The following is a 144179-nucleotide window of genomic DNA, read 5'->3' on the forward strand; positions in this document are numbered from 1 at the left end:
CAGAAAGGGGCCTATATTGGAGACCAAAAGTCGTCTGGCACAGTGCTTAGAGTTTCAAAAACATGAATAACTTAATTTCTAGCCTACAATCATCGATGTTACTACTAATGTGAAAACAAGACTAAATATGACTATTCTTGCTCATTTTAAGGTAAATGTCAAATCTTAACATTCATTACAGACGTCAATTGTTGTACAACATCATGGCTACGCTGTTGGCATCATCCTTTTATAGGGGTTTACTGCTGTTGTGGGCCTTTAACCATCTGTCTGACTTTGTTGTTCACACAGGAGAGAGACGTGACTATCGTGGATCCTCTGGGGAGCCTCAACAACCTCATGATGCTGACGAGGCAGAGAAGAGTCTCTCCAGATCAGAACACCTCAAGAAACACCTGCAGAGATCCACAGGGAAGAGAACTCACTGCTGCTCTGACTGTGGGAAGAGATTCACCTCATCAGGCATTAAAATTCATCAGAGAACACACACAGGAGAGAAATCTTATAGCTGTGGTCAATGTGGGAAGAGTTTTGGTCAATATTGCCATCTGACTCAACACAAGAGAACACACACAGGAGAGAAATCTTATAGCTGTGGTCAATGTGGGAAGACTTTTGGTCAATCTGGAGAGCTGACAGTGCACCAGAGAACACACACAGGAAATAAACCTTATAGCTGTGGTCAATGTGGGATGAGTTTTGGCCAATCTTGCCAGCTGACATTACACCAGAGAACACACACAGGAGAGAAATCTTACAGCTGTGATCAATGTGGGAAGAGTTTTGGTCGATCTGGCCATCTAACTCAACACCACAGAACACACACAGGAGAGAAACCTTATAGCTGTGGTCAATGTGGGAAGAGTTTTGGTCAATCTGGCCAGCTGACTATACACCAGAGAATACACACAGGAGAGAAACCTTATAGCTGTGGTCAATGTGGGAAGAGTTTTGTGGCATCTAGAAGTTTGACTCTACACCAGAGAACACACACAGGAGAGAAACCTTATAGCTGTGGTCAATGTGGGAAGAGTTTTGGTAGATCTTGCCATCTGACTCAACACAAGAGAACACATACAGGAGAGAAATCTTATAGCTGTGGTCAATGTGGGAAGAGTTTTGGTCAATCTGGAGAGCTGACAGTGCACCAGAGAACACACACAGGAGAGAAACCTTATAGCTGTGGTCAATGTGGGAAGAGTTTTGGTCAATCTGGCCAGCTGACTATACACCAGAGAATACATTCAGGAGAGAAATCTTATAGCTGTGACCAATGTGGGAAGAGTTTTGGTGGATCTGGACAGCTGACAGTGCACCAGAGAACACACACAGGAGAGAAACCTTATAGCTGTGGTCAATGTGGGAAGAGTTTTGGTCAATCTGGATCTCTGACTCTACACCATAGAATACACACAGGAGAGAAACCTTATAGCTGTGATCAATGTGGGAAGAGATGTACTACATCTGGCCAGCTGACTCTACACCAGAGAACACACACAGGAGAGAAAACTTATAGCTGTGACCAATGTGGGAAGAGATACTCTAGTAAAATATCTCTGATCAAACATCAGAAAATACATACATTAAGGAATTGTTTCATGATATCAATGAATTAATGTCACAATGTAGAAAGTTTTAACATTGTAGTAGGAGTATTTTAATGATGTCACAATGTAGAACCCTAAACGTTTGTCCCCTGTTCTATTGATTTCAACATGATATGGATATTAGCCCCAGGAGGAAAATCCAGGCTCTGAAATGGAAGAGTTACTATTTATGAGATTTAACAAAAAGTGACTAACACAAAAATAGTTGTGTTACACTTACCACGTTGGTGACCCACTTGAATCAAAATGTAGCTAGCTGTTTTCTATAAATTGTCCTCTAACCAGTGATGTACACATTACTCCCAGATTCCGTGTGGTTTTGGAGCTGTTCGTTTTAACAGGATGTGTAATCTCATCTTCCTCCTTTCGCACAATTGTTGCCAGCAGCATACCACCCTGCATCCCACTGCTGGCTTGCTTCTGAAGCTAAGCAGGGTTGGTCCTGGTCAGTCCCTGGATGGGAGACCAGATGCTGCTGGAAGTGGTGTTGGAGGGCCAGTAGGAGGCACCCTTTCCTCTGGTCTAAACAATATCCAAATTCCCCAGGGCAGTGATTGGGGACAGGGCCCTGTGTAGGGTGCCGTCTTTCGGATGGGACGTTAACACCCCTACTCACACTTATCGTAAGAGTAGGGGTGTTAACCCCAGTGTCCTGGCTAAATTCCCAATCTGTCCCTCATACCATCATGGATATCTCATCATCCCCAGCTTACAATTGGCTCATTCATCCCCCCTCCTCTCCCCTGTAACTATTCCCCAGGTTGTTGCTGTAAATGAGAATGTGTTCTCAGTCAATTTACCTGGTAAAATAAAAAAAATTAATAAAAAAATCCACATGATATCGATGAGTGATGACAAATAAGTGTTGTGTTCCTTTGTTTAGTGACCCCTAAATTTAAATGCATCACTCCAAAATGTAGCTGACTGTCTTCTGCAGGTTGTCCTCTAATCAGTGAGGTAACAGATATCTCCCATTTCCATGTGTTGTGTTTATTGTGGCAGATGTTTATGTATATAGCACATGTTATGTTTAGGTTTTCAATAAATCACAAACTGTTTCTGCATATTGGTTATTGATTTGGACACGTTAAAACTGTGTTTTGACATTGGGGATATCCCCTCTAGCAACATGTCATTGAAAAGCTGTTGAAAATATGACTATGCAACCAAATATTTCATATTTACATTTCATGTAACATTTAGTCATGATTATTATTAATGCAACCAACTGACCATTTTTGGGGTACAATTATATTAACATTGTTGCCCTGCTTTTAGAATATCTGGGTTCATTCTCAGATGTGCCAAACCAAATGTACTAGAGCATGACATTTTGGACTGGGCCTGATCCAACAACATGCCTATCTAGTGAACCCTGAAAAGAGAGAGAAGCTCTGCAGTGAGGTGGAAAGTTACTACGGATATTGCAGGAGTTTCCTCTTGAAATTAGACATGTCCGTGGTAAGGTTGCTGATTGTCTCAAGGGTGGGCAGTCAAAAACATTTGTGTTTCGCGTTTAGCCAGTGAGTTGCCATGGATCACAATTTATTTTGACTGCACGTTTTTCCATATTGGAGATTAATTTTGTTTGGGCTCGTTCCAAGGGGACGAGAGTTCTAGAAGCTAGTGGGGAGGAAAATATTGTTTTTTTGTTTTTAATTGTTGACAGCCAGTAGACACCATGTTAATATTGGTGAAGGTGAAGCATTGCAGATGATTATTTTTTCAAAATTAGTTTTGGAAAGAAAAAGCAGAAAACGAATAAAATTGTATTATTTAGAAATGTGTTTTTTTATTGTTATTAATTGTTGACAGGAGGTGAAGCATTTTAGTTGATTTTAATATGAAATTGACGTTGTTTTCTGTTGTTGGTGAGAACTTGTCCAACAAAAATGTAGGATATATTTGTTGTGTTAAGGGAGAAGGTGTTACAGGCTTTGGGTTTTCCATTTATGTTTTGAGGTTGGACTTTAGCACGTCTAGCACGTTAGCACGTCTAGCTCGTTAGCACGTCTAGCTCGTTAGCACGTCTAGCTCGTTAGCACGTCTAGCTCGTTAGCATGTCTAGCCCGTTAGCACGTCTAGCTCGTTAGCACGTCTAGCTCGTTAGCACTGTGAGGGAATTTTCTGTTAAACCTTACTAATGCATGTGCAGTAAAATATAATTGTTTAAGCCGAGGCATTGGGCTTGAGATTGGTAAAGAACCTAACTCCTATAACATAGAAAAGTGTGTTGATAGAGGCCTGTTCTAACTGTTCTGGGTGTGTAGAATGAACCCATGATGTTCTAACTGTTCTGGGTGTGTAGAATGAACCCATGATGTTCTAACTGTTCTGGGTGTGTAGAATGAACCCATGACGTTCTAACTGTTCTGGGTGTGTAGAATGAACCCATGATGTTCAGACACTCAGCCAAGAATACGAGTAAAACATGACATGTTATTTCCTAACCATTCACAATGCTGGCTGAGGTACGAGTAAAACATGACATATTATTTCCTAACCATTCACAATGCTGGCTGAGGTACAAGTAAAACATGACATGTTATTTCCTAACCATTCACAATGCTGGCTGAGGTACGAGTAAAACATGACATGTTATTTCCTAACCATTCACAATGCTGGCTGAGGTACAAGTAAAACATGACATGTTATTTCCTAACCATTCACAATGCTGGCTGAGGTACGAGTAAAACATGACATATTATTTCCTAACCATTCACAATGCTGGCTGAGGTACGAGTAAAACATGACATATTATTTCCTAACCATTCACAATGCTGGCTGAGGTACGAGTAAAACATGACATATTATTTCCTAACCATTCACAATGCTGGCTGAGGTACGAGTAAAACATGACATATTATTCCCTAACCATTCACAATGCTGGCTGGGGTACGAGTAAAACATGACATATTATTTCCTAACCATTCACAATGCTGGCTGAGGTACGAGTAAAACATGACATATTATTTCCTAACCATTCACAATGCTGGCTGAGGTACAAGTAAAACATGACATGTTATTTCCTAACCATTCACAATGCTGGCTGAGGTACGAGTAAAACATGACATGTTATTTCCTAACCATTCACAATGCTGGCTGAGGTACAAGTAAAACATGACATGTTATTTCCTAACCATTCACAATGCTGGCTGAGGTACAAGTAAAACATGACATGTTATTTCCTAACCATTCACAATGCTGGCTGAGGTACGAGTAAAACATGACATATTATTTCCTAACCATTCACAATGCTGGCTGAGGTACGAGTAAAACATGACATATTATTTCCTAACCATTCACAATGCTGGCTGAGGTACGAGTAAAACATGACATATTATTTCCTAACCATTCACAATGCTGGCTGAGGTACGAGTAAAACATGACATATTATTCCCTAACCATTCACAATGCTGGCTGAGGTACGAGTAAAACATGACATATTATTTCCTAACCATTCACAATGCTGGCTGAGGTACTAGTAAAACATGACATGTTATTTCCTAACCATTCACAATGCTGGCTGAGGTACAAGTAAAACATGACATGTTATTTCCTAACCATTCACAATGCTGGCTGAGGTACGAGTAAAACATGACATGTTATTTCCTAACCATTCACAATGCTGGCTGAGGTACGAGTAAAACATGACATGTTATTTCCTAACCATTCACAATGCTGGCTGGGGTACGAGTAAAACCTCATTGTGTTACTTTTTATTATTACTTTTTATTTTAGTCTACTTGGTAAATATTTTCTTCTTCTTGAACTGCACTGTTGGTTAAGGGCTTGTAAGTAAAGCATTTCATGGTAAAGTCTAATTTGGTGTCTTGACGGATTTGTAAAAAACGGTTTATCATAACGCTATATATTTTTTGTTAAATGTTGCTGACACCCCTCCCCAGAGGTGTCTCATTATTGGGATTCATTGCTGATTCCTACCTGTAGCTCACTATGAGGTGTCTAGTGATACAGGTTAAGGGTCCTGTTGGAGATTGGTGGTTGGTAGCGGAGTCGAGGGAACAAGCAGGGTTGGACACGGCCATGTTATTATCCCACACACAGTCTCTGTGGTTCATATGAACCCCATTCCTGGGAATTAGATTTGATTACAAATCTCCCCTGTCTGTTACCACAGAAGGGTTCCGTCTGTCCCATTCCCAGCTAGGTTACGAGGTGCTTTGTCACCAGTACCTATGACTGATTGATAGGGGAGTGGTTTCAGTCTGTCCCATTCCCAGCTAGGTTACGAGGTGCTTTGTCACCAGTACCTATGACTGGTTGATAGCGGAGTGGTTTCAGTCTGTCCATTCCCAGCTAGGTTACGAGGTGCTTTGTCACCAGTACCTATGACTGGTTGATAGGGGAGTGGTTTCAGTCTGTCCATTCCCAGCTAGGTTACGAGGCGCTTTGTCACCCGTACCTATGACTGGTTGATAGGGGAGTGGTTTCAGTCTGTCCATTCCCAGCTAGGTTACGAGGTGCTTTGTCACCAGTACCTATGACTGGTTGATAGGGGAGTGGTTTCAGTCTGTCCATTCCCAGCTAGGTTACGAGGTGCTTTGTCACCAGTACCTATGACTGGTTGATAGGGGAGTGGTTTCAGTCTGTCCATTCCCAGCTAGGTTACGAGGTGCTTTGTCACCAGTACCTATGACTGGTTGATAGGGGAGTGGTTTCAGTCTGTCCCATTCCCAGCTAGGTTACGAGGTGCTTTGTCACCAGTACCTATGACTGGTTGATAGGGGAGTGGTTTCAGTCTGTCCATTCCCAGCTAGGTTACGAGGTGCTTTGTCACCAGTACCTATGACTGGTTGAAACAAGGTAGCCTAACCACCAGAAAAACCTCTTCCTGAGCCTTCTCCTCCCGCTGCGGCTGGCCTTCGTAAATTCTGATGTTATGCTCCTATAGTTTCTGGTAATAGACTACACCAGCAGTCGTTATGCTCATGTAGTTTATGGTAATAGACTACACCAGCAGTCGTTATGCTCCTATAGTTTCTGGTAATAGACTACACCAGCAGTCGTTATGCTCCTATAGTTTCTGGTAATAGGCTACACCAGCAGTCGTTATGCTCCTATAGTTTCCGGTAATAGACTACACCAGCAGTCGTTATGCTCCTATAGTTTCTGGTAATAGGCTACACCAGCAGTCGTTATGCTCCTATAGTTTCTGGTAATAGGCTACACCAGCAGTCGTTATGCTCCTATAGTTTCCGGTAATAGACTACACCAGCAGTCGTTATGCTCCTATAGTTTCTGGTAATAGGCTACACCAGCAGTCGTTATGCTCCTATAGTTTCTGGTAATAGGCTACACCAGCAGTCGTTATGCTCCTATAGTTTCTGGTAATAGGCTACACCAGCAGTCGTTATGCTCCTATAGTTTCTGGTAATAGGCTACACCAGCAGTCGTTATGCTCCTATAGTTTCTGGTAATAGGCTACACCAGCAGTCGTTATGCTCCTATAGTTTCTGGTAAAAGGCTACACCAGCAGTCAGCAACCTTTTCCATTTGGTGCCAATTTATTTGACCATTTCTACTGATCTGGTGCCAGTTATGATTTTCATATTCACATTTTACTTGAACAGTTTCATTTAATTTATAATAATAGTAATAATAATTATAATAGTCTTTATATCTCAACAATTCTCTGTGGTTAATCTACATTATATTTAAATTAAAATATAAATAAACATTTTTATTGCCATTGCTACGTTTTTTTTTTTAAACCTACATAAAGCTCAAATTTAAACATTGCAGCCTGCAGGTAGAAAATATGATAAAAAATAAATATCATATAAATCACATTGCTGCACATGGCCTGTCTTCAATGAACTTGCAACATTGTATAAAATATTCAGGGCTCTCAGTTTCCCGCCAGTGAGTTCTGGACAGACACAGCTGTAGGCTATTTGTGCAAAGGATAAGAAGTAATCAGGTATTTTATGACATTTCCACTGGATCAGAGAATTACATTTTTCCCTTTTATGCTGAGTGGTTATCGAAAGGGCGAGAGCTGGAAATATTTTACGAAAATACTTTGAGGAAATATTGTCATAGGCAATTGATTTTAGTAAGACTTTGTTTACTTGCTGTTTGAGGTGAAGAAAAAATTACTTTGAGAAGCTCCACAACTCATTAGTGGTGGTGTGTTAAGACAACCAGAAATACTATCAGACATCCACAAATGGGCACATTTATAGGCCTACATTTGCGAGCAGGACAGGTAGACTAGTCCTACTGCTATCAAATCAAAATGTATTTGTCACGTGCGCCAAATACAACAGGTGTACAGTGAAATGCTGACTTACAGGCTCTAACCAACAGTGCAATTTCTAAGTTAAAAAAATGCACTCGAACTATGTAACTTTTAGTGGCTGCTTATGTTACGCTGGGAAACAGTTTTCATGGGCACAGAAATGCTAAATCATTTCAGAGTTTGCTAAATCCAATGGTTCTAACCGAGAGTCATCTTAACTTTATTGACACCCAAATGGATACTGTCATTAACACAGTTCTTCAATAATTACACATAATACTGTAGCTGTTTAGTTACAGTCTAGAGGTCGACCGATTATGATTTTTCAACGCCGATACCGATTATTGGAGGCCCAAAAAAGCCGATACCGATTAATCGGACATTTTTGAAAAATTTCTTTGTAATAATGACAATTACAACAATACTGAATGAACACTTATTTTAACTTAATATAATACATCAATAAAATCAATTTAGCCTCAAATAAATAATGAAACATGTTAAATTTGGTTTAAATAATGCAAAAACAAAGTGTTGGAGAAGAAAGTAAAAGTGCAATATGTGCCATGTAAGAAAGCTAACGTTTAAGTTCCTTGCTCAGAACATGAAAACATATGAAAGCTGGTGGTTCCTTTTAACATGAGTCTTCAATATTCCCAGGTAAGAAGTTTTAGGTTGTAGTTATTATAGGAATTATAGGACTATTTCTCTATATACAATTTGTATTTCATATACCTTTGACTATTGGATGTTCTTTTAGGCACTTTAGTATTGCCAGTGTAACAGTATAGCTTCCGTCCCTCTCCTCGCTCCTACCTGGACTCGAACCAGCAACACATCGACAACAGCCACCCTCGAAGCAGCGTTACCCATGCAGAGCAAGGGGAACAACTACTCCCAAGTCTCAGAGCGAGTGACGTTTGAAACGCTATTAGCGCGCACCCGGCTAACTAGCTAGCCATTTCACATGGGTTACACCAGCCTCGTCTTGGGAGTTGACAGGCTTGAAGTCAAAACCAGCGCAATGCATTGCGAAAGCTGCTGGCAAAACGCACGAAAGTGCTGTTTGAATTAATGCTTACGAGCCTGCTGCTGCCTACCATCGCTCAGTCAGACTGCTCTATCAAATCATAGACTTAATTATAATATAATAACACATAGAAATACGAGCCTTTGGTCATTAATATGGTCGAATCCAGAAACTATCATCTTGAAAAAAAAACGTTTTTTTTCTTTCAGTGAAATACAGAACTGTTCCGTATTTTATCTAACGGTGGCATCCCTAAGTCTAAATATTGCTGTTACATTGCACAACCTTCAATGTTATGTCATAATTACGTAAAATTCTGGCAAATTAGTTTGCAACGAGCCAGGCGGCCCAAACTGTTGCATATACCCTGACTCTGCGTGCAATGAACGGAAGAGAAGTGACACAATTTCACCTGGTTAATATTGCCTGCTAACCTGGATTTATTTTAACTAAATATGCAGGTTTAAAAATATATACTTCTGTGTATTGATTTTAAGAAAGTCATTGATGTTTATGGTTAGGTACAGTCGTGCAACGATTGTGCTTTTTCGCAAATGGCTTTTGTTAAATCATCCCCCGTTTGGCGAAGTTGGCTGTCTTTGTTAGGAAGAAATAGTATTCACACAGTTCGCAACGAGCCAGGCGGCCCAAACTGCTGCATATACCCTGACTGTTGCAGAGGTGACACATTTTCCCTAGTTAACTCTTTCACACGTACCATCACACGGGGTGTGATCATTCTACAGTGGTCCCTGAAGCGTACGATCACACCCCGTGTGATTAGAACACTCATTTACAACGGACAGTTACCAATGACGCAACAATCAGCGTTTGAGCTGGCCACACTTTTTTTCAGAAACTATTTACACAAACACAGTCCTTACAAAGTTATGTCCAGAATGTGAGCAGTTTATTTTTGGATGCAATGTTTAGATATTCACAGAAGTATCTATAGCACAACACGATCATCCTAACCGGAAAAATGTAGGCTACATTTGTCCTAGCGCTAACTGAGGAAAGATTGACCCAACACAAGCGGTCATATTTATCTAACTCTGGGCTGACATAAACTACAATATGAATTAGCTAATAGCAATTACTATGTATAATTAATCACATCACGGGTGAGCTCACCATTGATCAAACTCATTAGGTAAAACACTTTCTAGAAATCGAAAGTAATCCGTCGATTAGTTTCAGCACGCAGCCATGCATTTTTCCCCCTCACAGAAACCGAAGACAAGATGAGTTTGGTCTGTTTATAGTATGCATGTTGAAGGGGTGTGTCATCTACCGTCGTTCACATCCCACCATTCATTTCCAGAAGTCCTCAAAAAATGAGTGAACTCTTACTCACCTCATTTTGTTATAACATTTTTTGGTCAAACAGACGATTACGTGAAACCCAGAATGCATTGTATGTCAACAAACATTGCTGCACTGCTGGAAACAGCTTAGCTCATCATAATCAGTACAACCTTCAAAAAAGTATTTTACACACATAATATGTGCCCATTACAATCTACGCAAGAATCAGAATGCATGATTTGTCACCTAGAATTGAAAACGTGAATAAAACAGTAAATACACAAATAATTACCACACAAAACATTTTCTGACAGTGATTTATTGATACAAATGGCGGTGCAGGCAATCAATCACGGTAACCTCTGAGCCGTTCAGTGTTGTTGTTTATGTAACAATCACATTCTGGAATGGAGAGAACATTTGAACATCACGTGCATAAAAAAATCTCACGCTGAGGCGTCCGTTAGAGATATTTGGAACTCACGCATGAGAGGGTTAAAATAAATTCATGTTAGCAGGCAATATTAACTAAATACTTACATTTACAAAGACCTGAATGTGTTGATTGATTAGTGCGAATAAAAAAATGTTCACTACATTCCACACTCTGTGTTCTCCTACCCAGGTCTGGTGTTGGAGATCATTCCACACTCTGTGTTCTACTACCCAGGTCTGGTATTGGAGATCATTCCACACTCTGTGTTCTACTACCCAGGTCTGGTGTTGGAGATCATTCCACACTCTGTGTTCTACTACCCAGGTCTGGTGTTGGAGATCATTCTACACTCTGTGGATCTCCTTACATGTATTTTCTGATGTTTAATCAGACCACATGAATGAGAGTATCTCTTGTCACATTGATCACAGCTATACGGCTTCTCTCCTGTGTGTTCTCTGGTGTTGTGTCAGGTTTCTTAGGGAAGCAAAGCTCTTCAAAGTCAGAGCAGTGGTAAGGTGTCTCTCCTGTGTGTGCTCTCTGGTGATACCAGGCTGTTTGACTGAGTAAAACTCTTCCCACACTGATTACAGCTATAAGGTTTCTATCATGTGTGTGTTCTCTGGTGTCTATTCAGGCTGTTTGACTGAGTAAAACTCTTCCCACACTGATCACAGCTATAAGGTTTCTCTCCTGTGTGTGTTCTCTGGTGTCCTTTAAGGTGTTCTATCCGAGAAAAGCTTTTCCCACATTGCTCACAGCTATATGGCTGCTCTCCTGTGTGTGTTCTCTGATGTGATACCAGGTTGCGTGACTGAGTAAAACTCTTCCCACACTGATCACAGCTATAAGGTTTCTCTCCTGTGTGTGTTCTCTGGTACTCTTTGAGGCGTTCTCCCCGAGAAAAGTTTTTCCCACATTGCTCACAGCTATATGGCTGCTTTCCTGTGTGTATTCTCTGGTGTGATACCAGGTTGCTTGACTGAGTAAAACTCTTGCCACATTGCTCACAGCTATATGGCTGCTCTCCTGTGTGTGTTCTCTGGTGTGATACCAGGTTGCTTGCCTGAGTAAAACTCTTGCCACATTGCTCACAGCTATATGGCTGCTCTCCTGTGTGTGTTCTCTGGTGTGATACCAGGTTGCTTGCCTGAGGAAAACTCTTCCCACATTGATCACAGGTGTAAGGCTTCTCTCTTGTGTGTGTTCTCTGGTGTGTTTTCAGATTACTTGAATGAGTAAAACTCTTCCCACATTGATTACAGCTATAAGGTTTTTCTCCTGTGTGTACTCGCTGGTGTTTTTTAAGTTCTGATGAAGATTTGAAACGTTTTCCACAGTCAGAGCAGCAGTGAGGTTTCCTTTCTGTGGGTCTCTGCTGGTGTTTCTTGAGGTGTCCTGATGTGGAGAGACTCTTCTCTGCCTCGTCAGCTTCATGGTGTTGTTGAGGCTCCCCAGAGGATCCACGATAGTCCTGTCTCTCTCCTGTGTGAAGGTCAAAGTCAGACAGTCAATGTAGTGAATGGTTAAATGTTTTTACAAACTTTGACAAAAGTCTTGTTTTTGTTTGATTTTGGTCTAACAGCCACTGTAGCAGGCAGATGATAGAATATACCAGCCACTGTAACAGGCAGATGATAGAATATACCAGCCACTGTAGCAGGCAGATGATAGAATATACCAGCCACTGTAACAGGCAGATGATAGAATATACCAGCCACTGTAGCAGGCTGATGATAGAATATACCAGCCACTGTAACAGGCAGATGATAGAATATACCAGCCACTGTAGCAGGCAGATGATAGAATATACCAGCCACTGTAGCAGGCTGATGATAGAATATACCAGCCACTGTAGCAGGCAGATGATAGAATATACCAGCCACTGTAACAGGCAGATGATAGAATATACCAGCCACTGTAGCAGGCAGATGATAGAATATACCAGCCACTGTAGCAGGCAGATGATAGAATATACCAGCCACTGTAGCAGGCAGATGATAGAATATACCAGCCACTGTAACAGGCAGATGATAGAATATACCAGCCACTGTAGCAGGCAGATGATAGAATATACCAGCCACTGTAGCAGGCAGATGATAGAATATACCAGCCACTGATTTTTTACCAGCCCAAATATTTTTTTGCCATGACTGATCACACCAAAAATCACAACAACAAGAAACTAATGAGCAGCTTGGCAATGTTTGTAACACAAGGAATGTAAGTAAGAAGTAATGTGGTATATTGCTCAATGTAATTTGTGACAAGAGTCTTTTAACCAATGTGTTAAAATAATTCATTTAGATACAATAGTAATGATGAACAGTTGTACAAGTGAACATCAAGAATCACCAAAGTGCCTCCATAACACAACACATCACAACACACCACACTGTCCTGCCAGATAAACTGCTGATCACTACACACCACACTGTCCTGCCAGATAAACTGCTGATCACTACACACCACACTGTCCTTCCAGATAAACTGCTGATCACTACACACCACACTGTCCTGCCAGATAAACTGCTGATCACTACACACCACACTGTCCTGCCAGATAAACTGCTGATCACTACACACCACACTGTCCTGCCAGATAAACTGCTGATCACTACACACCACACTGTCCTGCCAGATAAACTGCTGATCACTACACACCACACTGTCCTGCCAGATAAACTGCTGATCACTACACACCACACTGTCCTGCCAGAAACTGCTGATCACTACACACCACACTGTCCTGCCAGATAAACTGCTGATCACTACACACCACACTGTCCTGCCAGATAAACTGCTGATCACTACACACCACACTGTCCTGCCAGATTAACTGCTGATCACTACACACCACACTGTCCTGCCAGATAAACTGCTGATCACTACACACCACACTGTCCTGCCAGATAAACTGATCACTACACACCACACTGTCCTGCCAGATAAACTGCTGATCACTACACACCACACTGTCCTGCCAGATAAACTGCTGATCACTACACACCACACTGTCCTGCCAGATAAACTGATCACTACACACCACACTGTCCTGCCAGATAAACTGCTGATCACTACACACCACACTGTCCTGCCAGATAAACTGCTGATCACTACACACCACACTGTCCTGCCAGATAAACTGATCACTACACACCATACTGTCCTGACAGATAAACTGATCACTACACACCACACTGTCCTGCCAGATAAACTGCTGATCACTACACACCACACTGTCCTGCCAGATAAACTGCTGATCACTACACACCACACTGTCCTGACAGATAAACTGATCACTACACACCACACTGTCCTGCCAGATAAACTGCTGATCACTACACACCACACTGTCCTGCCAGATAAACTGCTGATCACTACACACCACACTGTCCTGCCAGATAAACTGCTGATCACTACACACCACACTGTCCTGCCAGATAAACTGCTGATCACTACACACCACACTGTCCTGCCAGATAAACTGCTGATCACTACACACCACACTGTCCTGCCAGATAAACTGCTGATCACTACACACCACACTGTCCTGCCAGATAAACTGCTGCCTTATTATTGTAGTTCAGGGCTCTACGCTGACATGTGTTTCTAAGTTTATATACTGAACAAAAATATAAACGCAACATGGAAAGTGTTGGTCCCATGTTTCATGCGGGATCGTCTGAGGGAGGGGGGTGCGGAGGAGTATTTCTGTCTATAATGAAGCCCTTTTCTGTGGAAAACTCATTCTGTTTGGCTGGGTCTTGTGCCCCAATTGACTTTTATGAACTGTAACTCAGTAAAATCTTGCATGTTAAAATGTATCGAAAACAAAACCACTGCTGCTTTAAAACCACGTGTGTGTTCATCAGTTCAACAACTGCAGGGTTTGTGCCCCGTTATTAAATATTAGTGTTTACTGGTGTTAATCTGACCTTTTGCCTCCTCCTCCTCTTCCTCTTCTTCTTTCACTCCATAAACTGCTTCCTCCTCTTCTTTTACTGTAACATCCTCCTCCTCTTTCACTCTGAACGCATCTTCCTCTTGTTTAACTGAAACGTCTTTCTCTTCATCTTTCACTGTAACAGCCTCACCCTCTACTTCTTGTTTTACTGTAACATCCTCCTCTTCCTTCTCCTCTTTCACGACAATGTTCAGCCCCAGAGCTTCTTTCTCCGTCCAGCAGACCTCCTCTTCTTTAACAGGAGGGGAGTAGTTTAGGGAGCTCATGTTCGGGGATGTTAGCTAGCTAGCTATCATTAGCGACTAGGCTAATGCTAACTTAACCAGCCAGCTACTATAGCTGACTAATAAACAATAACGTAATATTAAATAGGTTAACAAGTAGATACGACAGAAGTGTGTCTAAAACACAGTAGGTAATATAGACCGAAAGCGTATAAATAGGTTGAATCTTTCGGCTATGTTGGCTAGCAAGCTACCGAGGTGGTTGACGAGCTGTTTATGAAGAACCGTCCACTAGATTATACGTCACGCTGCAGCATCGCCTGAAAAACGCACATCGCCGTCTGCTGACTGGAGGGAAACGCAGTTGAGGATCACATTTTATTTTCAGACTAAGATTATTTTACATGGATTTAATTAAATAATACTATTATATTGAGACATACAAAGACCTGAGTGTGTTGATTGATTAGTGAGAATAAAAAATGTTCACTACAGCACATTTAAGGCAGTTTCATTCATTCAAACAACATATAAATAAGTAGCCAGCTACTGTAGGTCTATACTGCTCCTACATGGTGTAACAATACATCATGTAGATGTATATAATGAACAGACTAGGTCTATACTGCTCCTACATGGTGTAACAATACATCATGTAGATGTATATAATGAACAGACTAGATCTATACTGCTCCTACATGGTGTAACAATACATCATGTAGATGTATATAATGAACAGACTAGGTCTATACTGCTCCTACATGGTGTAACAATACATCATGTAGATGTATATAATGAACAGACTAGGTCTATACTGCTCCTACATGGTGTTACAATACATCATGTAGATGTATATAATGAACAGACTAGGTCTATACTGCTCCTACATGGTGTAACAATACATCATGTAGATGTATATAATGAACAGACTAGGTCTATACTGATCCTACATGGTGTAACAATACATCATGTAGATGTATATAATGAACAGACTAGGTCTATACTGCTGCTACATGGTGTTACAATACATCATGTAGATGTATATAATGAACAGACTAGGTCTATACTGCTCCTACATGGTGTAACAATACATCATGTAGATGTATATAATGAACAGACTAGGTCTATTCTGATCCTACATGGTGTAACAATACATCATGTAGATGTATATAATGAACAGACTAGGTCTATACTGCTCCTACATGGTGTAACAATACATCATGTAGATGTATATAATGAACAGACTAGGTCTATACTGCTCCTACATGGTGTAACAATACATCATGTAGATGTATATAATGAACAGACTAAGTCTATACTGCTCCTACATTGTGTAACAATACATCATGTAGATGTATATAATGAACAGACTAGGTCTATACTGCTCCTACATGGTGTAACAATACATCATGTAGATGTATATAATGAACAGACTAGGTCTATACTGCTCCTACATGGTGTAACAATACATCATGTAGATGTATATAATGAACAGACTAGGTCTATACTGCTCCTACATGGTGTAACAATACATCATGTAGATGTATATAATGAACAGACTAGGTCTATACTGCTCCTACATGGTGTAACAATACATCATGTAGATGTATATAATGAACAGACTAGGTCTATACTGCTCCTACATGGTGTAACAATACATCATGTAGATGTATATAATGAACAGACTAGGTCTATACTGCTCCTACATGGTGTAACAATACATAATGTGGGGCTTTAAGGCGATGCTATTGTGACGTGTATATATAGTGGACGGAACGCTTCTTTCAACAGCAGCAACAGGTGATTTGTAGAATTTGTACATCAGTCAGTCGGCAGTAGTGTCGAACAAGCCCAATACCAAACCAATCAGGTGGTTGTTTGATGAAATGAAGCTTCAGACGCCATTGATGACATGCTGCTGATAAAGTGATACAGGCATCGGTACACTGCTTTGAAGTTTACTGCTTAGCGATTTGGACGCAGGCCTCGTAGCTCCGGTATCAAACATAACATCAATACTGACAACAAGGCACCAGAGTCTACCGTCCTAATGCGTTCCCACTAGATATCACAACCACACAGTATATGAAAGCATGAGGTGTGGCTGACGTTGACAAGCTGGAGCTAGATACCGAGCTAGCATACAAACTCTGTAGCACATAGTGCATTGTGGGTAGTATAGAAGATATCCGGAAATAAGTTAAGAAATATGTAACAACCCAACAACATAACTGTTTGTACTTATAGGAAACCAGATCATGACTACAACTAAGTTACTAAGTCTTTAACCACACTGTGTTGTTACACGGGTGAGTAAAAACTAATGCTTCCTACCCTTTAACTTTTTGTCTGGAAATTAAAATAAACATTTTACTCAACTGCGTTACCCACTCCAGTCAACAGATGGCGGTGTGGGAATTTAAGGTGATGCTGTTGTTGTGACGTATAATGTAGTGGACGGAACGCTTCTTTCAACAGTAGCAACAGTTATTCAGCCACCTCTGTAGCTTGCTAGACAAAATAGCCGAACCAATAAAGCTCTTTAGACGCTTTAGTGTATATTAGCCACTGTGTTTTAAACCCACTACTGTCGTCTAGTTAGTTATCCGATTTAATTTCATATTTACGGTGTTGTTGTTATTATTCAGCTAGCGGGCTGGTTAAGTTAGCATTAGCCTAGCTAGCTAACATCCCCGACCATGTGGTTACTGAGCTACTCTCCTGCTAAAGAAGAGAACATCACAGTAAAACAAGAAGTAGAGGATGAGGCCGTTACTGTGAAAGAAGAAAAATACGCGTTCAGAGTGAAAGAAAATGAGGATGTTACAGTTAAAGAAGAGGAGGATGCAGTTTATGGAGTGAAAGAGGAGGAGGGGGAGATGACTGTTACATTGATAAAGGAGGAGGAAACTGGATATCTGGGCTCGGTTTCCCAAACGCATCTTAAGGCGTCCAATGGTTCTAACGGTGAACTTAGCCATAAGATGGTTTTGAGAAACTGTTCCCTGATTAACACTAGTAAGTACTGTCTTAAATACGGAGGCACAAACTCTGCAGTTGTTGAACTGATGTGTGGTGTTAAAGCGGAAATATGCAATAGCTACATCCATATTGTGACTTTTATATTAGTTATTTATAGCCTTTGATTCTTGAAGAATATAACACATGCCTCATGAGCTTAGTTCAACTGTTGTACCCCATCAGAACCCCAAATAAGCTTTTTTTACTCCAATGTCTAGAAAGAATGTAAATCAACACTGTATCAACATGGTTAAAACTATAATGTTGATATCATGGATTGTCAGTCCTTGCATCCATAGGTCTGTCTATGAGTTTGAAAGTAGTTACATTTCTCCAACCCCATCATCTTATTACCAAAACAGTGTTTGAACTGCAGATTTGGTTGATTGATTGCTGTGTGGGTTTTTTAAACGGCAACAAAATGGCTGCTCAGAGACGTGGTTTGGTAAACAGCTGGGGGATGGAGAAATGTAATCACTCTCAAATTCATAGAGAAAGCTATTGTAGTGTGGTTAGATTAACGAGAGTCTTGTCTTTAAAAATGGTGTAATTCGATTCCACTGGCTGTTGACTAGGTGGGACGATTCGTCCCACATACCCGAGAGGTTAACCTGTCTAGGCGAGGTCAACAGCCAGTGGAATCGCGTGGCGCGAAATACAAATACCTCAAAAATGCTATAACTTACATTTCTCAAACATATGACTATTTTACACCATTTTAAAGAGAAGACTCGTTAATCTAACCACATTGTCCGATTTCAAAAAGGCTTTACAGCGAAAGCAAAACATTAGATTGTCAGGAGAGTACCCAGCCAGAAATAATCAGACACCCATTTTTCAAGCTAGCATATAATGTCACAAAAACCAAAACCACAGCTAAATGCAGCACTAACCTTTGATGATCTTCATCAGATGACACTCCTAGGACATTATGTTATACAATACATGCATGTTTTGTTCAATCAAGTTCATATTTATATCAAAAACCAGCTTTTTACATTAGCATGTGACTAGCATTCCCACCGAACACTTCCGATGAATTTACTAAATTACTCACGATAAACGTTCACAAAAAACATAACAATTATTTTAAGAATTATAGATACAGAACTCCTTTATGCAATCGCGGTGTCCGCTTTTCGGTGAAAGCACATTTTGCAATATTCTGAGTAGATAGCCCGGCCATCACAGGCTAGCTATTTTGACACCTACCAATTTTGGCACTCACCAAACTGAGATTTACTATAAGAAAAATTGGATTACCTTTGCTGTTCTTCGTCAGAATGCACTCCCAGGACTTGTACTTTACACCCAATGTTGTTTTGGTTCCAAATAATCCATAGTTATATCCAAATAGCGGCGTTTTGTTCTTGAGTTCAAGACACTATCCGAAGGGTGATGCGCTGGCGCGTATCGTGACAAAAGATTTCAAAATATTCCATTACCGCACTTCGAAGCATGTCAAACACTGTTTAAAATCAATTTTTATGCGATTTTTCTCGTAAAATAGCGATAATATTCCGACCGGGAGACATTGTTTTCGTTCAAAGACTGACAGAAGAAATGGTGTCTTCACGTGCACGCGTGCACCCGTGTCATTGTTCTCAGATCGACCACTTTCCAAATCCCCTACTGTTTTTAGCCCAGGGACTGCAGAGTCATCATTCAACATTCTGGCGCCTTCTGAGAGCCTATGGGAGCCTTAGGAAATGTCACGTTACAGCAGAGATCCTCTGTTTTCGATAAAGAGGCTATAGAAGGCCAAGAAATGGTCAGAGGGCACTTCCTGTATAGAATCTTCTCAGGTTTTGGCCTGCCATATGAGTTCTGTTATACTCACAGACACCATTCAAACAGTTTTAGAAACTTTAGGGTGTTTTCTATCCAAATCAACAATTATATGCATATTCTAGTTTCTGGGCAGGAGTAATAACCAGATTAAATCGGGTACATTTTTTATCCGGCCGTGAAAATACTGCCCCCTATCCATAACAGGTTAACAAACCTCCAAATGAGCTTCAATGCCATTCAATGCAATACCAAACTCCTTCTGTGGCCACCAACTGCTCTTAATTGCTAGTAAAATTAAATGCATGCTCTTCAACCAATCTTTTCTGCACCCGCCGCCTGACTAGCATCACTACTCTGGACGATTCTGACTTAGGTATTTGTTGTTGTCCACATATTCTAAGTGTCTGGAAAACTCTCCTTCCAGACTCATATTAAGCATCTCCAATCCAAAATTAAATCTAGAATCGGCTTCCTATTTCGCAAACAAAGCCTCCTTCACTCACGCTGCCAAACATACCCTAGTAAAACTGACTATCTTATAGATCCTTGACCTGGGCGATGTCATTTTCAAAATAGCCTCCAACACTCTACTCAGCAAACTGGATGCAGTCTATCACAGTGCCAACCGTTTTGTCACCAAAGCCCCATATAGCACCCACCACTGCAAACTGTATGCTCTCGTCGGCTGACCCTCGCTACATATTCGTCGCCAAACCCACTGGCTCCAGGTCATCTACAAGTCTTTGCTAGGCCGCCTTAACTCAGCTCACTGGTCACCATAGCAGCACCCATCCATAGCACGCGCTCCAGGAGGTCTATCTCACTGGTCATCCCCAAAGCCAACACCTACTTTGGCCGACTTTCCTTCCAGTTCTCTGCTGCCAATCACTGGAACAGGAAAAAAATGTATGAAATGTATGCATTCACTACTGTAAGTCGCTCTGGATAAGAGCGTCTGCTAAATGACTAAAATGTAAAAGAATGGAAGGAATTGCAACAATCGTTGACTTTAAAGACTTATATCTCCCTCACTAACTTTAAGCATCAGCTATCTGAGCAGCTTACCGATCGCTGCAGCTGTTCACAGCCCATCTGTAAATAGCCCATCCAATTACCTACCTCATCCCCATGTTTTTATTTACTTTTTCTGCTCTTTTGCACCCCAGTAACTCTACTTGCACATCATCATCTGCACATCTATCACTCCAGTGTTAATTTGCTAAATTGTAATTACTCTGCTTCTATGGCCTATTTATTGCCTTTCCTCCGTACTCCATTTGCACACACTGTATATAGATATTTCTATTGTGTTATTGACTGTACGTTTGTTTAACTCCATGTGTAACTCTGTGTTGTTGTATGTGTCGAACTGCTTTGCTTTATCTTGGCCAGGTCGCAGTTGTAAATGAGAACTTGTTCTCAACTGGCCTACCTGGTTAAATAAAGGAGAAATAAAATAAAAATTGAAATATTTTTTTTTAAATAGAATCTTAACTTTATTGACAACACCCAAATGGATACTGTCATTAACAAGGTTCTTCAATAATTACACATAATTCATAATACTGTAGCAAACATTATATTACACAGGACATTCAAACGAGCCTTACAATTATGATCCAAAGTAGTGTGAAATGAACTCATCATCAACCTGGAAATGGAGGTTACTCCCCTGAATTTTCCCCCGTTCAGAATACATTGTGAAAAACTCAAATCTTTGCTCACCATTTTTGCTCCAGGCAGATATAGTACATCCATAACTATCGGTTTCCTCATTAGCAGGGAGGAGTTTCTGCAATGAAATTGCCCTCGTGCCACAATTTTAGCAAACACAGAAAGGGGCCTATATTGGAGACCAAAAGTCGTCTGGCACACTGCTTAGAGTTTCAACAACATGAATAACGTATTTCTAGCCTACAATCATCTATGTTACTACTAATGTGAAAAGAAGACAAAATATGACTATTCTTGCTCATTTTAAGGCAAATATCAAATAATTTTAATATTCATGACAGAAGTCAATTGTTGTCCAACATCATGGCTCCGCTGTTGGCATCACCTTTTACAGTGGATTAACGCTGTTGTGGGCCTTTAACCATCTGTCTGACTTTGTTGTTCACACAGGAGAGAGACGTGACTATCGTGGAACCTCTGGGGCGCCTCAACAACCTCATGATGCTGAAGAGGCAGAGAAGAGTCTCTCCAGATCAGAACACCTCAAGAAACACCTGCGGAGACCCACAAGGAAAACTCACTGCTGCTCTGACTGTGGGAAGAGATTCACCTCCTCAGGCATTAAAATTCATCAGAGAATCCACACAGGAGAGAGACCTTATAGCTGTACTCAATGTGGGAAGAGTTTTGGTCAATCTGGCCATCTGACTGCACACCAGAGAATACACACAGGAGAGAAACCTTATAGCTGTGATCAGTGTGGGAGGAGTTTTACTCAGTCAGGCAGCCTGATATACCACCAAAGAAAGAACACACACAGGAGAGAAACCTCATAGCTGTGATCTCCGATAAGACATCTGATCAAACACCAGAAAATACATGAAGGAGTTGTTTCATGATATCAATGATATGTCACAATGTAGAATGTTTTAACATTGTAGAAGGAGTATTTTAATGATGTCACAATGTAGAACCCTAAACGTTTGTCCCCTGTTCTATTGATTTCAACATGATATGGATATTAGCCTCAGGGGGAAAATCCAGGCTCTGAAATGGAAGAGTTACTATTTATGTGATTTAACAAAAAGTGATTAACAAAAAAAGAGCTGGGTTACACTTACCACGTTGGTGACCCACTGGAATCACAATGTAGCTAGCCGTTTTCTACAGTAACCGGTGATGTGCACATTCTTCCCAGATTCCATGTGGGTTTTGAGTTGTTAGTTTTAACAGGACGTGCAACCTCATCTCCCTCCTGTAACATAAATGATTTCAACATGATATCGATGAGTGATGACAAATAAGTGTTGCGTTCTTTTGTTTAGTGACCCCTAAATTTAAATGCATCACTCCAAAATGTAGCTGACTGGCTTCTACATTTTGTCCTCTAACCAGTGAGGTGAAAGTTATCCCCCATTTCAATGTTTTTTTTTTAGTTGTGTTAGTTTCCTGATTTCCCAATTAATCGATATCAGTGATTTATTGCTACTTGTCAAAACAACAGTGTTTTTGGTGCTTGTGCAGTTAATAAGGTGCTTGTTTAAAAAAAATACAAGTGATATGATTATTGTGGCAGATGTTTGTTTATATAGTATGGCCCATTTTATGTTTAGGTTTTCAATATATCACAAACTGTTTCTGCATATTGGTTATTGATTTGGACACGTTAAAACTGTTTTGACATTGGGGATATCCCACCTAGCAACTTGTCATTGAAAAGAAGACTAATATACGTCCGGGATCTTCATTGTAAATGAGGATTTGTTCCTAACTGACTAATTTACAATTACGGCCCACTGGGGATCAGTGGGTTAACTGCCTTGTTCAGGTGCAGAACAACAGATTTTGACCTTGTCAGCTCAGGGATTCGATCCAGCAACCTTTCGGTTACTGTTAAATGAAGGTTTACATTTTTAAATACACATGGACGCAGCCTATACACCTATAATCAATTTTATTAACAATCTGACATCACTCCAGTATTTCTTTGCAACGTTCAAGTGCTAATTGTCTTTATTCCACTACTGAAGAAGCAGGACTCAAATCATCTCATATTTCAAACATTCAGCCTGACAAAAGATACATGTTTTATTATTCCATGCCTCACCCTTAAGTTAATTATTGCCAATACATATTAACAAAGGGGTGTACATTTTGCTTTTTATATTTCATATTTACAATTCATTTAACATTTAGTAATCATAATTATTTATGCAACAAACTGACAATTTTTGAAAAGAAGTTTGCCATCTTTATGACCATCCCTGGTAACTTCACCCCAACTTCTCTGATCCCCAGAACACAGTAACTTAACAACATAATTGTTTTTCTGACATTTTGGGGAAATTTTACAGAAAATAAAAATCCAGTCGTAGCAGAGCCCCAAGTCCCATGGGGACGGTCCTCGAGGGCCTGGATGTTCTCCCCATCAAAGTTAATTAGTTAGTTAGTTAACGAATACAGTATGAGGTGAGACGGTGAACTGATGTTGAACTGGGCAGTCAGCTGCTGCTGCTCCAATACAGTATGAGGTGAGACGATGAACTGATGTTGAACCGGGCAGTCAGCCGCTGCTGCTCCAATACAGTATGAGGTGAGACGGTGAACTGATGTTGAACCGGGCAGTCAGCCGCTGCTGCTCCAATACAGTATGAGGTGAGACGGTGAACTGATGTTGAACCGGGCAGTCAGCTGCTGCTGCTCCAATACAGTATGAGGTGAGACGGTGAACTGATGTTGAACGGGGCAGTCAGCTGCTGCTGCTCCAATACAGTATGAGGTGAGACGGTGAACTGATGTTGAACCGGGCAGTCAGCTGCTGCTGCTCCAATACAGTATGAGGTGAGACGGTGAACTGATGTTGAACCGTGCAGTCAGCTGCTGCTGCTCCAATACAGTATGAGGTGAGACGGTGAACTGATGTTGAACTGGGCAGTCAGCTGCTGCTGCTCCAATACAGTATGAGGTGAGACGGTGAACTGATGTTGAACTGGGCAGTCAGCTGCTGCTGCTCCAATACAGTATGAGGTGAGACGGTGAACTGATGTTGAACCGGGCAGTCAGCTGCTGCTGCTCCAATACAGTATGAGGTGAGACGGTGAACTGATGTTGAACGGGGCAGTCAGCTGCTGCTGCTCCAATACAGTATGAGGTGAGACGGTGAACTGATGTTGAACCGGGCAGTCAGCTGCTGCTGCTCCAATACAGTATGAGGTGAGACGGTGAACTGATGTTGAACTGGGCAGTCAGCTGCTGCTGCTCCAATACAGTATGAGGTGAGACGGTGAACTGATGTTGAACTGGGCAGTCAGCTGCTGCTGCTCCAATTCAGTATGAGGTGAGACGGTGAACTGATGTTGAACCGGGCAGTCAGCTGCTGCTGCTCCAATACAGTATGAGGTGAGACGGTGAACTGATGTTGAACCGGGCAGTCAGCTGCTGCTGCTCCAATACAGTATGAGGTGAGACGGTGAACTGATGTTGAATCATAATGATTAAGTTAATTAAAATGTGAAATTTGTGAAACGGTAAAAAAATAGTATATGGCATATTAAATATATCACTCTATTGTTATCATATAGAAACATCATGGAATATTGTACATCATATTAGCATCAACATACATTATTGTTTCATTCAATTTCACATAATAAGGATATTTAATATTTTCAAGTTCAGAAGTCAGAACCCATCACCTGCTATGTAAAAGAGACAGAAGAATGCACAATGGTCAATGCTATCCGGGATCCTTGGGACATCCCTACCCTAAACCCTAACCTTAACCCCTAACCTTAACCATCTTAAATGTCAACTTCAACGGGCTAGGGACGTCCCAAGGATGTATCTCTACCTGAAAATACATGATCTAAGTGATTGATAGTTGGTATTCAGCAGTCATAAAGCCTAATTTACTTTAATGAACTACTAAAATAGTGATTTTGTCAGACAGCATAGACAGCAGCTCTACACTTTATTGACTGACTGATCCATTCATCCTTCCATCCCTCCTCAGCCTTCCTCTCCTCTGAAGACCCAGTGAGGGTGGAGCTCAGTCAGAGAGCTGTTGAGGGACTGGTTATGAAGAACACTTCTACATCCAGAGAGGTGAGAGGTCTCACGGTTTAGATGGTAAATATTTATGTCCCCTTAGCGGTTCATCACGTCAGCTAAAGGGAATATATTCCATCATCTATGTTTATTTACATTAGTGCAAATTGTCCACTGATATTGGTGTAATTTCTCACCCCTTTTGGCTGTATGAAAGTTAATTTCCCCTCAGACACACACATTTGTTCTTTGATATTATGAAGGTAATTTGTGTCAAATGTACCTTTCCCCACTCATTCACCCCATCTCTTTACATTGCTGATGCATATTTGGTGGCCTGGCTGCATCCAGACGATGTCAAAGGCCCATCCTGGTAGATTTGAACCTAATGCAGCTTGGAGTGATCAGATGACAGAAGTCACATTTAGGTGCCAGGTGTAACTGAGGCCATAGATGCTCCATATCCATTACTTTGAGTGTTTTATATAATATGACTAAATTTGTTTCTGTGTTGCAGGGACAGTCAATAAATGGAACAGCAAGGCCACAGAACATGACATAAGCAGAGCTGTGGGAGACCACCTCAAGCCCCTGGTAGAGCCGGGGGTGGTGTTTACCACTCCACCATGCCTTCAGCAGGCTGGAAAAGTGGGATTGATACAGTTTTTCATACTAAGGTGGTCCAAGAGTCTGTTGATTGGTCAGTCATTGGGTTAATTTGTTTTACAATATGTTCAAATCAAAACAAGCTTAATTTATACAGCACATGTCAGACATGGATGCAACACAATGGCTTCACAGGAAAAAACTATGAAAATAATCAGAAATATTTAGTACACAAATATGAGGATAAAAAACAATAATAACAACTGAAAGACTAATGAGCATTGTAAGGAAATGCCATTGATTAAAATATCAACAATATGATGCAATATCCAACCCAAAATATAACTTGTTTTTTAGGAGGGGCTCTGAAAGACACTATGGGGGTGTCCACTGAAAGTTGACTAGTAACAACAACTGGGAGCTAAAAGACACCCACCATGAGACCCACTAAATCTGCCCAAGAAGAGACAAACAAAAGAAAAACCCACACCAAACTTAAAGACAGGAAGCAAACCAAAAAGGTGGAGCAACTAAAGGTGTTGACTCTCCACATGTATCAAGACAACTGGAGCACTGGGCCAGACACTCTTAAATAGAACCTGGACCAGCTCAGGTGAAACACCTTCCCACTAACGAGATGGACAAGCCAGCACAGGTGTAACACATACTGACTAACGAGGTGACACCAATCAGTGCGTCCTACGTGCTAACGAGCTAGACGCGCTAACGAGCTAGACGGGCTAACGAGCTAGACGGGCTAACGAGCTAGACGGGCTAACGAGCTAGACGAGCTAGACGTGCTAACGAGCTAGACGTGCTAACGGGCTAGACGTGCTAACGGGCTAGACGGGCTAACGGGCTAGACGGGCTAACGAGCTAGACGGGCTAACGAGCTAGACGAGCTAGACGTGCTAACGAGCTAGACGGGCTAACGAGCTAGACGAGCTAGACGTGTTAACGAGCTAGACGTGCTAACGGGCTAGACGGGCTAACGAGCTAGACGTGCTAACGAGCTAGACGTGCTAACGGGCTAGACGTGCTAACGGGCTAGACGGGCTAACGAGCTAGACGGGCTAACGAGCTAGACGGGCTAACGAGCTAGACGTGCTAACGAGCTAGACGGGCTAACGAGCTAGACGAGCTAGACGTGCTAACGAGCTAGACGTGCTAACGAGCTAGACGGGCTAACGGGCTAGACGGGCTAACGAGCTAGACGTGCTAACGAGCTAGACGTGCTAACGAGCTAGACGTGCTAACGGGCTAGACGTGCTAACGAGCTAGACGCGCTAACGAGCTAGATGCGCTAAAGTCCAAAAAAATCCAAACCTCAAAACATAAATGGAAAAACCAAAGCCTGTAACACCTTAAGACAACAAATATATCCTATATTTTTGTTGGAAAAGTTTGCTCACCACCAACAGAAAACAACTTCCATTTCACATTATAATCAACTACAATGATTCACCTTCACCAATACAAACATGGTGTCTACTGGCTGTCAACAATTAAAAACACGCATTTAAATAATAATATACAATCGTATTATTTTTTTCTCCTTTTTCTTTATGTAGAATCCTAAAACTCACTAGCTTCTAGAACACTCGTCCCCTTGGAAAGAACCCAAAAATAAACTCAAACCAAATTGTATTAGTCACGTGTGCTGAATACAACAGGTGTAGTAGACCTGTAGACCTAACAGTGAAATGCTGACTTACGAGCCCCTAACCAACAGTGCAGTTTCAAAAACATACAGAAAAGAATAAGAGATAAAACTCATCTCCAACACGGAAATTGTGATCCATGGCAACGCACTGGCTAAACGCAAAACACAAATCTTTTTGACTGCCCACCCTTGAGACAAACCAAGAATCCAAGTTGTCCTTACCACGGACATGTCAGAGCTTCTCTCTCTTTTCAGAGTTCACTAGATAGGCATGTTGTTGGATCGGGGCCCAGTCCCCAATGTCATGCTCTAGTACATTTGGGTTGGCACATCTGAGAATGAACCCTGATATTCTAAAAGCAGGATAACAATGTCAATATAATTGTACCCAAAAATTGTCAGTTGGTTGCATGAATAAGTATTACATGAATTGTAAATATGAAATATCAAAACCAAATGTACACCCCTTTGTTAATACATATTGACAATAATGAACCTAATGGTGAGGCATGAAATAATAAAAAAAATCTGATTTTGTCAGGCTGAATGTTTTAAATTTTTTAAATTTTAAATTTTAGTCATTTAGCAGACGCTCTTATCCAGAGCGACTTACAGTAGTGAATACATACATTTCATTTAAAAAAAATGTTTTACTTATTTTTAAATATGAGGTGATTTGAGTCATGCTTCTTCAGTAGTGGAATAAAGACAATTAGCATTTTAATGTTGTAAAGAAATACTGGAGTGATGTAGGATTGTTAATAAAATTGATTATAGACCAATTTATTATACTGTGTCCATGTGTATAGGCTGCAAGTACGTTGAAATGAAGTTGTTTTAAAGTCATTGAAAAAACGACCAGAAAAGACATCTTTTCAACTTTCACTTTCAACAACCGGACATCGGGCATAGTCTTATTTTCAACGTCTTTTCAATGACATTTTGCTAAATGAGAATAGTGCAATGTCAAAACACAGTTTTAACGTGTCCAAATCAATAACCAATAAGCAGAAACAGTTGGCGATATATTGAAAACCTAAACATTTTGAAGTGTTGCATTTTGATTCAAGTTTTATTAAATCTCATAAATAGTACTCTCATAAATAGTACTCTTCCATTTCAGAGCCTGGATTTTCCCCCTGAAGCTAATATCCATATCATGTTGAAATCAATAGAACAGGGGACAAACGTTTAGGGTTCTACATTGTGACATCATTAATATACTCCTTCTACAATGTTAAACATTCTACATTGTGACATCATTAATATACTCCTACTACAATGTTTAAACATTCTACATTGTGACATTATTTCATCGATATCATGAAACAACTCCTTCATGTATTTTCTGATGTTTAATCAGAGATCTTTTATCAGAGTATCTCTTCCCACATTGATCACAGCCATGAGGTTTCTCTCCTGTGTGTGTTCTCTGGTGAATAGTTAGATAGCAAGATGTAGAAAAACTCTTCCCACATTGATCACAGCTATAAGATTTCTCTCTTGTGTGTGTCCGCTGGTGTACTATCAGGCTGCTTGGGTGAGATAAACTCTTCCCACATTGATCACAGCTATAAGGTTTCTCTCCAGTGTGTGTTCTCTGGTGTTTAGTTAGACAGCTAGATGTAGTAAAACTCTTCCCACATTGATCCCAGCTAAAAGGTTTCTCTCCAGTGTGTATTCTCTGGTGTTTAGTTAGACAGCTAGATGTAGTAAAACTCTTCCCACATTGATCACAGCTAAAAGGTTTCTCTCCAGTGTGTATTCTCTGGTGTGATTTCAGGGTTTGTAGGCCAATAAAACTCTTCCCACATTGATCACAGCTATAAGGTTTCTCTCCTGTGTGTGTTCTCTGGTGAATAGTTAGATAGCAAGATGTAGAAAAACTCTTCCCACATTGATCACAGCTATAAGGTTTCTCTCTTGTGTGTGTCCGCTGGTGTACTATCAGGCTGCTTGGGTGAGATAAACTCTTCCCACATTGATCACAGCTATAAGGTTTCTCTCCAGTGTGTGTTCTCTGGTGTTTAGTTAGACAGCTAGATGTAGTAAAACTCTTCCCACATTGATCACAGCTAAAAGGTTTCTCTCCAGTGTGTATTCTCTGGTGTGATTTCAGGGTTTGTAGGCCAATAAAACTCTTCCCACATTGATCACAGCTATAAGGTTTCTCTCCTGTGTGTCCCCGCTGGTGTACTATCAGGTTGCTTAGCTGAGTAAAACTTTTCCCACATTGATCACAGCCATAAGATTTCTCTCCTGTGTGTGTTCTCTGGTGTATAGTTAGATTGCTAGATGTAGTAAAACTCTTCCCACATTGATCACAGCCGTAAGGTTTCTCTCCTGTGTGAATTCTTTGATGTATTTTAAGGTTTGATGAAGAGTTGAATCTTTTCCCACAGTCAGAGCAGCAGTGAGATTTCTTCCCTGTGGGTCTCTGCTGGTGTTTCTTGAGTAGTTCTGATCTGGAGAGACTCTTCTCTGCCTCTTCAGCATCATGAGGTTGTTGAGGCTCCCCAGAGAATCCACGATAGTCCCGTCTCTCTCCTGTGTGAACAACAAAGTCAGACAGATGGTTAAAGGCCCACAACAGTGGAAATCCACTATTTATTTGAGGTAAAGGGTGATGCCCAGAGCATACCAATGAAGCTGTACAACAATCGACGTCTGTTAAATTTGAAAATGAAGACAGTCAAGATAGCAACAATAGACAGATTTAGTCTTGTTTTCACAGAAGTAACATCGATGAATGTAGGCTAGAAATAAGTTATTCAAGTTGTTAAAATCCTAAAAAGTGTGCCAGACGACTTTTGGTCTCCAATAAAGGCCTTTTTCTGTGTTTGCTAAAATTGCAGCACGAGGGCAAAGCAGAAACTCCTCCCTGCTAATGAGGAAACCGATAGTTATGGATGTAGTATATCTGGTAATGAGGAAACCACTAGTTATGGATGTAGTATATCTGGTAATGAGGAAACCACTAGTTATGGATGTAGTATATCTGGTAATGATGAAACCACTAGTTATGGATGTAGTATATCTGCCTGGAGCAAAAATGGTGAGCAAAGATTTTAGATTTTCACAATGTATTCTGAATATTACAGCACAAGATCAGGAGTGCTACTCAAGGAAACTCACATTAAGCTCTGTGTCTACTCACTAATTCACCACCGTGGGGAAAACTCAGGGGAGTTCTCATAGGCTGATAGCAAAAACAGTCTCCATTTACAGGTTGATTATGAGTGTATTTCCCACTACTTTAAGATTATAATTGTAAGGCTCGCTTGAATCACCTGCTTAATATGTTTGTGTTATTGTCGCAAATCAACTGCTTTATACTTTAAAAAACACTTCAACCAGTAACATGCTCTTTGGCTAGCTTTGCCATCAGCCTGACAATAAGGGTTTGTACACTAAGTCTTTAACAAATTGGCCCATAACTTCACCTAACAATAACATAGACCTACTGTAGGACCCATAACTTCACCTAACAATAACATAGACCTACTGTAGGACCCATAACTTCACCTAACAACAACATAGACCTAGGACTATAAATCATTTCATATTTCAGGTGAAACAAGGAAACTAAAATGTCTTTGTCATGACATTTCATAACCTGATCACCAGATAATTTTGTGAATAATCCCACTAGGCTACTCTGTAATGTGTTGTCATTCTAAATGTCCTGAATAAAGGAAAATAGCTCTGTGTGTTGTACAATAGCCTATCCATCAAGGAACAGTTCTCTACACAAACTAACTAACTAACACGGACTAACACGGACTAACACGGACTAACAGTTGAAGCATCAGTACAGTTCAAGTTCTGCACATACAGTTGATTTTATTAAACACATGGGGTGTGTCTATATGAACAAATACACGTCATAACATTTCAACCAATCAATCGGTAGAAAGAAAATATGTATTTTTTAATCTGCCCTAGAACATACAACATGCTCTCATTCAGACCCCTTTTAAGCATTTAGTTACATCACGTTACAACCTTATTCTAAAACGGAAACATTTTTTAAAAAATTATCAATCTTCAGACAAAACCTCATAATGACATCACCCCATAAAAGTGAGAGAAAGTTTAGAATTACCAGTAGGTTGTATCTCTCTAGGTCATGCCAGTAGGTTACAGTAGGTTGTAACTCTATAGGTCATGCCAGTAGGTTACAGTAGGTTGTAACTCTCTAGGTCATGCCAGTAGGTTACAGTAGGTTGTAACTCTCTAGGTCATGCCAGTAGGTTACAGTAGGTTGTAACTCTCTAGGTCATGCCAGTAGGTTACAGTAGGTTGTATCTCTCTAGGTCATGCCAGTAGGCTACAGTAGGTTGTAACTCTCTAGGTCATGCCAGTAGGCTACAGTAGGTTGTATCTCTCTAGGTCATGCCAGTAGGTTACAGTAGGTTGTAACTCTAGGTCATGCCAGTAGGATACAGTTGGTTGTAACTCTCTAGGTCATGCCAGTAGGTTACAGTAGGTTGTATCTCTCTAGGTCATGCCAGTAGGCTACAGTAGGTTGTAACTCTCTAGGTCATGCCAGTAGGTTACAGAAGGTTGTATCTCTCTAGGTCATGCCAGTAGGTTACAGTAGACTGTATCCAAGTGGAAACAAATATCAACCGAATGTGGAAAGTGTTGAATTTGGTCATCAACAAAATGAATGGCTTATTTGCTACGTGAGGTTTACTTGATCTAACAGAAGTTTCGTAATGATTAAGTTGTTATGTGGACACGTGACATACCGACAACTTTGATAAAACACTATAGGAGTTGTCTCCAGATCGCTATGCATATTCATGCTAGTAGCTTAGCATCTCTCTCCATTGAATACAGGCGGTTGACGTCAACAACCCTCATAGAATATAAACAATAGATTACAATAATAAGATGTATCCACCAATCCAAAGACAGGATAGGTGGGAGATAGACAACCCACAGTGCAGCTTTGTGGACAACGACTCCCCTTGTTAGGACAGAGAGACATCTTGTCAGTATATCCATAGTCTTTGGTGTAGCCAACCCAACTCTCACATGGCTCTATTGGGGGTCACGGTGTGTAGTAAAACATCACTACATTAAAATCACTACATGCCGTGGCCCCCCAGTCTGCGGTCAGCAGATAGACCCTCCTCAAATATATATGTTAAGTCACTTTTTGGAAACGGAACGGAGAAAACAAGGGGTAGCTTGTTCTCTACGTCGTCTGATTCTAGACATATCAGTCATCATCCCAGGACCCTCCGTTGAAGAGGTATTGACGAGCCAACTCCGAATATCCAAAGTTAAAAACTAATTGAGGCGATACTTACTGGTGTTACTCAGATCTCCTGTCTCCTCCTCTTCATCTTCCAATGTGACAGTAATCTCTCCTTCCTTCTTCACTCCAAAAACAGCATCCTCCTCTTCTTCCTCTTGTTTAACTGAAACGTCTTTCTCTTCATCTTTCACTGTAACAGCCTCACCCTCTACTTCTTGTTTAACTGTAACATCCTCCTCTTCCTTCTCCTCTTTCACGACAATGTTCAGTCCCAGAGCTTCTTTCTCCGTCCAGCAGACCTCCTCTTCTTTAACAGGAGGGGAGTAGTTTAGGGAGCTCATGTTCGGGGATGTTAGCTAGCTAGCTATCATTAGCGACTAGGCTAATGCTAACTTAACCAGCCAGCTACTATAGCTGACGAATAAAAAAATAACGTAATATTAAATTAAATAGGTTAACAAGTAGATACGACAGAAGTGTGTCTAAAACACAGTAGCTAATATAGACCGAAAGCGTCTAAATAGCTTGAATGTTTCGGCTATGTTGGCTAGCAAGCTACCGAGGTGGTTGACGAGCTGTTTATGAAGAACCGTCCACTAGATTATACGTCACGCTGCAGCATCGCCTGAAAGACGCACATCGCCGTCTGCTGACTGGAGGGAAACGCAGTTGAGGATCACATTTTATTTTCAGACTAAGATTATTTTACATGGATTTAATTAAATAATACTATTGAGACATACAAAGACAGGAATGTGGTGATTGATTAGTGAGAATAAAACATGTTCACTACAGCACATTTAAGGCAGTTTCATTAAGTCAAACAACATCTAAATAAGTAGCCAGCTACTGTAGGTCTATACTGCTCCTACATGGTGTAACAATACATCATGTAGATGTATATAATGAACAGACTAGGTCTATACTGCTCCTACATGGTGTAACAATACATCATGTAGATGTATATAATGAACAGACTAGGTCTATACTGCTCCTACATGGTGTAACAATACATCATGTAGATGTATATAATGGACAGACTAGGTCTATACTGCTGCTACATGGTGTAACAATACATCATGTAGATGTATATAATGAACAGACTAGGTCTATACTGCTGCTACATGGTGTAACAATACATCATGTAGATGTATATAATGAACAGACTAGGTCTATACTGCTCCTACATGGTGTAACAATACATCATGTAGATGTATATAATGAACAGACTAGGTCTATACTGCTGCTACATGGTGTAACAATACATCATGTAGATGTATATAATGAACAGTCTAGGTCTATACTGCTGCTACATGGTGTAACAATACATCATGTAGATGTATATAATGAACAGACTAGGTCTATACTGCTGCTACATGGTGTAACAATACATCATGTAGATGTATATAATGAACAGACTAGGTCTATACTGCTCCTACATGGTGTAACAATACATCATGTAGATGTATATAATGAACAGACTAGGTCTATACTGCTCCTACATGGTGTAACAATACATCATGTAGATGTATATAATGAACAGACTAGGTCTATACTGCTGCTACATGGTGTAACAATACATCATGTGGGGCTTTAAGGTGATGCTGTTGGTGTGACGTATAATGTAGTGGACGGAACACTTCTTTCGAACGAAAGCAACAGTTCGTCAGCCACCTCGGTAGCTTGCTAGACAAAATAGCCGAACCAATAAAGCTCTTTAGACGCTTTAGTGTATATTAGCCTCTGTGTTTTAAACCCACTTCTGTCGTCTAGTTAGTTATCCGTTGTAATATCATATTTACGGTGTTGTTGTTATTATTCAGCTAGCGGGCTGGTTAAGTTATTAGCATAGCTAGCTAACCTCCCCGACCATGAGCTCACTGAGCTACTCTCCTCCTGCTAAAGAAGAGGTCTCCTGGACAGAGCTGAACGTTGTCGTGAAAGAGGAGGAAGAAGAGGATGTCACAATACAAAAACAAGTAAAGGGTGAGGCAGTTACAGTGAAAGAAGAAGAGAAAGACGTTTCAGTTAAAGAAGAGGAAGACGCATTCAGAGTGAAAGAGGAAGAGGATGTTACTGTTAAAGAAGAGGAGGATGGGAAGATGACATCGAGAAAGGAGGAGGAGGAAACTGGATATCTGGGCCCGGTTTCCCAAAGGCACGTTAAGGCATCAAATGGTTCTAACGATGAACGGACCCTGATTAACACTAGTAAGTACTGTCTTAAATACAGTGGCACAAACTCTGCAGTTGTTGAGCTGATGTTTGGTGTTAAAGGGTAAATATGCAATAGCTACATCCATATTGTGACTTTTAAATTATTTATTTATAGCCATTGATTCTTGAAGAATATAACACATGCCTCATGAGCTTAGTTCAACTGTTGTACCCCATCAGAACCCCAAATAAGCTTTTTTTTTACTCCAATGTTTAGAAACAATGTAAACCAACACTGTATAGCCTCAACATAGTTAAACTATAATGTTGATATCATGGATGGTCAGTGCTTGCATCCGTAGGTCTGTCTATGAATTTGAGAGTAGTTACATTTCTCCAGACCCATCATCATCTTATAACCAAACTAGTGGTGGAATGACAGCTTTGTTATTGTATGAACTGCAGATTGGTTGATAGATGTGTGGTTATTTTATAGGGGTAACCTAGGATTTAAATAGCTAAAAATTGTCAGCCCTGAGTCTTGGTTTGGTAATCAGCTGAGGAATGGGGTCTGGAGAAATGTAACCACTCTTCATAGAGAAAGCTATTGTAGCAACCGTAACCCAACACCTAGCGACCTCTTCAAGAAGTTCAGACATCTTGGCGTAACAGTTATAAGGTGTTGGCTTGACAGTTGCTGGACCCAGGTTTGAGTTCAGCTCAGGGCTACCCCCTGAATTGACTACACTATAAATACAAGGGCTGGCAATCCATAAGATCAAAATTATAGTTTTAAACAAGATTTCAAGGCTAAACGGTGCTTGTTTACAAACAGTGGTGTTATATGAGCTTATGTTTTGGTTTCTGATGGGGTAATAAAGTTTAAACATTTGAGGCATTTATAAGTTATATTCGTCAAGAATCAATGGTTATATAGTAAATGGGTCTTTCTATAACTGCCAGTGTAGATTTCCTGTGGGGGTCAAATTGTTAGAGCTGTTGATAAGTAATTAGCTGTGTTAGAATACTCATACTAACCGTACTATTTGTGATGTTAATTGAGTATATAGTGTGCTTATTGGTCATAGTATGATATAGTTAGTATGCCAAAAGTTCCCGGATGTCTTACTAAATTCACCAAAATATGACGTAAACACGCAGTACGTTAGGGCCCATAATGCAATTCATCAGGAAATGGGCGTGACTTCACATTGTTTTCAGATTGGAAGAAAATGGCGGAAAATATTCAGCCGAAGTCCAACGAGAGCCGATACAAATTCATTGCTTTAACTAATTATGGCAAATGTTAAGAAAATGTTGAGCAATGTAATAAAATAATTACTTTTCAAATAAGTTACCTTAGATAGAATATAGTTAACTAACTACCCAACATATATTAAATAATATTAAATAATATACCTTACACGTTTTTTTGGCTGGCAATGTGTTAGCATGTTATTACAGCAGTATATACCGCTATGTTATCTAGCTGCCTAACGTTAGTTGGCTACTTATACATCAAACTTGCCAGTATATTTACTTTATTCTATCTAACTAACTACCCAACGTTTATTGACTTGATTATTCCCGTCATTCTTAGCTTAGCTAAACGGTATAGTCGTTGTGTTTTCTCAATGGACATTCGGTTGCTTTCATAAATTCACTCTGACTATCTACTCTGATTTCAGAGCGCTCTCGTCTGAGTACCAGAGAGCAGAATAATGAATTTACTAGCGTTCAACACCCGTTGAATATGTCCAGGCGTCTGAGTTAACATGAAAATGAACTAATAGTATGTAGTATATACTCATGTAGTTACAGTATTCTACAATTAACTAATAGTATGTAGTATATACTCATTAAGTATGTAGTATACAGTATGTTAGTATGGGTATTCAAACACAGCTATTCTCCTTTTTTCAAATGTTTTCAATGCCATTACATTAAAGGCGAAACATACCTACATTCAATAACATTTATGAATTGTTTGAAACCTTTGTTTTAAACCCTCCTTAAAGTTGGTGCCTTGCCGGATTTATTATTATTATTTTTTAAATAAAACACTACTTGAATTTCCTTGTATTTATGGCAGTGTAGTTCCCTTAAGGGTCAGTCAACTTTGGTACAACATACTGTGGGGAGTTGCGACTTCGGTTGAAGGATCTAAAATCACACCTGAAAAGGCCAATGAAATCCGCGCCTGACTGGAAGTCCCGCCTTCCACAGGTGATGAGCGTCAGGCTGGGATTCATTCCTTCCATTATTCCGCCCTTCACCTCGGTGTGAACAGGAACAATTCATGCTACTAAAACATACAATTGGAACACGAGACTGTCTTACGTTGCTCCAACTAAACTGACACTTAGTGGTAGAGTGTGATCACCCCCTGGACTTTGTGTGGTTCTCATAGTTTCCTAATCACAATGTCCTGGTTATAGCAATGAATAAGATGGCTAAAAATGAGACCTAGACAATGAAAGTTCAGACCGAGGTAAAGTTGGATTTATATTCACACATTCAGATATTCAACAGACATTGGCCAAAAGCCATTTAAAATGGTATAAATCAATAACTAATTCATTGATTGTCACAGAAACATTAAACTAGATTTATTATATACATGTCTAGCATACTTTTACAACCTTTTTTAAACAAAAATTCCAGTTTTGATTTTATAGAAATATATAAATCTATAAAATGCCATTTAAAAGTGGTATAAATCAATAACTAATTCACCATTTGTCACGGAACAAATAATAATTAAAAGTTCATTTGTGAAATTTCTTTCCTTAATGCATTTGAGCCAATCAGTTGTGTTGTGACAAGGTAGGGTTTTTGCACTTTCTAGTAGGCTTATATTGAACATATGGTTAATAGGAGTGGTAATGTCGTCCGCTATTATCCTCAGTAATTTTCCATTCACGTTGTCAGACCCCGGTGGCCTGAAAAAGAAAAGGAGAACCTCACACTCTAGGAGCTCAGATGCAATAATTTAATAACCTAATAACCAACGTTTCCACAGACAAGCTGTTTTCATCAGGGTATAATGACAAACACTGCAGGTAACTGGTTTATACAGACAAGCTGTCTTCATCAGGGTATAATGACAAACACTGAGGGTCACTAGTTTATACAGACAAGCTGTCTTCATCAGGGTATAATGACAAACACTGTGGGTCACTAGTTTATACAGACAAGCTGTCTTCATCAGGGTATAATGACAAACACTGTGGGTCACTAGTTTATACAGACAAGCTGTCTTCATCAGGGTATAATGACAAACACTGCAGGTAACTGGTTTATACAGACAAGCTGTCTTCATCAGGGTATAATGACAAACACTGCAGGTAACTGGTTTATACAGACAAGCTGTCTTCATCAGGGTATAATGACAAACACTGCAGGTAACTAGTTTATACAGACAAGCTGTCTTCATCAGGGTATAATGACAAACACTGCAGGTAACTGGTTTATACAGACAAGCTGTCTTCATCAGGGTATAATGACAAACACTGCAGGTAACTGGTTTATATTGTGTCAAAGGACACACACAGGTGTCTGTAATCATGTCTGAGTGTGGCCTGATATCATTGGTTAATTTACAGATAGAAATAGAACATATGAAAACATAAATGGATAGCATAGGATCATAGATACAATTTGGCTACAATGACCTCCAAACATTTACAATGAATAGCAATATTCCAATAATGGATACATAGACCTCCAAACATTTACAATGAATAGCAATATTCCAATAATGGATACATAGACCTCCAAACATTTACAATGAATAGCAATATTACAATAATGGATACATAGACCTCCAAACATTTACAATGAATAGCAATATTACAATAATGGATACATAGACCTCCAAACATTTACAATGAATAGCAATATTCCAATAATAGATACATAGACCTCCAAACATTTACAATGAATAGCAATATTACAATAATGGATACATAGACCTCCAAATATTTACAAAGAATAGCAATATTACAATAATGGATACATAGACCTCCAAACATTTACAATGAATAGCAATATTCCAATAATGGCTATGTTGAGACAGACGGTAGCAAGGCTCTTTAAATTTAAGATCCAGGCAGCCTCTTGTTTTTAACAATAAATTGTCGAGGTCACCCCCTCTCCTAGGGAGGGTGACGTGTTCGATGCCGATATAATGTAGGGACGAAATCAAGGGGTTCGCTTCCAAAAAGTGGGTCGCAACTGGATACGTCATATAGATTTTAGAACAAGGACAAGTTCTAAGATAAATAACTGCCTTAGTGGTGCACGTGATAACACCTTTGATTGGGATCTGTTTCCCTGTTTGGGGGTGTTTGAAGGATCTACATTTATAAGTGCCATTGCATTGAGCGCAGCCATTACATTTGTAGTTTCCATCCAGAAGAGGTGTAAATAGACGTTGTGCAGAGATATTTTGGGGAGTTAAATCAGAGTTTAGTAAGAATGCAAGAATGCTTGGTTTTTGTGAGACTGTCCTTGAAAGAGATAATTTCTTGATTTTTGTACCCCTTCTCCTCTGCCAAATCGTTTTTTCTCTCCTTTAGAGTCTGTTATTAGGTCTATGTTGTTGTTAGGTGAAGTTATGGGTCCTACAGTAGGTCTATGTTCTTGTTAGGTGAAGTTATGGGTCCTACAGTAGGTATATGTTGTTAGGTGAAGTTATGGGTCCTACAGTAGGTCTATGTTGTTGTTAGGTGAAGTTATGGGTCCTACAGTAGGTCTATGTTATTGTTAGGTGAAGTTATGGGTCCTACAGTACGTCTATGCTGTTGTTAGGTGAAGTTATGGGTCCTACAGTAGGTCTATGTTATTGTTAGGTGAAGTTATGGGTCCTACAGTAGGTCTATGTTGTTAGGTGAAGTTATCGGTCCTACAGTACGTGTGTGTTACTGTTAGGATCTTCCAGTAGTTATTGATGGCCTTCCATGTGGCTCAGTTGGTAGAGCATGGTGTGTGCAACGCCAGGGTTGTGGGTTCGATTCCCACAGGGGGGGGGGGGGGGAAAGGCATGAAATGTATGCATTCACAACTGTAAGTCGCTCTGGATAAGAGCGTCTGCTAAATGACTAAAATGTAAAAAAAAAAAATGTAATGTTACTACTAATGTGAAAACAAGACAAAATATGACTATTGTTGCTCACTTGACTGTATTAAGACAATTGTCAAATAATTTAACAGACGTCAATTGTTGTACAACTTCATGGGTACACTCTGGGCATCACCTTTGACCTCAAATAAAGAGTGGATTTCTGCTGTTGTGGGACTTTAACCATCTGTTTAATTTTGTCGTTCACACAGGAGAGAGATGTGACTATCCTGGGTCCTCTGGGGAGTCTCAACAAGATCATGATGCTGACAGGGCAGAGAAGAGTCTCTCCAGATCAGAACACCTCAAGAAACACCAGCAGAGACCCACATTGAATAATCCTTACTGCTGCTCTGACTGTGAGAAGAACTGCAAATCTAAATCAGAACTTGAAATACACCGGAGAATCCACACAGGAGAAAAGCCGTACCACTGCTCTCATTGTGGAATGAGTTTCTCTAGATCATATTCATTGAAAACACACCTGCTAATTCACACAGGAGAGAAATCTTATAGCTGTACTCAATGTGGGAAGAGTTTTACTACATCTTCCAATCTGACTAAACATCAGAAAACACACACAACAGAGAAACCTTATAGCTGTGATCAATGTGGGAAGAGTTATGTTACATCTAGCTATCTGACTTTACACAAGAGAACACACACAGGAGATAAATCTTATAGCTGTGATCAATGTGGGAGGAGTTATGTTACATCTAGCTCTCTGACAGTACACCAGAGAACACACACAGGAGAGAAACCATTTAGCTGTACTCAATGTGGGAAGAGTTTTACGACATCTAGCTCTCTGAAGGTACACAAGAGAACACACACAGGAGATAAACCATGTAGCTGTACTCAATGTGGAAAGAGTTTTACTCGGTCAAGCTCCTTGGTTATGCACCAGAGAATACACACAGGAGAGAAACCATATAGCTGTAATCAATGTGGGAAGAGTTTTACTCAGCCAAATGGACTGATATTACACAAGCGGACACACACAGGAGAGAAACCGTGTAGTTGTACTCAATGTGGGAAGAGTTTTATTCAGGCAAGCTGCCTGAAAGTACACCTGAGAACACACACAGGAGAGAAAACTTACCATTGCGCTGACTGCAGAAAGAGTTTTATTAGCTTAAGTAATTTAAAATCACACCAGAGAACACACACAGGAGAGAAAACACCATATAGCTGTACTCAATGTGGGAAGCGTTTTATTCAGTCAAGCTCCCTAATCGTGCACCAGAGAATACACACAGGAGAGAAACCTTATAGCTGTACTCAATGTGGGAAGAGTTTTACTCAGGCAAGCTGCCTGAAAGTACACCTGAGAACACACACAGGAGAGAAACCTTACCACTGCTCTGACTGCGGAAAGAGTTTTGTTAGATCAAGTGATTTAAAATCACACCAGAGAACACACACAGGAGAGAAACCACCATATAGCTGTACTCAATGTGGAAAGAGTTTTAATCAGTCATGCTCCTTGATATCACACCAGAGAACACACACAGGAGAGAAGCCTTATAGCTGTACTCAATGTGGGAAGAGTTTTACTCAGTCAAGTGGCCTGATAGCACACCAGAGAACACACACATTAGAGAAATCTCATAGCTGTCATCAATGTGACAAGAGATACTCTGTTAAAAGATCTCTGATCAAACATCAGAAAATACATAAATGAAGGAATTGTTTTAATAATTTCACAGTGTAGAATGTTTTAACATTGTAGTAGGAGTATTTTAATGATGTCACAATGTAGAACTCTAAACGTTTGCCCCCTGTTCTATTGATTTCAGACTGATATGGATATTAGCCTCAGGGGGAAAATCCAGGCTCTGAAATGGAAGAGTTACTATTTATGTGATTTAACAAAAAGTGACTAACAAAAAAAATAGTTGTGTTACACTTACCACGTTGGTGACCCACTTTAATCAAAATGCAACACTTCAAAATGTAGCTAGCTGTTTTCTACAAATTGTCCTCTAACCAGTGATGTACACATTATTCCCAGATTCCGTGTGTTTTTTGAGCTGTTAGTTTTAACAGGACGTGCAACCACATCTCCCTCCTGTCGCACAACTGATTTCAACATGATACCGATGAGTGATGACAAATAAGTGTTGCGTTCCTTTGTTTAGTGACCCTTAAATTTAAATGCATCACTCCAAAATGTAGCTGACTGTCTCCTGCAGGTTGTCCTCTAACCAGTGAGATAAAAGATATCTCCCATTTCCATGTGTTTTTTGTTGTTGTTGTTGTTGGTTTCAACAGCACAAACAACCAGATTTTTTCCCCCTAATTGATATCAGTGATTTATTGCTACTTGTCAAAACAACAGCGTTTTTGGTGCTTGTGCAGTTTATACGGTGCTTGTTTAAAAAAAATCTAAGTAATATGATTATTGTGGCAGATGTATATAGCACATGTTATGTTTAGGTTTTCAATTTATCCCAAACTGTTTCTGCATATTGGTTATTGATTTGGACACGTTAAAACTGTATTTTGACGTTGGGGCTATCCCACCTAGCAAAATGTAATTGACAAGCTGTTGAAAATAAGACTATGCAACCAAATATTTAATATTTATATTTCATGTAACATTTAGTAATGATAATTATTTATGTAACCAAATGACATTTTTTGGGTACAATTATATTGACATTGTTGCCCTGCTTTTAGAATATCAGGGTACATTCTCAGATGTGCCAACCCAAATGTACTAGAGCATGACATTGGGGACTGGGCCCCGATCCAACAACATACCTATCTAGTGAACCCTGAAAAGAGAGAGAAGCTCTGCAGTGAGGTGGAAAGTTACTACGGATATTGCAGGAGTTTCCTCTTGAAATCAGACATGTCTGAGGTGAGGACAACTTGGCTGCTGATTGTCTCAAGGGTTGGCAGTCAAAAATATGTGTTTTGTGTTTAGCCAGTGTGTTACCATGGATCACAATTTATTTTGACTGCACGTTTTGGAGATGAGTTTTGTTTGGGCTCGTTCCAAGGGGACAAGAATTCTAGAAGCTAGTGAGTTTTAGGAAGACGAGAGTTCTAGAATCTAGTGAGTTTTAGGAAGACGAGAGTTCTAGAAGCTAGTGAGTTTTAGGAAGACGAGAGTTCTAGAAGCTAGTGAGTTTTAGGAAGACGAGAGTTCTAGAAGCTAGTGAGTTTTAGGAAGACGAGAGTTCTAGAAGCTAGTGAGTTTTAGGAAGACGAGAGTTCTAGAAGCTAGTGAGTTTTAGGATTCTATAGTAAGAAGAGAAAAAGGAGAAACAAATATTTCAATTGTATATTATTATTTCGAAATAAGTGGGTTTTTCTTGTTTTTAATTGTTGACAGGAGGTGAAGCATTTTAGTTGATTTTAATATGAAATGGAAGTTGTTTTCTGTTGGTGGTGAGCAAACTTGTCTCACAAAAATATAGGATATATTTGTTGTCTTAAGGGGGAAGGTGTTACATGCTTTGGTTTTTCCATTTATGTTTTGAGGTTGGACTTTAGCACGTCTAGCTCGTTAGCACGTATAGCTCGTTAGCACTGTGAGGGAAATTTCTATTTAACCTTACTAATGCTGGTGTAGTAAAATATAATTGTTTAAGCCGAGGCATTGGGCTTGAGATTGGTAAAGAACCTAACTCCTATAACATAGAAAAGTGTGTTGATAGAGGCCTGTTCTAACTGTTCTGGGTGTGTAGAATGAACCCATGATGTTCAGACTGTTCTGGGTGTGTAGAATGAACCCATGATGTTCTAACTGTTCTGGGTGTGTAGAATAAACCCATGATGTTCTAACTGTTCTGGGTGTGTAGAATGAACCCATGATGTTCTAACTGTTCTGTGTGTGTAGAATGAACCCACGATGTTCTAACTGTTCTGGGTGTGTAGAATGAACCCATGATGTTCTAACTGTTCTGGGTGTGTAGAATGAACCCACGATGTTCTAACTGTTCTGGGTGTGTAGAATGAACCCATGATGTTCTAACTGTTCTGGGTGTGTAGAATGAACCCATGATGTTCTAACTGTTCTGGGTGTGTAGAATGAACCCACGATGTTCTAACTGTTCTGGGTGTGTAGAATGAACCCACGATGTTCTAACTGTTCTGAGTGTGTAGAATGAACCCATGATGTTCTAACTGTTCTGGGTGTGTAGAATGAACCCATGATGTTCTAACTGTTCTGGGTGTGTAGAATGAACCCACAATGTTCTAACTGTTCTGGGTGTGTAGAATGAACCCATGATGTTCTAACTGTTCTGGGTGTGTAGAATGAACCCATGATGTTCTAACTGTTCTGTGTGTGTAGAATGAACCCACGATGTTCTAACTGTTCTGGGTGTGTAGAATGAACCCATGATGTTCTAACTGTTCTGGGTGTGTAGAATGAACCCATGATGTTCGGACTGTCAGCCAAGAATATGACAGAAACTGACTGGTTCCTCTTGATCCTCCACAGAGTAAAGGTTATATCCTGCACACCAGTAACACAGCTATTGTTCTGGAGCCTGTTTCTGGGGTAAGATTGTGGTGGAGAAATCAGAATTAGCTAAGTAACATGGATAATTAAGATGTCTTATCTGCAGAATATGCTGATATGAACTATTGACCTCTTGCTATTAGAATGTCTCCTTTCTAACTCTGGTGTTGGCAGCTGCACTTCCTCCCTCAAATGGGCCTCAGTCACCTTGGGTCCAGAGAGGGGAGAAGTCAGGCTTATCGATCACATGTCCCTGTTGCTAGGCAGAATATCAGCATCTATCACATGTCCCTGTTGCTAGGCAGAATATCAGCATCTATCACATGTCCCTGTTGCTAGGCAGAATATCAGCATCTATCACATGTCCCTGTTGCTAGGCAGAATATCAGCATCTATCACATGTCCCTGTTGCTAGGCAGAATATCAGCATCTATCACATGTCCCTGTTGCTATGCAGAATATCAGCATCTATCACATGTCCCTGTTGCTAGGCAGAATATCAGCATCTATCACATGTCCCTGTTGCTAGGCAGAATATCAGCAGGGAGGCAAAGGAGATCAGAAGGAAACATTGTTTCCATGTGAACTGTGTGTTTATTACAAACCATGTGAAGGGATGGCCTGAGTAATGGGGAACCAATCACTTGTCTCCACAGTGTCTGTGCGTCAGTCACCTCCTCCTAGGGGGAGATTGTATTTGGGGCCCAAGGTCTGGCACAGGATGTGTTGGTGTTTGGAACCATTGTATGTCGTCTCTGAAGTTGCACCTATCCTGAGATAGTATATAACCCAGAAGCCTCCTTGTTATAACAAGCCTTTTAATAAAAGTAAAACCTTGATTATTAATTTAGCCTCTCCTCATTATTGATTAAGGGTAGAATTCCCACCACTGCACGTCTAGCCCGTTAGCACGTCTAGCCCGTTAGCACGTCTAGCCCGTTAGCACGTCTAGCCCGTCTAGCTCGTTAGCCCGTCTAGCCCGTCAGCACGTCTAGCCCGTTAGCACGTCTAGCCCGTTAGCACGTCTAGCCCGTTAGCACGTCTAGCCCGTTAGCACGTCTAGCCCGTTAGCACGTCTAGCCCGTTAGCACGTCTAGCTCGTTAGCACGTCTAGCCCGTTAGCACGTCTAGCCCGTTAGCACGTCTAGCCCGTTAGCACGTCTAGCTCGTTAGCACGTCTAGCCCGTTAGCACGTCTAGCTCGTTAGCACGTCTAGCACGTCTAGCTCGTTAGCACTTAGGACGCACTGATTGGTGTCACCTCGTTAGTCAGTATGTGTTACACCTGTGCTGGCTTGTCCATCTTGTTATGGTTGAATATTGCATCCAATTGTTAAAATTTTAATCAATGAATTTTCCTTAGAATGCTCATTAGTCTTTCAGTTATTATTCTGTTTTGTATCCTCTTATGTTTGCTGAGTAGTAAATATTTCTGTTTATTTTTATTGGTTTTTTATTTGTTTTTTCCTGTGAAGCCATTGCGTTGCATCCATGTCTGAAATGTGCTGTATGAATAAAGCTTGATTTGATTTGAACATATTGTAAAACAAATGAACCCAATGACCAACCAATCAACAGACTCTTGCAAAACCAATGAACAAATATGTGCAAAAGCAACATGTATCTTGGTCCATCTTAGTATGAAAAACAGTATAAATTCAGTATATCTTCTACTAACATGACGTTTTCTCTATTGAGATCATTTCCATATTAATTTCCAGCCAGATATAAAATGTTTGTGGTTTGACTAATTTAGTAGAGTAGTTTTGGGGGGGGTGCATTAGTAGGGGTTGGGCCTGTTGCTCTGCTCACTGCCTGGGCCTATGTGCGGCTGTCATGTTGAGGTCCTTGCTGCAGGGGCGGGGGGGAGGGCAGAAGGGGCATAGGTCTTATCTGGGGGGCCTATATAGGGTGTGGCCAAGGTTTATTTGGGGTGGTCTCAGCTGGTTGGGGTGTGTCTGTAGAAGCGGGGGTCTGGGTGTAGGTCCTCTTGGTGTGGGTTCTCTCGGTGCAGGTCCTTCGGGAGGGGGTCTTGCAGGTCTGGGAGAGTGTCTGCGTGTCTGGGCAGGGTGTCTGTTGCTCTGTTTGTCCTGTGTGAGGTGCTGGGGCTACAGATGAGAGTGACGTCCTTCAGGGTCCTCCAAACGTTGGGATTGCTACCTTGCAGAGGTGGACCTGGTCAAAAAGTCTGTTCAAGTCCAGGGTAGAGTGGTGGGCCAGGTAGATGTTAGATTTTGAGATACAGTTCTAACATGACATATTATTTCCTAACCATTCACAATGCTGGCTGAGGTAAGAGTAAAACATGACATATTATTTCCTAACCATTCACAATGCTGGCTGAGGTACGAGTAAAACATGACATTATTTCCTAATTGTCAAAAAATCCCCACTCCTTAATCAACTGGTCTCTCTCTGTTTAACCAGAATAACGTGAATTGTGACCTTCAAGCTGTTAGACTGTTAGTCCATAATCAACTAGTCTCTCACTGAGACAGCTTTGATGGCCCAATAAAAAAACTGTAAGTTTCTGCCAGCCAATGTGATAATTCCAGTACAGTACATGTGTAAAGAGATAATTCCAGTACAGTACATGTGTAGAGGGATAATTCCAGTACAGTACATGTGTAGAGGGATAATTCCAGTGCAGTACATGTGTAGAGGGATAATTCCAGTGCAGTACATGTGTAAAGGGATAATTCCAGTGCAGTACATATGTAAAGGGATAATTCCAGTGCAGTACATGTGTAAAGGGTGTTGAGGGATAATTCCAGTGCAGTACATGTGTAGAGGGATAATTCTAGTGCAGTACATGTGTAAAGGGATAATTCCAGTGCAGTACATGTGTAGAGGGTGTTGAGGGATAATTCCAGTGCAGTACATGTGTAAAGGGTGTAGAGGGATAATTCTAGTGCAGTACATGTGTAGAGGGATAATTCCAGTGCAGTACATGTGTAAAGGGTGTAGAGGGATAATTCCAGTGCACCGGTTATTGACTGGAGACTTAAAATGCTGAAAACAGGTCCCTAGTGGAATGACAACAACATGGCTGCTTGTTAAAGAAGAGATGGAGAGAGAGACAGAGATAACCATATACATTGCACATGGACCGTAAGAAGTCTTGAATGTATTGAAATGCCTGGGCTCGCAGGGGATGTGTTAATTCATAACCCATCATTTATACCTGTTAATTCATAACCCATCATTTATACCTGTTAATTCATAACCCATCATTTATACCTGTTAATTCATAACCCATAATTTATACCTTTTGCGTGAAAGGGGCGGTTCAAGTCGGCTGGCACGCTACCTTACTCAGCAGGAACTAATGGGGATCCATAATAAACCCCAGGAAGAGTAGCTGTTGCCTTGGCAGGAACTAATGGGAATCCATAATAAATACAAATACTTGTATCAATATATTTGTCTCGCTTTACTCTTGGATTCGAAAATGTCCTTCTGGAAGGTTCTCCCATCTCCACAGAGGAACTCTGGAGCTCTGTCAGAGTGAACATCGGGTTCTTGTTCACCTCCCTGACCAAGGTCCTTCTCCCCCTATTACTCAGTGTGGCCGGGTGGCCAGCTCTAGGAAGAGTCTTGGTGGTTCCAAACTTCTTCCATTTAAGAATGATGGAGGCCTCTGTGTTCTTGGGGACCTTCAATGCCGAAGACATTTTTTGGTACCCTTCCCCAGATCCCCAGATCAGCTCAAACTGAAATGGTCCACCCACACAGACAGCGTGGTGAAGAAGGTGCAGCAGCGCCTCTTCAACCTTAGGAGGCTGAAGAAATTTGGCTTGTTACCAAAAACACTCACAAACTTTTACAGATGCACAATCGAGAGCATCCTGTCGGGCTCTATCACCGCCTGGTACGGCAGCTGCTCCGCCCATAACCGGAAGGCTCTCCAGAGGGTAGTGAGGTCTGCACAACGCATCACCGGGTGCAAACTACCTGCCCTCCAGGACACCTACACCACCCGATGTCACAGGAAGGCCGAAAAGATCACCAAGGACATCAGACTGTTAAACAGCCATCACTAACATTGAGTGGCTGCTGCCAACATACTGACTCAACTCCAGCCACTTTAATAATGGAAAAATTGATGTAATCTATTTATCACTAGCCACTTTATATTATATAATGTTTACTTACCCTACATTACTCATCTCATATGTATATACTGAACGCTATACCATCTACTGCATCTTGCCATCTTGATGTAATGTAGCACTAGACACTTCAAACAATGCCTCTTTATATGTTTTCATACCCTACATTACTCATCTCATATGTATATACTGTACTCTATACCATCTACTGCATCTTGCCTATGCCGCTAGAACACACCTCCATCCCCAATAACTACATCACACCTGCCCAGACCCACTAGAACACACCTCCATCTCCATTAACTACATCACACCTGTCCACTAGAACACACCTCCATCTCCATTAACTACATCACACCTGCCCAGACCCACTAGAACACACCTCCATCTCCATTAACTACATCACACCTGTCCACTAGAACACACCTCCATTTCCATTAACTACATCACACCTGCCCAGACCCACTAGAACACACCTCCATCTCCATTAACTACATCACACCTGTCCACTAGAACACACCTCCATCTCCATTAACTACATTACACCTGCCCAGACCCACTAGAACACACCTCCATCTCCATTAACTACATCACACCTGCCCAGACCCACTAGAACACACCTCCATCTCCATTAACTACATCACACCTGTCCAGACCCACTAGAACACACCTCCATCTCCATTAACTACATCACAGCTGTCCACTAGAACACACCTCCATCTCCATTAACTACATCACACCTGTCCAGACCCACTAGAACACACCTCCATCTCCATTAACTACATCACACCTGTCCACTAGAACACACCTCCATCTCCATTAACTATATCACACCTGTCCACTAGAACACACCTCCATCTCCATTAACTACATCACACCTGCCCAGACCCACTAGAACACACCTCCATCTCCATTAACTACATCACACCTGTCCACTAGAACACACCTCCATCTCCATTAACTACATCACACCTGCCCAGACCCACTAGAATACACCTCCATCTCCATTAACTACATCACACCTGTCCAGACCCACTAGAACACACCTCCATGTCCATTAACTACATCACACCTGCCCAGACCCACTAGAATACACCTCCATCTCCATTAACTACATCACACCTGCCCAGACCCACTAGAACACACCTCCATCTCCATTAACTACATCACACCTGTCCACTAGAACACACCTCCATCTCCATTAACTACATCACACCTGTCCACTAGAACACACCTCCATCTCCATTAACTACATCACACCTGTCCAGACCCACTAGAACACACCCCCATCTCCATTAACTACATCACACCTGTCCAGACCCACTAGAACACACCTCCATCTCCATTAACTACATCACACCTGTCCAGACCCACTAGAACACACCTCCATCTCCATTAACTACATCACACCTGCCCACTAGAACACACCTCCATCTCCATTAACTACATCACACCTGCCCAGACCCACTAGAACACACCTCCATCTCCATTAACTACATCACACCTGCCCAGACCCACTAGAACACACCTCCATCTCCATTAACTACATCACACCTGCCCAGACCCACTAGAACACACCTCCATCTCCATTAACTACATCACACCTGTCCACTAGAACACACCTCCATCTCCATTAACTACATCACACCTGTCCAGACCCACTAGAACACACCTCCATCTCCATTAACTACATCACACCTGTCCACTAGAACACCCCTCCATTTCCATTAACTACATCACACCTGTCCAGACCCACTAGAACACACCTCCATCTCCATTAACTACATCACACCTGTCCACTAGAACACACCTCCATTTCCATTAACTACATCACACCTGCCCAGACCCACTAGAACACACCTCCATCTCCATTAACTACATCACACCTGTCCACTAGAACACACCTCCATCTCCATTAACTACATTACACCTGCCCAGACCCACTAGAACACACCTCCATCTCCATTAACTACATCACACCTGCCCAGACCCACTAGAACACACCTCCATCTCCATTAACTACATCACACCTGTCCAGACCCACTAGAACACACCTCCATCTCCATTAACTACATCACAGCTGTCCACTAGAACACACCTCCATCTCCATTAACTACATCACACCTGTCCAGACCCACTAGAACACACCTCCATCTCCATTAACTACATCACACCTGTCCACTAGAACACACCTCCATCTCCATTAACTATATCACACCTGTCCACTAGAACACACCTCCATCTCCATTAACTACATCACACCTGCCCAGACCCACTAGAACACACCTCCATCTCCATTAACTACATCACACCTGTCCACTAGAACACACCTCCATCTCCATTAACTACATCACACCTGTCCAGACCCACTAGAACACACCTCCATGTCCATTAACTACATCACACCTGCCCAGACCCACTAGAACACACCTCCATCTCCATTAACTACATCACACCTGCCCAGACCCACTAGAACACACCTCCATCTCCATTAACTACATCACACCTGCCCAGACCCACTAGAACACACCTCCATCTCCATTAACTACATCACACCTGTCCACTAGAACACACCTCCATTTCCATTAACTACATCACACCTGTCCAGACCCACTAGAACACACCTCCATCTCCATTAACTACATCACACCTGTCCAGACCCACTAGAACACACCTCCATCTCCATTAACTACATCACACCTGTCCACTAGAACACACCTCCATCTCCATTAACTACATCACACCTGTCCACTAGAACACACCTCCATTTCCATTAATTACATCACACCTGTCCAGACCCACTAGAACACACCTCCATCTCCATTAACTACATCACACCTGTCCAGACCCACTAGAACACCCCTCCATCTCCATTAACTACATCACACCTGTCCACTAGAACACACCTCCATTTCCATTAACTACATCACACCTGTCCAGACCCACTAGAACACACCTCCATCTCCATTAACTACATCACACCTGTCCAGACCCACTAGAACACACCTCCATCTCCATTAACTACATCACACCTGTCCAGACCCACTAGAACACACCTCCATCTCCATTAACTACATCACACCTGTCCAGACCCACTAGAACACACCTCCATCTCCATTAACTACATCACACCTGCCCAGACCCACTAGAACACACCCCCATCTCCAGCGCCCGCATCAGCACCATTTTATTTCTCTCTGTCACTTTCATCTTTTAGATAATAAAGCATTATACCTTCCTATTGAATTAACAACAGAGGATTGGTTGATTTCCAGGTTTTAATTAAGTATAATATTTAAGATGATTGACGAGAAAAGTATCGTCCAACTCTGGGGGTATCTCACTGCACCCTCAAATGCCATGTCTTGAAATATGCAGACAGACGGATTAAAAGTACATTTACATTATAATCCTGTACTTCTGACAGCCAACGTTCTAACTCCGCCCATAACTTTATGTCATCATAACATTCCCAGAAGGATTATTGAGTCATTGTTAGTTTTACACTGAAGACATGACTCTGCCGTTGTGCAGTAGAATTAGGGGATTTTGTCTCTTGTATAATAAGGGACTGTCATTTGTTCCAACATCACAGGCAACAGACTTTGTTATAGTTAAAGACTTCCAAAAGTTGTTTAATGGGGTTTCTCCCTGTGCACCTGCCAATGTAAATCTATTGAACGAGACAAGTTACTAGACAGGACATATTGCTAATGCTCTTCCTATTGATAACCTGAATGACAATTAACTTGTGGGTGGTGGTGGTGATGACGGCCTATTCGATGACGTCGTCCATCGGGATTCTCCAAAAAAGAAGATGCTCTGGATTGATCACTGGAGTCAGATGTGAAGGAGGAGGTTGATCATCAGGAGTCAGATGTGAAGGAGGAGGTTGACCATCAGGAGTCAGATGTGAAGGAGGAGGTTAATCATCAGGAGTCAGATGTGAAGGAGGAGGTTGATCATCAGGAGTCAGATGTGAAGGAGGAGGTTGACCATCAGGAGTCAGATGCGAAGGAGTAGGTTGATCATCAGGAGTCAGATGTGAAGGAGGAGGTTGATCATCAGGAGTCAGATGTGAAGGAGGAGGTTGATCATCAGGAGTCAGATGTGAAGGAGGAGGTTGATCATCAGGAGTCAGGTGTGAAGGAGGAGGATGATCATCAGGAGTCAGATGTGAAGGAGGAGGTTGATCATCAGTGAACCTCTAGGATTGTGGCTGGGCTGGCGTTTACACTTCCAGCTTGGTCATATATTTTGATACATTGAATGTTGATATTGTGAAACTATGTTATATATTTGCACCTCCTGTTTCAGGAAGTGATGTCACTAGGTCTGCCCCTATATATACAGTGCATTCAGAAAGTATTCAGACCCCTTCACTTTTTCCACATTTTGTTACGTTATTCTAAAATGGATTAAATCAATCTACACACAATACCCCATAATGACATCACAATACCCCATAATGACATCACAATACCCCATAATGACATCACAATACCCCATAATGACATCACAATACTGTCACGCCCTGACCAGGTGAACTCGGGTATTTTGGGTCAGGGTGTGTCATGTTGGGTATTTTTCCTTGGTTTGTTTTCTATGTTTGCGTTATAGCCTTGTGTTAGCTCTATGTGGTTTATTTCTATGCTGGGTTCTGTCGATTCCCAATCAGAGACAGCTGTCGCTAGTTGTCTCTGATTGGGATCACATTTAAGTTCCTTTTTCCCCCACGCTGTTTGTGGGGTTTTGCCTCTTTGTGTTTTGAGCAGTTAACGTATTGGCATTTTCTTGGTTTTGTGTACGTGTTTATTTCAGTGTGAAGAATAAACATGTGTTCGCTCCCAGCTGCGCTTTGGGCCGCTTCCTCATCACCCGACGACGAACGTTACAGAACACCCCACCAAACCAGGACCAAGCAGCGGGAGGATAAGGAGCGCGAGAGATGGGCTCGCGAGGGGAAGGAGTTCTGGACCTGGGAGGAGATCATGTCGGGGAAAGGACCCTGGCGGAAGGATTCCCAGGTCGAGGAGGTAATGCCAGCCGGTGGACGGAGTCGCAGGCGGCGGTCAAGGAGGCCCGGAAGACACCCCCAATAAAAAAATGTTGGGGGGCTAATGGGGTGGTCCGGAAGGGCAGCGGAAGAGCCCAGACCACTGCTCTCGTGGGGGATCACGGCGGAAGAGGAGACGAAGATGAGGCAGTTGATTGAGGACCTGCTGAGGGAAAATCTAGAGGAGGAGCCATGGGATGCGGAGTTGCGTGCTGTGTCGCCAGTGCGCCCGCACAGCCCGGTGCGTCCGGTGGACATGCCCAGCACATGCCGTGCTAGGATGGGCATCCAGCCAGGACGAGTGGCTAAACCGGCTCCTCGCTTCAGTTCACCAGTGCGTGTTTACAGTCCTGTCTGGCCCGTCCCTGCTCCCCGCACCAAGTCCACAGTGCATGTCCACAGTCCTGTCCGGCCCGTCCCTGCTCCCCGCACCAAGTCAGTGGTGCGTGTCCCCAGTCCGGCCCGGCCTGTTCCTGCTCCCCGCACTAAGCCAGTGGTGCGTGTTCCCAGTCCGGCCAGGCCCGTCCCTGCTCCCCGCACCAAGTCAGTGGTGCATGTCCCCAGTCCGGCCCGGCCCGTTCCTGCTCCCCGCACCAAGCCAGTGGTGCGTGTTCCCAGTCCGGCCCGGCCTGTCCCTGCTCCCCGCACCAGGTCAGTGGTGCGTGTCCCCAGTCCTGTCCGGCCCATCCCTGTTCCCCGCACCAAGCCCACGGTGCGTGTCCACAGTCCTGTCCGGCCCGTTCCTGTTCCCCGCACCAAGCCCACGGTGCGTGTCCATAGTCCTGTCCGGCCCATCCCTGTTCCCCGCACCAAGCCCACGGTGCGTGTCCACAGTACTGTCCGGCCCGTTCCTGTTCCCCGCACCAAGCCCACGGTGCGTGTCCATAGTCCTGTCCGGCCCATTCCTGTTCCCCGCACCAAGCCCACGGTGCGTGTCCATAGTCCTGTCCGGCCCATCCCTGTTCCCCGCACCAAGCCCACGGTGCGTGTCCACAGTCCTGTCCGGCCCGTCCCTGCTCCCCGCACCAAGCCCACGGTGCGTGTCCACAGTACTGTCCGGCCCGTTCCTGTTCCCCTGCACCAAGCCCATGGTGCGTGTCCACAGTCCTGTCCGGCCCGTCCCTGCTCCCCGCACCAAGCCCACGGTGCGTGTCCACAGTACTGTCCGGCCCGTTCCTGTTCCCCGCACCAAGCCCACGGTGCGTGTCCACAGTCCTGTCCGGCCCGTTCCTGTTCCCCGCACCAAGCCCACGGTGCGTGTCCACAGTCCGGTCCGGCCCGTCCCTGTTCCCCGCACCAAGCCCACGGTGCGTGTCCACAGTCCTGTCCGGCCCGTTCCTGCTCCCCGCACCAAGCCAGTGGTGCGTGTTCCCAGTCCGGCCCGGCCCGTTCCTGCTGCCCGCACCAAGCCAGTGGTGCGTGTTCCCAGTCCGGCACGGCCCGTGTCCGGTCCACCGGTGCCCAATCCTGTTCCGGTCGACGGCTCCGCTCCGGAGCCTGAGCATGCCGCTCCACAGTGGTCCAGTCCGGGCCAGAGGGGTAGGGTTAAGGTGAAGGTGGGGGAAAGAACACGCCCGGGGCCAGAACCTCCACCGAGGGTGAGGCGCCCACCCGGGTCCCCCCCCTAATAGACTTAAGTTTGGTGCGCCGGGAGTACGCACCGTTGGGGGGGGGGGGGGGGGTACTGTCACGCCCTGACCAGGTGAACTCGGGTATTTTGGGTCAGGGTGTGTCATGTTGGGTATTTTTCCTTGGTTTGTTTTCTATGTTTGCGTTATAGCCTTGTGTTAGCTCTATGTGGTTTATTTCTATGTTGGGTTCTGTCGATTCCCAATCAGAGACAGCTGTCGCTAGTTGTCTCTGATTGGGTTCACATTTAAGTTCCTTTTTCCCCCACGCTGTTTGTGGGGTGTTGCCTCTTTGTGTTTGAGCAGTTAACGTATCGGCATTTTCTTGGTTTTGTGTACGTGTTTATTTCAGTGTGAAGAATAAACATGTGTTCGCTCCCAGCTGCGCTTTGGTCCGCTTCCTCATCACCCGACGACGATCGTTACAAATACCCCATAATGACATCACAATACCCCATAATGACAAAGCAAAAACAGGTTTTTATAAATGTTTCAAATGTAACAAAAACAACAACTGAAATATCACATTTACATACAGTACCAGTCAAAAGTTTGGACACACCTACTCATTCAAGGGTTTTTATTTTTACTATTTTCTACATTGTAGAATAATAGTAAAGATATTAAAACTATGAAATAACACATGGAATCATGAAGTAACCAAAAAAGGGTTAAACAAATCAAAATATATTTTCTATTTGAGATTCTTCAAAGTATTCACAATTTGCCTTGATGACAGCTTTGCACACACTTGGCATAGTTGTGTTGTCTTCACTATTATTCTACAACATAGAGAATAGTTAAAATAAAGAAAAAACATTGAATTTGTAGGTGTGTCCAAACAATTGACCGGTACTGAATATGCATTGTGGAGGAGAACTGATCCTAGATCTGTACAAAGGCATAACATCTACAGCAGGAACAACTGTCTGTGTTAAAAAGGCCCAGCTGGATTGAATTGAGCTATTTAAAATGACATATTTGAATGTGAAATGATTTGTTCTGTTTGTCAATACAAGACAGGGTCTGTGGAGGCTTGGCCTATTAGTGGTAGATTTGGGGGATAATTTGAGTTGGAATAGTGATAGATTTTTGGAGGGACCCTTGTCACTACAGCCAATCAGTGAGCAGCGTCCCTTCCCCCACACAGTAGGCAGTTCTGTTACTCACAACACTTCCCCTGCTTTCCTCAACAATGGAAAAGCCCACTGAACTAAAGCCTTGCCATTTCAGATCTTTTTTAAAAGATTGGGGAATTTTTTACAATTAGGAAATAATATGTCATGTTTTACTCGTACCTCAGCCAGCATTGTGAATGGTTAGGAAATAATATTTTATGTTTTACTAGTACCTCAGCCAGCATTGTGAATGGTTAGGAAATAATATGTCATGTTTTACTCGTACCTCAGCCAGCATTGTGAATGGTTAGGGAATAATATGTCATGTTTTACTCGTACCTCAGCCAGCATTGTGAATGGTTAGGGAATAATATGTCATGTTTTACTCGTACCTCAGCCAGCATTGTGAATGGTTAAGAAATAATATGTCATGTTTTACTCGTACCTCAGCCAGCATTGTGAATGGTTAGGAAATAATATGTCATGTTTTACTCGTACCTCAGCCAGCATTGTGAATGGTTAGGAAATAATATGTCATGTTTTACTCGTACCTCAGCCAGCATTGTGAATGGTTAGGAAATAATATTTCATGTTTTACTCGTACCTCAGCCAGCATTGTGAATGGTGTCTGATGCAGTGACATACTAGACCATGGCAGTAAATCTAATACTTAGGTGTTTTTAGTCAGGCATGAAAGGTCTGGGGTGGTTCTGTGGTTATAAGTTACTGACCTTGGAATACATTTCTGGCCATGCTGGCAGGGTCTGAATCAAACCCAATGTCCACCTGGTACACTGACAGGGTCTGAATCAAACCCAATGTCCACCTGGCACACTGACAGGATCTGAATCAAACCCAATGTCCACCTGGTACACTGGCAGGGTCTGAATCAAACCCAATGTCCACCTGGCATACTGGCAGGGTCTGAATCAAACCCAATGTCCACCTGGCACACTGACAGGGTCTGAAACAAACCCAATGTCCACCTGGTACACTGGCAGGGTCTGAATCAAACCCAATGTCCACCTGGTACACTGGCAGGGTCTGAATCAAACCCAATGTCCACCTGGTACACTGGCAGGGTCTGAATCAAACCCAATGTCCACCTGGTACACTGGCAGGGTCTGAATTAAACCCAATGTCCACCTGGTACACTGGCAGGGTCTGAATTAAACCCAATGTCCACCTGGTACACTGGCAGGGTCTGAATTAAACCCAATGTCCACCTGGTACACCGACAGGGTCTGAATCAAACCCAATGTCCACCTGGTACACTGACAGGGTCTGAATCAACCCAATGTCCACCTGGTACACTGACAGGGTCTGAATCAAACCCAATGTCCACCTGGTACACTGGCAGGGTCTGAATCAAACCCAGTGTCCACCTGGTACACTGGCAGGGTCTGAATCAAACCCAATGTCCACCTGGTACACTGGCAGGGTCTGAATCAAACCCAATGTCCACCTGGTACACTGGCAGGGTCTGAATCAAACCCAATGTCCACCTGGTACACTGGCAGGGTCTGAATTAAACCCAATGTTAAGGGGAGGGAAGATTGGTCAAGAGGGTGATGATTATTGTTGTTCTACTGCCTGATTGTTATGCAACAACACTGTTTACAAAAGCTTTGTTAAATCAGCACAACAGTTTTCAGCTGTGCTAACATAATTGTAAAAGGGTTTTCTAATGATCAATTAGCCTTTTAAAATGATAAACTTGGATTAGCTAACACAACGTGGCATTGGAACACAGGAGTGATGGTTGCTGATAATGATCCTCTGTATGCCTATGTAGATATTCCATAAACAATCAGCTGTTTCCAGCTACAATAGTCATTTACAACATTAACAATGTCTACACTGTGTTTCAGATCAATTTGATGTTATTTTAATGGACCAAAAAAGTGTTTTTCTTTCAAAAACAAGAACATTTCTAAGTGACTCCAACCTTTTGAACGGTAGTGTTAATCATTTTAGAATAAGGCTGTAATGTAACAAAATGTGGAAAAAGTGAAGGGGTCTGAATACTTTCCGAATGCACTGTGTTGTTACACCATGTAGCAGCAGTATAGACCTAGTCTGTTCATTATATACATCTACATGATGTATTGTTACACCATGTAGCAGCAGTATAGACCTAGTCTGTTCATTATATACATCTACATTATGTATTATTACACCATGTAGGAGCAGTATAGACCTAGTCTGTTCATTATATACATCTACATGATGTATTGTTACACCATGTAGCAGCAGTATAGACCTAGTCTGTTCATTATATACATCTACATGATGTATTGTTACACCATGTAGGAGCAGTATAGACCTAGTCTGTTCATTATATACATCTACATGATGTATTGTTACACCATGTAGGAGCAGTATAGACCTAGTCTGTTCATTATATACATCTACATGATGTATTGTTACACCATGTAGGAGCAGTATAGACCTAGTCTGTTCATTATATACATCTACATGATGTATTGTTACACCATGTAGCAGCAGTATAGACCTAGTCTGTTCATTATATACATCTACATGATGTATTGTTACACCATGTAGCAGCAGTATAGACCTAGTCTGTTCATTATATACATCTATATGATGTATTGTTACACCATGTAGGAGCAGTATAGACCTAGTCTGTTCATTATATACATCTACATGATGTATTGTTACACCATGTAGGAGCAGTATAGACCTACAGTAGCTGGCTACTTATTTATATGTTGTTTGACTTAATGAAACTGTCTTAAATGTGCTGTAGTGAACATTTTTTATTCTCACTAATCAATCACCACATTCCTGTCTTTGTATGTCTCAATATAATAGTATTATTTAATTAAATCCATGTAAAATAATCTTTGTCTGAAAATAAAATCTGATCCTCAACTGCGTTTCCCTCCAGTCAGCAGACGGCGATGTGCGTCTTTCAGGCGATGCTGCAGCGTGACGTATAATCTAGTGGACGGTTCTTCATAAACAGCTCGTCAACCACCTCGGTAGCTTGCTAGCCAACATAGCCGAAAGATTCAAGATATTTATACGCTTTCGGTCTATATTACCTACTGTGTTTTAGACACACGTCTGTCGTATCTACTTGTTAACCTATTTAATTTAATATTACGTTATTTTTTATTAGTCAGCTATAGTAGCTGGCTGGTTAAGTTAGCATTAGCCTAGTCGCTAATGATAGCTAGCTAGCTAACATCCCCGAACATGAGCTCCCTAAACTACTCCCCTCCTGTTAAAGAAGAGGAGGTCTGCTGGACGGAGAAAGAAGCTCTGGGGCTGAACATTGTCGTGAAAGAGGAGAAGGAAGAGGAGGATGTTACAGTAAAACAAGAAGTAGAGAGTGAGGCTGTTACAGTGAAAGAAGAAGAGGAAGACGTTTCAGTGAAAGAAGAAGATGCGTTCAGAGTGAAAGAGGAGGAGGATGTTACAGTAAAACAAGAAGTAGAGGGTGAGGCTGTTACAGTGAAAGAAGAAGAGAAAGACGTTTCAGTTAAACAAGAGGAAGAAGAGGATGATGCTGTGTTTGGAGTGAAGAAGGAAGGAGAGATTACTGTCACATTGGAAGATGAAGAGGAGGAGACAGGAGATCTGATTAACACCAGTAAGTACCGCCTTCAATTAGTTTTTAACTTTGGATATTCGGAGTTGGCTGGTCAATACCTCTTCAACAGAGGGTCCTGGGATGATGACTGATATGTATAGAATCAGACGACGTAGAGAACAAGCTACCCCTTGTTTTCTCCGTTCCGTTTCCAAAAAGTGACTTAACATATATATTTGAGGAGGGTCTATCTGCTGACCGCAGACTGGGGGGCCACGGCATGTAGTGATTTTAATGTAGTGATGTTTTACTACACACCGTGACCCCCAATAGAGCCATGTGAGAGTTGGGTTGGCTACACCAAAGTTTATGGATATACTGACAAGATGTCTCTCCGTCCTGACAAGGGGAGTCGTTGTCCACAAAGCTGCACTGTGGGTTGTCTATCTCCCACCTATCCTGTCTTTGGATTGGTGGATACATCTTATTATTGTAATCTATTGTTTATATTCTATGAGGGTTGTTGACGTCAACCGCCTGTATTCAATGGAGAGAGATGCTAAGCTACTAGCATGAATATGCATAGCGATCTGGAGACAACTCCTATAGTGTTTTATCAAAGTTGTCGGTATGTCACGTGTCCACGTAACAACTTAATCATTACGAAACTTCTGTTAGATCAAGTAAACCTCACGTAACAAATAAGCCATTCATTTTGTTGTTGACCAAATTCAACACTTTCCACATTGGGTTGATAATTGTTTCCACTTGGATACAACCTACTGTAGCCTACTGGCATGACCTAGAGAGTTACAACCTACTGTAACCAACTGGCATGACCTAGAGAGTTACAACGTACTGTAACCTACTGGCATGACCTAGATATATATATGTGTGTGTATATATATATATATATATACAAGCATTTCTAAACTTTTTTTCTCACTTTTATGGGGTATTGTGATGTCTTTATGAGGTATTGTCTGAAAATTGATAATTGAAAAAAAAATCAATTTTATAATAACCAAATGTGTAAAAAGGGAAGGGGTCTGAATGCATGTATGTTGTATGTTCTAGGGCAGATTTAAAAAATAATTTTTTTTTTATTTTCTTTCTACCATATGATTGGTTGAAATGTTATGAAGTGTATTTTTCCATATAGACACACCCCATGTGTTTTAATAAAATCAACTGTATGTGCAGAACTTGAACTGAACTGATGCTTCAAGCGTTTGATTAAATAATTAACACACACAAATGACTTGAGGAAGCCAGAGGTCAATATAACCAGAAGAAAATAACCAATTCCCCACCTGCTGCTGGCCTTCGTTAATTCTGACGTTATGCTCCTGAAGTTTCCGGTAAAATAGGCAAACTTTTTCCATTTCTGTTTGAAGTGCCAATTTATCTTACCATTTCTACCGATCTGCGTGCCAGTTATGAACGAGTTACAACACCTGTTTGGCTCCGCCACTTCCTGGGTCGGGGAAGTGAGGTATTAAATTTAAGGATTAAATCATTTAAGGAATATATCCGAGTCTCACGCTCATCACCTGTGGAAGGCGGGGCTTCCAGCGAGGTGTGGATTTAATAGTATGTTGTACCTAGTTTCCCTCCTTCAGGGAACAGTAGTTATAGTCATAACGTGTGGATTTAATAGTATGTTGTACCTAGTTTCCCTCCTTCAGGGAACAGTAGTTATAGTCATAACGTTAAGCTTGTCATAGGATGAACTTTAACTTAAGTACTGGATCTTGCTGTCGGACAGTTTTTTTGTATTCAGATCTCTGAAATGCTCTCTAACTACGTAACATTTAGTGTCTCCTTATGTTACGCTGGGAAAACAGTTTTCATGGGCACAGAAATCCTAAATCATTTCAGTTTACTAAATCCAATGGTTCTAACCGAGTGTCACCTTAACTTTATTGACAACACCCAAATGGATACTGTCATTAATGCGGTTCTTATATAATTACACATAATACTTAATACTGTAGCTGTTTAGTTACAGTCACATGTTCAACTATCATCAGCTGATCCAGGAAATCATTTTCTTCATGCCAGTCAAATGTAGTTCTTCATTCATTACACCGGTAAAGACAGTTATGCCGTGCTCCACGTTGGATCCAACATCCCAAACAAATTGATGTTTATAATGTGTTATTGTCTACTTGATTTACAGTAGGGTCTCGTTAGTCTGTTTGGAAACGGAGATACTTAGCTCATAATGTGTAGAGAACTGTTCCTTGGTGGATAGGCTATTGTACAACACACAGAGCTATTTTCCTTTATTCAGGACATTTAGAATGACAACACATTACAGAGTAGCCTAGTGGGATTATTCACAAAATTATCTGGTGATCAGGTTATGAATTGTCATGACAAAGACATTTTAGTCTCCTTGTTTCACCTAAGATATTAAATGATTTATAGTCCTAGATCTATGTTGTTGTTAGGTGAAGTTATGGGTCCTACAGTAGGTCTATGTTATATTTAGGTGAGATTATAGACCATTTTGGCATACACTTAGTGGACAAAATCTCATTGTCAGGCTGATGTCAGGCTGATGGAAAACTAGCCAATGATCATTTTACTGGTTGAAGTCGTTTTTAAATATAAAGTAGTACATTTTCGACAATAACACAAACATTATATTAAATCAGGACATTCAAACGAGCCTTACAATTATAATCCAAAGTAGTGTCAAATTATGATAATAATAATCATAATCAACCTGTAAATGGAGGCTTTATTTGCTGTCAGCCTATGAGAACTCCCCTGAGTTTCCCCCATGGTGGTGAATTAGTGAATAGACACAGAGCTTAATGTGAGTTTCCTTGAGTAGCACTCCTGATCTAGTGCTGTAATATTCAGAATACATTGTGAAAACTAAAATCTTTGCTCACCATTTTTTAAATATATATATTTTTTTCACCCCTTTTTTCTCCCCAATTGGTACTTACAGTCTTGTCTCATCGCTGCAACTCCCATACGGACTCTGGAAAGGCGAAGGTCGAGAGCCATGCGACCTCCGAAACACAACCCAACCTAGCCGCGATGCTTCTTGACACAATGCCTATCCAACCCGGAAGCCAGCAGCACCAATGTGTCGGAGGAAACACTGTACACCTGGCAACCTGGTCAGCGTGCACTGCGCCCGGCCCGCCACAGCAGTCGCTAGTGCGCGATGAGACAAGGATATCCCTGCCGGCAACAGAGCTTGGACTCGAACCCAGAATCTCTAATGGCACAGCTTAGGCCACTTGCTCACCATTTTTGCTCCAGGCAGATATACTACATCCATAACTAGCGGTTTCTGCATTAGCAGGGAGGTGTTTCTGCAATCAAATTGTGTGCGCATCGCCCTTGTCGCAATTTTAGGAAACACAGAAAGGTGCCTATATTTGAGAACAAAAGTCGCCTGGCACACTGCTTAGGAGTTCAACACCTTTTACTTATTTCTAGTTACTACTAATGTGAAAACAAGACTAAATATGACTATTGATGCTCACTTGACTGTCTTAAGACAATTGTCAAGTAATTTTAACATTCATTACAGACGTCAATTTTTGTACAGTATCATGGCTACGCTGTTGGGATCACCTTTTACAGTGGATTTCTGCTGTTGTGAGCCTTTAACTATCTGTCTGACTTGTTCACACAGGAGAGAGACGTGACTATCATGGATCCTCTGGGGAGCCTCAACATCATGATGCTAACGAGTCAGAGAAGAGTCTGTCCAGATTCTATCCCCTCAAGAAAAACCAGCAGAGACCCACAGGGAAGAAATCTATCTGCTGCTCTGACTGTGGAAAACATTGCAAATCTTCATCAGAACTTAAAATACACCAGCGAACACATACAGGAGAGAAATCTCACCACTGTTTTGATTGTGGGAAGAGTTACTTAAGATTAAAAGCACTAAAAGTACACCTGAGAATTCACACTGGAGAGAAACCTTACAGCTGTGATCAATGTGGGAAGAGTTTTACTACATCTAGCTATCTGATTATACACCAGAGAACACATACAGGAGAGAAACCGAGAAACCGTACAGCTGTACTCAATGTGGGAAGAGTTTTACTCAGTCAAGCAACCTGTTATCACACCAGAGGACACACACAGGAGAGAAATCTTTTAGTTGTAATCAATGTGTGAAAAGTTTTATTACATCTAGTGAACTGACTGTACACCAGAGAACACACACAGGAGAGAAATCTTATTGCTGTGATCAATGTGGGAAGACTTATATTTCATCTTGCCATCTGACTAGACACCAGCGAGTACACACAGGAGAGAAGCCATTCCACTGTTCAGATTGTGGAAAAAGATTCTCATCTTCACAGAATATGAAGAAGCACCAGAAAACACACACAGGAGAGAAAGCTTATACCTGTAATCAATGTGGGAAGAGTTTTACTCGGCCAGACAACCTAAAATTACACCAGAGAACACACACAGGAGAGAAATCTTATAGCTGTAACCAATGTGGGAATAGTTTTTCTACATCTAAAATTCTCACTGTATAATGATAGGTATAGACTATACACCCTCCACTCAGCCCTACTGGTAGCAGCTGTACCTCACTGTATAATGATAGGTATAGACTATACACCCTCCACTCAGCCCTACTGGTAGCAGCTGTACCTCACTGTATAATGATAGGTATAGACTATACACCCTCCACTCAGCCCTACTGGTAGCAACTGTACCTCACTGTATAATGATAGGTATAGACTATACACCTAATTCTCACTAAACACCAGAGAACTCATACAGGAGAGAAACCATATAGCTGTACTCAATGTGGGAAGAGTTTTTCTACGTCAAGCTATCTCACTATACACCAGAGAACACACACAGGAGAGAAACAATATAGCTGTAGTCAATGTGGGACAAGATTTGCTTGGCTAACCAGCCTAGTATCACATCAGAGAACACACACAGGAGAGAAACCTCCTAGCTGTGATCAATGTGGGAAGAGATACTCTGATAAAAGATCTCTGATTAAACATCAGAAAATACATGAAGGAGTTGTTTCATGATATCAATGAAATAATGTCACAATGTAGAATGTTTTAACATTGTAGAAGGAGTATTTTAATGATGTCACAATGTAGAACCCTAAACGTTTGTCCCCTGTTCTATTGATTTCAACATGATATGGATATTAGCCTCAGGGGGAAAATCCAGGCTCTGAAATGGAAGAGTTACTATTTATGAGATTTAACAAAAAGTGATTAACACAAAAAGAGTTGTGTTACACTTACCATGTTGGTTACCCACTGGAATCACGATGTAGCTAGTCAACATGATATCGATGAGTTATGACAAATAAGTGTTGTGTTCCTTTGTTTAGGGACCCCTAAATTTAAATGCATCACTCCAAAATGTAGCTGACTGTCTTCTGCAGGTTGTCCTCTAACCTGTGAGGTAAAATATATCTCCCATTTCCATGTGTTTTTTTAGTTGTTAGTTTCAACAGCACGAACAACCTGATTTCCCCCCTAATGGATATCAGTGATTTATTGCTACTTGTCAAAACAGCAGCGTTTCTGGTGCTTGTGCAGTTTATAAGGTGCTTGTTTTAAAAAATACAAGTAATATGATTATTGTGGCAGATGTTTGTGTACATAGCACATGTTATGTTTAGGTTTTCAATTTATCACAAACTGTTTCTGCATATTGGTTATTGATTTGGACACTTAAAACTGTGTTTTGACATTGGGGCTATCCCATCTAGCAACATGTAATTGAAAAGACTTCGAAAATAAGACTATGCAACCAAATATTTCATATTTACATTTCATGTAACATTTAGTGATCATAATTATTTATGTAACCAACTGACAATTTTTCGGTACAACTATATTGACATTGTTATCCTGCTTTTAGAATATCAGGGTTCATTCTCAGATGTGCCAACCCAAATGTACTAGAGCATGACATTGGGGACTGGGCCCCAATCCAACAACATGCCTATCTAGTGAACCCTGAAAAGAGAGAGAAGCTCTGCAGTGAGGTGGAAAGTTACTACAGATATTGCAGGAGTTTCCTCTTGAAATCAGACATGTCCGTGGTAAGGACAACTTGGTTGCTGATTGTCTCAAGGGTGGGCAGTCAAAAAGTTTTGTGTTTTGCATTTAGCCAGTCCGTTGCCATTTATTTTGACTGCACGTTTTTCCGTATTGGAGATGAATTTTGTTTGGGCTCGTTCCAAGGGGACGAGAGTTCTAGAAGCTAGAAGGGTTTTTCTTTTGTTTGCCTCTTCTTCGGCAGATTTAGTGGGTCTCATGGTGGGTGTCTTTTATGTCCCAGTTGTTCTTACTAGTCAACTTCCAGTGGACACTGAGAGCAAAACTGCAAGATTATGTTATAATACTTTTATTGCATCAAATGGTTGTTTTATGCAACAGAATAGAGGGTTCTTAGAACTATTGTGTCTGTGTTCTACTGAGGATGGGCCTCTGGGAGAAAACACTGACAGGAGATTTACAATGTCTTTTGGGTGATAAAACCTAAAGAGACTGCATTCCAGAACATGAGTTAATGTTTCTGTTCTATATGGTACCAGGGAGAGATGACCCCAGGGCCAGACCCTGGTCTCTACACAAAGAGTACTCTTTTTACAGCAGATACTGTCTGCTGAGAATTATAAGTATCTTTCGTACAAATCTTAACCTTGTGACCCGTTCTATACATCTGTTGTTGGTCATGTAGGTTGAAAGGGGTGTATCTTGGCTGTAAAAGACCTTTGTACTTTTGTATCGGGGCTCTAAACGAATCATCTGGGGGTGATTCATCTCTCAATGAATCATCTGGGGATGATTCATCTCTCAACGAATCATCTGGGGATGATTCATCTCTCAACGAATCATCTAGGGGTGATTCATCTCTCAATGAATCATCTGGGGGTGATTCATCTCTCAACGAATCATCTGGGGATGATTCGTCGACCAGCCATCATCATTGTAGAGCACTCAATTGATTCACTTAATATGTGTCTGTTGTATTGACCTGCTCCCTTTATAAGTGAGTAAAGATTTAGTTTAAGATTAACTCTGACTTGTGTGATAAGTTTGTCTCCTCAATTGATATTAAAGAAATGAACAACCACATTTGGCGATGGGGATGTGAATCTTCACTTGGTGACCGCTCCTGGTGACCTGGGTAAATTGTGCACAAGGGATCCCTCTAACTTGGGATCTCAGGGAGACCACACTTCGGGAACGGAGCAGATGGTCCCACCTTTGATCTGAATGGCAGCAAGCCGAGTGGATACCACATCTCGAACATAGTTAAAAAATAATGAGGTGAGCGAAACATGTGGAGTTTTTATAAAGGCTCTGAGTGTGTATTCCTGTGTGGAGGTGTAAACAGGGCCCAGTCAGCTATCTGTGTGAGCTGTATGAAATCTAGAATCTGTGTTTACTAGTTAAGACCATTTATGATATAGTATAAGATAGTAAGGTGCACCTGTAATTATTTTAAACCTGTAATTGTTTTAAACCTGTAGCCCATTTTAGAAGTATTGAAAGATGTAAATGTATGAGTTACATTATCCTAGGAACTAACCATGAGATAGAAATGTGAAAATATTCCTGCAGGTTAAAATATTGTTGAAAAACAACTAATTGATTAGGTATGTTTGGGAATAGCATTGTGTGACTGATGAGAGTTGTGTGACTGTGATATGAGAGTTGTGTGACTGTGATATGAGAGTTGTGTGACTGTGATATGAGAGTTGTGTGACTGTGATATGAGAGTTGTGTGACTGTGATATGAGAGTTGTGTGACTGTGATATGAGAGTTGTGTGACTGTGATATGAGAGTTGTGTGACTGTGATATGAGAGTTGTGACTGTGATATGAGAGTTGTGTGACTGTGGAAATGAGAGTTGTGTGACTGTGATATGAGAGTTGTGTGACTGTGATATGAGAGTTGTGTGACTGTGAAATGAGAGTTGTGTGACTGTGATATGAGAGTTGTGTGACTGGTATGAGAGTTGTGTGACTGTGATATGAGAGTTGTGTGACTGTGATATGAGAGTTGTCTGACTGTGATATGAGAGTTGTGTGACTGATATGAGAGTTGTGTGACTGTGATATGAGAATTGTGTGACTGTGATATGAGAGTTGTGTGACTGTGATAGAGTTGTGTGACTGTGATATGAGAGTTGTCTGACTGTGGTATGAGAGTTGTGTGACTGTGATATGAGAGTTGTGTGACTGTGGTATGAGAGTTGTGTGACTGTGATATGAGAGTTGTGACTGTGATATGAGAGTTGTGACTGTGATATGAGAGTTGTGACTGTGATATGAGAGTTGTGACTGTGATATGAGAGTTGTGTGACTGTGATATGAGAGTTGTGTGACTGTGGTATGAGAGTTGTCTGACTGTGATATGAGAGTTGTGTGACTGATATGAGAGTTGTGACTGTGATATGAGAGTTGTGTGACTGTGATATGAGAGTTGTGTGACTGTGATATGAGAGTTGTTTGACTGTGGAAATGAGTCTTAATCTGTCGTTTGGATAGTAACACATAGAAATATGCTTAATCAGATGATTGAAATGTGGATAATAAGAGGGATGATATTTTAGAAAGCAGCAGAAGGTCTATAGTTACTATTTACACAGACAAGCACATAGACATTTAAAACCATACAAAGCAGCATAGATAAATCTTAAAGACGATAAGAAACTAGACAGAGAATTTTTACAGAATAGCCGAGGATGAAGGCCCCAGGGAGAATTGGACATGTAGAAAATGAAAGGGGCATCCTACAAGAGAAGATCTGACATAAGGATAATTTACTTATCCTACCAAAGAAATTGTATGGATACGCAGCAATATTGATACATAGGCTAAGCAATGTATCAAGGGGAAGGGAGTATAGTAGAGTAGTTAGGAAAGAGTGATGGCCTAGAGGATAATTACTTAAAAATAAAAAATAAAATTTGTAAGAAGATCCATTCCAACATTTGGACTTATTGAAATATTCCGAATTGAGGGGAAGAAGGGGTGTTTAACAAGAATAGATAAGTATAGCAAATGGGTAGAAGCGTTACCAACTTACTTGGTGGACATGATTATGGTAGCTAAAATATTAAGTCAAGATATTATCCCTAGAGTTGGTTTACTAGGAGCCATCTCTTTAAATGATGGATGACAGTTTAGCTAATCAGGTAGAGCCTATAGAATGACAGAGTTAAAAATACCAGAACAGGTAGACATAGAAGTTGAAGAAATACTAGCAGAGCACATGAGAAGACTGTTTGTTAACCAAACCCGTATGTCCAAGATTTTGTGTCCAACAGGTGAATTACAGGAGAAGGTGATTCACTCAATCCAACTAGGAGATTGGGTGTAGATCCAGTCCCTGAGGAAACTGGAAGCAGTCCCGTTGGGAAGGCCCATACCAGGTTCTGTTAAACCACTGCCTTTGCCATTACAAAAGCTGAGAGAGTCACTTGGGTCCACGTTACCCACTGCAAGAAGGTATGTACACATATGAGCACTGATGATCACACACAGAGTTAGGAGAAAAACCGAGAACCAATAAGGTCCGGGGGTTACCTCCTTAACGAAGATTTCCTATCCCGACCGTTCATCACTGTGTGTGCTCCTAGAGGTGTGAGTATGGGGTGGTACCTAGCAGATCGACTAAGGGCAGGAGAGGGTTGACGGTTTTTGGGAAGAGTAGAGGCTCTGAGCTGCATCGTAATCTAATCTTTCTGATACATTCAGATCCAACACGTTCTGGTACTAATCATACGATACCGTTGTCATTGAGAAGAAGTAGAAGATAAACTATATAATACACTGATGAGTGACATACAGAATAAGGAATCATAGAAAATCAAGATGTAGAATTTTAGGTGAGCATTAAACAATTCCTTGGGGAAGCAGACAACTGTACAGGAATTGGGGTTGGCCAGATTGAAGTACTCAGCCAACCCACCTCGGTTCACCTGGATTCCTGATGAGCACCAGTGTTATAGATACAAGAATGGCACCGAGAATTGAGATGATTTTAACGGCTGGAAAGGTAATCGTTAATGTGACTGACTTAGGTTTGAAAGCACAGGAGAAAATGTGTAACCTCATAGCACCTATGGCTGATGAAGGGTGGGCTAGTACCAGCAAAGGACGGATACGACAAGAATTACCACAAAGGGTGGTTAGGAACTTGCGCCCTGGGGTTATTGGTCCAACCAGTTTGAATTAGTGATAAGAGACCAGTTATAGGAGGCTAAAGTAGGTACAGGAGGAGTTTTGATAAGGATGGGAATGGCTTTGTCTAGATGGATGCTATTGGCATCCTCAGGAAGGTTCCAGATGAATACAAAGTTATGAATCAAATATGTGAAGGCTTTAACACTACATTATGTTGGTAGTTGACAATAAATAATAATGTGGATTGAATTAATGACATCATTTAATCAACAGAGATTCATGAATGAAACAGGGGATGCAGTAAAGAGGTTCTCTGACCAATTATCCGCCACCTCCCTCATGACCTGGTAAAATAGACTAACTCTCGATAGGTTACGGGCAAAGAGGATGGTGTAGGTAGAATGATTAGGTTCATTGCTGTACGTACATTTTTGATAACACAGCTCATGTTTGGGAAATGGAAAAGTGTTGCAAGAACTGTATTATGGGCTGCTTTAACCTGTATGAGTGTGTTTGGGTTGTGTGGTTGTTGTTTGGTCCCGTGTGCAAAGGACACTGCCCAGGGCCAATGGGAAGTCGACACCACCTGGAGAATGGACCGTCCCTCCACTCATCGACCAGTCAGGAGAGCGGACCTACTAGACTCAACCTACGTCAACACACTGTTATTTCATTGTATAAATTGAATGTGATAACCACTACAGTACAGAAACTGCTGGTACAATTAGCTGCAAGGAGTAAACCGAATTTTAAAGATATTCATGGCACGCGTTCGAATTTCCAAAATAAGGTATTTATGAAAATAACTATTCTCTGTTAAAAGTACAGTGCCTACTGCACGTGTCAAAGAGCACTGTTTCCGCCCGGTTTCGAACCGAGGACCTTTCGCGTGTTAAGCGAACGGGATAACCACTACACTACAGAAACTGCTGCTACAGTTTGCTACAAGGAGTAAACCGAATTTTACAGATATTCATGGCACATATTCGAATTTCCAAAATACAGAATTTATGAAAATAACTATTCTCTGTTAAAAGTACAGTACCTACTGCACGTGTCAAAGAGCACTGTGTCCACCCGGTTTTGATCCGAGGACCTTTCGCATTCTCGGTTCGACGTGATAACCACTAGACTACAGAAACTGCTGCTACAATTAGCTGCAAGGAGTAAACCGAATTTTACAGATATTCATGGCACGTATTCGAATTTCCAAAATAAGGCATTAATGAATTTCTCTGTTACCACTATAGTACTTCTTGAATGTGTCAATGAGCATTGTTTCAGCTGGTTTCAAACCTGGGACCTTTCGTGTGTGAAGCGAACGTGATAAACACTACACCACAGAAACTACTACTACGATTAGCTGCAAGGAGTAAACCGAATTTTAAAGATATTCATGGAACGTATTCGAATTTCCAAAATAAAGGATTCATGAAATTCTCTGTGGTACTAATTGAATGTGTTAATGAGCGTTGTTTCCGCCTGGTTTCGAACCAGGGACCTTTCGCGTGTGAAGCGAACGTGATAACCACTACAATACAGAAACTGCTGCGACAGTTATTGCAAGGAGTAAACCGAATTTTACAGATATTCATGGCACGTGTTCAAATTTCCAAAATTAGGTGTTTATGAAAATAACTATTCTCTGTTAAAAGTATAGTACCTACTGCACTTGTCAAAGAGCACTGTTTCCACCCGGTTTCGAACCAAGGACCTTTCGCGTCCTTGGTTCGACGTGATAACCACTAGACTACGGAAACTGCTGCTACAATTAGCTGCAAGGAGTAAACTGAATTTTTCCGATATTCATGGCACGTATTCGAATTTCCAAAATAAGTCATTAATGAATTTCTCTGTTATCACTATGATACTTCTTGAATGTGTCAATTAGCGTTGTTTCCGCCTGGTTTCGAACCAGGGACCTTTCGCGTGTGAAGCAAACGTGATAACCACTACACTACAGAAACTGCTGCTGCATTTATCTACAAGGAGTAAACCGAATTTTACAGATATTCATGGCACGTTTTCGAATTTCCAAAATACAGAATTTATGAAAATAACTATTTTCTGTTAAAAGTACAGTACCTTACTGGACGTGTCAAAGACCACTGTTTCCACTCGGTTTCGAACCGAGGATCTTTCGCGTGTTAAGTAAATGTGATAACCACTACACTACAGAAACTGCTGCTACATTTTGCTACAAGGAGTAAACCGAATTTTACAGATATTCATGGCACGTATTCGAATTTCCAAAATAAGGCATTAATGAAATTCTCTGTTACCGCTATATTACTTCTTGAATGTGTCAATGAGCATTGTTTCCGCTGGTTTCGAACCAGGGACCTTTCGCGTGTGAAGCAAACGAGATAAACACTGCACCACAGAAACTACTGCTACAATTAGCTGCAAGGAGTAAACCGAATTTTAAAGATATTCATGGAACGTATTCGAATTTCCAAATTAAGGGATTCATGAAATTCTCTGTGGTACTAATTGAATGTGTCAATGAGCGTTGTTTCCGCCTGGTTTCGAACCAGGAACCTTTTGCGTGTGAAGCAAACGTGATAACCACTACACTACAGAAACTGCTGCTTGATTTTTCTGCAAGGAGTAAACCGAATTTTACAGATATTCATGGCACGTATTCGAATTTCCAAAATAAGTCATTAATGAAATTCTTTGTTACCGCAATAGTACTTCTTGAATGTGTCAATGAGCGTTGTTTCCTCCCGGTTTCGAACCAGGGACCTTTCGCGTATGAAGCAAACGTGATAACCACTACACCACAGAAACTAGTACTACAATTAGCTGCAAGGAGTAACCCGAATTTTACAGATATTCATGGCACGTATTCGAATTTCCAAAATAAGGCATCAATGAAATTCTCTGTTACCGCTATAGTACTTCTTGAATGTGTCAATGAGCATTGTTTCCACCCGGTTTTGAACTAGGGACCTTTCGTGTGTGAAGCAAACGTGATAATCACTACACTACAGAAACTGCTGCTACGATTATCTGCAAGGAGTAAACCGAATTTTACAGATATTCATGGCACGTATTCGAATTTCCAAAATAAGGCATTTATGAAAAGAATTATTCTCCTTTTAAAGTACAGTACCTACTGCATGTGTCAAAGAGCACTGTTTCTGTCCGGTTTCAAACCACGGACCTTTCGCGTGTAAAGCGAATGTGATAACCACTACAGTACAGAAACTGCTGGTACAATTAGCTGCAAGGAGTAAACCGAATTTTAAAGATATTCATGGCAGGTATTCGAATTTCCAAAATAAGGCACTAATTAAATTCTCTGTTACTGCTATAGTACTTCTTGAATGTGTCAATGAGCTTTGTTTCCGCCCGGTTTCGAACCAGGGACTTTTCACGTGTGAAGCAAACGTGATAACCACTACAATACAGAAACTGCTGCTAAAATTATCTTCAAGGAGTAAACCGAATTTTACAGATATTCATGGCATGCGTTCAAATTTCCAAAATTAGGCATTTATGAAAATAACTATTCTCTATTAAAAGTACAGTACCTACTGCACGTGTCAAATAGCACTGTTTCCACCCGGTTTCGAACCGAGGAACTTTCGCGTGTAAAGCGAACGTGATAACCACTACACTACAGAAACTGCTGCTTGATTTTTCAGCAAGGAGTAAACCGAATTTTACAGATATTCATGGCACGTATTCGAATTTCCAAAATAAGGCATTAATGAAATTCTCTGTTACCGCTATAGTACTTCTTGAATGTGTCGATGAGCGTTGTTTCCGACCGGTTTCGAACCAAAGACTTTTCGCATGTGAAGCAAACGTGATAACCACTACACCACAGAAACTAGTACTACAATTAGCTGCAAGGAGTAAACCGAATTTTAAAGATATTCATAGCACGTATTCGAATTTCCAAAATAAGTCATTAATAAATATTTCTGTTATCACTGATACTTCTTGAATGTGTAAATTAGCGTTGTTTCCGCCCGGTTTCGAACCGAGGACCTGTCGCGTGTTAAGCGAACGTGATAACCACTACACTACAGAAACTGTTGCTACATTTTGCTACAAGGAGTAAACCGAATTTTACAGACATTCATGGCACGTATTCGAATTTCCAAAATAAGGCATTTATGAAAAGAATTATTCTCCTTTTAAAGTACAGTACCTACTGCATGTGTCAAAGAGCACTGTTTCTGTCCGGTTTCAAACCACGGACCTTTCGCGTGTAAAGCGAATGTGATAACCACTACAGTACAGAAACTGCTGGTACAATTAGCTGCAAGGAGTAAACCGAATTTTAAAGATATTCATATTTCCAAAATAAGGCACTAATGAAATTCTCTGTTACCACTACAGTACTTCTTGAATTTGTCAATGAGCGTTGTTTCCGTCTGGTTTCGAACCAGGGACCTTTCGCGTGTGAAGCAAACGTGATAACCACTACACTACAGAACCTGCTGCTACATTTTGCTACAAGGAGTAAACTGAAATTTACAGATATTCATGGCAGGTATTCGAATTTCCAAAATAAGGCACTAATGAAATTCTCTGTTAACACTACGGTACTTCTTGAATTTGTCAATGAGCGTTGTTTCCGCCCGGTTTCGAACCGAGGACCTTTCGCGTGTTAAGCAAATGTGATTTTTTATTTATTTTTTTATTATCAAAAATGTTTGTTTACAATATTTACAGTACAATCTACTGTTTACAGTACAATCCACAGAGAACAATAGAGAAGACACTAGACTAACAGAAGCTGGTGAACAATTCACCCCCTATCAAATTCAAGGGACCCAATGAAAAACAAAGTAAATATCAAAACAGTGCTTTCAAAAATTATAAGTGATACCTCCACTCTCCTCTCGTGAAATTAACCCACTCCCTTCAACAAAAGATTCATCAAAATGTTCCATCCCATAATTAAACAACATATCTATGTGTTTACTGAACAGTGCTATAAAGATACTCCACACCTGAACCCTCTTTCTGTCAAAAGAAACATAATTCCTCCTACAAAAAATAGCATACCTCACAAAACTCAAAACCATATTCAACAAACACACATTAACACCCTCACATTTACCAGACACTCCAAATAACAAAAGTTCCTCCCACGCATACTTTTTCACGAAATCTCCCCCCCAGTTTCTACATAACATTTCCTTAACTTTACAAAAAAAATATTTTAAATCCTCACATTCTATAAACAAATGCATTAGAGTTTCTGGGAAACGTCCACATACATCGCATTCCCTTTCTATCTCACCATTAATTTGCTTTAACACCACCTTTGTAAATATTCTATTATGTCTTAATTTGAAATCATTATTTTCACACTCCTTACTATTATATTTTACATTTAAATTTTCCCATATCTTTTTTTCATCTAATTCCGGAAAAACTACTTTCCAAAATTTCTCAGCAGCCGGCCTTCTACACACTTTTCCTACCATTATTCTATACAATCTTTTCACTGGTATACTAGATAAATGTACTTTCTTCTTACTGCTACCAATGAACAAATGAGGAAATACAAATAAATCTTCTCTTTCAACTTCACTATTTATTAAATCAACCCATTCTCTTGGTATACTATTCTTTATCTTGTTATACATGTTATTCACTGTTCCCCTTCCCACCTCTTCATCCCATTCATTGATTATGTCAAAAATAGCTTCCCCAGGTAAAAACCCTGGAATTACCTCATATGTATAATCTTTTATTTGCCGTAGACCTGCACTCATAAATACTTTATTATACAAAACTTTTTCTTTGTTCTTGATTTTCTCATTCAGAAATATAGGTTGATTCATAATCAGGTCAATATGTCCACATTCATAATATACATTAGGCAACAACTCTGCCCATGCATTTAGCACCTCTTTATAAAAATCTGGTACCTTTTCAAACATTGCCCTTTTAAGCCCCATCAATAAACCATTATCCTCACAACCACCACTCTCCTCTAAGTAGACTTTAAAGAAGTGTTTCCAGCCATAATCTTCACTGTCATACAAATATTTCTTTACTGTTTTTATCCTAATAGCTTTTCTTTTGACATCTAAATCTACAAGTTTTAAACCTCCATCCACATAGTCAGCAATCAATGTTTCCTGAGCTATTCTCACTCCTTTACCATCCCATATAAAATTTGACACCACATTATTCAATTCATTTAGGACCCACTCCGGCATGTCCAGGACTCCCAAAACATACACAAATTTGGATAATACCAAAGCATTTGCAACAATTACTTTCCCTTGTAACTTAAGTTTTCTATTTTTCCAGAAATTCAACGTTAGCTTGACTTTATTAAGGATCCCAGTCCAAGTTATATCTTTTGCCTCTTTCTCCTTTACACCAATGTTTACTCCCAGCACTTTAATAAAATCCTTTGCGCTCTTGAATGGAATCTCACACCCTTTTACATTGATATCCCCAACAAACATTATTTCAGTCTTCTCTATATTAACTTTAGCACCCGATGCCTTGCCATATATATCTATGATTTCCATAATGCTTCCAATACTTTCTATATCCTTCACAGTACAAGTAGTGTCATCAGCGTACTGATGTACAACACTGACACCACCACCTGGGATTCCAACACCCCTTACTTCTTTATTACTATTTATCAATGTAGCTAACGGTTCTGTAGAAACACTGTACAGCAGAGCTGACAAAGGACAGCCCTGCCTTACTGACCTCTCCACAGGGAAAGTATCTGTTAACACTCCGTTACATTTCACACAACTTTTAGCCCCACTATACAACAGGTTGATCCAAGATACAAACTTTGGCCTAAACCCAAACCTCTCCATAGTTTGTAATAAAAAGCTGTGCTCCACTCTATCAAAAGCTTTGTTAAAATCCAAACTTAAAACTATACCACCTTCATTTTTCATTTGATTAACAACATCCCTAATTGTACAAATTACATCTGCAATATCTCTTCCAGGTATGCCGTAGGCTTGTGTTGATTCAATAATACTCCCAATCACCTTTTTCATCCTATTCGCTAACACTTTAGTCAGTATCTTATAGTCCGAATTTAGAAGGCTAATAGGCCTATAATTTTCTAACTTTAATCTACTGCCCCTATTTTTGAATAAGATTGTTAGCATTCCAGTTGACATAGACTCAGGTATTTCCTTATTCTCTTCCATATAATGAAACACCCTCACTAAAATGGGTGCCAAAATATCTACAAAGACTTTATAGAACTCATTTGTTAAACCGTCCAAACCCGGACTTTTATTACCTTGCGTGCTAACAATTGCTTCCTTGATTTCCATAATCGAAATCTCTTCATCACACATCATTCTCTCTGCCTGCGATACTTTGGCACTAATTGTATCCAACACTTTTACAACACACACTTTATCTACATTCTTTTTGTAAAGATTTCTGTAAAAGTTTTCAACTGTCTCTAAGATCCCAACAAAATCGTTTACCTTTACACCTCTTTCATCTTCCAACTCTACAATGTAACTCTTAGTTTGTTTTCTTTTTTCCAGACCCCAAAAAAAGGATGTACATTTCTCTCCCTCCAAAGCGTACTGTGCCCTGCTCCTAACAATAGCACCCAAACATTTCTTTTTTTCATAACTACCCAGCTCTGCATGGATTTTCAAATAATTCACAACATCATAGTCTGGATCCGTATCAGCCTTTTCAAGTTCATGCAACATCCTATTCCTAAGCATTATTTCTTTCTGCTTATCTAACCGGTTATGATTTTTTGCGTACCTAATACTCCTATTTTTTACTTTTACTTTCACTTCCTCCCACCATAAACACACATTCTCTTTTAACAGTACATTAGACATTTCATCATTAATACATTCAACAATTTCATTTCTATATCCTTCCTCCTTTAACAGACTGGCATTTAAACACCATACACCTCCCCCTCTCCTCTCCACACCAAAACCCATTTCAAATGACATTACTGCATGATCACTATATGCTGTAAAGGTATATGACACCTTCTTAACATTCTGCACCAATTCTTGTTTTGCTAGACATAAATCAATTCTGCTTTGTTTTAATTCCTTTAGAACCACCTGCCTTCTAGAGAATACTCTTCTGTTTGGATTTTCAGCCCTCCATATATCTACTAGATTCTCCTCATTCATAAGTTTCCATAATGCATTTCTAGAAGAGTCATATCTGAATTTAGCACAACTAGAGGCATCCATTCTATTACACCTCACATTAAAATCTCCTATCAGTATACAGTTTTCTGAGCACAGTGTTTTTAATTTGTGAAACATTTCTCTCCTTTCAGATTCAATATTTGAAGCATAAACATTAATTAAACGAAAAACTACATTTTGAACTTCAAATTCAATTACAATAAGTCTACCATCATTGTCAGCATATATTTGTTTTACATTCTGCACCACATCATTTTTTATCAAAATAGCCACACCACATGTTTTATCTCCTCCATGACTACAAAAAATTAAATCAGACCATTTACTCTTAATCTCCTGCATTTTGGATTCTGTCCAATTGGTCTCTTGAAAACACAACATGTCTGCCTTAACAGACACTAATACCTGCTCAAATTTTCTCATGTTTCTCAAACTGTTACCGTTTAGGGATGCGACTGTAATCATTATTAATGTTTGCAGAAGTATAATCAGAGTCAAACAAGTCCTTTCAAATCCTACTTTTTCTTTTTTCCAAATCCCATCATCTCCCTGGTTTTCGACAATGACCTCTTATTTTTTACAAACAACTGAAGATCCTCACCATCTATTTCATCATCCGTCTCTTTATTTGGATTTTTTGGGGGGAGCGGCTGTGAAGCCTTTTGAAAAGTGCGCTTTAACAGTGCCCGTGACTTCAGTGGACCCAACCCACTCTTTGGTGTAATTCTCACACAGGCTTAAAGCTGGCTCAGGCACCTGAGAAGCACCTTGCACCATCTCCACCTGTGTATGTATTTCACCCATCATGTGCTGCTGTTCCACCTTGTCAGCAGCAGAGACTAAAACCCCGTCTCGTGCTTTGCCATAAGACATTACAGGCTCTTCAAGCTTATCTGCCATTGTCTCTGGAGTCACACTCTCCATGTCACTCTCATCCTCTCTCTCCATCGGCACACTCCCCTCCCCTTCCTCAGACGTGAGGTCCATTGTTTGCAAAAGTAAGTGATCTTCTCCCTTATTACAGCTACATCTAACTTTGGGTCTGTCACACATTTTGCACACATTTCCTATGTTCCGACATTCTCTGGCATAATGCCCTTGTTCACTACATTTGTGGCATGTGAATTCCGGACATTCCTTTAGTATGTGCCCCGGCTGAATACATAATCTACATACCTTCACTTGATTGTCATGGATTACACGAAAATATTCAAATCCCTCGACAGTGTTAAATTTAGTAGAATATGGCAAGGATTGCACATTGTCTGTAAACTTTACCTTGCAAAATCTCGTCCCATCTACAATGTCCGTTCCTGGCCACATCCTCCTCTTGATTGGCGTGGTCGCCTTCACATTCCAGCCTTTTAGTTTCTCTTCTATCTCCTCATCCGTAATGTATGCGGGCAAGTTCAAAAAGGACACCACCAGCTCATCGTTCCCTAATTCTTTAGCCATGATTTGACAGTTCTTTATCTTTAGCCCATCTATTAGTCTTTCTTTTCCATTTACATGAGACATTGTTATTTCATACTTATTTCCGTCTTTCATTCGACATCCCAGTATTGCTCCGCAAACTTCCTTTATTCCTCTCAGCAATTCCATCGTTGTTATTTTCCCTTCTCCACTTATTTCCACGTTCACCGTCAGTTCCTTCTCATATGTTCTTTTTTTCAGTTCTTCGTTTAACATTCTGATTTCACTGTTGTCCTTTCTCGTCGTCGTTTGTATTCTTGATGTCGAAGCCATGTTGTCTGTCCGGTTATTTTAAGCAATATCCCCCAAACAGCTCACGCTGATGGGGGACAATAGCAAAAAAGTTTCACAGAAACTTCACTACAGTCACTCACAAACTTTCAAACCTATAAAGCAAATAGACCTCCAAAAACAACGATATTCTCTCTCAAGCACTCAGACACCTGCTTCTCTTCCACTTCTGAAACTCCAAAAAGGGACGTATGAAGCAAACGTGATAACCACTACACTACAGAAACTGCTGCTACAATTAGCTGCAAGGAGTAAACCGAATTTTAAAGATATTCATGGCACGTATTCAAATTTCCAAAATAAGGCATTAACGGATTTCTCTGTTACCACTATGATACTTCTTGAATGTGTCAATGAGCGTTGTTGCCGACCGGTTTCGAACCAAGGACTTTTCGGATGTGAAGCAAACGTGATAACAACTACACTACAGAAACTGCTGCTACATTTAGCTACAAGGAGTAAACCGAATTTTATAGATATACATGGCACGTATTCGAATTTCCAAAAGAAGGCATTTATGAAAATAATTATTCTCTGTTTAAAGTACAGTACCTAATGCATGTGTCAAAGAGCACTGTTTCTGCCCGGTTTCAAAACAAGGACCTTTCGCGTGTAAAGCGAATGTGATAACCACTACAGTACAGAAACTGCTGCTACAGTTTGCTACAAGGAGTAAACCGAATTTTACAGATAATCATGGCACGTATTCGAATTTCCAAAATAAGGCATTAATGAAATTCTCTGTTACCGCTGTAGTACTTCTTGAATGTGTCAACGAGCGTTGTTTCCGCCCGGTTTCGAACCAGGGACCTTTCGCGTGTGAAGCAAACGTGATAACCACTACACTACAGAAACAGCTGCTACAATTATCTGCAAGGAGTAAACCGAATTTTACTGATATTCATGGCACGTGTTCAAATTTCCAAAATTAGGTATTTATGAAAATAACTATTCTCTGTTATAAGTAAAGTACCTACTGCACGTGTCAAAGAGCACTGTTTCCGCCCGGTTTCGATCCGAGGACCTTTTGCGTGTTAAGCAAACGTGATAACCACTACACTATAGAAACTGCCACTACAATTGTCTGCAAGGAGTAAACCGAATTTTACTGATATTCATGGCAAGTGTTCAAATTTCGAAAATTAGGTATTTATGAAAATAATTATTCTCTGTTAAAAGTATAGTACCTACTGCACGTGTTAAAGAGCACTGTTTCCACCCGTTTTTCGAACCGAGGACATTTCCCGTGTAAAGCGAACGTGATAACCACTACACTACACAAACTGCTGAATGATTTTTCTGCAAGAAGTAAACCGAATTTTACAGATATTCATGGCATGTATTCGAATTTCCAAGATAAGGCATTTATGAAAATAATTATTCTCTGTTTAAAGTACAGTACCTACTGCATGTGTCAAAGAGCACTGTTTCTGCCCGGTTTCAAATCAAGGACCTTTCGCGTGTAAAGCGAATGTGATAACCACTACAGTACAGAAACTGCTGTAAAATTAGCTGCAAGGAGTAAACCGAATTTTACCGATATTCATGGCACGTATTCGAATTTCCAAAATACAGAATTTATGAAAATAACTATTCTCTGTTAAAAGTACAGTACCTACTGCACGTGACAAAGAGCACTGTTTCCACCCGGTTTCGAACCGAGGACCTATCGCATGTGAAGCAAACGTGATAACTACTACACTACAGAAACTGCTGCTACATTTTGCTACAAGGAGTAAACCGAATTTTACAGATATTCATGGCACGTATTCGAATTTCCAAAATAAGGCATCAATGAAATTCTCTGTTACCGCTATAGTACTTCTTGAATGTGTCAATGAGCGTTGTTTCCGCCCGGTTTCGAACCAGTGACCTTTCGCGTGTGAAGCAAATGTGATAACCACTACATTACAGAAACTGCTGCTACAATTATCTTGCAAGGAGTAAACCGAATTTTACTGATATAAATGGCACGTATTCGAATTTCCAAAATACAGAATTTATGAAAATAACTATTCTCTGTTAAAAGTATAGTACCTACTGCACGTGTCAAATAGCACTGTTTCCACCCGGTTTCGAACCAAGGACCTTTCGCTTCTAAAGCGAACGTGATAACCAATACACTACCGAAACTGCTGCGACAATTATCTTGCAAGGAGTAAACCGAATTTTACTGATATTCATGGTACATATTCGAATTTCCAAAATAAGGCATTAATGAAATTCTCTGTTACCGCTATAGTACTTCTTGAACGTGTCCTCCTCGTAGCTAAATGTGGCAGCAGTTTCTGTAGTGTAGTGGTTATCAAGTTCGCTTAACACGCGAAAGGTCCTCGGATCGAAACCGGGGGGAAACAGTGCTCTTTAACACGTGCAGTAGGTATTGTACTTTTAACAGAGAATAGTTATTTTCATAAATGCCTAATTTTGGAAATTTGAAAGCGTGCCATGAATATCTGTAAAATTCGGTTTATTCCTTGCAGATAATTGTAGCAGCAGTTTCTGTAGTGTAGTGGTTATCACGTTTGCTTCACCCGTGAAAAGTCCCTGGTTCGAAACCCGGCGGAAACAATGCTAATTGACACATTCAAGAAGTATCATAGTGATAACAGAGAAATTCATTAATGACTTATTTTGGAAATTCGAATACGTGCCATGAATATCGGTAAAATTTGGTTTACTCCTCGTAGCTAAATGTAGCAGCAGTTTCTGTAGTGTAGTGGTTATCACGTTCGCTTAACACGCGAAAAGTCCTCGGTTTGAAACCGGGCGGCAACAGTGCTCTTTGACACGTGCAGTAGGCACTATACTTTTAACAGAGAATAGTTATTTTCATAAATTTTCTATTTTGGAAATTCGAATACGTGCCATGAATATCTGTAAAATTCGGTTTACTCCTTGTAGATAAATGTAGCAGCAGTTTCTGTAGTGTAGTGGTTATCACGTTTGCTTCACATGCGAAAAGTCTTTGGTTCGAAACCGGTCGGAAACAACGCTCAATGACACATTCAAGAAGTATCATAGTGGTAACAGAGAAATTCATTAATGCATTATTTTGGAAATTCGAATACATGTCATGAATATCTGTAAAATTCGGTTTACTCCTTGCAGCTAATTGTAGAAGCAGTTTCTGTAGTGTAGTGGTTATCACGTTCGCTTAACACGCGAAAGGTCCTCGGATCGAAACCGGGCGGAAACAGTGCTCTTTAACACGTGCAGTAGGTACTTTACTTTTAACAGAGAATATTTATTTTCATAAATACTTAATTTTGGAAATTTGAACACGTGCCATGTATATCAGTAAAATTCGGTTTACTCCTTGCAAGATAATTGTAGCAGCAGTTTATGTAGTGTATTGGTTATCACGTTTGCTTCACACGTGAAAGGTCCCTGGTTCGAAACCGGGTGGAGACAACGCTCATTGACACATTCAAGAAGTACTATAGCGGTAACAGAGAATTTAATTAATGACTTATTTTGGAAATTCGAATACGTGCCATGAATATCTGTACATTTCGGTTTACTCCTTGCAGACAAATCAAGCAGCAGTTTCTGTAGTGTAGTGGTTATCATGTTTGCTTCACACGCGAAAGGTCCCTGGTTCGAAATCGGGCGGAAACAACGCTCATTGACACATTCAATTAGTACCACAGAGAATTTCATGAATCCCTTATTTTGGAAATTCGAATACATTCCATGAATATCTTTAAAATTCGGTTTAATCCTTGTAGCTAAATGTAGCAGCAGTTTCTGTAGTGTAGTGGTTATCAAGTTCGCTTAACACGCAAAAGGTCCTCTGATCGAAACCGGGCGGAAACAGTTCTCTTTAACACGTGCAGTAGGTACTTTACTTTAATCAGAGAATAGTTATTTTCATAAATACCTAATTTTGGAAATTTGAACACGTGCCATGAATATCAGTAAAATTCGGTTTACTCCTTGCAGCTGGTTGTAGTACTAGTTTCTGTGGTGTAGTGGTTGTCACGTTCGCTTCACACGCGAAAAGTCCCTGGTTCGAAACCGGATGGAAACAGTGCTCTTTGACACGTCCAGTAAGGTACTATACTTTTAACAGAGAATAGTTATTTTCATAAATTCTGCATTTTGGAAATTCGAATACGTGCCATGAATATCAGTAAAATTCGGTTTACTCCTTGTAGATAAATGTAGCAGCAGTTTCTGTAGTGTAGTGGTTATCATGTTTGCTTCACATGCGAAAAGTCTTTGGTTCGAAACCGGTCGGAAACAACGCTCATTGACACATTCAAGAAGTACTATAGCGGTAACAGAGAATTTCATTAATGCCTTATTTTGGAAATTCGAATACGTGCCATGAATATCTGTAAAATTCGGTTTACTCCTTGCAGAAAAATTAAGTAGCAGTTTCTGTAGTGTAGTGGTTATCAAGTTTGCTTTACACGCGAAAGGTCCTCGGTTCGAAACCGGGCGGAAACAGTGCTCTTTGACACGTGCAGTAGGTAATGTACTTTTAACAGAGAATAGTTATTTTCATAAATGCCTAATTTTGGGAATTCGAACGCGTGCCATGAATATCTGTAAAATTCGGTTTACTCCTTGTAGCTAAATGTAGCAGCAGTTTCTGTGGTATAGTGGTTATCACGTTTGCTTCACACGCGAAAAGTCCCTGGTTCGAAACCGGGTGGGGACAACGCTCATTGACACATTCAAGAAGTATCATAGTGGTAACAGAGAATTTCATTAATGCCTTATTTTGGAAATTCGAATACGTGCCATGAATATCGGTAAAATTCGGTTTACCACTTGCAGAAAGATCGAGCAGCGGTTTCTGTAGTGTAGTGGTTATCATATTCGCTTTACACGCGAAAGGTCCTCGGTTCGAAACCAGGCGGAAACAGTGCTCTTTGACAAGTGTTGATGATCAGTTACTTGAGAAGGAGACCAAGTCAGGACGCTGGACCGGGTGGATTCAATTATAGTAAGGCATTTTATTATGAGACAAAGATATTTGGCAAAGCGTGCACGGACTCCTTCGTTTAGCTCATAGGGAACTAGCGGAAGAGAGCGCCGAAACATGGTGTGCATCCAATTTATACAATGAAATAACAGTGTGTTGACGTAGGTTGAGTCTAGTAGGTCCGCTCTCCTGACTGGTCGATGAGTGGAGGGACGGTCCATTCTCCAGGTGGTGTCGACTTCCCATTGGCCCTGGGCAGTGTCCTTTGTCCTCGGAGTCCAACACCCCTGAGTGTGTTTTTCTGCTAATTCATGTCTGGTTGGTTACGATATTCATGGAATGTTGTTTTTTACACCAGTGGTCAGTTCGTGTGGCTAGGGCGCTTTCATGTCTTGACATTTTTGTGTGAGTGCTTAAGTCAGCCATCTGTCTCTGGGTGTGGTCGTGATTGGTATCAGTTGGTTGCTCAATATGTCTCTGGAATTTTGTTGTGTGCTGTTGTGAAGCATGTTGTGCAAATGCCCTCCTTATATATCATTAGGTAAAATGTTAGATTATCTTTATTACAAATCCCCCTCTTCACGTCTGCAAGACGTGACAAAGAAAAAGGGGAACAGGCTTGCTCGGCGGTAGGTACTTGTCGTCTCATTGATCTGAACTTTCACTCGGTCCGTAGCTCACCATCTGCTCCGTTATCATCTCTCTAAAGTTCTGGTTATTAAACCTCTTGCACACGGGACCAAACAACAACCACACAACCCAAACACACTCATACAGGTTAAAGCAGCCCATAATACAGTTCTTGCAACACTTTTCCATTTCCCAAACATGAGCTGTGTTATCAAAAATGTACGTACAGCAATGAACCTAATCATTCTACCTACACCATCCTCTTTGCCCGTAACCTATCGAGAGTTAGTCTATTTTACCAGGTCATGAGGGAGGTGGCGGAAAATTGGTCAGAGAACCTCTTTACTGCATCCCCGGTTTCATTCATGAATCTCTGTTGATTATAAAAGATGTCATTAATTCAATCCACATTATTATTTATTGTCAACTACCAACATAATGTAGTGTTAAAGCCTTCACATATTTGATTCATAACTTTGTATTCATCTGGAACCTCCCTGAGGATGCCAATAGCATCCATCTAGACAAAGCCATTCCCATCCTTATCAAAACTCCTCCTGTACCTACTTTAGCCTCCTATAACTGGTCTCTTATCACTAATTCAAACTGGTTGGACCAATAACCCCAGGGCGCAAGTTCCTAACCACCCTTTGTGGTAATTCTTGTCGTATGCGTCCTTTGCTGGTACTAGCCCACCCTTCATCAGCCATAGGTGCTATGAGGTTACACATTTTCTCCTGTGCTTTCAAACCTAAGTCAGTCACATTAACGATTACCTTTCCAGCCGTTAAAATCATCTCAATTCTCGGTGCCATTCTTGTATCTATAACACTGGTGCTCATCAGGAATCCAGGTGAACCGAGGTGGGTTGGCTGAGTACTTCAATCTGGCCAACCCCAATTCCTGTACAGTTGTCTGCTTCCCCAGGAAATTGTTTAATGTTTACCTAAAATTCTACATCTTGATCTTCTTTGATTCCTTATTCTGTAAGTCACTCATCAGTGTATTATATAGTTTATCTTTGCATTCTTATAAATGACAACGGTATCGTATGATTAGTGCCAGAAGGTGGTGGATCAATGTATCAGTCAGATTAGACTATGATGCAGCTCAGAGTCTCTACTCTTCTTAAAAACCGCCAACCCTCTCCTGCCCTTAGTCTCTCTGCTAGGTACCACCCCATACTCACACCTACATTTACATTACATTTTAGTCATTTAGCAGACGCTCTTATCCAGAGCGACTTACAGTAGTGAATGCATACATTTCATACATGGCCCCCCGTGGGAATCAAACCCACAACCCTGGCATTGCAAACACCATGCTCTACCAACTGAGCTACAGTTGGCTCTACCAACTGAGCTACCAACTACCAACTGAACTACCAACTGAGCTACAGCTACCTCTAGGAGCACACACAGTCGGGATAGGAAATCTTCGTTAAGGAGGTAACCCCCGGACCCTGTTGGTACTCGGTTCTTCTCCTAACTCTGTGTGTGATCAGCAGTGCTCATATGTGTACATACCTTCTTGCAGTGGATAACGTGGACCCAAGTGACTCTCTCAGCTTTTCTAATGGCAAAGGCAGTGGTTTAACAGAACCTGTATGGGCCTTCCCAACGGGGCTGCTTCCTGTCTTTTCTCCTCAGAGACTGGATCCACACCCAGTCTCCTGGTTGGACTGAGTGAATCACCTTCTCCTGTAATTCACCTGTTGGACACAAAATCTTGGACATACGGGTTTGGTTAACAAACAGTCTTCTCATGTGTCTGTTAGTATTACTTCAACTTCTATGTCTACCTGTTCTGGTATCTCTATTCTCCCTAACTCTGGCATTCTATAGGCTCTACCTGATTAGCTAAACTGTCATCCATCATTTAAAGAGATAGATCCCAGTAAACCAACTCTAGGGATAATATCTTGACTTAATATTTTAGCTACCATAATCATGTCCACCAAGTAAGTTGGGAACGCTTCTACCCATTTGCTATACTTATATATTATTGTTAAACACCCCTTCTTCCCCTCAAATCTGAAATGAAATGTATGCATTCACTACTGTAAGTCGCTCTGGATAAGAGCGTCTGCTAAATGTAAATGTAAATCGGAATAGTTCACTAAGTCCATTTCCAAATGTTGGAATGGATATTCTACAAAAAATGTTTTTGTTTAAGTAATTATCCTTGTTTATCCTAACCTGTTCTATCACCTGCTCTACCATACTCCCCCTATTTATACATGGCTCAAGCCATGTATCAATATTGCTGCATATCTAAACAAATGATCCTTATGTCAGCCCTTCTCTTGTAGGATTGCCCCCTTTCATTTTCCACATGTCAAATTCTCCCTGGGGCATTCATCCTTAGCTACCCTGTAACAATTCTCTGTCAAGTGTCTTATTTAAGATTTATCTGTGCTGCTTTGTATGGTTTTAAATGCCTATGTGCTTGTCTGTGTAAACAGTCAAATCTCTTCTTAGCGAATTTACCAAACAAACTTAAAATCAAAACTAAAATACATGCCAAATGGAGCCGATAGTCTCTCCATGAATTAATATCCTAACTAAGCGAACCAAACTAAATTCTCTTCCTATCTTCTATTCTTATTATGTATTCTCTGTCTGTCCCAGTATTATTTCTGTCCTCACCTGTTTATAATTTAACTATGCTGGTCCGTTGGCTTAGAATATATCCTAATACTTGACATAAGTCTACCATTATTAAACTTATTCAACAACAAAATATAATAATACTATTATATTAATTCCACAGCCTTGTTGTGTTAAATCTCTTCCACTGAATACAACCCCAGCTGACTTCCTAAGGGAAAATAAACGTATCTAGATAATGTAAAAAGTACCCCTATCTATCAAACGATATTCACATAACATAATCAGATCAAAATTATTAATCTAAACTACTCCACAAAGAAAAATTATTGTACCCTTATCGTCATTCTGTCTTCTCATTGGTTCAAATTATCAATTGTGTCTAAGAACTTTAACTCCATCATAATTATCAGTTCTACAAATTTCCTTAAAGTCAGTATCACAAATGACCTTAAATTCACCATCCAAATGGCTTTTCAATGTGGCTGATCAGACCACACAGGGAAGCCACTAGAGGGGTCAAAAGTCATACCACCCTTTCAGAACCGTGTTTCTTACTACATTAGACAAATTAAAGCTAAGAACTTTATCTACATTTTGTATCCCAGGTTCCCAGGACATTCCCTATCAAAAGAATTTCGCGTGTTTAATTAAAACTCAGAAAATAAAACTTAAACGATTCCATGGGTGTATAACTTCTAAGATTCCATGTGTGTATACCCCTTTAAGATATCCCTAGGAATTTGAAACACTCCTTTTTCCAGAAAATACAACCACTTGGTCAGCATTTCATCCTACTACAGCGATTCAAAAACCCAAACGTTGACTACAATAAAAGCTAATGATACTTATAATTCCATTGTACTCCCCCCAATCATTAGTTTTAAACTTAATTGAACATGCGCTACCCTTGGATACAATACTGTACTTCAATCTATGAAACCCCATATTTTAACGTACTACTTAACTAATTTAACCCAAGATTTCTTAAAAACTTAAACCCCTTCAGTTTGTCTGCAAACCGGCCCATTCTGTTTGCTAAGAATACCCTGCCATTATACACAACTGTGTTTAATGTGCACCGTCCCTGTAAAAATAAAATTAACTCCACCTGCAATTCACTTTACTAACTTAATATTTTTCCATGCAATGTTCAAATCCCCACCAGTGAGAGTTCCTAAGGATACTCCGGCAATGATTATGAAAATAACAAACAGGGGAGCTGATATCCCCAGCCTCTCCCAGGGAGGGAGATAACCCGACCCTGGGCGTGGCGCCTTAGGTCGTGGAAACGGGAGCTGTGGTCCCATTTTCCCCAACTAAGGTTTCAGTGGTTGGAATCGAATTTTAGGGCGCGCAAATCGGCCCTGGTTTCAGTCAAAGTTCTGGAAGGGGTTGGGGCCGGTGTGCAGTGTGTAAGGTGGTGCCAAGGCGCGCCTGATTTACCTTTGACCTGGACAGAGTGTGAAGTAACTTCCTTCACTTCGTACGGTCCAGTCCACCTGGGTTCCAGCCACTTTCTCTTGTGGACTTTGACCCTCACCCAGTCCCCAACTTTTACCTTCAGTGGTGGCGAATCTCCCGACAGCTCCCCCTCTTGGACCTTGCGGATCTGTGTGGAGAGAGCTGCAGAAAGTTCCGTCAGTTTTCTCACATAGTCAGACATTGCAATTTGTTGTACATCAAGGGCGGGCATATGACCTCCCTCCCTTGGTGGACCAGGCATGACTCTACCAGTCATTATCTCATGAGGAGAGAGATGGGTGCCTGCACCTGGAGAGGCTCTCATAGCCATCAACGCCAGGGGCAGGGCTTCCACCCAAGTCAACTTCGATCCTGCACATACCTTAGCTATTTTAGCCTTAAGGGATTGACGAGGCCCTGAGATTGGGGCCTGCACACCGACCCAAATTTGTGTACAATCCCGAATCTCTCCCACCAATTGCTTTATACTGTTCCTTTCCCCCAGCTCTATCCTGTATTTTTTGTTCCAAATATTCACTAAATTTGAGCTTGGTTGGTGGAGTAGTTGCCATCTTATTATCTGTATAAGTGTCTCTCTATCTTTGTATACTTAGCCCGTCGCTGGTAAAGACCAGCGATGTATTCACGGCGCGGACACCGACTTATCTCTGGTGTCCCACCCTCGTAAACAAAGTGTTATGTGGTTATATTTTATTTGTTCCCCACAACCCCAACAGCACGGCGGCCCTCAAATTGTTTAAATATCACCTTGGTATTGGAGGTCTCATGGAACGAACCCCCAAATCATGCAGTCATCAGGGTTATATAGTTACAATGAGTTATATTTACTTTAATTCCTCCACATGTACATGGGTGGTCTCATCTGGTTGCCATTCCAGTAGCCCTCCCAAGTTAACGGATATATTCTATCAATGACGTGCCACACAGGCTCACAGTCTACACGGGGAGTCACACAGACTTTGACCCACACAGGATCGCCACACAGGCTCACAGATCCACACAGGATCGCCACACAGGCTCTCTATTCAGTCAAATATCTTTGTATTCAGCCTTAACATTTGTTAACACAATTTACATACAATTTAACAACAATTCATACTCACGCCCAGTACTACTGATCAAAATTTGGATAAAGACTATAATATAATATGCAGATTTTGTTTTAACAGGCTCTGCTTACCTTTTTTTAGTCGAGCTCGTTGATCAGTTTCCCGGGGCAAGTAGAATCGCCGATGGCTCCTGCGGACAGGTCACCCGTCCTCACGAGATTGTCCTGGACATGTCTCCTCTCACATCAACCATTTATGGACCGAATTCAGAAGTATGAAACCATCCTCTGCTACCAAGTTTTGTTGATGATCAGTTACTTGAGAAGGAGACCAAGTCAAGACGCTGGACAGGGTGGATTCAATTATAGTAAGGCAGTTTTATTAAGAGACAAAGATATTTGGCAAAGCGTGCACGGACTCGTTCGTTTAGCTCTTAGGGAACTAGCAGAAGAGAGCCCCAAAACATAGTGTGCATCTGTTTTATACAACATGATTGTAATGCTATGACGTAGGTTGAGTCTTGTAGATTCGTCCTCCTGACTGGTCGTTGAGTGGAGGGTTGATCCGGTCTCGGGTCGGTGTCGACTCCCCATTGGTCCATGAGTGTGTTCTCTGTTCCTCTAACCCAGCCCTCAGGGATGGGTTTGTGTGTGTGTGTACGTGTGTGTTTTGTGCTGAGTCATTGTCTGTGTGTCTCTGTAGTCACAAGATGTTATTGCGAGACTGGACGTTGGCCCCTGTGATCAGGGCATTTCCTGTTTTATCAGTGCTGTGTAAGGTCTAAGTCGGCCATCTGTTTCTGGGTGTGCGTGTATAGCTAGTATCCGTTCAACACAGAATGTGTCTTTTGTATCAGCAGATAAGTGTTGCGCAATAGACCAGCTTATGCGAAATATTTATTACAGCGGACAGAAATACTAGGAGAGAGGGGTACCCCTACACAGAACTGAACCGGATCAAAGATGGCGGACAGATATACTAGGATGGAAGCAAATGTAAGGGATTATAACGTCATAACGAATCATGCAGAAACATGTACAGTTTACAGGAATGTTAGTTAATGTAGAGACAAACGATTATGCTTTTTTTAATCGTAAAGTTCATTTACGAAAATCGCGATTTAGCAAGCTAGCTGACTAGCTAACATTAACCAACTAGCTGACTAGCTAACATTAGCCAGCTAGCTGACTAGCTAACATTAACCAGCTAGCTGACTAGCTAACATTAACCAACTAACTGACTAGCTAACATTAACCAGCTAGCTGACTAGCTAACAATAGCCAGCTAGCTAACATTAACCAGCTAGCTGACTAGCTAACATTAACCAGCTAGCTGACTAGCTAACATTAGCCAGCTAGCTGACTAGCTTTATGGGTGTTGTGACATGAGTATGAAATTGTAATTCTGGTTGTTTTAGGGACTCCTGAAACAACCAGCAAACCAGGCTGTCGTTTTGTGAAACAGTGGATGTATAGAATCTAGCTAGCTGAAGAATTTACTGCAAATTGAATGTACAATTGTGTTAGCTTGCCTTGCTGATATTTGCCATGCAGATAGATGAAATAACGTAGCTAGCTATGTTCTTGCTTATTGTGCAGTGGATGATTATAATACCTGTATGCCTATGGATGTGTAGCTAGCTATCTAGCCGATCTGTGTATGGACCCAAACGTTTGCTATACATATTAGTTCAGAATCTATGAACCTCAGCTATCATAGCCAGTTGTATCAACTTCAAAACAGCCTGAATGACATTAATGAAGCCTATGGATTGAGTAGAATATAATGTAACTTTGTGCCAAGGATGCAAGTCGTATATACATGTAGTTATTACCATGCATGAGATCCCCACATTGTAGCCTGTACATTTAATATATTCACTGATCATGTACTATACCTTGGAAAATAAAGGTGCAGTTTAGGTATGAATGTCTTTGAGATTATTTTTCAGTCATATCCAATACCAGGAGTATCAAATTCCAGTCTTTGAATGACGCTGTGTCTGCATGTATGTATTACAATTATACACTTCAACAGTGTTTACCAATCTTGGTCCTGGGACATCAATGGTTACACATTGTAACTAATAGACTAGAAACAGGATTTAACTAGTTAATTCATATATACAGAAATATAATGTTAAAAAACAGAACACTACACTTCCTATGCATCATGTAAATACTCTAACACTGGTTCATCTCAACATCTAATGCCCTTCATCTGCATTGATCTGGTAAACACAGGATAGGTGGAGTATTTCATCAAATTACACTTCATTTCAACCAGTAGAGAATGTGAAACGCTTTATTGAAAAGCTCATTAACCAAGTGTTATAAATACAAGTTTCATTCTGTACTTCAATGCACATCTGTTGTGCATTATAAAAACAGAGGAAGAAAGAGGAGGTGGTGAGAGAGGTGTAAAAGACAGAAAGGGAAAGAGGTAAGCACATAGGAGCAGGGAAGGCAGCACATGATTAATGAATCACAGTGCTACATAAATATTCTCTCAGTTCATCACAATTACATAATAGTGTCTCTCGTCGGCCCAAAGGTTCTTAAAAGCAGGTGAGGTGGCGATGATGGGACTGGGGGTTGGCATCCTCTCACATCAAAACATACCTGCAGACGAGAGACAGATGGTGTTTGTGTTTTTATTCTAACATTGTTAGTCATCAATCAGGAGGTGAAATGCAAAACTGACCTGGGATCATTAACTCTGGGACTACTGCATCTCTATCTCTATTTCAATGTAAAGCATCTCTTTAATAATACTTCCTGTATAATATAAACTGACCTGGGATCATTAACTCTGGGACTACTGCATCTCTATCTGTATTTCAATGTAAAGCATCTCTTTAATAATACTTCCTGTATAATATAAACTGACCTTGGATCATTAACTCTGGGACTACTGCATCTATATCTGTATTTCAATGTAAAACATCTCTTTAATAATACTCCCTGTTGACCTGACCAAGTGACCTCTCACCTCTGATCATGCTGTGCCCTCTATGTAGCCAGTTCAGATGCAGGAGGGGTTCACCGACACAGCTGATATAACCTAGAGGATTTAGGGAGAAGAGGAGAGAGGGATGAAGTGAAGGAGAGAGACTGTTATTGAGAAAATAAGGTAGTTAAAGCGACAGTGTTCAACAGGAATCTGTGTGTGGCCTCACCTGGTGTCCACACCACACTATGTGGCTGCAGAGGACTTTATGCTGAAAAACATGAACGGACACACAAGGATAAACAATACAGCGTAGTTATAGAAATAATGAAGTGTCTTACTATTCTCCATGGTTGGCCCTCTTGCCTATTCTTTGAAGGTGGAAGGAGCCACAGTTATACACCTGAACCTGTTTACTGCACAACACAATCCATCAATCAGATTGATACATGAGTGTGTAGGTGTGGGTTATAGGGTGTCTAATTGTTCTACATTTTTTCAATATGGATGATTTAAAATAGCCTGTTTTGTTTTTGTACAGACATCACACCCTTACCTAAACAGCACCCTCACCTGAGAAGTAGAAATCAAAGGGAGAGAAACTGTGAACTGAATAACTGCAGTTGACATAGCTAAGTAAATGGAAGAATACTCTTATTGCAATGTGAATGGCTCTTAAAATAGCCTTTGTTGTGCATAGTGTTGTCTAGGGTCCTCGTGTCCATCCTCATGAAGTTACGCAGGACACAGGTAGCCTTCACACACCTGAATTCCCCCAGGAGACAGTCCCAGATGACCCTGGTCACCCAACCTTGCAGTGCCCTACACGGTAACTGTAGGCAATCGTTCTGAAGGAATCTCCAGTTACAAGGTCTCTGTAGGAATATGGAAGACAACGTAATTATTAGACTGTTACATCACCAGGTCATTGTGGATTACTAAAGTATAATATCCCTGATAACAAATCATGATAACATTGGATTGATAGATGCTTGGGCACACATATGTTCATGTGTAGCATGTGACAATAACAGGATCATATCAAGGATGGCATCACAAATGAAAACATAAAAACCACTTGAAGCTTGATGATGAGTTGATCATTTGAATCAGCTGTGCAGTGTGAAGGCAAAAACAACAATGTGCCCCTCTGAGTCCCCAGGACTGAGAACCACTGCTCTTCATTGGGACCTCTTCATATGTAGACTGGCTTTCATAGAGCTCTTTATCTGAGGACAGAAAACCTCACAAGAAACAGACTTCATTATAGTCAAATTACACCACACTGAATATTATGTTACTATTATCTCCGTCCTCACTTCTAGGGACAGGAACTACACAAAAGTACCTGCCCTATCCAGAATAGCCTCCTCTCTCACTGACAGTTGGGGCTGCTATCCTTTTACCCTCCTCCATGGCTGTTAGCTAGCTACCTACAAATGCATTTGGAGTTTGTTTTTTACAGTGATAAATAGATAGCTAGCTAATATGAAGTTAGCTAGCTAAGTGAATTAAATATCACCAGCTATCTATCTATCTATACAGTATGTGAAGTTGGCTAGATAGCTAGCTCATTTAGCAGCTCATTTGAGTTAGCCTGCACTGTAGCTAGTTAGCTAATAATACATCGGTTTTTTTTTTACATTTTCAAAATCTATTTACTTACTTGAATAGGTTCTCCCAGCCATGTGGACAACTGGAAACAGGGGTAGGCCGTCAATGTAAATAAGAATTTGTTCGAGTTGCCGAGTTAAACTTCACTATACTGGGATACAAACTCTGTAGCACATAGTGCATTGTGGGTAGTTTAGAAGACTTCCAGAAATAAGTTAATAAATATGTAATAACAAAAAAACATAACTGTTTGTACTTATAGGTAACCATATCGTGACTACAACTAGCTTGGTAAGTCTTTAACCACACGGTATTGTCACACTGGTGAGTAAAAACTAATGCGTCCTACACTTTTACTTTTTGTCTGAAAATAAAATAAACATTTTACTCTACTGCGTTACCCACTCCAGTCAGCAGATGGCGGTGTGGGAATTTAAGGTAATGCTGTTGGTGTGACGTATAATGTAGTGGACGGAACTCTTCTTTCAACAGTAGCAACAGTTATTCAGCCACCTCGGTAGCTTGCTAGACAAAATAGCCGAAACAATAAAGCTCTTTAGACGTTTTCGAGTATATTAGCAACTGTGTTTTAAAACCACTTCTGTCGTCTAGTTAGTTATCAGATTTAATTTCATATTTACGGTGTTGTTACTAGTCAGCTAGCGGGCTGGTTAAGTTAGCATTAGCCTAGCTAGCTAACATCTCCAACCATGAGTTCACTAAGCTATTCTCCTCCTGCTAAAGAAAATGAGGATATCACAGTAAAACAAGAAGTAGAGGGTGAGGCCGTTACTGTGAAAGAAGAGGAAGACGCGTTCAGAGTGAAAGAGGAGGAGGATGTTACAGTAAAACAAGAAGTAGAGGGTGAGGCCGTTACTGTGAAAGAAGAGGAAGACGCGCTCAGAGTGAAAGAGGAGGAGGATGTTACAGTAAAAGAAGAGGAGGATGCAGTTTTTGGAGTGAAAAAGGAGGAGGGGGAGACAACTGTTACATCGAGAAAGGAGGAGGAGGAAACTGGATATCTGGGCCCGGTTTCCCAAACGCATCTTAAGGCGTCCAATGGTTCTAACGGTGAACTCAGCCATAAGGTGGTTTTGAGAAACCGTTCCCTGATTAACACTAGTAAGTACTGTCTTAAATACAGAGGCACCAACTCTGCAGTTGTTGAACTGATGTTTGGTGTTAAATCGGAAATCTGAAATTGCTACATCCATATTGTGACTTTTAAATTATTTATTTATAGCCATTGATTCTTGAAGAATATAACACATGCCTCATGAGCTTAGTTCAACTGTTGTACCCCATCAGAACCCCAAATAAGCTTTTTTTACTCCAATGTTTAGAAACAATGTAAACCAACACTGTATAGCCTCAACATGGTTAAAACTATAATGTTGATATCATGGATGGTCAGTCCTTGCATTCATAGGTCTATCTGTCTGTAGTTACATTTCTCCAACCCCATCATCATCTTATAACCAAAACAGTGGAGGAATGACAGCTTTGTTATTGTTTGAACTGCAGATTGGTTTGTTGTGTGGCTTTTTTAAACAGCAACAAAATGGCTGCCCAGAGGCTTGGTTTGGTAAACAGCTGAGGGATGGGGGAAGGAGAAGTGTAACCACTCTCAAATTTATAGAGAAAGCTATTGTAGCAACCGTAACCCAACACCTAGCGACCTCTTCAAGAAGTTCAGACATCTTGGTGTAACAGTTATAAGGTGTGATATTCCACTGGATATCATAAGGTGAATGCACCAATTTGTAAGTCGCTCTGGATAAGAGCGTCTGCTAAATGACTTAAATGTAAATGTAGGTGTTGGCTTGACAGTCGCTGGACCCAGGTTTGAGTTAAGCTCAGGGCTACCCCATGAATTCACTACACTATGAATAGAAGGACTGGCCATCCATGAGGTCATAATGATAGTTTAACCAGGTTTCTAGGATATATAGTATATTCTGGAATTCATCCATGATGTCATAATGATAGTTTAACCAGGTTTCGAGGCTATATAGTATATTCTAGAATTCATCCATGATGTCATAATGATAGTTTAACCAGGTCTCTAGGCTATATAGTATATTCTAGAATTCATTCATGATGTCATAATGATAGTTTAACCAGATTTCTAGGCTATATAGTATATTCTAGAATTACCAGTGTAGATTTCCTGTGTGGGTCAAATTGTTAGAGCTGTTGATAAGTCATTGTATAATATTCAGCCAATTTTTTCCCATGCCATTACATTAAAGGCAATACATACCTAGATTCAATTACATTCATGAATTGGTTTGAAACCTTTGTTTTAAACTCTTCTCAAAGTTGGTGCCTTGACGGATTTGTAAAAAAGGGTTTGTCATGAAACACCATTTTTTTTATTTATTTAAATGTAACCTTTATTTAACTAGGCAAGTCACTTAAGAACAAATTCTTATTTACAATGACTGCCTACCCCGGACGACGCTGGGCCAATTGTGCGCCACCCTATGGGACTCCCAATCATGGCCGATTGTGATACAGCCTGGATTTGAACCAGGGTGTCTAGTGATGCCTCAAGCACTGAGATGCAGTGTCCGCTGCGCCACTCTGGAGCCCCAAAGTCATGTTCTAGTGCTGTCCCCAACTAAAATAAATCTTGGTCAACCAAGAGTCATCTGTTCTTTCTACCAATCACACCATGTGTTTTTATAAAATCTATATGTACTGAACTTGTCTGATGCTTTAAGCACGCTGTTTGATAAAATAAGACTCACAAATGACTAAAGGGAGCCAGTCATCAACATAACTTTTTTTTTTACTAGGCAAGTCAGTTAAGAACAAATTCTTACTTTCAATGACGGCCTAGGAACAGTGGGTTAACTGCCTTGTTCAGGGGCAGAATGACAGATTTGTACCTTGTCAGCTCGGGGATTCGATCTTGCAACCTTTCGGTTACTAGTCCAACGCTCTAATCACTAGGCTACACTGCTGCCCTAACCAGAAGCCCCCCCCCCTGCTGGACTTTGTAAATTCTGCCGTTCTGCTCCTGAAGTTTTCAGTAATAGACTACAGATAGACTAATAGACTACAAATAGACAACACCAGCAGTCGGCAACCTTTTCCAGTTGGAGTGCCAATTTATCTGACCATTTCTACTGATCTGGTGCCAGTTATGATTTTCATATTCACATTTTACTGGAACAGTTTCATTTAATTTATAATAGTATCTCAAAATCATTGTCTGATTAATCTACATTCTATCTAAATGAAAATTATACAAATCTAAAAGTAACTTTTATTGCCATTGCCAACTATGTAAAAAAATAGCCTACATAAAGCCAACAAATAAAAACATTGCATTCTGCAGGTAGAAAATATCCTGATAAAAATTAATACTTTGGCTGCACATGGCTTGTCTACAACAAACTTGAAACATTGTATCAACTATCAACTGGGCCCCCTGAAACTTGCAACATTGTATAAAATATTCTGGCCCTCAGTTTTCCTGTGCCTGTGAGTCCTGGACAGACACAGCTGTAGGCTATTTGTGCAAAGGATAAGAAGTAATCAGGTATTTTATGATGTTTCCACTGGATCAGAGAATTACATTTTTCCCTTTTATGCTGAGTGGTTATCGAAAGGGCGAGAGCTGGAAATATTTTACAAAAATACTTTGAGGAACTATTGTCATTTGCAATTGATTTTTTGACTGTATTAACTATGTTTTGTTTATTCCATGTGTAACTCTGTGTTGTTGTATGTGTCGAATTGCTATGCTTTATCTTGGCCAGGTCGCAGTTGCAAATGAGAACTTGTTCTCAACTAGCTTACCTGGTTAAATAAAGGTGAAATTACTTTATTTTCTTTTTATTAGACTTTGTTTACTTGCTGTTTGAGGTGAAAAAAAAATATTTGAGAAGCTCCGCAACTCATTAGTGGTGGTGCATTAAGACAATCAGAAGTACTGTCAGACATCCCCAAATGGGCACATTTATAGGCCTACATTTGCACACAGGCCAGGTAGACTAGTCCTACTTCTATATGCGTAATCAGGTGTGTGTCCTTATTCAACATTGACAGGAGTGTTTCAAACAAAAGACTATTAATAAATTGACAAAACTGACGCATCTTGCTGGGTCAAGTCTGGGTGGTCTGCCAGGGGCCGTTTCATTTAGTATCCATTTGGGTCGGCATGGGGAATGATTGTATTTCCCCATAGTATGTTGTACCGAAGTTGACCGACTGAAAGGGAGTGTAACTTTATGACTATAATTACTGTTCCCTGAAGGAGGGAAACGAGGTACAACACCTGTTTGGTCCCACCCCTTCCTGGGTCGGTGAAGAGCCTTATTAAATTTAAGGAATAAATCCAAGCCTCACTCTCATCACCTGTGGAAGGCAGGGCTTCCAGAGAGGCGTGGATTTAATAGTATGTTGTACCTAGTTTCCCTCCTTCAGGGAACAGGAGTTAGGGTCATAACGTTACGCTTGTCATATGATGAACTTCAACTTAAATACTGGATCTTGCTGTCGGACAATTTTTTTGTATTCTGAAATGCACTCGAACTATGTAGTGGCTCCTTATGTTACGCTGGGAAAACCGTTTTCGTGAGCACAGAAATCCTAAATCATTTCAGAGTTTGCTAAATCCAATGGTTTTTAACTGAGTCATCTTGTAATCCAAGATGGCGTAGCAGTAAGACGTGTTTGTTGTAAATGTTGTTTTTTTCGTATTTTTTTGTATATATTGCAACATATTTCAATCTCTTGTTCTATTTTTTTATTAAATATACCTTCCAGCAACCCGTGAGACCTTATAGCTAGAACCTCCATCAGAAGCTAACCAGCTAATTAGCTACTAGCTATTTAGTCATTGTTAGCCACTGCTAGCGGCCTTTACCTTTTTAGCTCAGACATCAGCCACTTTTAGCCTGGATAATACCTGCCAGTCTGCACAGCGCGATATCAACCCTGAGCATATCGGACTGTTTTTCTCCACTACATCACCGTATTCCTGCCGTAAGCTCTGGACCATTACACCGGATAATTGCAGCTAGCTAGCTGCCACCGAGTGGCCCAGCCTCGAAGCTAGCCTTGAGCCTGGCCAATCTCCCGGCCTGCTCAGTGGACCCTGTGATCACTCGGCTACACAGCTGATGCCTCCCAGACTCTTCACTAAGACGACTAGAAGCCACTACATCACCGGATTCCTGCCGTGATGACCTTTGCACCGGAGTGGCTATAGTGGCTAACGCCCTTGTCCTGAAGCTAGCACCAGTTAGCCTCAAGCCATGTGCATCTCCCGGCTAGCAAACAAAATTACTCCAGCTACAATACCTCTTGCCAATTGGCCTGGACCCTTTGTCAACATGGAGCCCCGCCAATCCATCACGACTGGTCTGCCGACGTAATTCCGTCTGATGTGCCCTCAACCGGCCTTTGCCAGACGTCGGTGCCCTTGTCCCGAAGCTAGCACCAGTTAGCCTCGAGCCAGGCGCATCTCCTGGCTAGCGTAGTAACGACTACCTAACGGCTTCCCTGTTTCATATATTCCTGTTCATTGGACCCTATGATCACTAGGCTACATAGCTGATGCCTGCTGGACTGTTCATTAATCACGGTACTCCATTTTGTTTATTTTGTTGATCTGTCGGCCGCAGCCTCGAACTCAGGCCCTGTGTGTAGTTAACTGACCCTCTCTGCCCATTCATCGCCATTGTCGTGTCTTTGGGCACCATTATACTGAAGACATGTTTATCAAAATAACTCCCTGCAATTATTATTACGCGATTCAACTGATTAATCGTTTAACTGTATTTAACTAGGAGATCGGGGCACCAAGGAAAATATTCAGATTACAAAGTTATAATTTTCCTAATATAACTTTCCTATATTATAACATTATATATTATATTATAGTATAGGCCGATTATCTTCTGGTTTAAATGGTGTATTTTACCTCGCGTCCAGTCTCATTCCAAACGTCGTAAATTGTTGTATCTGCACGAACCCAGTCTTTACTAAGTCATCCATACATCAACTGTCTTAAAGTAATTTATTTACTAAACAAAGTAATTCACAGAAAACATACAAACAGTAATTATCGTCACAAAGAAATGGTAGAGTAATGTGCCCTAGTGGGCTAAACCGGCATGGCGGCTTGTTAAACAAACAAGGGGGTTGGGGGCAGCTGAGAAGGCACAACAGAGTTGATAAATATTAACAATTGATATGCTAATCCTTTGCACATGAACGCTCACTCATTCGGGAACAATTGCAATCAATATCTATTTACGCTCAGTGTGTCGTCGGGATCCTTGTTGGAGAGTTTTTGTCCTGTTGGAGAGTTTTGTCCGCATTCTCTCTCTATCTCTCGATTAGAATGGATCTTTCAAAGCGACATTCATTAAGGTCGTTATAGAATGGATGTTTCGTCGGTCTTCGCGTTCGATGATATCAAATTTCTAGCTGCAGACTATTCTAGCTGCAGACTATTAATTAATATCAAAGACTTATTATGTCGGTATCGATAGTCTAAAAGTTTACCACGTGGTATGGTCAAAGTTCAGGAGAGGGATGCATGGTCAAACCTATTGGCCAACTCGTAATGGAGTGGAGGCCTGGTCTAAAGAAAGAAACCCTGGGTGGGGGTTTTATTCGGAATGACAGAAAAAAGGCTGTCTCATGACGCCAGGTCTTGTCTGTGTCCCTGGGGGCGTGCCGATGACTGAGTTAAGCTTTAAACAGAAATACAATTCTATCACATTAACATCAGTACATAGCCTCTCTACATATTCCAAATAGCTTGAATCTTATTAAATCATTGTATACAACCATTTAGATGCAAGTCCCATAGCTGAGGCTATTATATAAACCTTAGTATGGTAATATGGCACTATTGTCTCCAATGAGTATCACAAAATTGTACCAAGTGGACCAGTTCGTAGCTGGATTCTTCACCGATCTTTTATACCTTCTCCAGAACATAAATGTCGTTCGGTTCCCCAATTCTGTGAGTTGGAAGAATTTCCTTTGTCTCTCTATGAAACCCCTCTCTGTCTCAAAACTGGGCCATGCGGCAGGACATTCTCCTTTAGAATTTTACGACCCCTCTCACCACAGCAGTGTCAGAAGTATAGAGGTTGGGGGATGGTGCATAGAAAAGGCCTGGTGCAGAGGGAGGGGGTTCAACTGTGTTCTCTGTACCCAGAGAGAGGGCAACGTCATGACATACCACCCTGGTGGTTTGGATCTTGTTTATCCTGCAAGTTACAAATCAACATAAAATCATGACCACGTGATGTCCTGTTGGTAGATCATCTTAGCTAGCTCTCCCAATCAACACTTGTGATTGCTTTTTGCCTCGCTTTATGTCTCTCTAATGTTAATATGCCTTGTATACTGTTGTTTAGGGTAGTTATCATTGTTTTATTTTACTGCGGAGCCCCTCGTCCCACTCAACATGCCTCAGAGAGCTCTTTTGTCCCACCTCCCACACATGCGGTGACCTCTGTGGTGGTTAATTTCTTTACTATCAAATGAGGAGAGACAATCTTCACACAAGTCAGAGTTATACTTAAACTAAATCTTTAATAATAAGAGCTTTGCAATAGCAATGACTTATCAACGATTCACCATTTTCTAATGATCTGTTGAGAGTGGCAAAACAAAAGTACAAAGATCTTTTATAGCCAAGATACACCCCTTTCAACCTACATGACGAACAACAGATACATAGAATGGTCACAAGGTTAAGATTTGTATGAAAGATATCTATACTACAAAGCAGACAGCATCTGCTGTGTCAACAGTTTTCATTGTATAGACCAGTGTCTGGCCCACCTACTCCAAACTGGAGCCGTCTCTTCCTGGTACGGTATAGAACAGAACCACTAACTCATGTTCTCTGGAATGCTCTTTAGGTTTTATCACACAAAGACATCGTAAATCACCTCTGTCAGTGTTATCTCATAGAGGCCCATCCTCAGTAGAACACACACAATAATTAACAGAATACTCTATTCTGTCGAATAAAACAACCATTATAATGCAATACAAGCATTATAACATAATCTTGCAATTTCCCTGACACCTCACCTAGCATAACTGTTGCCTCCAGAGATGCAACCTATCTAATCGTCACTCAATGCCTAGGTTTACCTCCACTGTACCCGCACCCTACCATACCCCTGTCTGTACATTATGCCTTGAATCTATCCTACCACGCCCAGAAATCTGCTCCTTTTATTCTCTGTTCCCAACGCACTAGACGACCACTTCTGATATCCTTTAGCCGTACCCTCATCCTACTCCTCTGTTCCTCGGGTGATGTAGAGGTTAACCCAGGTCCTGTGTGTCCCCAGGCACTCTCATTTGTTGACTTCTGTAACCGTAAAAGCCTTGGTTTTATGCATGTTAACATCAGAAGCCTCCTTCCTAAGTTTGTTTTACTCACTGCTTTAGCACACTCCACCAACCTTGATGTCCTTGCCGTGTCTGAATCCTGGCTTTGGAAGGTCACCAAAAATTCTGAAATTTCCATCCCCAACTACAACATTTTCCATCAAAATGAGAGGAGTTGCAATCTACTGCAGAGATGGCCTGCAATGTTCTATCATACTTTCCAGGTCTAAGCCCAAACAGTTCAAGCTTCTAATTTTAAAAATGTATCTCTCCAGAAATAAGTCTCTCACTGTTGCCGCCTGTTACAGACCCCCCTCAGCTCCCAGCTGTGCCCTGGACACCATATGTGAATTGATTGGCCCCCATCTATCTTCAGAGTTTGTTCTGTTAGGTGACCTAAACTGGGATATGCTTAACCTCTCTAGGGGGTGTGGGATGCTACCGTCCCACATGGCCAACATCCAGTGAAATTGCAGAGCACCAAATTCAAAAACAGAAATACTCATTATAAGAATTCATAAAACATACAAGTGTTATACATCGGTTTAAAGATTAACTTCTTGTTAATCAAACCACGGTGTCAGATTTCAAAAAGGCTTTACGGCGAAAGCATACCATGCGATTATCTGAGAACAGCGCCCAGCAGACAAATCATTACAAACAGTTACCAGCCAAGTAGAGGAGTTACACAACTCAGAAATACGAATAAAATGAATCACTTACTTTTGATGATCTTCATATCATTGCAACTCGCAAGACTCCCATTTACTCAATAAATGTTTGTTTTGTTCGATAAAGTCTCTCTTTATATCCAAAAACCTCCGTTTTGTTCATGCGTTTTGTTCAGTAATCCACAGTTACAGTCACATGATCAACTATCAGAAGATCCAGGAAATACTTTTCTGAATGCCAGTCAAATTACAAACATCACGACATGCAACAACAACCAAAGTGCTTCTTCATTCATTACTCTGGTAAAGACAGCTATGCTGTGCTCCACGTTGGATCCAACATCCCTAACAAATGGATGTTTATAATGTGTTATTGTCTGCTTGATTTACTGTAGGGTCTCGTTAGTCTGTTTGGACACAGAGATACTTAGCTCATAATGTGTAGAGAACTGTCCCTTGATGGATAGTCTATTGTACAACACACAGAGCTATTTTCCTATATTTGTTGTTAGGTGAAGTTATGGGTCCTACAGTAGGTCTATGTTGTTGTTAGGTGAAGTTATGGGTCCTACAGTAGGTCTATGTTGTTGTTAGGTGAAGTTATGGGTCCTACAGTAGGTCTATGTTGTTGTTAGGTGAAGTTATGGGTCCTACAGTAGGTCTATGTTATTGTTAGGTGAAGTTATGGGCCCTACAGTAGGTCTATGTTATTGTTAGGTGAAGTTATGGGTCCTACAGTAGGTCTATGTTATTGTTAGGTGAAGTTATGGGCCAATTTGGCAAACTGTACAAACCCTCATTGTCAAGCTGATGGAAAAGCCAAAGAGCATTTTACTGGTTGAAGTGTTTTTAAGTACAAAGTGGTTTATTTGCGATGATGACACAAACATTATATTAAGCAGGACATTCAAACGAGCCTTACAATTATAATCCAAAGTAGTGTGAAATGAACTCATCATCAACCTGGAAATGGAGGTTTCTCCCCTGAGTTTTCCCCCGTTCACATTCAGAATACATTGTGAAAAACTCAAATCTTTGCTCACCATTTTTGCTCCAGGCAGATATAGTACATCCATAACTATCGGTTTCCTCATTAGCAGGGAGGAGTGTCTACAACTAAATTGTGTGTGCATCGCCCTCGTGCCGCAATTTTAGCAAACACAGAAAGGGGCCTATATTGGAGACCAAAAGTTGTCTGGCACACTGCTTAGAGTTTCAACAACATGAATAACTTATTTCTAGCATACAATCATCGGTTACTACTAATGTGAAAAGAAGACAAAATATGACTATTCTTGCTCATTTTAAGACAAATGTCAAATAATTTTAACATTCATTACAGACGTCAATTGTTGTACAACATCATGGCTACGCTGTTGGCATCACCTTTTACAGTGGATTTCCGCTGTTGTGGGCCTTTAACCATCTGTCTGACTTTGTTGTTCACACAGGAGAGATACTTCACTATCTTGGATCCTCTGGGAGCCTCAACAACCTCATGATGCTGACAAGGCAAAGAAGAGTCTCTCCAGATCAGAACACCTCGAGAAACACCTGCAGAGATGCACAGGGAAGATAACTCACTGCTGCTCTGACTGTGGGAAGAGATTCACCTCATCAGGCATTAAAATGCATCAGAGAACACACACAGCAGAGAAACCTTGTAGCTGTGATCAATGTGGAAAGAGTTTTACTACATCTGATCATCTGACTTTACACCAGAGAACACACACAGGAGAGAAACCTTATATCTGTGGTCAATGTGGGAAGAGTTTCACTACATCAAGCATTCTGACTGTACACCAGAGAACACACACAGGAGAGAAATCTTATAGCTGTGGTCAATGTGGGAAGAGTTTTGGTCAATCTGGCTCTCTAACTCTACACCAGAGAACACATACAGGAGAGAAACCTTATATCTGTGGTCAATGTGGGAAGAGTTTTACTACATCTGGCCATCTGACTTCAGACCAGAGAATACACACAGGAGAGAAACCTTATAGCTGTGGTCAATGTGGGAAGAGGTTTGCTGCATCTAGCACTCTGACTCTACACCAGAGAACACACACAGGAGAGAAACCTTATAGCTGTGGTCAATGTGGGAAGAGGTTTGCTGCATCTAGCACTCTGACTCTACACCAGAGAACACACACAGGAGAGAAATCTTATAGCTGTGGTCAATGTGGGAAGAGTTTTGGTCAATTTGGAAAACGGACAGTACACCAGAGAATACACACTGGAGAGAAACCTTTTAGCTGTGATCAATGTGGGAAGAGTTTCACTACATCAAGCATTCTGACTGTACACCAGAGAAGACACACAGGAGAGAAACCTTATAGCTGTGATCAATGTTGGATGAGTTTTGGTCAATCTGGACATCTGACTGGACACCAGAGAACACACACAGGAGAGAAATCTTATAGCTGTGGTCAATGTGGGAAGAGTTTTGGTTAATCTGGCTCTCTAACTCTACACCAGACAACACATACAGGAGAGAAACCTTATATCTGTGGTCAATGTGGGAAGAGTTTTACTACATCTGGCCATCTGACTTCACACCAGAGAATACACACAGGAGAGAAACCTTATAACTGTGGTCAATGTGGGAAGAGGTTTGCTGCATCTAGCACTCTGACTCTACACCAGAGAACACACACAGGAGAGAAACCTTTTGGCTGTGGTCAATGTGGGAAGAGGTTTGCTGCATCTAGCACTCTGACAGCACACCAGAGAACACACACAGGAGAGAAACCTCATAGCTGTAATCAATGTGGGAAGAGATACTCTGATAAAAGATATCTGATTAAACATCAGAAAATTCATGAAGGAGTTGTTTCATGATATCAGTGAAATAAAATGTAGAATGTTTAAACATTGTAGTAGGAGTATTTTAATGATGTCACAATGTAGAATGTTTTAACATTGTAGAAGGAGTATTTTAATGATGTCACAATGTAGAACCCTAAACGTTTGTCCCCTGTTCTATTGATTTCAACATGATATGGATGAGTGATGACAAATAAGTGTTGCGTTCCTTTGTTTAGTGACCCCTAAGTTTAAATGCATCACTCCAAAATGTAGCTGACTGTCTTCTGCATGTTGTCCTCTAACCAGTGAGGTAAAATATATCTCCCATTTCCATGTGTTTTTTTAGTTGTGTTAGTTTCAACAGCAGGTACAACCTGATTTCCCCCCTAATGGATATCAGTGATTTATTGCTGCTTGTGCAGTTTTATAAGGTGCTTGTTTAAAAAAAAATCCAAGTAATATGATTATTGTGGCAGATGTTTGTGTATGCAGTGTGGCACATTTTATGTTTACGTTTTCAATATATCACAAACAGTTTTTGCATATTGGTTATTGATTTGGACACATTAAAACTGTGTTTTGACATTGGGGATATCCCACCCAGCAAAATGTAATTGAAAAGACTTTGAAAATAAGACTATGCAACCAAATATTTAATATTTGCATTTCATGTGACATTAAGTAAATATAATTATTTATGTAACCAACTGACAATTTTTGGTACAATTATATTGACATTGTTGCCCTGCTTTTATAATATCAGGGTTAATTCTCAGATGTGCCAACCCAAATGTACTAGAGCATGACATTGGGGACTGGGCCCTGATCCAACAACATGCCTATCTAGTGAACCCTGAAAAGAGAGAGAAGCTCCGTGGTGAGGTGGAAAGTTACTACGGATATTGCAGGAGTTTCCTCTTGAAATCAGACATGTCTGTGGTGAGGACAACTTGGTTGCTGATTGTCTCAAGGGTTGGCAGTCAAAAAGTTTTGTTTTGTGGGAAAAATTGCTTATTTTCTGGGGGGGGGGGTTCTATAGGAATTATATGATTGTGTATATTATTATTTAGAAATACGTGTTTTTTTTCTTGTTTTTAATTGTTGACAGCCAGTAGACACCATGTTTATATTTGTGAAGGTGAAGCATTGTTGCTGATTATAATGTGAAATGGAAGTTGTTTTCTGTTGGTGGTGAGCAAACTTGTCCAACAAAAATATAGGATATATTTGTTGTCTTAAAGGGGGAAGGTGTTACAGGCTTTGGTTTTTCCATTTATGTTTTGAGGTTGGACTTTAGCACGTCTAGCTCGTTAGCACGTCTAGCTCGTTAGCACGTCTAGCTCCTTATTACGTCTAGCTCGTTAACACGTCTAGCTCGTTAGCACGTCTAGCTCGTTAGCACGTCTAGCCCGTTAGCACGTCTAGCTCGTTAGCACGTAGGACGCACTGATTGGTGTCACCTCGTTAGTCAGTATGTGTTACACCTGTGCTAGCTTGTCCATCTCGTTAGTGGGAAGGTGTTTCACCTGAGCTGGTCCAGGTTCTATTTAAGAGTGTCTGGCCCAGTGCTCCAGTTGTCTTGATACATGTGGAGAGTCAACACCTTTAGTTGCTCCACCTTTTTGGTTTGCTTCCTGTCTTTAAGTTTGGTGTGGGTTTTTCTTTTGTTTGCCTCTTCTTGGGCAGATTTAGTGGGTCACATGGTGGGTGTCTTTTAGGTCCCAGTTGTTGTTACTAGTCAACTTTCAGTGGACACCCCCATAGTGTCTTTCAGAGACCCTCCTAAAAAACAAGTTATATTTTGGGTTGGATATTGCATCATATTGTTGATATTTTAATCAATGGTGTTTCCTTACAATGCTCATTAGTCTTTCAGTTGTTATTCTTCTGTTTTTTATCCTCTTATGTTTGTGTACTAAATATTTTTAGTATGAAAAACAGTATCAATCCCACTTTTCCAGCCTGCTGAAGGCGTGGTGGAGTGGTAAACACCACCCCCGGCTCTACCAGGGGCTTGAGGTGGTCTCCCACAGCTCTGCTTATGTCATGTTCTGTGGCCTTGCTGTTCCATTTATTGACTGCCCCTGCAACACAGAAACACATTTAGTCATATTATATAAAACACTCAAAGTAATGTATATGGAGCATCTATGGCCTCAGTTACACCTGGCATCTAAATGTGACTTCTGTCATCTGATCACACCAAGCTGCATTAGGTTCAGATCTACCAGGATGGGCCTTTGACATAGGCCACCGAATATGCATCAGAATGAGTGGGGAAAAGAACATTTGACACAAATTACCTTCATAATATCAAAGAACAAATGTGTGTGCCTGAAGGGAAATTAAGTTTCATACAGCCAAAAGGGGTGAGAAATTACACCAATATCAGTGGACAATTTGCACTAATGTAACAGTGTAGGTTCCGTCCCTCTCTTCGCCTCAACCCTGGCTCGAACCAGGGACCCTTGCACACATCAACAACTGACACCCACCGAAGCATCGTTACCCATCGCGCCACAAAAGCTGCGGCCCTTGCAACGCAAGGGGAAACCCTGCTTCAAGTCTCAGAGCGAGTGACGTCACCGATTGAAACGCTATTAGCTCGCACCACCGCTAACTAACTAGCCATTTCACATCGGTTACACTAATGTAAATAAACATAGATGATGGAACATATTCCCTTTTGCTGACGTGATGAACCACTAAAGGGACATAAATATTTACCATCTAAACCATGTGTGACCTCACCTCTCTGGCTGTAGAAGTGTTCTTCCTAACCAGTCCCTCAACAGCTCTCTGACTGAGCTCCACCCTCACTGGGTCTTCAGAGGAGAGGAAGGCTGAGGAGGAATGGAAGGATGAATGGATCAGTCAGTCAATAAAGTGTAGAGCTGCTGTCTATACTGTCTGACAAAATCACTTTTTTAGTAGTTCATTAAAGTAAATAAGGCTTTATGACTGCTGAATACCAACTATCAATCACTTAGATCATGTATTTTCAGGTAGAGATACATCCTTGGGACGTCCCTAGCCTGTTGAAGTTGACATTTAAAATGGTTAAGGTAGGGGGTTAAGGTTAGGGTTTAGGGTAGGGATGTCCCAAGGATCCCAGAGAGCATTGACCATTGTGCATTCTTCTGTCTCTTTTACATAGCAGGTGATGGGTTCTGACTTCTGAACTTGAAAATATTAAATATCCTTATTAGGTGAAATTGAATGAAACAATAATGTATGTTGATGCTAATATGATGTACAATATTCCATGATGTTTCTATATGATAACAATAGAGTAATATATTTAACATGACATATACAATTTTTTTTAACAGCTTCACTAATTCATTTTAATTAACTTAATCATGATGATTCAACATCAGTTCACCGTCTCACCTCATACTGTATTGGAGCAGCAGCAGCTGACTGCCCGGTTCAACATCAGTTCACCGTCTCACCTCATACTGTATTGGAGCAGCAGCAGCTGACTTGATCGTTGATGCTAATCATCATGTTTGAATCTGAGAGTAAATAGAGCCGACTACACTCTAAAAATGAAGGGTTCAACTGGAGTTGTTCTCAGATCCCCTAAGAACCGTAGGGTTCTTGGTCAATGAAAAACAGCCCCAAAAGGTTCTTCAAAGAACTTGTTAGAAGGTGGGTTCATCGAGGAACCTCCGTTGTTGCTGGACTTCTTCCGGGAACTTTGCAATTACAACTGAAAACGATGGTGACAAGTTTGGATGCGACAACAGTTAAAAAGGTTAAGTTGGGTTGATGTTTGGCTCTGAATATGTCTCGAAATCATTTATTATAATAATATAACATACTAATAATGAATAACGTAGACAATGATGGTTTTCTGTGAATATCTTCCATAACGTTACTATAGTTAATGAACGTAAATATTAGAAAGCCGGGTTTGACCGTCAGCGTTGTATGAGCTACAGTACAGTACCGTTAGCTAGCTAGCTAACGTTATGTCCTAACTAGGCACAACTAGGTTTGGATTATTTCCTCAACTATATTCTTTCCCATATATTGTATATCGTTTCCATAAAGCCAACATGGCTTTACACTCATTAACGTAAGTTTCCAATCTAGAGCAGTTCTCACTTTTGTGATAATGAACTAGCTAACGTTAGCTTCGTTAACTAACTAACTAAGGACGGTGACCTGTCCAGAGGAGATGTTACAACGAACTGAATCGTCAATGGAGGTCTTCCTCTTTATATAGCCTGCTACAGCATGCAATACTATTAACTCACAAGGGGGCATAACGTTACATGTACAATACTATCCCATTTTGGAAACGTTACATGTACAATACTATCCCATTTTGGAAACGTTACATGTACAATACTATCCCATTTTGGAAACGTTACATGTCCGCCCCCTTGTGGAGGGAAATTAATATCTTAGATGGTAGCTGTAGATGGGATTCACTCCTCTCATACTGGGAAGAACCCTAAAGTGGACACACTCCAGTTTCTGAGACAACTGCCCAGATTTTGTAGACTGTTTAATAATGCTTAAAACTCATCTTTACCAAATTATCCATTAAAGATACCAACTCAAAACCTACGTTCGTCTACATATGGATTGTTTAAATTGTATCTAATTATATTCCCAGTATTAGTTTATCAAATCTCTAGTAATCGATTATACACACATACAATTCATCATATTTTCATATATTTACAGAATCCATATAAAACGTAAGAAATTCTCAGGTACTCACAACAACCATTCCATTTGCTTTTTGAGGGACTCCACAGCTACGAAGCAGCTCTCCAAACATACGCCCAGCAGAACCAAAAATAAACTTTTGTTTCCCAGACAATGACCATGGGATCCTCAATGGTTCTCTAACCTCCCAGAGACCACGGCAAAATCAAGCCTCCCAGGAACTATAGACCTTCCGCTGCTTTCTAAAATATCATCCCGCTTATTATCCACATTTCAATCATCTGATTCAGCATATTTCTATATGTTACTATCCAGACGACAGATTAACCTCTATGGGCTAGGAGGGACGCTTGCGATATTCAAATACCTTAGAAATGCTATTACTTCAATTTCTCAAACATATGACTATTTTACAGCATTTTAAAGACAAGACTCTCGTTAATCTAACCACACTGTCCGATTTCAAAACGGCTTTGCGGTGAAAACATAGATTATAATAATCTGAGGACAAGGTCCCGCAAACACAAGCATTACTAGCATTTTCCAACCAAGCATTAGCGTCACTAAAGTCAGAAATAGCAATAAAATAATCAATTACCTTTGAAGATCTTCTTCTTTTGGTGATACAAAAGGCCCAATCTTCACAATAAATGGTCGTTTGTTCTATAAAATCCATTTTTATAGCATAACACGAAACATTTCCTAACCGGCTAGTGTCATGAATTCCGACTCCTTCAACTTTTGACGAAGCATTCGATGTAATTACTCCCGCTAAACACACGTTTATCCAGTCATGGTTGGCTTTATTGCAATCTCATGTTTGCTAGTAACACAACCATACTTGATTGTTCTTTTTGCGGGACGTATTGACCGAAAATACCTGATTTGAACACACCTAACAATGACCTCATTGCGCGCCAATGATATGACCAGTCCTTCGTTGATTGACTGTATTTCGGACCAATGACCACTGATCGTCTTGAAATCTAGCTTGGCAGATAGCCAATGAGCTAAGGTAAACGGCAATATGTAATGGTAATACCCGGAATGACCAGCTCTTGAACGAAAGCCGAGCATAACGTAGCCATTCGCCATTGAAACTTCTACCCGCAGGAGCCACATTTGTTTGCGCGCAGCAGTTTTGAGTCGAGACAATTTTCAGGTATTTTATCGCTAAAATGATGTCTAGTAAATCTGGTAAATCAAAGGCTAAGTCCAGGTATACAGATGTACATGACATAAATGATGAAATAGATAGAGATAGTGAGACAGAGTTACTTGAAGAGGAGTCGGATTGTGAGTCAAGTTTGGACTCCGAGTTTGAGGAAATGTTTTTGCATGGAGAGGACGCGATTTTGGACGGGTGAGTGCCGTTGTTTGAAATTAATAATATCAAATGTTATTCATTTGAGTTGTTTGGAGATATATATTATTTTGTATTTATTTATTTGACATATACATGTAATGAACTGTGTGAAGTACACATGGCTAAACATTATGAGTGCGTGTCTGTGTCTGTATATATTAGATACATGTAAAAAAATATCTATATGTTTTACATGTATTTTATCTAGACATGGGGTTCACAACTCTATATATAATCTGTCTGTATATCTAAAATATTTCTTACATGTATTTTATCTAGACATGGGGTTCACAACTCTATATATAATCTGTCTGTATATCTAAAATATTTTTTACATGTATTTTATCTAGACATGGGGTTCACAACTCTATATATAATCTGTGTGTCTGTGTCTTCACAGTCCTTCTGACTCTGACTGGGAGCCCCCACTGCCAAGGTGCCCATCCCCCACAGGAGCTGAATCAACTAGCCGGACCCCTGCTGTCTCCGGCTCCACACCTACCCCCACCTGGCCAGGTGTGAAGTCTGTGACAAAGAAGAGGAGATGGGGCAAAGCTAAACCAGCAATCAGAGAGGAGGAGGGTCGTTGGCACTCTGTGCTGGTGGAGGATGTGGGCCCACACCTCCAATATTCAGACCAAAAAGGCCACCAGGACCTCAGCTGGACATGACCTCCAACTACAGCCCCATGCAACTTTTTCAACTGTTTTTTACATCTTCAGTTATTGATTCCCTTGTCTTGAACACTAATAAATATGGTGCTAAGAAGCAGGCAGGCAAAAAAGAGGCATGGAAGCCTATTTCCATGTCAGATATTTTTTGCTATTTATCAATGGTCATATACATGGGTCTAGTGAAGCTGAAAACCCTGAAACAGTATTGGAAAACTGCACCCCTCTATCAACTGCCTTTCCCCTCCACTGTCATGTCGTGCAAAAGGTTTCTGACAATCTCACGGGCGCTTCATATCAGTGACCCAGAAGTTGACGGGGACAACGACAAGAAGCGAGGCACAGCAGGGTATGATAGGCTCTGCAAAATTAAACCTCTCTACCCCAGCATGGTTGAGGCCTGCAAGACCTATTTTCAGCCCGCCCAGAACCTTTCCATCGACGAGAGGATGGTAGCCTCAAAGGCCAGAATCAGCCTAAAACAGTACATGCGTAACAAGCCGACCAAGTGGGGTTACAAACTGTTTGTTTTGGCTGATTCTGCGTGTGCATACACGTGCAATTTTTTTGTTTATGAGGGGAAGAGCAGTTTTGCGACCGGTAAGGGACTCAGCTATGATTCTGTCATGGCATTATTGGATTTTCAACTGCTGGGGAAGGGCTACAAACTGTTTGTGGACAATTTCTACACAAGCCCTACCCTGTTCACAGACCTGAGGAAGCTGGAGGTGTGGGCTTGTGGCACCATTCGGCCCAACAGAGTGGGCTTTCCAAAGACCAAGGAGAACGACATGCCTAAGCGGACTGAGCGGGGTACCATGCGATGGCTTCGCCAAGATGGCCTGCTCTTTGTGAAGTGGATGGATACCAGAGAGGTGGTCATGTGCTCCAGTATCCACAAGTCCTTCAGTGGAGATCACGTTGTCAGGCGTGTGAAGGGCGCTACTGGAGCATGGACAGCCAAAATGTCCCCATTCCTGCAGCTATCAAGGACTATAACAAGAGCATGGGGGGTGTAGACCTGTCAGATGCGCTGATAGGCTACTATAATGTGCTCCACAAGACCATGAAACGGTACAATACTTTTTTTTATCATTTCATTGACATTGCTGTTGTGAATTCATTCATCATACAGAAGGAAATGGCCAAGAGCTGTGGAAAGCCCCCCATCTCACAGCTAGCCTTCCGAGAGCTGCTCATCCAGGAGCTTGCTAGCTACAGCAAGTCCACTGCAGCACCTTCTGTCCCCTCTACCTCTTCTGGTCCTTCAACCAGTGGTGTTCACCTGCCTAAATTCATCTCTGCAGGCATGAATGTGCCTCAGGGCAAAAAGGGCACAGTGGGGAGGCAACGCTGTGCCCTTTGTCACAGGAAATGCCCCATCACCTGCACCACCTGTTCAGTAACCCTCTGCTTTACAGCAGAAAGAGACTGCTATGGGCCATGGCACAAGCAGCACAATTTTGTGTAGAGGACTGAGGGTCCTCACAACATTGTACATTGAATGTGTGTAAATAGTTACCCTTGTTATTAAAATATTTTCAAAATTTTATATTTGTACTTTTTTTTGTACTTTTTTTGAGGGGTGTGTTAGAATATAATTTTTGTATTTTGTATATAGTTTTTTACATCAAAATGTATCACTGTACCAATTTGGCCACTTGGGTACATTTGGGTACATTTGTGTGGGACACCTGGGTGACTTCATGCTCAATGTCATGTAGCTCGCTCATTCCTGAAGATATGTTTCTAAAACTTTTCTCAGATACTGTTGCCCTCTTACATTCTGCATAGAAATTATCCCCAGCATCCTATCTGAATGTTTGGCTGTTCCTTTTCAGTTGAAAGTTGGTGCAACAACAATAGAAACCAGAAAACGTATGTTTGTTTCCTTGTATTTTCTTCTACCAGATCTGTGTTATATTCTCCTACATTCAATTCACATTTCCACAAACTTCAGAGTGTTTCCTTTCAAATGAAACCAAGAAAATGCATATCCTTGCTACTGGGCCTGAGCTACAGACAGTTAGATTTGGGTATGTCTTCAGGCGGAAATTAAGAGAAGTGGGGGGGTAGCCCTAACAGGTTTAAGACTCATTTCCACAGTCACACAACTCTCATATAACAGTCACACAACTCTCATATCACAGTCACACAATGCTATTCCCAAACATACCTAATCAATTACTTGTTTTTCAACAATATTTTAACCTGCAGGAATATTTTCACATTTCTATGTCATGGTTCCTAGGAAAATGCAACTCATACATTTACATCTTTCAATACTTCTAAAATGGGGTACAGGTTTAAAACAATTACAGGTGCACCGTACTATCTTATACTATACCATAAATGGTCTTAACTAGTAAACACAGATTCTAGTTTTCATCCAGTTCATAGATAGCTGACAGCCTCAGAGCCTACTGACTGGGCCCTGTTTACACCTCCACACAGGAATACACACTCTTTTCTAAAAACTCCACTTTGCGTGTTTCGCTCACCTCTTTCTTTTTTAAAACTACATTTGAGATGTGGTATCCACTCGGCTGGCTGCCTCTCAGAACAAAGGTGGGTCCATTTGCTCCGTTCCCGCAGTGTGGTCTCCCTGAGATCCCAAGTTTGAGGGATCCCTCGTGCATCATTTACCCAGGTCACCAGGAGCGGTCACCAAGTGAAGATTCACATCCCCAAATGTGGTTGTTATTTTCTTTAATATCAATTGAGGAGAGACAAACTTATCACAAGTCAGAGTTATTCTTAAACTAAATCTTTATTCACTTATTAATTAGGGAGCAGGTCAATACAACGTACACATATAAAGTGAATCAATTGAGTGCTCCACGATAATGATGGGTGGTGGACCCAGGGGACAAAAGTACAAAGGTATTTTATACCCCTTTCAACCTACATGACCAACAACAGATGTATAGAACGGGTCACAAGGTTAAGATTTGTATGAAAGATACTTATAATTCTCAGCAGACAGTATCTGCTGTAAAAACAGTACTCTTTGTGTAGAGACCAGGGTCTGGCCCTGAGGTCATCTCTCCCTGGTACCATATAGAACAGAAACATTAACTTATGCTCTGGAATGTGGTCTCTTTAGGTTTTATCACCCAAAAGACATTGTAAATCTCCTGTCAGTGTTTTCTCCCAGAGGCCCATCCTCTGTAGAACACACAGACACAATAGTTATAAGAACCCTCTATTCTGTTGCATAAAACAACCATTTGATGCAATAAAAGTATTATAACATAATGTTGCAGTTTTGCTCTCAGTGTCCACTGAAAGTTGACTAGTAACAACAACTGGGAGCTAAAAGACACCCACCATGAGACCCACTAAATCTTCCCAAGAAGAGGCAAACAAAAGAAAAACCCACACCAAACTTAAAGACAGGAAGCAAACCAAAAAGGTGGAGCAACTAAAGGTGTTGACTCTCCACATCTATCAAGACAACTGGAGCACTGGGCCAGACACTCTTAAATAGAACCTGGACCAGCTCAGGTGAAACACCTTCCCACTAACGAGATGGACAAGCCAGCACAGGTGTAACACATACTGACTAACGAGGTGACACCAATCAGTGCACCCAAGACACATTTCAGTTGAATGCATTCAGTTGTACAACTGACTTGGTATCCCCCTTTCCCACGTGCTAATGTCCAACCTCAAAACATAAATGGAAAAACCAAAGCCTGTAACACCTTCCCCCAAAGAATAACACTTTAGAAGTTTGCTCACCACCAACAGAAAACAACTTCCATTTCACATTATAATCAACTACAATGCTTCCCCTTCACCAATATAAATATGGTGTCTACTGGTTTTCAACAATTAAAAACAAGAAAAAACACATATTTCTAAATAATAATATACAATCGTACTATTTTTTTCTCCTTTTTCTGTCTATAGAATCCTAAAACTCACTAGCTTCTAGAACACTCGTCTTCCTAAAACTCACTAGCTTCTAGAACACTCGTCTTCCTAAAACTCACTAGCTTCTAGAACTCTCGTCTTCCTAAAACTCACAAGCTTCTAGAACACTCGTCTTCCTAAAACTCACTAGCTTCTAGAACACTCGTCTTCCTAAAACTCACTAGCTTCTAGAACTCTCGTCCCCTTGGAACGAGCCCAAACAAAAATCATCTCAAATACGGAAAAACATGCCGTATAACAAAACTCAAATCAAATTGTACTGCGCCGAATACAACAGACCTAACAGTGAAATGCTGACTTACGAGCCCCTAACAAACAGTGCAGTTTCAAAAAAATACAGAAAAGAATAAGAGATAAAACTCATCTCCAACACGGAAAAACGTGCCAAAATAATATGTGATCCATGGTAACGCTTTGGCTAAACGAACAACACAAAACCTTTTGACTGCCAACCCCAGAGACAATCAGCAACCAAGTTGTCCTTACCACGGAGATGTCTGATTTCAAGAGGAAACTCCTGCAATATCTGTAGTAACTTTCCACCTCACTGCAGAGCTTCTCTCTCTTTTCAGTGTTCACTAGATAGGTATGTTGTTGGATCGGGGCCCAGTCCCCAATGTCATGCTCTAGTACATTTGGGTTGGCACATCTGAGAATGAACCCAGATATTCTAAAAGCAGGGCAGCAATGTCAATATAATTGTACCAAAAAATTGTCAGTTGGTTGCATAAATAAATATCATTACTAAATGTTACATGAAATGTAAATATGAAATAGCCCAATGTCAAAACACAGTTTTAAAGTGTCCAAATCAATAACCAATACGCAGAAACAGTTTGTGATATATTGAAAACCTAAAAATAAAATGTGCAATATACACAAACATCTGCCACAATAATCATATTACTTGTATTTTTTTAAACAAGCACCTTATAAACTGTACAAGCACCAAAAACACTGTTGTTTTGACAAGTAGCAATAAATCACTGATATCCATTAGGGGGGAAATCAGGTTGTACGTGCTGTTGAAACTAACACAACTAAAAAAAACACATGGAAATGGGAGACATATTTTACCTCACTGATTAGAGGACAACCTGCAGAAGACAGTCAGCTACATTTTGGAATGATGCATTGAAATGTCGGGGTCACTGAACAAAGGAACACAACACTTATTTTTCATAACTCATCGATATCACGATGAGATCAATTGCGTGAGAGGAGGGAGAGGAGGTTGCACGTCCTGTTAAAACTAACAGCTCAAAAACCACACGGAATCTGGGAATAATGTGTACATCACTGGTTAGAGGACAATTTGTAAAAAACAGCTAGCTACATTTTGAAGTGTTGCATTGTGATTCAAGTGGGTCACCAATGTGGTATGTGTAACACAACTCTTTTTTTGTTAGTCACTTTTTGTTAAATCTCATAAATAGTAACTCTTCCATTTCAGAGCCTGGATTTCCCCCTGAGGCTAATATCCATATAATGTTGAAATCAATAGAACAGGGGACAAACGTTTAGGGTTCTACATTGTGACATTATTAAAATACTCCTTCTACAATGTTAAAACATTCTACATTGTGACATTAATTCATTGATATCATGAAACAACTCCTTCATGTATGTATTTTCTGATATTTGATCAGAGATCTTTTATCAGATTATCTCTGGTCACAGCTATGAGGTTTCTCTCCTGTGTGTGTTCTCTGGTGTTGAGTCAGATGGCCAGATTGACCAAAACTCTTCCCACATTGATCACAGCTATAAGGCTTCTCTCCTGTGTCTATTCTCTGGTGCACTGTCAGCTGGCCAGATCTACCAAAACTCTTCCCACATTGATCACAGCTATAGGATTTCTCTCCTGTGTGTATTCTCTGGTGCACTGTCAGATTGCTAGATTGACCAAAACTCTTCCCACATTGATCACAGCTATAAGGTTTCTCTCCTGTGTGTCTTCTCTGGTGTAATATCAGACCCCCAGACTCAGTAAAACTCTTCCCACACTGATCACAGCTGTATGGTTTCTCTCCTGTGTGTGTTCTCTGGTGTGATGTCAGATTGCAAGATTTACCAAAACTCTTCCCACATTGATCACAGCTATATGGTTTCTCTCCTGTGTGTGTTCTCTGGTGCACTGTCAGATTGCTAGATTGACCAAAACTCTTCCCACATTGATCACAGCTATAAGGTTTCTCTCCTGTGTGTCTTCTCTGGTGTTTAGTCAGACCCCCAGACTCAGTAAAACTCTTCCCACACTGATCACAGCTATATGGTTTCTCTCCTGTGTGTGTTCTCTGGTGTGATGTCAGATTGCTAGATTTACCAAAACTCTTCCCACATTGATCACAGCTATAGGGTTTCTCTCCTGTGTGTGTTCTCTGATGAATTTTAATGCCTGATGAGGAGGTGAATCTCTTCCCACAGTCAGAGCAGCAGTGAGTTCTCTTCCCTGTGGGTCTCTGCTGGTGTTTCTTCAGGTGTTCTGATCTGGAGAGACTCTTCTCTGCCTCGTCAGCATCATGAGGTTGTTGAGGCTCTCCAGAGGGTCCACGATAGTCACGTCTCTCTCCTGTGTGAACAACAAAGTCAGACAGACGGTTAAAGGCCCACAACAGCAGAAATCCATTGTTTATTTTAGGTAAAAAGGATGACCAAATCAAATCAAATGTATTTGTCAGATCATACCCATGAAGTTGTACAACGATTGACGTCTGTTAAATTATTTGACCATTACGACAGTCAACTTAGCAACAATCATATTTTGTCTTGTTTTCACATTAGTAGTAACTAGAAATAAGTTATTCATGTTGTTGAAACTCTAAGCAGTGTGCCAGACGACTTTTGGTCTCCAATATAGGCCCCTTTCTGTGTTTAATAAAATTGCGGCACGAGGGCAATGCGCATGCAATTTGATTGCAGAAACACCTCCCTGCTAATGAGGAAACCACTAGTTAAGGATGTAGTATATCTGGTAATGAGGAAACCACTAGTTATGGATGTAGTATATCTGGTAATGAGGAAACCACTAGTTATGGATGTAGTATATCTGGTAATGAGGAAACCACTAGTTATGGATGTAGTATATCTGGTAATGAGGAAACCACTAGTTATGGATGTAGTATATCTGGTAATGAGGAAACCCCTAGTTATGGATGTAGTATATCTGGTAATGAGGAAACCACTAGTTATGGATGTAGTATATCTGGTAATGAGGAAACCACTAGTTATGGATGTAGTATATCTGCTAATGAGGAAACCACTAGTTATGGATGTAGTATATCTGCTAATGAGGAAACCACTAGTTATGGATGTAGTATATCTGCTAATGAGAAAACCACTAGTTATGGATGTAGTATATATGGTAATGAGGAAACCACTAGTTATGGATGTAGTATATCTGCTAATGAGGAAACCACTAGTTATGGATGTAGTATATCTGGTAATGAGGAAACCACTAGTTATGGATGTAGTATATCTGGTAATGAGGAAACCACTAATTATGGATGTAGTATATCTGGTAATGAGGAAACCACTAGTTATGGATGTAGTATATCTGCTAATGAGGAAACCACTAGTTATGGATGTAGTATATCTGCTAATGAGGAAACCACTAGTTATGGATGTAGTATATCTGGTAATGAGGAAACCACTAGTTATGGATGTAGTATATCTGCCTGGAGCAAAAATGGTGAGCAAAGATTTTAGTTTTTCACAATGTATTCTGAATGTGAATGGGGGTAAACTCAGGGGAGTAACCTCCATTTCCAGGTTTCTTATGAGTTCATTTCACACTACTTTGGATTATAATTGGAAGGCTCGTTTGAATGTCCTGCTTAATATAATGTTTGTGTCATCATCGCAAATCAACTGCTTTATACTTTTAAAAAAACACTTCAACCAGTAAAAAAATGTTTGGCTAGCTTTTCCATCAGCCTGACAATGAGGGTTTGTACACTAAGTGTTTGCCAAATTGGCACAAAACTTCACCTAACAATAACATAGACCTACTGTAGGACCCCTAACTTCACCTCACAACAACATAGACCTACTGTAGGACCCCTAACTTCACCTCACAACAACACAGACCTACTGTAGGACCCATAACTTCACCTCACAACAACATAGACCTACTGTAGGACCCCTAACTTCACCTCACAATAACATAGACCTACTGTAGGACCCCTAACTTCACCTCACAACAACACAGACCTACTGTAGGACCCATAACTTCACCTCACAACAACATAGACCTACTGTAGGACCCATAACTTCACCTAACAACAACATAGACCTACTGTAGGACCCATAACTTCACCTAACAACAACATAGACCTACTGTAGGACCCATAACTTCACCTCACAATAACATAGACCTACTGTAGGACCCATAACTTCACCTAACAACAACATAGACCTACTGTAGGACCCCTAACTTCACCTCACAATAACACAGACCTACTGTAGGACCCATAACTTCACCTTACAACAGACCTACTGTAGGACCCATAACTTAACTGGTTACACATATAGAAGTAGGACTAGTCTACCTGGTACCACATATAGAAGTAGGACTAGTCTACCTGGTTACCCATATAGAAGTAGGACTAGTCTACCTGGTTACACATATAGAAGTAGGACTAGTCTACCTGGTTACACATATAGAAGTAGGACTAGTCTACCTGGTTACACATATAGAAGTAGGACTAGTCTACCTGGTTACACATATAGAAGTAGGACTAGTCTACCTGGTTACACATATAGAAGTAGGACTAGTCTACCTGGTTACACATATAGAAGTAGGACTAGTCTACCTGGTTACACATATAGAAGTAGGACTAGTCTACCTGGTTACTCATATAGAAGTAGGACTAGTCTACCTGGTTACACATATAGAAGTAGGACTAGTCTACCTGGTTACACATATAGAAGTAGGACTAGTCTACCTGGTTACACATATAGAAGTAGGACTAGTCTACCTGGTTACCCATATAGAAGTAGGACTAGTCTACCTGATTACACATATAGAAGTAGGACTAGTCTACCTGGTTACACATATAGAAGTAGGACTAGTCTACCTGGTTACCCATATAGAAGTAGGACTAGTCTACCTGGTTACCCATATAGAAGTAGGACTAGTCTACCTGGTTACACATATAGGAGTAGGACTAGTCTACCTGGTTACACATATAGAAGTAGGACTAGTCTACCTGGTTACCCATATAGAAGTAGGACTAGTCTACCTGGTTACACATATAGAAGTAGGACTAGTCTACCTGATTACACATATAGAAGTAGGACTAGTCTACCTGGTTACACATATAGAAGTAGGACTAGTCTACCTGGTTACACATATAGAAGTAGGACTAGTCTACCTGGTTACCCATATAGAAGTAGGACTAGTCTACCTGGTTACCCATATAGAAGTAGGACTAGTCTACCTGGTTACACATATAGAAGTAGGACTAGTCTACCTGGTTACACATATAGAAGTAGAACTAGTCTACCTGGTTACACATATAGAAGTAGGACTAGTCTACCTGGTTACCCATATAGAAATAGGACTAGTCTACCTGGTTACCCATATAGAAGTAGGACTAGTCTACCTGGTTACCCATATAGAAGTAGGACTAGTCTACCTGGTTACCCATATAGAAGTAGGACTAGTCTACCTGGTTACACATATAGAAGTAGGACTAGTCTACCTGGTTACCCATATAGAAGTAGGACTAGTCTACCTGGTTACACATATAGAAGTAGGACTAGTCTACCTGGTTACACATATAGAAGTAGGACTAGTCTACCTGGTTACACATATAGAAGTAGGACTAGTCTACCTGGTTACACATATAGAAGTAGGACTAGTCTACCTGGTTACACATATAGAAGTAGGACTAGTCTACCTGGTTACCCATATAGAAGTAGGACTAGTCTACCTGGTTACCCATATAGAAGTAGGACTAGTCTACCTGGTTACACATATAGAAGTAGGACTAGTCTACCTGGTTACACATATAGAAGTAGGACTAGTCTACCTAATTACACATATAGAGGTAGGACTAGTCTACCTGGTTACACATATAGAAGTAGGACTAGTCTACCTGGTTACACATATAGAAGTAGGACTAGTCTACCTGATTACACATATAGAGGTAGGACTAGTCTACCTGGTTACACATATAGAAGTAGGACTAGTCTACCTGGTTACACATATAGAAGTAGGACTAGTCTACCTGATTACACATATAGAAGTAGGACTAGTCTACCTGGTTACACATATAGATGTAGGACTAGTCTACCTGGTTACACATATAGAAGTAGGACTAGTCTACCTGGTTACACATATAGAAGTAGGACTAGTCTACCTGGTTACACATATAGAAGTAGAACTAGTCTACCTGGTTACACATATAGAAGTAGGACTAGTCTACCTGGTTACCCATATAGAAGTAGGACTAGTCTACCTGGTTACCCATATAGAAGTAGGACTAGTCTACCTGGTTACCCATATAGAAGTAGGACTTGTCTACCTGGTTACACATATAGAAGTAGGACTAGTCTACCTGGTTACACATATAGAAGTAGGACTAGTCTACCTTGCCTGTGTGTAAATGTAGGTCTATAAATGTGCCCATTTGGGGATGTCTGATAGTATTTCTGATTGTCTTAATGCACCACCACTAATGAGTTGTGGAGCTTCTCAAAGCAAATTTTTCTTCACCTCAAACAGCAAGTAAACGACAATAGTTCCTCAAAGTATTTTCATAAAATATTTCCACTCGGCATGAAAGGGAAAAATGTAATGCTCTTATCCAGTGGAAATGTCATAAAATACCTGATTACTTCTTATCCTTCGCGGGAAACCCAGAATATTTTATACAATGTTGCAAGCTTGCTATCACAAGTTTCAGAGGACCCAGTTGATAGTTGATACAATGTTTCCAGTTTGTTGTAGACAGGCCATGTGCAGCCAATGTGATTTCTAGGATATTTATTTTTATCAGGATATTTTCTACCTGCAGGCTGCAATGTTTATATTTGTTGGCTTTATGTAGGCTATTTTTATATAGTTGGCAATAAAAGTTACTTGTAGATTTGTATAATTTTCATTTAGATAGAATGTAGGTTAATCACAGACAATAATTTTGAGATACTATATTATAAATTAAATGAACCTCTTCCACAAAAATGTGCATATGAAAATCATAACTGGCACACAGATCGGTAGAAATGGTAAGATACATTGTCACCAAATGGAAAAAGTTTGACGACCGCTGGTGTAGTCAATTACTGAAAACTTCAGGAGCGTACCGGCAGTCGGTTAGAGTATTTCTTCTTCTGGTCAGGTTATATTGATGACTCAAGTAACTTGTGTGTCTTAATTATTTAATCAAACAGCATGCTTAAAGCATCAGACAAGTTACGTACATATAGTTGATTTTATTAAAACACCTGGGCCGATTGGTAGAAAGAACAGATGGTTGGTTGCCCAAGATTTATTTTAGTTGCACTAGAACATGATTTTGGGGCTCCAGAGTGGCACAGCGGTCTAAGGCACTGCATCTCAGTGCTTGAGGCCTCACTAGACACCCTGGTTCAAATCTAAGCTGTATCACAACCGGCCGTGATTTGGAGTCCCATTGGGTGGCGCACCATTAGCCCAGCGTCGTCCGGGGTAGGCAGTCATTGTAAATAAGAATTTGTTCTTAACTGACTTGCCTAGTTAAATAAAAGTTACATTTAAATAAATAAATAAAGTGTTTTATGACAAACTGTTTTCTACAAATCCGTCAAGGGACCAACTTTGAGAAGGTTTTAAAACAAAGGTTTCAAACCAATTCATGAATGTAATTGAATCTAGGTATGTCTTGCCTTTAATGTAATGACATGAAAAACAATTGGTTGAATATTATACAAATGACTTATCAACAGCTCTAATAATTTGCCTCCACAGGAAATCTTCACTGGCAATTATAGAATATACTATATAGCCTCAATCTGGTTAAAACGATAATTTCGACCTCATGGATGGCCAGTCTTTGTATTCATAGTGTAGTGAATTCAGGGGGTAGTCCTGAGCTGAACTCAAACCTGGGTCCAGTGACTGTCAAGCCAACACTTTATAACTGTTACGCCAAGATGTCTGAACTTCTTGACGAGGTCGCTAGGTGTTGGGTTACGGTTGCTACAATAGCTTTCTCTATGAATTTGAGAGTGATTACATTTCTCCATCCCCCGTCCCTCAGCTGTTTACCAAACCAAGTCACTAGGCAGCCATTTTGTTGCTGTTTAAAAAACCCACACAGCAATCAATCAACCAAATCTGCAGTTCAAACACTGATTTGGTAATAAGATGATTAGGGGGTTGGAGAAATGTAACTACTTTCAAATTCATAGACAGACCTACGGATACAAGGACTGACCATCCATGATATCAACATTATAGTTTTAACCATGTTGAGGCTATACAGTGTTGATTTACATTGTTTCTAAACATTAGGAGTAAAAAAAGCTTATTTAGGTTTCTGATGGGGTACTGCAGTTGAACTAAGCTCATGAGGCATGTGTTATATTCTTCAAGAGTCAATGGCTATAAATAAATAATTTAAAAAGTCTAAATATGGATGTAGCTATTGCATATTTCCGCTTTAACACCACACATCAGTTCAACAACTGCATAGTTTGTGCCTCTGTATTTAAGACAGTACTTACTAGTGTTAATCAGGGAACGGTTTCTCAAAACCATCTTATGGCTAAGTTCACCGTTAGAACCATTGGATTCCTTAAGATGCGTTTGGGAAACCGGGACCAGATATCCAGTTTCCTCCTCTTCTTCCTCCTCCTTTATCAATGTAACAGTCATCTCCCCCTCCTCCTCCTCATCCTCTTTCACTCCATAAACAGCATCCTCCTCTTGCTCTTCCGCCTCTCCTTTTACTGTGATATCCTCATCTTCTTTCACTCTGAACGCGTCTTTTTCTTCTTTCACAGTAACGGCCTCACCCTCTACTTCTTGTTTTACTGTAACATCCTCATCTTCTTTAACAGGAGGAGAGTAGCTCAGTAACCGCATGGTCGGAGATGTTAGCTAGCTAGGCTAATGCTAACTTAACCAGCCCGCTAGCTGATTAATAACAACAACACCGTAAATATGAAATTAAATCGGATAACTAACTAGACGACAGAAGTGGGTTTAAAACACAGAGGCTAATATACACTAAAGCGTCTAAAGAGCTTTATTGGTTCGGCTACTTTGTCTAGCAAGCTACCGAGGAGGCTGAATAACTGTTGCTACTGTTGAAAGAAGAGTTCCGTCCACTACATTATACGTCACAACAACAGCATCGCCTTAAATTCCCATACCGCCATCTGCTGACTGGAGTGGGTAACGCAGTTGAGTAAAATGTTTATTTTATTGTCAGACAAAAAGTTAAAGGGTAGGAATAAGGGACAACGCTGGTCCTAAAATATTCATTAGCCCCCCCCTAAATAAATCAATATCAGTCAATATATTTTTTCTGTGATTTATTTTTTTTCATCAACCGTTCCATCGCATCTTAAACTTCCTATCAGGCCGGCACTAGGACCAGGGGAGGCTGCTGCTGCACTAGTGACTGTTAGACTTTCTTCAGCAAAGATGGCGGACAGAAACACTAGGAGAGAGGGGTACCCCTACACAGAACTGATCTGGATCAAAGATGGAGGACAGAAATACTAGGAGAGAGGGGTACGCCTACACAGAACTGAACTGGATCAAAGATGCAGGACAGAAATACTAGGAGAGAGGGGTACCCCAACACAGAACTGAACTGGATCAAAGATGGAGGACAGAAATACTAGGAGAGAGGGGTACCCCTACACAGAACTGAACTGGATCAAAGATGGCGGACAGAAATACTAGGAGAGAGGGGTACCCCTACACAGAACTGAACTGGAGCAAAGATGGAGGACAGAAATACTAGGAGAGAGGGGTACCCCTACACAGAACTGATCTGGATCAAAGATGGTGGACAGAAATACTAGGAGAGAGGGGTACCCCTACACAGAACTGAACTGGATCAAAGATGGCGGACAGAAATACTAGGAGAGAGGGGTACCCCTACACAGAACTGAACTGGAGCAAAGATGGAGGACAGAAATACTAGGAGAGAGGGGTACCCCTACACAGAACTGATCTGGATCAAAGATGGTGGACAGAAATACTAGGAGAGAGGGGTACCCCTACACAGAACTGAACTGGATCAAAGATGGAGGACAGAAATACTAGGAGAGAGGGGTACCCCTACACAGAACTGAACTGGATCAAAGATGGCGGACAGAAATACTAATAATACTTCCTGTGTAATATAAACTGACCTGGGATCATTAACTCTGGGACTACTGCATCTCTATCTGTATTTCAATGTAAAGCATCTCTTTAATAATACTTCCTGTTGACCTGACCAAGTGACCTCTCACCTCTGATCATGCTGTGCCCTCTATGTAGCCAGTTCAGATGCAGGAGGGGTTCACCGACACAGCTGATATAACCTAGAGGATTTAGGGAGAAGAGGAGAGAGGGATGAAGTGAAGGAGAGAGACTGTTATTGAGAAAAATAAGGTAGTTAAAGCTACAGTGTTCAACAGGAATCTGTGTGTGGCCTCACCTGGTGTCCACACCACACTAAGTGGCTGCAGAGTACTTTATGCTGAAAAACATGAACGGACCCACAAGGACAAACAATATAGTGTAGTTATAGAAATAATGAAGTGTCTTACTATTCTCCATTGTTGGCCCTCTTGCCTATTCTTTGAAGGTGGAAGGAGCCACAGTTATACACCTGAACCTGTTTACTGCACAACACAATCCATCAATCAGATTGATACATGAGTGTGTAGGTGTGGGTTATAGGGTGTCTAATTGTTCTACATTTTTTCAATATGGGTGATTTAAAATAGCCTGTTTTGTTTTTGCACAGACATCACACCCTTACCTACACAGCACCCTCACCTGAGAAGTAGAAATCAAAGGAAAGAAACTGGGAATTGAATAACTGCAGTTCACATAGCTAAGTAAATGGAAGAATACTCTTATTGCAATGTGAATGGCTCTTCAAAGAGCATTTGGTTGTGCATAGTGTAGTCTAGGGTCCTCGTGTCCATCCTCATGAAGTTACACAGGACACAGGTAGCCTTCACACACCTGAATTCCTCCAGGAGGCAGTCCCAGATGACCCTGGTCACCCAACTTTGCAGTGCCCTACAAGGTAACTGTAGGCAATCGTTTTGAAGGAATCTCCCGTTACAGGGTCTCTGTAGGAATATGGAAGACAATGTAATTATTAGACTGTTACATCACCAGGTCATTGTGGATTACTAAAGTATAATATCCCTGATAACAAATCATGATAACATTGGATTGATAGATGCATGGGCACACATATGTCGCACTACGCTTCACTCCACAGGTAATATTACACTTCACTACATTACAACGGTTTGATTTGTTTGATCTGAGCAATTTTTTCTTAGCTAGCTACATAGCCGTCTTTGTATCAAAGATAATCGTGTAGCTTAGAGTAATTTTCGAAGTTAGCTATCTTCGTCCTCCTAACGTAGTCATCACTGCTAGCTAGCTAGTCAACACTGCTAGCTAGCCAACCAGCCAACTTCCACCGACTAGCAGCACTGTAGAATCTATTACATTACAACGGAACGACTTGACTAGTGTAGTGTTAGCCAGCTACATAGTTGTCTTTGCTGTCTTTGCATCTAAGATAATTGTGTAGTTTAGAGTAATTATTAGTAACTAGCCAGCCGCGATGCGACGCCAGACTTAGTCAACACACCTAGTCTTCATTAACCCACTGCTAGCTAGCTAGCCAACCGTTACCGACTAGCAGCGCTGTAGACACTAATACTTTACAACGGAACGACTTGATTAGTGTAGTGTTAGTGAGCCAGCTACATAGTTGTCTTTGCTGTCTTTGCATCTAAGATAATTGTGTAGTTTAGAGTAATTATTAGTAACTAGCCAGCCGCGACGCCAGACGAAGTCAACACACCTAGTCATCATTAACCCACTGCTAGCTAGCTAGCCAACAGCTAGCCAACCGTTACCGACTAGCAGCGCTGTAGATACTAATACTTTACAACGGAACGATTTGACTAGTGCAGTGTTGGCTAGCTAGCTACATAGTTGTCTTTGTCATAGCTTGATAATTGTGTAGTTTAGTAATTACCGAGGTTAGCTAGCCAGCTATTGCTGTCCCCCGCGACGCCATTTTTCCAAACCCAGCCAAACCCAGCCAACTATTACCGACGAGTAACACTGTAGAAACTAAATACATTACAAAGGAACGTCTTGATTAGTGTTATGTTAGCTAGCTACAAAGTTGCGTTTTGTATCGTGACAAGGTGTAGTACTGAAACTATCGAGGTCACCTAGCCAGCTACACCTAGCCAGCTACACGTTCAAACAAAGTCAACAACGCAGCCACTGCTAGCTAGCCTACTCCACCAGCCAGCAGTACTGTATCATTTTCGTCATTTTAGTCAATAAGATTTTTTGCAACGTAAGCTTAACTTTCTGAACATTCGAGACGTGTAGTCCACTTGTCATTCCAATCTCCTTTGCATTAGCGTAGCCTCTTCTGTAGCTTGTCAACTATGTGTCTGTCTATCCCTGTTCTCTCCCCTCTGCACAGGCCATACAAACGCTCCACACCGCGTGGCCGCTGCCACTCTAACCTGGTGGTCCCAGCGCGCACGACCCACGTGGAGTTCCAGGTCTCCGGCAGCCTCTGGAACTGCCGGTCTGCGGCCAACAAGGCTGAGTTCATCTCAGCCTATGCTACCCTCCAGTCCCTAGACTTCCTGGCGCTGACGGAAACATGGATCACCACAGATAACACTGCTACTCCTACTGCTCTCTCCTCGTCTGCCCACGTGTTCTCGCATACCCCCTAGAGCATCGAGCCAGCGGGGTGGTGGCACTGGAATCCTCATCTCTCCCAAGTGGACATTCTCTCTTTCTCCCCTGACCCATCTGTCTATCTCCTCATTTGAATTCCATGCTGTCACAGTTACCAGCCCTTTCAAGCTTAACATCCTCATCATTTATCGCCCTCCAGGTTCCCTTGGAGAGTTCATCAATGAGCTTGACGCCTTGATAAGTTCCTTTCCTGAGGATGGCTCACCTCTCACAGTTCTGGGTGACTTTAACCTCCCCACGTCTACCTTCGACTCATTCCTCTCTGCCTCCTTCTTTCCACTCCTCTCCTCTTTTGACCTCACCCTCTCACCTTCCCCCCCTACTCACAAGGCAGGCAATACGCTTGACCTCATCTTTACTAGATGCTGTTCTTCCACTAATCTCATTGCAACTCCCCTCCAAGTCTCCGACCACTACCTTGTATCCTTTTCCCTCTCGCTCTCATCCAACACTTCTCACTCTGCCCCTACTCGGATGGTATTGCGCCGTCCCAACCTTCGCTCTCTCTCTCCCGCTACTCTCTCCTCTTCCATCCTATCATCTCTTCCCTCTGCTCAAACCTTCTCCAACCTATCTCCTGATTCTGCCTCCTCAACCCTCCTCTCCTCCGTCTCTGCATCCTTTGATTTTCTCTGTCCACTATCCTCCAGGCCGGCTCGGTCCTCCCCTCCTGCTCCGTGGCTCGACGACTCACTGCGAGCTCACAGAACAGGGCTCCGGGCAGCCGAGTGGAAATGGAGGAAAACTCGCCTCCCTGCGGACCTGGCATCCTTTCACTCCCTCCTCTCTACATTTTCCTCTTCTGTCTCTGCTGCTAAAGCCACTTTCTACCACTCTAAATTCCAAGCATCTGCCTCTAACCCTAGGAAGCTTCTTGCTACCTTCTCCTCCCTCCTGAATCCTCCTCCCCCTCCCCCCCCTCCTCCCTCACTGCGGATGACTTCGTCAACCATTTTGAAAAGAAGGTTGACGACATCCGATCCTCGTTTGCTAAGTCAAGCGACACCGCTGGTCCTGCTCACACTGCCCTACCCTGTGCTTTGACCTCTTTCTCCCCTCTCTCTCCAGATGAAATCTCGCGTCTTGTGACGGCCGGCCGCCCAACAACCTGCCCACTTGACCCTATCCCCTCCTCTCTTCTCCAGACCATTTCCGGAGACCTTCTCCCCTACCTCATCTCGCTCATCAACTCATCCTTGACCGCTGGCTACGTCCCTTCCGTCTTCAAGAGAGCGAGAGTTGCACCCCTTCTGAAAAAACCTACACTCGATCCCTCCGATGTCAACAACTGCAGACCAGTATCCCTTCTTTCTTTTCTCTCCAAAACTCTTGAACGTGCCGTCCTTGGCCAGCTCTCCTGCTATCTCTCTCAGAACGACCTTCTTGATCCTAATCAGTCAGGTTTCAAGACTGGGCATTCAACTGAGACTGCTCTTCTCTGTGTCACGGAGGCTCTCCGCACTGCTAAAGCTAACTCTCTCTCCTCTGCTCTCATCCTTCTAGACCTATCTGCTGCCTTTGATACTGTGAACCATCAGATCCTCCTCTCCACCCTCTCCGAGCTGGGCATCTCCGGCGCGGCCCACGCTTGGATTGCGTCCTACCTGACAGGTCGCTCCTACCAGGTGGCGTGGCAAGAATCTGTCTCCGCACCACGTGCTCTCACCACTGGTGTCCCCCAAGGCTCTGTTCTAGGCCCTCTCCTATTCTCGCTATACACCAAGTCACTTGGCTCTGTCATATCCTCACATGGTCTCTCCTATCATTGCTATGCAGACGACACACAATTAATCTTCTCCTTTCCCCCTTCTGACAACCAGGTGGCGAATCGCATCGCTGCATGTCTGGCAGACATATCAGTGTGGATGACGGATCACCACCTCAAGCTGAACCTCGGCAAGACGGAGCTGCTCTTCCTCCCGGGGAAGGACTGCCCGTTCCATGATCTCGCCATCACGGTTGACAACTCCCTTGTGTCCTCCTCCCAGAGTGCTAAGAACCTTGGCGTGATCCTGGACAACACCCTGTCGTTCTCCACTAACATCAAGGCGGTGACCCGATCCTGTAGGTTCATGCTCTACAACATTCGCAGAGTACGACCCTGCCTCACACAGGAAGCGGCGCAGGTCCTAATCCAGGCACTTGTCATCTCCCGTCTGGATTACTGCAACTCGCTGTTGGCTGGGCTCCCTGCCTGTGCCATCAAACCCCTACAACTCATCCAGAACGCCGCAGCCCGTCTGGTGTTCAACCTTCCCAAGTTCTCTCACGTCACCCCGCTCCTCCGCTCTCTCCACTGGCTTCCAGTTGAAGCTCGCATCCGCTACAAGACCATGGTGCTTGCCTACAGAGCTGTGAGGGGAACGGCACCTCCGTACCTTCAGGCTCTGATCAGGCCCTACACCCAAACAAGGGCACTGCGTTCATCCACCTCTGGCCTGCTCGCCTCCCTACCTCTGAGGAAGCACAGTTCCCGCTCAGCCCAGTCAAAACTGTTCGCTGCTCTGGCACCCCAATGGTGGAACAAGCTCCCTCACGATGCCAGGACAGCGGAGTCAATCACCACCTTCCAGAGACACCTGAAACCCCACCTCTTTAAGGAATACCTGGGATAGGATAAAGTAATCCTTCTAACCCCCCCCCCCTTTAAAAGATTTAGATGCACTATTGTAAAGTGGTTGTTCTACTGGATATTATAGGTGAATGCACCAATTTGTAAGTCGCTCTGGATAAGAGCGTCTGCTAAATGACTTAAATGTAAATGTAATATGTACATGTGTAGCATGTGACAATAACAGGATCATATCAAGCATGGCATCACAAATGAATACATAAATACCACTTGAAAATTGATGATGAGTTGATCATTTGAATCAGCTGTGCAGTGTGACGGCAAAAACAACAATGTGCCCCTCTTTGAGTCCCCAGGACTGAGAACCACTGCTCTTCATTGGGACCTCTTCATATGTAGACTGGCTTTCATAGAGCTCTTTATCTGAGGACAGAAAACCTCACAAGAAACAGACTTCATTATAGTCAAATTACACCACACTGAATATTATGTTACTATTATCTCCGTCCTCACTTCTAGGGACAGGAACTACACAACAGTACCTGCCCTATCCAGAATAGCCTCCTCTCTCACTGACAGTGCTATCCTTTCACCCTCCTCCATGGCTGTTCTACATTTGGAGTTTGTTTTTTACAGTGATAAATAGATATCTAGCTGGTCAGATGTTAAAGAGGTGGTTGATCATCAGGAGTCAGATGTGAAGGAGGAGGTTGATCATCAGGAGTCAGATGTGAAGGAGGAGGTTGATCATCAGGAGTCTGATGTTAAAGAGGTGGTTGATCATCAGGAGTCAGATGTGAAGGAGGAGGTTGATCATCAGGAGTCAGATGTGAAGGAGGAGGTTGATCATCAGGAGTCAGATGTGAAGGAGGAGGTTGATCATCAGGAGTCTGATGTTAAAGAGGTGGTTGATCATCAGGAGTCAGATGTGAAGGAGGAGGTTGATCATCAAATCAAATCAAATCAAATTTATTTATATAGCCCTTCGTACATCAGCTGAAATCTCAAAGTGCTGTACAGAAACCCAGCCTAAAACCCCAAACAGCAAGCAATGCATGTGAAAGAAGCACGGTGGCTGGGAAAAACTCCCTAGGAAAAACTCCTGAGAAAGGCCAAAAACCTAGGAAGAAACCTAGAGAGGAACCAGGCTATGAGGGGTGGCCAGTCCTCTTCTGGCTGTGCCGGGTGGATATTACAACAGAACATGGTCAAGATGTTAAAATGTTCGTAAATGACCAGCATGGTCAAATAATAATAATCATAGTAATTGCCGAGGGTGCAACAAGCACGTCCGGTGAACAGGTCAGGGTTCCGTAGCCGCAGGCAGAACAGTTGAAACTGGAGCAGCAGCATGGCCAGGTGGACTGGGGACAGCAAGGAGTCATCATGCCAGGTAGTCCTGAGGCATGGTCCTAGGGCTCAGGTCCTCCGAGAGAAAGAAAGAAAGAGAGAAAGAGAGAATTAGAGAGAGCATATTTACATTCACACAGGACACCGGATAAGACAAGAGAATACTCCAGATGTAACAGACTGACCCTAGCCCCCCCGACACATAAACTACTGCAGCATAAATACTGGAGGCTGAGACAGGAGGGATCAGAAGACACTGTGGCCCCATCCGATGATACCCCCGGACAGGGCCAAACAGGCAGGATATAACCCCACCCACTTTGCCAAAGCACAGCCCCCACACCACTAGAGGGATATCTACAACCACCAACTTACCGTCCGAAGACAAGGCCGAGTATAGCCCACAAAGATCTCCGCCACGGCACAACCCAAGGGGGGGGCGCCAACCCAGACAGGAAGACCACATCAGTGGCTCAACCTACTCAAGTGACGCACCCCTCCCATGGACGGCATGGAAGAACACCAGTAAGTCAGTGACTCAGCCCCTGTAAAAGGGTTAGAGGCAGAGAATCCCAGTGGGAAGAGGGGAACCGACAAGGCAGAGACAGCAAGGGCGGTTCGTTGCTCCAGCCTTTCCGTTCACCTTCACACTCCTGGGCCAGACTATACTTAATCATAGGACCTACTGAAGAGATAAGTCTTCAGTAAAGACTTAAAGGTTGAGACTGAGTCTGCGTCTCTCACATGGGTAGGCAGACCATTCCATAAAAATGGAGCTCTATAGGAGAAAGCCCTACCTCCAGCCGTTTGCTTAGAAATTCTAGGGACAATTAGGAGGCCTGCGTCTTGTGACCGTAGCGTACGTGTAGGTATGTACGGCAGGACCAAATCGGAAAGATAGGTAGGAGCAAGCCCATGTAATGCTTTGTAGGTTAGCAGTAAAACCTTGAAATCAGCCCTTGCCTTAACAGGAAGCCAGTGTAGGGAGGCTAGCACTGGAGTAATATGATCAAATTTTTTGGTTCTAGTCAGGATTCTAGCAGCCGTATTTAGCACTAACTGAAGTTTGTTTAGTGCTTTATCCGGGTAGCCGGAAAGTAGAGCATTGCAGTAGTCCAGCCTAGAAGTAACAAAAGCATGGATTAATTTTTCTGCGTCATTTTTGGACAGAAAGTTTCTGATTTTTGCAATGTTACGTAGATGGAAAAAAGCTGTCCTTGAAGCAGTCTTGATATGTTCTTCAAAAGAGAGATCAGGGTCCAGAGTAACGCCGAGGTCCTTCACAGTTTTATTTGAGACGACTGTACAACCATCCAGATTAATTGTCAGATTCAACAGAAGATCTCTTTGTTTCTTGGGACCTAGGACAAGCATCTCTGTTTTGTCCGAGTTTAAAAGTAGAAAATTTGCAGCCATCCACTTCCTTATGTCTGAAACACAGGCTTCTAGCGAGGGCAATTTTGGGGCTTCACCATGTTTCATTGAAATGTACAGCTGTGTGTCGTCCGCATAGCAGTGAAATTTAACATTATGTTTTCGAATGACATCCCCAAGAGGTAAAATATATAGTGAAAACAATAGTGGTCCTAGAACGGAACCTTGAGGAACACCGAAATTTACAATTGATTTGTCAGAGGACGAACCATTCACAGAGACAAACTGATATCTTTCCGACAGATAAGATCTAAACCAGGCCAGAACTTGTCCATGTAGACCAATTTGGGTTTCCAATCTCTCCAAAAGAATGTGGTGATCGATGGTATCAAAAGCGGCACTAAGATCTAGGAGCATGAGGACAGATGCAGAGCCTCGGTCTGACGTCATTAAAAGGTCATTTACCACCTTCACAAGTGCAGTCTCAGTGCTATGATGGGGTCTAAAACCAGACTGAAGCGTTTCGTATACATTGTTTGTCTTCAGGAAGGCAGTGAGTTGCTGCGCAACAACTTTTTCTAAAATTTTTGAGAGGAATGGAAGATTCGATATAGGCCGATAGTTTTTTATAATTTCTGGGTCAAGATTCGGCTTTTTCAAGAGAGGCTTTATTACTGCCACTTTTAGTGAGCTTGGTACACATCCGGTGGATAGAGAGCCGTTTATTATGTTCAACATAGGAGGGCCAAGCACAGGAAGCAGCTCTTTCAGTAGTTTAGTTGGAATAGGGTCCAGTATGCAGCTTGAGGGTTTGGAGGCCATGATTATTTTCATCATTATGTCAAGAGATATAGTACTAAAACACTTTAGTATCTCCCTTGATCCTAGGTCCTGGCAGAGTTGTGCAGACTCAGGACAATGGAGCCCTGGAGGAATACCCAGATTTAAAGAGGAGTCCGTAATTTGCTTTCTAATGATCATGATCTTTTCCTCAAAGAAGTTCATAAATTTATTACTGCTGAAGTGAAAGCCATCCTCCATTTGCGAATGCTGCTTTTTAGTTAGCTTTGCGACAGTGTCAAAAAGAAATTTCGGATTGTTCTTATTTTCCTCAATTAAGTTGGAAAAATAGGATGATCGTGCAGCAGTGAGGGCTCTTTGATACTGCACGGTACTGTCTTTCCAAGCTAGTCGGAAGACTTCCAGTTTAGTGTGGCGCCATTTCCGTTCCAATTTTCTGGAAGCTTGCTTCAGAGCTCGTGTACTTTCTGTATACCAGGGAGCTAGTTTCTTATGACAGATGTTTTTAATTTTTAGGGGTGCAACTGCATCTAGGGTATTGCGCAAGGTTAAATTGAGTTCCTCGGTTAGGTGGTTAACTGATTCTTGTCCTCTGACGTCCTTGGGTAGGCAGAGGGAGTCTGGAAGGGCATCAAGGAATCTTTGGGTTGTCTGAGAATTTATAGCACGACTTTTAATCTTCCTTGGTTGGGGTCTGAGCAGATTATTTGTTGCAATTGTAAACGCAATAAAATGGTGGTCCGATAATCCAGGATTATGAGGAAAAACATTAAGATCCACAACATTTATTCCATGGGACAAAACTAGGTCCAGAGTATGACTGTGGCAGTGAGTAGGTCCAGAGACATGTTGGACAAAACCCACTGAGTCGATGATGGCTCCGAAAGCCTTTTGGAGTGGGTCTGTGGACTTTTCCATGTGAATGTTAAAGTCACCAAAAATTAGAATATTATCTGCTATGACTACAAGATCCGATAGGAATTCAGGGAACTCAGTAAGGAACACTGCATATGGCCCAGGAGGCCTGTAAACAGTAGCTATAAAAAGTGATTGAGTAGGCTGCATAGATTTCATGACTAGAAGCTCAAAAGACGGGGGGTATGCACGGGGGGTATGGTCACTAGTGTAACCAGGGGGTGAGGCCTCATTTAACACAGTAAATTCATCAGGCTTAAGCCATGTTTCAGTCAGGCCAATCACATCAAGATTATGATCAGTGATTAGTTCATTGACTATAACTGCCTTGGAAGTGAGGGATCTAACATTAAGTAACCCAATTTTGAGATGTGAAGTATCACAATCTCTTTCAATAATGGCAGGAATGGAGGAGGTCTTTATGCTAGTAAGATTACTGAAGCGAACACCGCCATTTTTAATTTTGCCCAACCTAGATCGAGGCACAGACACGGTCTCAATGGGGAAAGCTGAGCTGACTACGCTAACTGTGCTAGTGGCAGACTCCACTAAGCTGGCAGGCTGGCTAACAGCCTGTTGCCTGGCCTGCACCCTATTTCATTGTGGAGCTAGAGGAGTTAGAGCCCTGTCTATGTTCGTAGATAAGATGAGAGCACCCCTCCAGCTAGGATGGAGTCCGTCACTCCTCAGCAGGCCAGGCTTGGTCCTGTTTGTGGGTGAATCCCAGAAAGAGGGCCAGTTATCTACAAATTCTATCTTTTGGGAGGGGCAGAAAACAGTTTTCATCCAGCGATTGAGTTGTGAGACTCTGCTGTAGAGCTCATCACTCCCCCTAACTGGGAGGGGGCCAGAGACAATTAATCGATGCCGACACATCTTTCTAGCTGATTTACATGCTGAAGCTATGTTGCGCTTGGTGACCTCTGACTGTTTCATCCTAACATCGTTGGTGCCGACGTGGATAACAATATCTCTATACTCTCTACACTCGCCAGTTTTAGCTTTAGCCAGCACCGTCTTTAGATTACCCTTAACGTCGGTAGCCCTGCCCCCTGGTAAACAGTGTATGATCGCTGGATGATTAGTTTTAAGTCTAATACTGCGGGTAATGGAGTCGCCAATGACTAGGGTTTTCAATTTGTCAGAGCTAATGGTGGGAGCCGTCGGCGTCTCAGACCCCACAACGGGAGGAGCAGAGACCAGAGAAGTCTCGGCCTCCGACTCCGACTCGCTTAATGGAGAGAACCGGTTGAAAGTTTCTGTCGGCTGAATAAGCGACACCGGTTGAGCATTCCTACAGCGTTTCCCTCCAGAAGCCATGAGAAAGATGTCCGGCTGCGGGGACCGTGCGAGGGGGTTTATACTAACGTTACTATCTGTACTTGCTGGTGGCACAGACGCTGTTTCATCCTTTCCTACACTGAAATGACCCTTGCCTAACGATTGCGTCTGAAGCTGGGCTTGCAGCACAGCTATCCTTGCCGTAAGGCGATCGTTCTCCTGTATATTATGAGTACAACGACTGCAATTAGAAGGCATCATGTTAATGTTACTTAGCTTCGGCTGTTTGAAGTCCTGACGAACCATGTCCAGATAAAACCTCCGGGGTAGGAAAGTTGAATAAAAAAAAAAGTTGAGTGAGGGAAAAAGTAAAAATATACGGTAATTAAAAAGTAAAAACCGTCAGGTAGCAAAGTAAAAACGGCAACAAAAACGCACAGCAGCGTAAACAAGTCTACAAGTTGTGACCGGAAACAGGAACAGGAAACACCTGATCCTTTCCCCTTTCCACTGAGCGTGTAGCAGGAGTCAGATGTGAAGGAGGAGGTTGACCATCAGGAGTCAAATGTGAAGGAGGAGGTTGATCATCAGCAGTCAGATGTGAAGGAGGAGGTTGATCATCAGGAGTCAGATGTGAAGGAGGAGGTTGATCGTCAGGAGTCAGATGTGAAGGAGGAGGTTGATCATCAGGAGTCAGATGTGAAGGAGGAGGTTGATCATCAGGAGTCAGATGTGAAGGAGGAGGTTGATCATCAGGAGTCAGATGTGAAGGAACAGGTTGATCATCAGGAGTCAGATGTGAAGGAGGAGGTTGATCATCAGGAGACAGATGTGAAGGAGGAGGTTGATCATCAGGAGTCAGATGTGAAGGAGGAGGTTGATCATCAGCAGTCAGATGTGAAGGAGGAGGTTGATCATCAGGAGTCAGGTGTGAAGGAGGAGGTTGATCATCAGGAGTCAGATGTGAAGGAGGAGGTTGATCATCAGGAGTCAGATGTGAAGGAGGAGGTTGATCATCAGGAGTCAGATGTGAAGGAGGAGGTTGATCATCAGGAGTCAGATGTGAAGGAGGAGGTTGATCATCAGGAGTCAGATGTGAAGGAGGAGGTTGATCATCAGTGAACCTCTAGGATTGTGGCTGGGCTGGCGTTTACACTTCCAGCTTGGTCATATATTTTGATACATTGAATGTTGATATTGTGAACCTATGTTATATATTTGTACCTCCTGTTTCAGGAAGTGATGTCACTGAGTACTGCCACTATATATACCGTGCATTCGGAAAGTATTCAGACCCCTTCACTTTTTCCACATTTTGCTACGTTATTCTAAAATGAATTAAATCAATATTTTACCCTCAATCTACACACAATACCCCATAATGACATCACAATAGGTTAGCTAGCCAGCTATCTTCGTCCGCAGCGCCACCGTTCTCCTACTTAGTCAACAACTGCTAGCGAGCTAGCCAACTTCTACCGACTAGCAGCACTGTAGAAACTAATACATTACAACGGAACGATCTGATTAGTGTAGTGTTAGCTAGCTACATAGTTGTCTTTGCTGTCTTTGTATCTAAGATAATTGTGTAGTTTAGAGTAATTATCGAGGTTAGCTAGCCAGGTTAGCTTGTGTTAGCTAGCTACATAGTTGCCTTGTAAGGTGTAGCACTGAAGCTATCGAGGTTACCTGGCCAGCTACACTTTCAAACAAAGTCAACAACGCGGCCACTGCTAGCTAGCCTACCTTACCAGCCAGCAGTACTGTATCACTTTAGTCATTTTAGTCAATAAGTTGTCTTTGTCATAGTTTGTCATAGTTTGATAATTGTGTAGTTTAGAGTAATTATTGAGGTTAGCTGGCCAGCTATTTTCGTCCCCCGCGACGCCATTTCCAAACCTAGCCAACTATTACCGATGAGCAGCATTGTAGAAACCAAATACATTACAAAGGAACGTCTTGATTAGTGTTATGTTAGCTAGCTACATAGCTGCCTTTGTATCATGATAAGGTGTAGCACTGAAACTATCGAGGTTACCTAGCCAGCTACACTTTCAAACAAAGTCAACAACGCAGTCACTGCTAGCTAGCCTACTTCACCAGCCAGCAGTACTGTATCATTTTAATCATTTTAGTCAAAAGATTTTTGCAACGTAAGCTAACTTTCTGAACATTCGAGACGTGTAGTCCACTTGTCATTCCAATCTCCTTTGCATTAGCGTAGCCTCTCCTGTAGCCTGTCAACTATGTGTCTGTCTATCCCTGTTCTCTCCCCTCTGCACAGGCCATACAAACGCTTCACACCGCGTGGCCGCTGCCACTCTAACCTGGTGGTCCCAGCGCGCACGACCCACGTGGAGTTCCAGGTCTCCGGCAGCCTCTGGAACTGCCGGTCTGCGGCCAACAAGGCAGAGTTCATCTCAGCCTATGCTACCCTCCAGTCCCTCGACTTCTTGGCGCTGACGGAAACATGGATTACCACAGATAACACTGCTACTCCTACTGCTCTCTCCTCGTCTGCCCACGTGTTCTCGCACACCCCAAGAGCTTCTGGTCAGTGGGGTGGTGGCACTGGGATCCTCATCTCTCCCAAGTGGACATTCTCTCTTTCTCCCCTGACCCATCTGTCTATCGCCTCCTTTGAATTCCATGCTGTCACAGTTACCAGCCCTTTCAAGCTTAACATCCTTATAATTTATCGCCCTCCAGGTTCCCTTGGAGAGTTCATCAATGAGCTTGACACCTGACGGTTTTTACTTTTTCATTACCGTATATTTTTACTTTTTCCCTCACTCAACTTTTATTATTTTTTTTTCATTCAACTTTCCTACCCCGGAGGTTTTATCTGGACATGGTTCGTCAGGACTTCAAACAGCCGAAGCTAAGTAACATTAACATGATGCCTTCTAATTGCAGTCGTTGTACTCATAATATACAGGAGAACGATCGCCTTACGGCAAGGATAGCTGTGCTGCAAGCCCAGCTTCAGACGCAATCGTTAGGCAAGGGTCATTTCAGTGTAGGAAAGGATGAAACAGCGTCTGTGCCACCAGCAAATACAGATAGTAACGTTAGTATAAACCCCCTCGCACGGTCCCCGCAGCCGGACATCTTTCTCATGGCGTCTGGAGGGAAACGCTGTAGGAATGCTCAACCGGTGTCGCTTATTCAGCCGACAGAAACTTTCAACCGGTTCTCCCCGTTAAGCGAGTCGGAGTCGGAGGCCGAGACTTCTCTGGTCTCTGCTCCTCCCGTTGTGGGGTCTGAGACGCCGACGGCTCCCACCATTAGCTCTGACAAATTGAAAACCCTAGTCATTGGCGACTCCATTACCCGCAGTATTAGACTTAAAACTAATCATCCAGCGATCATACACTGTTTACCAGGGGGCAGGGCTACCGACGTTAAGGCTAATCTAAAGACGGTGCTGGCTAAAGCTAAAACTGGCAAGTGTAGAGAGTATAGAGATATTGTTATCCACGTCGGCACCAACGATGTTAGGATGAAACAGTCAGAGGTCACCAAGCGCAACATAGCTTCAGCATGTAAATCAGCTAGAAAGATGTGTCGGCATCGATTAATTGTCTCTGGCCCCCTCCCAGTTAGGGGGAGTGATGAGCTCTACAGCAGAGTCTCACAACTCAATCGCTGGATGAAAACTGTGTTCTGCCCCTCCCAAAAGATAGAATTTGTAGATAACTGGCCCTCTTTCTGGGATTCACCCACAAACAGGACCAAGCCTGGCCTGCTGAGGAGTGACGGACTCCATCCTAGCTGGAGGGGTGCTCTCATCTTATCTACGAACATAGACAGGGCTCTAACTCCTCTAGCTCCACAATGAAATAGGGTGCAGGCCAGGCAGCAGGCTGTTAGCCAGCCTGCCAGCTTAGTGGAGTCTGCCATTAGCACAGTCAGCGTAGTCAGCTCAGCTTTCCCCATTGAGACCGTGTCTGTGACTCGATCTAGGTTGGGCAAAATTAAAAATGGCGGTGTTCGCTTCAGTAATCTTACTAGTATAAAGACCTTCTCCATTCCTGCCATTATTGAAAGAGATTGTGATACTTCACATCTCAAAATTGGGTTACTTAATGTTAGATCCCTCACTTCCAAGGCAGTTATAGTCAATGAACTAATCACTGATCATAATCTTGATGTGATTGGCCTGACTGAAACATGGCTTAAGCCTGATGAATTTACTGTGCTAAATGAGGCCTCACCCCCTGGTTACACTAGTGACCATACCCCCCGTGCATCCGGCAAAGGCGGAGGTGTTGCTAACATTTACGATAGCAAATTTCAATTTACAAAAAAAAAAACAATGACGTTTTCGTCTTTTGAGCTTCTAGTCATGAAATCTATGCAGCCTACTCAATCACTTTTTATAGCTACTGTTTACAGGCCTCCTGGGCCATATGCAGTGTTCCTTACTGAGTTCCCTGAATTCCTATCGGATCTTGTAGTCATAGCAGATAATATTCTAATTTTTGGTGACTTTAACATTCACATGGAAAAGTCCACAGACCCACTCCAAAAGGCTTTCGGAGCCATCATCGACTCAGTGGGTTTTGTCCAACATGTCTCTGGACCTACTCACTGCCACAGTCATACTCTGGACCTAGTTTTGTCCCATGGAATAAATGTTGTGGATCTTAATGTTTTTCCTCATAATCCTGGATTATCGGACCACCATTTTATTGCGTTTACAATTGCAACAAATAATCTGCTCAGACCCCAATCAAGGAAGATTAAAAGTCGTGCTATAAATTCTCAGACAACCCAAAGATTCCTTGATGCCCTTCCAGACTCCCTCTGCCTACCCAAGGACGTCAGAGGACAAGAATCAGTTAACCACCTAACCGAGGAACTCAATTTAACCTTGCG

General features: G+C 41.4%; 3 protein-coding genes and 12 non-coding genes across 15 annotated transcripts in view; 4 read left to right on the plus strand and 11 right to left on the minus strand.

Moving 5' to 3' along the window:
- Positions 1 to 11988, minus strand: part of LOC115186593 (zinc finger protein 135-like) — a gene marked incomplete at both ends in the record, with an annotated part of 25013 nt that extends 13025 nt beyond the window's left edge. The window contains one exon of the mRNA XM_029746182.1: positions 11258 to 11988. Coding sequence (XP_029602042.1) covers positions 11258 to 11988 — 731 coding nt within the window. The remainder of the gene's footprint in view (positions 1 to 11257) is intronic.
- LOC115186597 (zinc finger protein 180-like) lies at positions 639 to 1502 on the plus strand (the record flags this gene model as incomplete). Its single annotated transcript, XM_029746185.1, has 1 exon — positions 639 to 1502. A coding segment is annotated over one exon (864 nt), but the record flags the coding sequence as incomplete, so codon positions are not given.
- A 17131-nt stretch (positions 11989 to 29119) lies between the features above and the next one.
- On the minus strand, positions 29120 to 120422 carry LOC115186592 (zinc finger protein 135-like; the record flags this gene model as incomplete). Its single annotated transcript, XM_029746181.1, has 2 exons — positions 29120 to 30029; positions 120019 to 120422. Coding segments are annotated over 2 exons (1314 nt in total), but the record flags the coding sequence as incomplete, so codon positions are not given.
- trnav-aac (transfer RNA valine (anticodon AAC)) lies at positions 71169 to 71241 on the minus strand. The gene has a single exon. It is a non-coding gene; the product is annotated as a tRNA-Val (tRNA).
- trnav-cac (transfer RNA valine (anticodon CAC)) lies at positions 71788 to 71860 on the minus strand. Its single transcript has one exon. It is a non-coding gene; the product is annotated as a tRNA-Val (tRNA).
- trnav-cac (transfer RNA valine (anticodon CAC)) lies at positions 72209 to 72281 on the minus strand. Its single transcript has one exon. It is a non-coding gene; the product is annotated as a tRNA-Val (tRNA).
- Positions 72828 to 72900, minus strand: trnav-cac (transfer RNA valine (anticodon CAC)). Its single transcript has one exon. It is a non-coding gene; the product is annotated as a tRNA-Val (tRNA).
- Positions 73035 to 73107, minus strand: trnam-cau (transfer RNA methionine (anticodon CAU)). The gene has a single exon. It is a non-coding gene; the product is annotated as a tRNA-Met (tRNA).
- Positions 73877 to 73949, minus strand: trnav-uac (transfer RNA valine (anticodon UAC)). Its single transcript has one exon. It is a non-coding gene; the product is annotated as a tRNA-Val (tRNA).
- trnav-aac (transfer RNA valine (anticodon AAC)) lies at positions 74289 to 74361 on the minus strand. The gene has a single exon. It is a non-coding gene; the product is annotated as a tRNA-Val (tRNA).
- On the minus strand, positions 81020 to 81092 carry trnav-cac (transfer RNA valine (anticodon CAC)). Its single transcript has one exon. It is a non-coding gene; the product is annotated as a tRNA-Val (tRNA).
- trnal-uag (transfer RNA leucine (anticodon UAG)) lies at positions 82298 to 82370 on the minus strand. The gene has a single exon. It is a non-coding gene; the product is annotated as a tRNA-Leu (tRNA).
- Positions 83364 to 83436, plus strand: trnav-aac (transfer RNA valine (anticodon AAC)). The gene has a single exon. It is a non-coding gene; the product is annotated as a tRNA-Val (tRNA).
- trnav-uac (transfer RNA valine (anticodon UAC)) lies at positions 84620 to 84692 on the plus strand. Its single transcript has one exon. It is a non-coding gene; the product is annotated as a tRNA-Val (tRNA).
- Positions 85041 to 85113, plus strand: trnav-uac (transfer RNA valine (anticodon UAC)). Its single transcript has one exon. It is a non-coding gene; the product is annotated as a tRNA-Val (tRNA).
- Positions 120423 to 144179: the final 23757 nt, after the last annotated feature.

This window comes from Salmo trutta, unplaced genomic scaffold, assembly GCF_901001165.1.
Source record: "Salmo trutta unplaced genomic scaffold, fSalTru1.1, whole genome shotgun sequence".
NCBI classification, from domain to species: domain Eukaryota; kingdom Metazoa; phylum Chordata; class Actinopteri; order Salmoniformes; family Salmonidae; genus Salmo; species Salmo trutta.